The sequence below is a fragment of the Bos indicus x Bos taurus genome, chromosome 19 (assembly GCF_003369695.1).
Source record: "Bos indicus x Bos taurus breed Angus x Brahman F1 hybrid chromosome 19, Bos_hybrid_MaternalHap_v2.0, whole genome shotgun sequence".
NCBI lineage: Eukaryota > Metazoa > Chordata > Mammalia > Artiodactyla > Bovidae > Bos > Bos indicus x Bos taurus.
The window spans coordinates 56,963,666-57,066,507 of NC_040094.1; the positions used below are offsets into that span (position 1 = coordinate 56,963,666).

The 102,842-nt window shown below is 56.0% G+C and overlaps 5 protein-coding genes across 10 annotated transcripts; 1 reads left to right on the top strand and 4 right to left on the bottom strand.

The window, feature by feature from the left end:
* Window positions 1-7,836: 7,836 nt before the first annotated feature.
* On the bottom strand, window positions 7,837-41,732 carry SAP30BP (SAP30 binding protein). 2 transcript variants are annotated; one of them, XM_027518713.1, is made up of 11 exons: window positions 41,570-41,731; window positions 40,248-40,357; window positions 37,886-37,933; window positions 20,703-20,745; window positions 15,716-15,804; window positions 13,443-13,534; window positions 12,595-12,655; window positions 11,877-11,928; window positions 10,851-10,909; window positions 9,634-9,718; window positions 7,837-9,421 (listed from the first exon to the last, which is right to left on the bottom strand). In XM_027518713.1, the coding sequence occupies exons 1-11, from the start codon at window positions 41,673-41,675 to the stop codon at window positions 9,240-9,242; spliced, it is 927 nt and encodes a 308-aa protein (XP_027374514.1). In that variant the 5' UTR covers window positions 41,676-41,731; the 3' UTR covers window positions 7,837-9,239. The 2 variants fall into 2 exon arrangements, with proteins under 2 accessions (XP_027374514.1, XP_027374515.1); XM_027518714.1 differs by lacking the exon at window positions 37,886-37,933 and having other exon boundaries at window positions 41,570-41,732.
* A 109-nt stretch (window positions 41,733-41,841) lies between these two features.
* On the top strand, window positions 41,842-71,773 carry RECQL5 (RecQ like helicase 5). 3 transcript variants are annotated; one of them, XM_027518710.1, is made up of 20 exons: window positions 41,844-42,025; window positions 42,547-42,684; window positions 43,678-43,799; window positions 44,788-45,306; window positions 46,098-46,200; window positions 46,896-47,007; window positions 48,156-48,318; window positions 49,930-50,009; window positions 67,288-67,506; window positions 67,745-67,844; window positions 67,976-68,012; window positions 68,134-68,192; window positions 68,279-68,352; window positions 68,869-68,962; window positions 69,196-69,330; window positions 69,579-70,117; window positions 70,261-70,351; window positions 70,546-70,764; window positions 70,944-71,013; window positions 71,103-71,773. In XM_027518710.1, the coding sequence occupies exons 2-20, from the start codon at window positions 42,558-42,560 to the stop codon at window positions 71,201-71,203; spliced, it is 2,964 nt and encodes a 987-aa protein (XP_027374511.1). In that variant the 5' UTR covers window positions 41,844-42,025; window positions 42,547-42,557; the 3' UTR covers window positions 71,204-71,773. The 3 variants fall into 3 exon arrangements, with proteins under 3 accessions (XP_027374513.1, XP_027374511.1, XP_027374512.1); XM_027518711.1 differs by lacking the exons at window positions 70,261-70,351; window positions 70,944-71,013; window positions 71,103-71,773 and having other exon boundaries at window positions 70,546-70,691; XM_027518712.1 differs by lacking the exons at window positions 67,288-67,506; window positions 67,745-67,844; window positions 67,976-68,012; ... (7 more) ...; window positions 70,944-71,013; window positions 71,103-71,773 and adding an exon at window positions 56,545-58,293 and having other exon boundaries at window positions 41,842-42,025.
* On the bottom strand, window positions 51,613-55,093 carry SMIM6 (small integral membrane protein 6). The gene is made up of 4 exons (XM_027518716.1): window positions 53,764-55,093; window positions 53,610-53,685; window positions 53,346-53,373; window positions 51,613-52,651 (listed from the first exon to the last, which is right to left on the bottom strand). The coding sequence occupies exons 1-4, from the start codon at window positions 53,816-53,818 to the stop codon at window positions 52,466-52,468; spliced, it is 345 nt and encodes a 114-aa protein (XP_027374517.1). The 5' UTR covers window positions 53,819-55,093; the 3' UTR covers window positions 51,613-52,465.
* On the bottom strand, window positions 58,395-65,999 carry SMIM5 (small integral membrane protein 5). Of its 3 annotated transcripts, XM_027518718.1 has the most exons (4): window positions 64,928-65,998; window positions 61,872-62,001; window positions 59,454-59,613; window positions 58,395-59,010 (listed from the first exon to the last, which is right to left on the bottom strand). In XM_027518718.1, exons 3-4 carry the CDS (start codon window positions 59,578-59,580, stop codon window positions 58,901-58,903), a joined length of 237 nt encoding a protein of 78 aa, XP_027374519.1. In that variant the 5' UTR covers window positions 59,581-59,613; window positions 61,872-62,001; window positions 64,928-65,998; the 3' UTR covers window positions 58,395-58,900. The 3 variants fall into 3 exon arrangements, with proteins under 3 accessions (XP_027374519.1, XP_027374520.1, XP_027374518.1); XM_027518719.1 differs by lacking the exon at window positions 61,872-62,001 and having other exon boundaries at window positions 59,454-59,608; window positions 64,928-65,999; XM_027518717.1 differs by lacking the exon at window positions 61,872-62,001 and having other exon boundaries at window positions 64,928-65,916.
* A 14-nt stretch (window positions 71,774-71,787) lies between the features above and the next one.
* MYO15B (myosin XVB) lies at window positions 71,788-101,948 on the bottom strand. Its single transcript, XM_027519362.1, has 62 exons — window positions 99,584-101,948; window positions 99,138-99,201; window positions 98,862-98,971; window positions 98,648-98,722; window positions 98,252-98,345; window positions 97,896-97,999; window positions 97,686-97,749; window positions 97,126-97,287; window positions 96,109-96,222; window positions 95,939-95,997; window positions 95,731-95,863; window positions 94,627-94,722; window positions 94,249-94,380; window positions 93,175-93,300; window positions 91,978-92,055; window positions 91,655-91,773; window positions 91,522-91,567; window positions 91,246-91,370; window positions 90,708-90,825; window positions 90,310-90,473; window positions 87,565-87,658; window positions 86,877-86,933; window positions 86,509-86,566; window positions 86,177-86,307; window positions 85,094-85,189; window positions 84,756-84,991; window positions 84,492-84,670; window positions 84,191-84,263; window positions 83,556-83,717; window positions 83,181-83,281; window positions 83,008-83,084; window positions 82,804-82,888; window positions 82,517-82,606; window positions 82,245-82,348; window positions 81,889-82,146; window positions 81,577-81,658; window positions 80,770-81,211; window positions 80,563-80,653; window positions 80,233-80,449; window positions 79,670-79,782; window positions 79,402-79,461; window positions 78,581-78,656; window positions 78,327-78,445; window positions 78,075-78,193; window positions 77,849-77,990; window positions 77,532-77,643; window positions 77,267-77,424; window positions 76,705-76,850; window positions 76,472-76,532; window positions 76,303-76,375; window positions 75,847-75,923; window positions 74,582-74,658; window positions 74,366-74,481; window positions 74,179-74,273; window positions 73,999-74,076; window positions 73,783-73,879; window positions 73,505-73,650; window positions 73,248-73,363; window positions 72,846-72,991; window positions 72,600-72,733; window positions 72,375-72,515; window positions 71,788-72,207 (listed from the first exon to the last, which is right to left on the bottom strand). Exons 1-62 carry the CDS (start codon window positions 101,614-101,616, stop codon window positions 72,148-72,150), a joined length of 9,111 nt encoding a protein of 3,036 aa, XP_027375163.1. The 5' UTR covers window positions 101,617-101,948; the 3' UTR covers window positions 71,788-72,147.
* Window positions 101,949-102,842: the final 894 nt, after the last annotated feature.

Consider the following 102,842-nt stretch of genomic DNA (forward strand, 5'->3'; position numbering starts at 1 on the left):
CAGGGAGCAGCTGCCGGCACCATCCATCAGGGGTGTACCCCACAGAGGGGGCTGCTGATGCGCCCTCCGAGAGAAGGAGAGCCCGGCCCAGAGGCAGTAATACCACAGACCCCACTGAGCCCAGCAACCCCTTCCTCTCCTCATTCCAGACCCCTTTAAAAATGACTAATGGAGCGCTTCCCTGGTGCCTCAGTGGGAAAGAATCTGCCTGCCAATTTAGGAGACACGGGTTCCATCCCTGGTCCTGGAAGATCCCACATGCTGCAGAACAGCGAAGCCGGTGCACTGCAACCGATTGAGCCTGCGCTCTAGAGCCCAGGAGCCGCAACCACTGATGCCTGCGCACCCTAGAATCCATGGTCCGCAGCAGAGGCCTCTGAAATGAGAAGCCCTCACACCGCAGCTAGAGAGTAGTCCCCACTCGCAGCATCTAGAGAAAAGCTCGCACAACGAAAACTTAGCACGGCCAAAAATAAATAAAATCATATATATAAAAAATGACTAGGGGGACTTCCCTGGTGATCCAGTGGTTAAGATGCAAGGGTCCAGTGCTTCAGATGCAAGGGGCGCAGGTTCGATCTCTGGTTGGGAAACTAAGATCCTACATGCTGTGCATCACAATCCAAAAAAAAAAAAAGACTAGGAGAGCGGGAGTTTGGCAGCAGTTGAGAGGTGAGATGTGCACCCTGAGAGGCCCTCAGAAGACAACTCATGAGGTCCCTCGGGTTTCTTCAAGTCTGGAATTTCATTACCCGGAACCTGAGTATAGACCTGGGTTGGGGGATGGTCCATGAATCATCTGAGATCACGTGTGAAACTCAAGGTGTATCTGACATGGGAATGTGGGTTTGCCAGGAAAAGGATCCTTTGATTACACTGAATTCCCAAATAGGTACTGGTCCCCAAAGGGTTAAGGAGCTTTGTACTACATATTACTTCTATATAAAAAAAAATAATAAGACAAAACCCCCTATTGTCTGATTCTGCAGCCTTAGGGCCAGAGTGAGTCTGGTATGTAGTGGGGTTTCCTTCTGCAGACTTTGCCAAAGAGCTGAGGTCCCTGAAACAGAGGTCCAGGAACCTCAGATGGCAGCTCCCACCTACCCACGCTCATTCCACAGCCTCAGGGAGGCCACACTTGCTCCCTCATTAGTTCAATCATTTATTCATTGACAAGCATTTAACGGGCTCTTAAGCCAGGTGCCTGGGATCGCAGAGGAATGAGCCACACCACCTGCTTGCTTCATGGAGCTCACAGTTTAAACCATGGGCATCCGAGGTGGGCGGCGTATTCTCCAGGGATGCACCTACTTTTTGCTTGACCGTGTACATCAGTTACGGTACCCGTTTCTATAAAGAAACAACTTAAATGATAAATGGACAGTGGATGTGTGACCAGAACAGTTTGGTGACCCTTCTAGAGACCTTGTATTAACCCCCACCACAGTTGACTGTTTAATCTTTCTTACCCTTAAAACAGTCTCTCCTCTCTCACCCCCAAACATTGACTTAAAAAAAATCATTTTATTTATAGATTTTTGGCTCTGCTGGGTGCTTGCTGGTGTTCGGGCTTTTCTCTCGCTGCAGGGAGCAGGGGTTACTCTCTCGTGGTCGTGCAACTGTTTCCCATCGTGGTGGTTTCTCTTGCGGAGGGTGAGCGGGCTTAGGTAGTCATGGTTCCCCGGCTCTAGAGCACAGACTCAGCAGTTGTGGCAAACGGGCTTAGTTGCTCCTTGGCACATGGGATCTTCCTGGACCAGGGATCACACCTGTCCTCTGCATTGGCAGGTGGATTCTTAACCACTGAGCCACCAGGGAAGCCCTCCACTATTTTTTGCTTGACGATGTATGTCACTTACTGGACGAGTGGTACCCATTTCTATAAAGAGCTTAAATGATAAATGGACAGTGACTGTGTGACCGGAACAGTTTGGTGACCCGTCTAGAGACCTTATCTGGATTTGTCTGGTTACTTCCTCATGGTGTTATTTGACTTGATTTTTATCCTCCTGTAAACTGGAAGTTATGTCTAAAAGCCTGATTAGATTTACAGTTTCTCGTCAAGGATGGTCTTAGGAGATGCTGTGTTTTATCGGATGGCACAGGATGTTAGCTGCCTCACCATCTCTCTTAATTGTAAAAATGCATTTTCACTTTATGATTAAGAAGTAATTAAGAGGGGGTGATGGCGTTTTGTCATCCTGCCCTTTTCCCAACAAACTTTCACTAAACAGTTCTAGCATCCATTGTTGATCCTTGCTTGAATCAATTATTCTTTGGGGGTTGAAGAGTAGACTTTCTGTTTCTATATTTAATAAAAGATATTCTTCAAATTAAAAAAAAAGGTTTCCTTCACCAACTGGGAATGAATTGTACACCTCCAAAATACAGGGTAAAATCTTTTCTTTTTGAGTTATAGAACTTTAAACAATTACTATTACATTACAAAACAACCCCAAAGATTTTTTTAAGTTGTAGTAAAAACATAAAAATTACATCATAATCAGTTATTTATTTAGGCTGTACTTCGTGGCTTGAAGAATCTTAGTTCTCTAACCAGGGATTGAACCCAGGCCAGGGCAGCGAAAGCACCAGACCACTGGACTGCCAGGGAATTCCCTTAACCAGTTTAAACGTATAGATCAACAGTGTTAACTATGTACATGTTGCTGGGAAACAGATTCCCAGAACTTTTTCATCTTGCAAACTGAAACTCTATACCCATTAAATGGCTCCTCACTCCCCCAACCCTCGGTTAACTATCATTCTATTTTCTGAATCAGTGATTTTGACCACTCTCAGTTCAGTTCATTTCAATCGCTCAGTTGTGTCTGACTCTTTGCGACCCCATGGACTATACAGCACTCCAGGCTTCCATGTCCATCACCAACTCCTGGAGTTTGCTCAAACTCATGTCCATTGCGCCAGTGATGCCCTCCAACCATCTCATCCTCTGTCATCCCCTTCTCCTCCTGTCTTCAATCTTTCCCAGCATCAGGGTCTTTTCCAGTGAGTCAGTTCTTTCAGGTGGCGAAAGTATTGGAGTTTCAGCTTCAGCATCAGTCCTGCCAATGAATATTCAGGACTGATTTCCTTTAGGATGGACTGGTTGGATCTCCTTGCAGTCTAAGGGACTACTTCTACTCTAGTGCCTCACCTGATTGGAATCACACAATCTGTCTTTCTGTGTTTGGCTTATTTCACTTAGTATAAAGCCCACAAGCTTCCTCTCTGTTGTAGCATGTGTCGGGGTTTTCTTCCCTTAAGGCTGAATAATATTTCATTGTATGTATAGACCACATTGTTTTTATCCATTCATCTGTCAATGGACATTGGGTAGCTTCCGCCTCTTCAGTTCAGTTCAGTTCAGTCGCTCAGTCCTGTCCGACTCTTTGCGACCCCATGAATCGCAGCACGCCAGGCCTCCCTGTCCATCACCAACTCCTGGAGTTCACTCAGACTCATGTCCATCGAGTCGGTGATGCCATCCAGCCATCTCATCCTCTATCGTCCCCTTCTCCTCCTGCCCCCAATCCCTCCCAGCATCAGAGTCTTTTCCAATGAGTCCACTCTTCACATGAGGTGGCCAAAGTACTGGAGTTTCAGCTTTAGCATCATTCCTTCCAAAGAAATCCCAGGGCTGATTGTAAATTAAGCTGCTATGAACACGGGTGTGCAGTCATTATCTTCCAGACCCTGCTTTCAGTTTTATTGGATATAAACCCAGAAGTGATGGACCGCATGGTAGTAGTTCTATTTTAAATTTTAGAGGCCCACCATACTGTTTTCCATAGCAATTGCATCATTTTATAATCCCATCAGCAGTGCACAAAGGTTAATTCTTTTAATTCTAACTTTCAGAGTAAAGAGTTGATATATTCAACTTGAATGGTGGCAAATACATTTTTTCTGTTTTTTCAAATCAAATACCATGCACGAATGGATTTTCACTTACCAGTAGTTTACACTGGTGATGTTCTGATATAATAAGCAAGATATGTTTGGTTTTTGTCTATGGTTCTTGGAAAAGCTCTGGAGCAATATAAGTGAAAGTAGAGTCTTTGTTATTCATAAGAAGCCCCTTTCAATAACAACAGAGTTTATGTTAATGAGGTGACTTTTGGAAAGCCACTAAGGTTGGGGGCACTGGTTGCCAGGGGAACCAACCACGTGTTGGAACTTTCAGCCTCAATACTCCCCCACCCTCACCCCAACCCCCAACCTCCGGAGAAGGGGGACGGGTTAGAGATTGACTTCCTTCTCCAAAACAATGTCCAATGATTTAATGAAGCATGTAATGAAGTGTGTGCGTGCTCAGGTGTCCAGTCATGTCCGATTCTTCGCTACCCCATGGACTGTAACCTGCCAGGCTCCTCTGTCCATGAAATTCTCCAGGCAAGAATATTGGAGTGGGTTGCCATTTCTTTCTCCAATGCATGAAAGTGAAAAGTGAAAGTGAAGCCGCTCAGTCGTGTCTGACTCCTAGCAATCCCGTGGATTGCAGCCTACCAGGCTCCTCCATCCATGGGATCTTCCCGGCAAGAGTACTGTGGGAACCCCCAATGTACAGCCAGTCAGTTGGAAGTCGAGGAGGCCAGGACTTACAATTTGCTTCTGGGTAGGAGACAGTCTTATGGGATGGAGCCCCTTTCACCTCTGGGGTTGGTGCTGACTCTGGGCAGTTGGCATTAGAAGTGTTTGGTTGTGAAAAGCCCGCGCACTTGGTGTGAGAGCTTAGCAGTGTACAGTCAGCAAGGGAGTTTTTCCTTTTTCACAATAATTGGTCAGCGGGAGGTCTTTTCAAACGAGTTCCTCTGACCTTTGAAACCCTCCTTGCAGTCCTCCCTGCTTTCTGGGACACACTGGTGGAGTTCCACTTAGATTTCTGGATTAGCCCTTTCTCTGCGAGCAGCCCTGGTTCCTTTTTGGGAGGGAAGGGTAAGATTCGGATGCTACATGTGCCCCTTGCTACACGGGGCCAGCCATTGCTTCTGGGTCCTTCCGAAGGACATAGCTGATTTGAATCATGAGCTCATATTGATATTTCCAATTCAAATTTAAAATGAGTTTTCTTTGTCTCTTTCCTCTCTATACTTTAGGTTTTGTATTTCCTCCCTGTCTTACACAAAAGCATATTCCCTGCACTGTTCAGCACCTTGCCCTTCATTTCTCCTGAGGACCATTCCAAATCTGGTCACAGCTACCTTTCTTACTCTTTATGTTCAAAGGACCTTGACTTTTTTTTTAATTATAAAGATTTTATATTTTTGGTCACAAGGCCTGTGGGATCTTACTTCCCTGACCAAGGATCGAATCTGCGCCCCCTGCAGTGGAAGTGTGGAAATCTTAACACTGGACCACCAGGGAAGTCCCTGGAGATTTTCAACATGCATAAAGGCGTTCCTTCACATTAGGGAGAACACCCACACCCTTTCTCTGCAGGTGTGTATCTCTGCCTTGCTCCTGCCTTAAATAAACAAACTGTTTCTCTGTATGCACCTCCCACACCCTGATTTAAAAAAAAAGAACAACAAAAAAACCCCTCATGCATAAAATTAGAGAATACAGGGACTTCCCTGGAAGCCTGATCCAGTGGTTAAGACTCAGTGCTCCCAAGGCAGGGGCCATGGGTTTAACCCTCACCTATCTGGGAACTAAGATCCTGCATGCTGCATGGTGTGGCCAAAAAACGCCCCCTCCATCCCTCGCATCACCTGGGCTCTTATCTCATGCCCGGCACTTGGGACAGTGCTGTTGGGCTGTGTGGACAGATGCTGCAAGGCAGTAGTGTTATCTGAGATGCAAGAAAGAGTAGGGAGCACCGAGAAAAGAGCAACTAACGTCCGGGGGAAATCAGGAAAGGATTAAGACAATCTGACCTGCGTGAGAAACGCTGGACTGGAAGAAGCGTTTGATTGCCGGGAGAAATATCAATAACCTCAGATATGCAGATGACACCACCCTTATGGCAGAAAGTGAAGAGGAACTAAAAAGCCTCTTGATGAAAGTGAAAGTGGAGAGTGAAAAAGTTAGCTTAAAGCTCAACATTCAGAAAACGAAGATCATGGCATCCGGTCCCATCACTTCATGGGAAATAGATGGGGAAACAGTGGAAACAGTGTCAGACTTTATTTTTCTGGGCTCCAAAATCACTGCAGATGGTGATTGCAGCCATGAAATTAAAAGACGCTTACTCCTTGGAAGGAAGGTTATGACCAACCTAGATAGCATAGCCAAAAGCAGAGACATTACTTTATCAACAAAGGTTCGTCTAGTCAAGGCTATGGTTTTTCCTGTGGTCACGTATGGATGTGAGAGTTGGACTGTGAAGAAGGCTGAGCGCCGAAGAATTGATGCTTTTGAACTGTGGTGTTGGAGAAGACTCTTGAGAGTCCCTTGGGCTGCAAGGAGATCCAACCAGTCCATTCTGAAGGAGATCAGCCCTGGGATTTCTTTGGAAGGAATGATGCTAAAGCTGAAACTCCAGTACTTTGGCCACCTCATGTGAAGAGTTGACTCATTGGAAAAGACTCTGATGCTGGGAGGGATTGGGGGCAGGAGGAGAAGGGGACGACAGAGGATGAGATGGCTGGATGGCATCACTGACTCGATGGACGTGAGTCTGGGTGAACTCCAGGAGTTGGTGATGGACAGGGAGGCCTGGGGTGCTGCGATTCATGGGGTCGCAAAGAGTCGGACAGGACTGAGCAACTGAACTGAACTGACCTGCAATTAAGAAAATCTTCCAAGTGTCGGTGCTGAGGTTGGGAGTGAGAAAGTTGGGAGGAGCCAAGCATGGGGGTGTGGGGGGTGAGGAGAAGGAGGGGAAAGGCTGGAGGGGTGATGAGAATGCTGGTGGCCTTGCCTGCCTGGCTGAAGTGGGTTCTCCTGTGGTCAGTGGGAGACTGTGACTAGGTAAGAGCTGGGGGGCAGGAAGATGCTGGCCAGACTGGAGCTTGGATGGAAGAGTTCGAGTCAGCAGATGAGGCGAGAGCAACTGGGGGCCGGGGCAGCAGTGACAATGATGGGGAGGGGTTCCTGAAGTGACCCACAGGGTGCGGGGAGAGCATGGGGGTCCAGGGTGCAGTGGCGAGCCCAGGGTAATCCTGATGTCATCACCCAAGATGGGGACCTTGGGGAGAGGGTGGGGCTGTGTGGGTGGGCGGGAGTAGAGTTCAGCTTGGACAGGCTGTGAGCAAGGACAGGGCACTCTGGGACACCCAGCCTTCAGAGAAGGCCGAGAACCTGCCCCTGTGGCTCAGTGGGACTACGGTGGGCAGGCACTAGACCCGATTCACAGGAGAGTTAACCGAAATTCAGCAGGACTAAAGACCTTCACCCACTCACCAGGCTAGTAAGTGGAACAGCTCTAACTCCGGGCTGTCCAACTCCCAGACTTCTCTCCCCAGGGCCCTTGTGACTGGGGCCCCGAGGGGGAATAGCCATTACTGATCAGATGGCTCGGTGGCACGTCTGGGAGGGCCTGGAGGACAGTCGAAGGCCATGATCCAGGCTGATTTTATCATCTCTAGAGGGTGCTTCCCTCCTTGGTCTAAAACAAGCAGGAGCTGGACTGACCAACAACAAGCCTGGATAGAGTACTCTATAAACGTATCCCTGGTGGCTCAGTGGTAAGTTAGCCACTAGTGCCTGATAATGCAGGAGACACAAGTTCAATCCCTGGGTTGCGAAGATCCCCTGGAGAACACAATGGCAACCCACTCCAGTATTCTTGTCTGAGAAACCCCATGGACAGAGGGGCCTGGTGGGCTACAGTCTGTGGGGTTGCAGAGTCAGACATGACTGAGCAACAACAGCGATGCATAAATCATCTCGTAGGTTCCTCACAACCAGCTCAAAAAGCTTTATTACCATGATTTGACAGAGAAGACTTACAGAGCAAAAGGCCTGAGACACACATGACTCAAACACAATTTGTTTTAACCTGGGCTCCAGAGCAGAGGTGCTGACTCCGAGGTCCCAGCTGCCGCCACATGAGCTCCCTGGGGCCCTGGCGGAGGCTGCAGGCGGGAAGCCCTCTCTCTATGTCTGAGGGCTGCGAAGTTCCTCAAAGGACAGGGAGACATGCCCTCTTCTGCAGCTGGGGATGTGTTTGTGGGGAGGGGGCAGGGGTGGCTCCATCTCTACTCTGGGGGCCGCAGGGCTGGGTCGTCACACTCCCCCAGTCATGCACCAGCATCCGGTGCCTCCTGGGGACCACTTTTCTGAACCCCTGCCCACTCTGGGGAAGCAGGTCAGCTCTTCACAGCCTCGCTTCCTTCTCTGACGCTCGGCCCTTCCGCTGGTGGGGAGAGAGCTGCCTGAGAGCAGGAAAAGCACTCTTTCCCTCCAGACCCGGGACTCCAGGCCTGGCAGCTGCTGGGAAATCTGTTCTGGCCCCAGAGGAGCCCAGCGGCCACTGGCGCTGCCCGAGGGCTGCTGTGGGGCAGAGATAACAGGCACAGGAAGGGTGGGGTGGCAGATCCTCCCAGGAGCTGGACTTAACGTAAACAATGAATGGCTGCCCAGCCAGGCCAGGAGGTGACTCATCTCCCCACTGCAACCTGCCCCCTCCCTGCGAGGGTCAGGGGTCAGCTCCCGCCCTTCTGGTGACTGGTGAGACTTCAAAGGCCAGGGTGTGTCCAAGAGGTGGTTGGAGGAGGGCTCAATTGCGCCCAGGGGAGGACAGGCTGGGCTCCTGACAGCTGGTGGGGTTCAGAGCTCCAGGACCAGGGCAGCGGGAGCCCAGGCCTTCCCCCCTCTACCCCTGCCTGCCTGTGCCAAGAGACTTTCACTGGGAATGACCGAGGTGACTTCTCGGGCCACCCCCTCTGAGCCGGCTGCAGGCTGCGGTCACCCCACTGTCAACCCCGAGGTGAGGATCCAACCGAGAAGACGAGAGGACACTTGAGTTTTCACATTTGCCTGAAAACAGACTGTGAAGAGACCAGGGCATCCAAGATGCTGAGACGTGAGGACGCGGCACTTTTAATCGGGTGCAGACCCCGTGGCGGGGATGCCGTCCAGAGCCCCGCTCCTCTGCAGCCCCGTCTCTTCCAGGCCAAATGCCACCCGGAGTTCCTCGCAGGGAGGAGGGAGAGGAACGGGTCCCAGTCCTGAAATGTACAATGTGGAACCTCCCAGAGGCCGCGGTCTCGTCAGGTCCCAGAGTGGCTCCTCCCCTCCATTGAGGGGAGACTGTCCGAGCCACCCTAAGCCGGTCCCTGGGGTCCCTTGCGTCACTGCTTGGCCTTCTTCACGATGGTGCCCACGGCAGAGATAACGGTGGTCTTGGAGCCGCTGGCGCTGGTGGTCACGGTGACAACAGCTGGCAGGGTGGCCGTGGTGGTGAGGATGGTGGGCTGGGCTATGGTCGTCACCGGGATGGCTGAGTCCCACTTGCTCTTTCTCTTCTGGGCATCTGGGGACGAGGCCAGAGAGAAGTCAGGGCCCACCCAGGCCAGTGGTCTGAGACCAGGGAGCACAAACGGCAGGGACAGCCCCAGGAAGCCGAGGGCAGCCGGGGAGCCGGGACCCACCCCAGGCCCAGAGCGCCACCACCCTGCTCCCGCAGATAAGGCGGGAAGGCCCTGGCTGCGTCTGCGGGGGAGGCGGGGAGCGGAGCCGCTGTACCTGCGACGGCTGTGCTGGCCGTGGTGGTGGTGGTGGCCGTGGCGTTGGTCGTGGTGCCCTTCTTGGTGCCCGTCACAAACTCAATCTGGGGGTGAGAGGGACGATCGTTAGTCAGGACCTGCGCACAGTGCGCATCCACATCTTTTTGCCAGCTGTCTGCTCCTGGGGCACAGGAGGCAATTTGGCACTGCACGAGGGAAGCGCTGAGAACCAGCTGTGACTGTCCAGCAGGGGAAGCGTTGGAGAGGCGCCTGGAGAGGACGGTTAATCCTCGGAAGAGAGCTTCCCGCAGACACCGGGCCCCTCCCGCCATGGCCATCTCTGCGCTGCTGGGGCACCCCTGCCCGCCCAGGCCCCGCCCTCACACCTCGGGGGAGGCGGTGCCCATGCGCACAGGGGAAGGACAGCTCCGGCCCCCAGGTGCTGCAGACACGTCCCTGCAACAAGCCTGGGGTTTGGAAAGGGGGAAGGAGAGAGAGTTGGCAAATTCAATCAAGGGTTAAGAATGAGGACCCCTGATCGCCCCAGCACCAGCTCCCAGAGAGATCAACCCTGTGGCCCCAGGGAGGGGGGCAGGGGACACACGTCCTGGAGGCCACATGTGCTGCGGGAGGAGGACCAGGCTAAACCACAGGTGGAAGGGCGGGCGTCCTGCGGCTGTGTTCTCTCTCTGAGACTCCGGTCAGAAAGGGCACAGCCCAGAGGACTTGGTCTCACGGCCAAGTTTCGGTCCCCTGAAGGACCGAGACCAGAGGCAAGCAGCACGCTCAGGGTCCTGACGTGAGGGGTCACCTGGCCACGGGAGGCACACGGAAGCACTCAGGCGGGCTGCAGAGGCCATGCTGGAAGCCAAGAACGGCACAGACCAGAGCGCCCTGGGAAGGATGTACTTCCTCCGTTTAGGCTGAGGAGACTGCCGATGGGCCCAAAGGGAGAAAGCCCCCAGGGCTCGGCAGCTATAAGGGTGTGTGTCGGGGGAGGGGACATAATGCAGCCAACATTAAGTCCCGAGAAACCAAGTGGAAGCAGCCTGGGAAGCGTCTTCAAGCTGAGTCATGGAGGCTTAAAATCCAGCACATCTAAGGCTGCTCACAGTGTCGCCGGGTGATGAACCAGCGGTGGGGGGTGGGGGTAAGGGAAGCCCCCTGGCTCAGCCTGCAGGACCCATTCGCCTCAGACAGCTGCCCCCTTCATCAGGACGTCCACCCATCACTTACTTTGGTTCGCTCCTTTTTGGCCTTTTCCAACTTGTCCATTTCAATCTTCTGGGCTTTGGCTATGAAGACAGGACAGGTAGTCACAGAGCAGCGGATTAAACAAGAAGGTAATTCGGGCCAAAGCAGCCCAGACAGCTGCCTGCCGCTCTCCCGGGGCTCCTGCTTGCAGCATCGCTTTGTGATGGGCAGTCACGAGCCAGCCCTCAGCCAGCACGAAGCTGGGCCTCACAGTCCAAAGGCCCCGATGCTGGGGCTGCGCACCGTCTGGAGGGGTGAGCTGCTCCTGGGCTCCAGCCACGGGGGAATGCTGGCCTAGGGTAACCACCTCCTCAGCAACCGGGATCTTAGATTTGCACTGTTTCTTTTCTGGCCTGGCTGCACAGCACGTGGGATCTTAGTACCTTGACCAGGGAATCAAACTTGAGCCCCCTAGAGTGGAGGTGTGGAGTCTTAAGCACTTGACCACCAGAGAAGTCTCTGGATTTTTAGATAAAACACTAGCACTAAATTCAAATTAAAGCAAGACAGAACTTACAGGGGCCAACACCACACACCACGGGCCAGATCTGGTGGTCCACAGGCCGCTGCTTTGGGACCTGGCACCCGAGGGAGTGGGCCCCTTGAAACTCCTCCCAGTTCTCCCAGCCGGGCCCCTGCACAGAGCTGCACTTCCGCCGGCCCCCTGCCTGGGACCTGCCCACACCTGCTGGGCCAGCCTCTGTGCACCTTCAGACCTTGTTCGGACAGTGTCCTGCACAAGGCTGCCCACCCTCCCCTGGCCCCTGGTTAGGTGGCCCAGCCTGCATCTTCATCACTCCACTCGTTATTGCTGGAATCACTCCTTTGATCCTGTCTTCTTCGCTGTGTTGTAAGCTTCTTAAGTCAGGGATGGGGGTCTGGATGGTTCAAGGCTGCACAGTCAGCTCCTCAGACATGGCCGAACACGGAGAAGACCCTGAAACCTGTGTTGCCTAATGACTGGAGGGACAGATGGATGGGTGAGCAGGCAGATGAACGGCTACCCACCTAATGCCTCATAGTAGGAGTCTTCAGACCAGCCGTGGGGGTCAAACATATCCTGAAAAAGAAAAGTTCAAAGTTGCTGCTGCTGCTGCTAACTCGCTTGTCGTGTCCAACTGTGCGACCCCAGAGACAGCAGCCCACCAGGCTCCCCCGTCCCTGGGATTCTCCAGGCAAGAACACTGGAGTGGGTTGCCATTTCCTCCTCCAATGCATGAAAGTGAAAAGTGAAAGTGAAGTCGCTCAGTCGTGTCCGACTCCTAGTGACCCCATGGACTGCAACCCACCAGGCTCCTCCGTCCATGGGATTTTCCAGGCAAGAGTACCGGAGTGGGGTGCCATTGCCTTCTCCGTCAAAGTTGCAGAAAGGGCCAATAAATGGAAATGACTCAGAAACCACATGCTTCTCCCCAAGTCTTTCCATGGATCTTCCTGGCCTGGAGTCTCTGGCCTTCAAGGGCAGGGAGGCTCAGATGCTATCCCGTCTCCAGCCAACCCTCCTTAGGAAAGTGAGGGCAGAAAAGCACTGTGGACGGCTGATCTACGCGGCACGGCGAGTCCAACCAGCAGAGGCCCCGGGTTCAAACAAGGGAGAGGGGGACAGCTCTCCTCTGCTGGCAGCGTGCCACACGGACCTTTCAGTGGCTCCAGGTTGAAGCCAGTGGAGAGGGCGCAGGGCCCTGGGTCCCCTCCCTCACCCGCCACCTCTGCAGGTGGCACATACCTTTGGATAGTTGGTGCCGAGTTCGTCAATCGCACAGAACTGGATGAGCTTCTCATAGATGCTGAAAAAAGAAGACCACAGGGTGCTGAGCGGGCCTGAGCCCGAGGCCCTGCGTAGCACCGGATTCCAGGAGGTCAGAGCCATTTAGCACTTGCGTGCAGACCAAGTCTTTAGCCCAGTTGAACTATTCTAAACAAGTTTCCAAACAGGAGGGCAAATGTCCACTGACGTGACATTAAAAGTCACTTCTGGCCTTCCAACCTTCCACAGAGAGGGACTGGGGCCAGTGGCCAGAGCGAGTATGGTGTCAAGATGAGGTTTCAACTGGACATCAGACCTTCAGCCTGTGGGGCTGGGTTGGGGCCTCCCCATTTAGGCCCACAGGGGCAAGGGCAGCTCTCGCCAATCGGCACACGAGGCTCTTTCCTGGGTGTGTCACTTGCTTGAACACTGGACAGAGTGAGACCGAGACACAGGTCTGTTTGTCAAACCTGCATACAGAGTCAACAACTTTCTAGAGGTAGGAGGACCTGGGGTGACCATCTAGACAATCCCCTCCTCGCACAGCTGAGGACACTAAGGCCTCAGATCACGCACTCCAGGAGGAGGGAATGAGAGCCCAGGCAGAACCACCAGCCCACGTCTCGCAGCTTCCCCTCCGCACCTGCTGCCTGGCTCTTCAACGGCAGACGAAGCCTCAGCGAGGTTAACGCAGTCCGGGTGACAGTCCCTTTGGGCTCAGCTGGGATCTGAGCAGGGCCTCTCCCTGCACCTCTCTGGGGGCATTCCTGTCCCCAGTCCAACATCACCCCTCCCACCGTCCCCCTGCTGGCTCACAGAAAACTCACCTGGGATTCCGAAATTCCTTCTTCCTCTGGATAATGTAGTTCATGTCCATCCCCTCCTTTATCTTCCGCTCATACAGCTTCTGGATCTTGTCCTACAGAAGGGGGACAAAAAGACGATGGTGACGGAACCCCTCACGATCCCAGCCTGTGGTCATGTGCTGTGGACACGAGGACCTGGGGGAGCCACGTGAAGCCCTGCTCCGGCCAGACGGTCTTCCTCCACCCAGTGCAGACGAGACAGACAGAGACCAGTCTGCTTTCGCTGTGCTTTCTCCTGATCCCCTCTGGGTGGTCAGCAGCGGGAGGAATAAGAAGCTGGAGCTAGAGAAGCCATGGAGAAGACAGTGAACAAACCCCACTTGGGGATCAGCTACTGAATCATCTGAAGAGGAGCTTCAAGAGTTAGTGTTGACAGGTGGGGGCTGAATGCTGGATTTTAATTTTAACATGGGGTTAAGACCCAGCAGGAGACCTGGGAAGGCAGGAGAGGTGTCACAAGCCTCCCCAGTGTCCTCTGAGGGGAGGCTCACAGCTGGCCAGTCCTTTTCACTTTACCAAGAGGCACTGCTGGGGGTCAAGAGCCAGTTTCTCATCCAGTCTCCCCTCAAGCTCTGTTCTCTGGCTCAATGGGAAACCAGAGAACCACCTGGCAGGGTCCAGGCCAGTGTCACAGGTGTCCTGAGGCCCACAGAGACGATGCCAGCAACAGATGGCGTCAGGGCTGCCCGGGGAGTTGAAGAGGCCCCAGGAACCCAAGCCTCAGGGCCGGGCCACCTCGGAGGAGGAGCAGGCTTACCCAGCGAGGCTGGCGCTGGCCCAGGGCAGGGTCTCTTGGCAGCCTCCCCAACTAGTGGCAGCTAAACACAGACTGTCCAGGAAGAAACCACTTGGGGTGCTCTTCACCTGCAAGAGGAGGTGGGCGGGGGGGCAGGGCCTGAGCGAGGTCCTCTGGAACGTCAGGAAAGGAGACCCACTCCTGTCAGGAGTCAAGACTGCCCAGGGGAAGCACTGAGCTGGAGACAGAGGTCTGTAACATGTTTGCCAGGCAGAGAGAAGCCGAGCGCATGCCTCTGTGTCCTCGCTCTGCAGGTGATGGAGGCAGGCCTTCCCGGAAGGCTTGGCAGGTGGGGGCACTGCTGTATCTTACAGATGAGTTCTCTGTGTGCCCTCGGCCGTCAGGTGGGTTCTCCTATCTCAGGGGAACTAAAACCTTTGCTCAGTGTCATGGTTTCTGCCACTAGCAGGATCTAAAAAGGAGAGACATTTTGATATTCAAGGCTGGGGCTGGCTATCTCTGCCTGGTGACTGCTGGACTGTCCTTAGGCTGCGGCTTGTTGCCTGGAGCGTGAGTGGCACGGGGCCGGGGGTGGGGTGGTATGTGGTGGTGGTGGGGAGACGACTCAGCCAAGGGAAGGGGTTTCCAGGAAGAGAAGGGACTGTGTGCGGCAGCCCAGCCCCGCTCGGCACCCACCCAGGTCGCCGCATGCCCAGCCCCAGCCCCATCAGTCATCCGTCCGTCAGCGTGTGCGAGCGCTAGCGGCGTAGCCAGAGGCCCCGCTCGGGGGCAGCCGTGGGTGTCTGCCCTACTGTCACAAGGTCCCCTTCAAAGGGGAACACGCAGAGGGACAAGGAGAAACCGCCACTGAGGCTGACAGGGAAGAGTAAGGCCAGCTGTTCCCTGAGGGCCTGCTCCCGAGGTGAGCGCACTCCACACTCCATCTCCGCAAGTCAGGGATCATCAGACAGGAAGCCAGTGAACCGCCATTTCAGGAAAAAGAGGACTGAAGCGCATGCATTTACACGCGTGTGCATTTGCGGAGAAGGCAATGGCAACCCACTCCAGTGTTCTTGCCTGGAGAATCCCAGGGACGGTGGAGCCTGATGGGCTGCTGTCTATGGGGTCACACAGAGTCTGACACGACTGAAGCGACTTAGCAGCAGCATTTGCATTCCTACTTGTTTCTTGAACATTCTGATGACCCCTCAGGTTCTTAGCCAAGTTCCTTCGGAGACATTCCCTGGGCTCAAGGGTGCCCAGAACAGGCATGTTGTTTGCTCTGCTGGCAGTGTCCCGGGGCAGGCGGGGGCCCAGCTGAGGCTGCAGAGGCAGCCGGGGGTAGGGCGCCGGCTCCTGGGAGCGGCCTAAGTGAGGTCACCAGGACTGCAGGCTCCTTCCCACTTGGGCTGTTTCTTTTCCAGAAGCCGCTTAAAGTCAGACCCAGCCAGACACCCGCCCAGTCTGCACGGGCCTCAGCAGCTGAGCGTGCACGTACCTGTAAGTGGTTTGAGCACCGGCCAGGGGGCTCTGGAGGGATCTTGATCTCATCAGGTGACATGTTCCGGACTCTTTCAGAAAAGGAGGCTGCAGAGAGAACAGAGGAGTTCTGTGGGTGCGCGGGAGGGTCAGGGTGGGGGCCTGACATGGACAATAAAAAACCCTTCAAGACAAGAAAGGTACATAAAGTGTTTTCAAGGAGGGATCACACACTACAAAATGGTAAAACAGGGCATGCAGAGTGGCTCTCTGAGGGTGCATCTGAGTTGAACTTAAATGACCTGAAGGAGCCAGTAGGTGCAGTGGGGAAAGAAGTTCAGGCAGAGGGCGCGAGCGGCCATATCACAGCCAGGCCCAGAGGAAGGACTGTGTCCTGGGGTGCTGGTGACTGTGGTGCTGGGAGGTGGGAGGGGCAGACCCACGACCCGCAGCCATCTGCCCCTTTCTCTGGTGTAAATTCTCCCGTCATGGCCAATCAATTTCAAGCTACCAATGTGAAGTCGTGAGCTCAGGGCTGGGAAGACATGCGCACAAGGCTCTGCCTCCCACGGGCTCTGCCCCTGAAACACCCTCCCAGGATCCTGGGGACTCAGAGCTGCTTGGTGCTGTCCTTCCGTCTCAGGCTCTGCTACCCAGGGTCCACCAGAAGCTCAGGGTTCCCTGGGCTTCGGGACTCAGCATTCAAAACTGCTTTGTACATAAATGACATCTATTCAATACAAAACGACCTGCTGGTTATTAGCTTCGGGTCCTTCAGCAGTAAATCAATCAACCCTCACTCGGTCCACTTCATTCCTGGGAACAACAGGCCTGATTCTGAAGTGAAGACCCACAGCTCCCAAGGGACAATTCCCTTGGCGATGTGCCCTGCCCACCCGTTTCTCTCTCCCTTCATTCCCCTCCCTGCTGCCTCCAGCCACCCTGGCAACTGCAGAGTCGTGCTCTGGATCACCCAGACAATGTGCTGCTTGTTGTAAGATTCTGTCTGTGCTTTTCAAGGCATTCGCTCAAGAAAAGGACTATGCAATGAGCAAACAGCAGGCGGAGCAGGGTGGGGCAGGATGAAGGCAAAGAATGGACAACCCAGCACCACTAACACCCAGCAAGTACCCACTGGGCACCGACATGTGCCAGCCCTGGCGTGACTCTCTCAGCCCCTAAATGGCCGCCTAGACTACCAGTGGACGGCCGGGTAAGCCTTTCCCTTCTCTCCTGGGGCTGGATTAATATTTTCTTAGCAGATAAGGTGCTTTGATTTCTGCTTTGAGCTTCACTTCTCAGCTGCTGCCAAACGAGCCTGCACACACTGAGGCTGGAGCTCGAGCCCAGGGACCATCTCCCAGCAAGGCTACACGTGCCGATTCTCACTGTCGGAGGAGCCTCCCTGGATGTGCCCCAGAGCAGGGTGTCGGCGTGTCATCCTGCTGTGGACCGAGACACCAGTGCGGTCTGGGAGCACGCTCCACCATGGGGCCGTGTGCTTCTCTTTGCTCAGCCCCTTCCGTCTCCTGCCTCCTGAAGCAAGGGTGACACCCTGGTCTCATCCCAACTTCCTCCTTCCTCCCAGCCCTGGGAGAGGCAGGCGTTCTAAGCTGGAGGCTCAAGCAGGCTGCAGAGGCTAGCTGAGAGTGGGACTGCCTGGGCTGTGCTGGCTCTCGCGTTTCATAAGCATCAGCACCAAAAGCCAGGAAGGCCAGGGCAGGCTCTGGGTGCACAGCAGGGGGAGACGGCTCCCCTGGGTGGGGAGAGTGTGTGTGCACGTGACAGAGAGACAAAGAGCGCCCTTTGGCATTTGCCAGGAAAGCCTTTTGGAAAAACAGGGCGTGCCGCTGTTGCCATTAGCAACCCACCCACCCAAGCGGACAGAGTGACAGGGAGGGGAGAGTCCTCCCAAGCTCGTGGGCTGGGACTGGGCTGGGAACAGAGAGTTCCTCTCTGGAACAATGGCGAATGAAGGCACACATTCAGAAAACGCGGTACAAGTTTCTCTTGCAGATTTCAGGAGCAATCTTCCTGCAACTCTGTCCTTCCTAAGTCTCAGAATGCATCTGAAGCAGAAGACATCAGACCCACACATAGGGCTGCTGGAGCCGCCACAGCTGCCTCAAATCAACCTCCCTGGAAACACACCGAGACGTGTGTCCAGGCCCTCGGGGGCAGCCCAGGTCTGTGGCTGCTCTGGGTCTGCTGGGGTGTTCTGGGCGGGCACTGTACTCAGGCTCTGAGAAGCCTGCCGTCAGCGTGATTCACCCTGGGTGCACGCCCACCTCACAAAGCAGCACAGGTATCCACAGCTGCCAGGCATGGATCTGCACAGGCGTGGCTCGTCAGCGGGGCGTGTGTAACGGCGGGAGTCAAGGCACGCCTGGTGGGTGCTGTGGGGCTGGAAGCAGGAGGCAGCGGAGTGTCTCTGCCTCACCAGAGACACAGAGAACTCAAGTGGATGACCGCCCCAGGGCCACTGCTCCAGGACCGCCCACGGGGCACCTGGAGGGGAGGACTGGGTGTCCACTCACCTGTCAAGCAGCTACAGCGCTGGGGAGCCCTTAGCCAGCTTCTCTGCTCCGCTTTGCTCCACTAAACCTGGGCCTGTCTACACAAGTGAAAACGCTGTCCACACCAGCGGAGCAACCTGAGTCCTCCATCCAGAGGCAAGGACGGAAGGCACTGGGCCCAGGCAAAAGGGGGACACCCAGGGCGCCATGAGCGGAAGCCACTCTGCAAGTCATCCACCCCCTCCTCAGTGAGAAATGGGAACAGGAATCCAAACTAGGAGGCTTCAAGTTTCACCCATGTTTTCTATGGGAGAATGGATTCAAGAAACTGTGATGTAACCCCACAATGAAATAATATTACCAATCAAAAAAAAAAAAAAAACTATGGATATGCTCAAAAACATGGAAGGGTCTCAAGAACATTATGGGAAATGAATAAGCCAGACAAAACAAACAAACAAGGAGTCCATCTGTATTAATGGTTCTTGGGCAGGGGCAATTTTGCCTCCAAGTTGACATGTGGCAATGTCCAGAATCATTTTTCGGAGAAGGCAATGGCACCCCACTCCAGTACTCTTGCCTGGAAAATCCCATGGATGGAGGAGCCTGGTGGGCTGCAGTCCATGGGGTCGCTAAGAGTCGGGCACGACTGAGTGACTTCACTTTCACTTTTCACTTTCATGCATTGGAGAAGGAAATGGCAACCCACTCCAGTGTTCTTGCCTGGAGAATCCCAGGGACGGGGGAGCCTGGTGGGCTGCCGTCTGTGGGGTCACACAGAGTCGGACACGACTGAAGCGACTTAGCAGCAGCAGTGTCATTTTTCGTTGTTGTATCTGGCAGGGAGTGGAGACTGCTATTGGCCTCTGGTGGTGGGCAGAGACCAAGGATGCTGCTAAAACACTGTACGACGCACAGGCCAGGCCGCCACAGCAAAGAATTACCCAGCCGAAGATGTATGAGAAACTCTAAAGAGACAAAACTATAGTGAAGAAAAGAGATCACTGCCTGCCTGAGGCCAGCGGAGGAAACGTGTGCAAGGGGATGGCACGGGGAACACTCTACAGTCACAGAGACATCTTCGTCAGGACTGTGGCGGGGGTTCCACTCTATGTAAGCTGCCCCTCACAAAGCTGCTTTCAAACGGTGACAAGGAGAGGCAAAGTCAAAGCTGTTTATCGACGAGTTTAGGGCCGAGGTGGCTGAAGCCCACACACATTCCTGCCAAGCGAGCGCCGCTAGTAGGAGCCGAGAGCGCTGCCTGGCTGCGTTCCTGGGGGCGGCTCCGCCCCCACTCCGTCCTGCCGTGACAGCGAGGCTGAGGCTTCAGTCCAGGGCTGGCCCGTGGACCGCCTGCTCGGGGAAGGCCACGGGTTTCCCAGGGGGCTTGCTCTGCTCCCTCTGCCTGTGAAGCCAACTGCACTGCCTCTATGGCACCATTTTCCCAAGATCAGGCTCTTTGGTTTTAGGAAAATTTGGGTTTTTTTTTAATAGGAAAGACTCATACCCCATTCATCAGAAAACCCGGGGCTGAAGGGCAGAATCCCGCTGAGCATCTGGGCTTCTCCATGTGGTCAAGGTCCTACCCAGTCTTTCCCTCAGGAGACAAACGTAACGAATGATGCTTAGGTCTTTCAGTCACGATAACCAGGATGGGTCCCCACCTGCCATTCCTGGTGAAGGCATCCTGTCCAGAAAAAGGACAGGTTGGAGGGGCTGCTGGATACAACATTTCCAGCCTGGGGCTCACCCGGGCAGGGCGAGTGAGCCGCAAAGGCGCCATCTGGGCGAGGGGAGCAGGAACCCCGCTTTGTGAGGATTGAGTGGGCGGGAAGAGACGGGCAGTCTCGCCACGGAGGGGGAGGGCCAACCCCCGACAACGTGAGGCTGGGCCAGGCCTCGGGGGAGCCCTGACAAAGTCCATGGCAGAAATGAAAGGAGTCGAGAGACCTCCTGAAAGGCTGAAGAGGCTGGGCTAACACGGGGCTGGGATGACACGCGGGCCGCATTCCAGAACCGTAACCGCCCTGGCCAGTTACACAAAGGGCCCCAGGCTCCAGGGCTGGGAGGCATGCTCCCTCCCGGGGACAGAGCAGCATGCCAGCAGAGGCCACATGTTTGCGCCCTGAGCCCGTGAATATGCCAGTGGAGAGGCTCGGGGGGTCCAAGGCCGGAGGCCAGGCGCAGAGCACAAGGAGAACAAGCTCCCAGCTGGAGGGGCCCGAGTCCCTCTTGACGACACTGGCAACTGACCAAAGCTCCCTGAAACGCACCATAAATACGGTTTTCAAAGAATTGTTCTCTGGGTGTCTCACGCAGACATCTTAGGAAATGCCAAAGGCCCTGAGAGTCAGAGTCCAGAGACAGGCTCGCAGCTGAGCTGCTGCCTAGGTGGAAGCAGAGAGAAACCACCTGCGTGGCTGGAAGCCAGCTGGCTCTGGGTGAGGCTCAGAGACCTGTCCCTGGCACCTTCCACCCCAGGGTACTCACCAACTAATTCCTGGGGATCTCGTTTTTCTACTTCCGGGTTATCCTGCAAGGAAAAAGGAAAACACAAGGAGTAAGTGTGCGGCTCCCGACCCAGAGTCACTCTCCTTACTGACACCACTCAGGATTTTTTAGGAAGGAGAAAAGGTAGAAGCATTGCAAGGAACTTAGAGAGCGAGCTGACACTTTGGGGTTCCTGAGACCCCTGAACCTCCGAATATCCCTTCTTCCTTCATCAGAGCAGCCGGGATGCTCCAGCCACCTGCTTCAGTGTCTCCTCCATGGCCTCCAGCAGTGACAGCACCCCCAATGCCAAGGAGAGCAACCAGCAGCCAGCCAGCCATCACCTGCAAACCTGGACCCTGCCCACGGCTCCCCCGGGCCTGGCCAGCCGCCCCAGCACACAGCACCCCGCCTGGTGCCCAGGAAACAAGAGGTGGCTAGAGAATCTCAAGACCAAAACGCAAAAGGCTATCTCCTCCCAAGAGATTTTTCTCACTTTCAGCTTCAGCAAAAAAGGGAGGCCTTATCACAAGGGGGCAGTTCATGGAACTGGGGGCAGGCAGGCAGCAGACCATCAGGGAGTCACACACCGCCCTCAGGACAGCCCAGCGCAAGGCGGCCTGGCTCCGTCTCCTAGCTCACCTGCTGGTTTTCTTCACACTAGCTCGGTCTCTCCAAAGAAAGCTCTCTCTGATCCTTTATGCGAGCCCCTGCCCCCAGAACCCACTACCACGCCGTGTCCTCTGTTCTGGAGGTATACAGAGCCCTAGGGGCAAAGGTTTCTCATCAGACCACTCCGGATCTCACTGCTCAGGTAAAGGCTTCCCTGCTGATGCAGTCGTTCCAATGCAGGGCGCACAGGTTCAATCCCTGGTTGGGGAACTAAGAGCCCCATGTGCCACGTGTTGTAGTGAAGAAAATCCAGTTCTGGCCACGGTCACATGGCTAGGCACCTACTTTCCTTGCTTCTGCTGCCCCAAACGCATAATGTTTGTTTTACGTTTTACAAACGTAAAAACATAGCTGTTCTCCCCATTTCTGGAGAAACCGAGTCCCTCAACACAGGTCGGGGTCTCAGGTGTCATGACGTGGTAATGATCACAGTGGCAGAAGCTGTGCTCACGAGGCTGGATCTTGTGTCCCCTCCCTTTGATCAGTGAGGGAGGAGATAAGACAGTAACAATCGTGGACCCGACGGGCACGTGGAGGCGGCTGGGCAGCGCTGTGTATCCCACTCATACGATGCGACTTGACACCAAGGTGACGTCTCAGAAGGCAGGCACAGGGAGGCCACCAACCCCCCACCCCCCAGGCTCTAAGACCAGAACAGCAGTTCTTAACCCCCTTCTCCAAAAAGTCCCTAGGATAGGCCAAAACTCCCTCATTCTTTGGAACACTGCAGCTATTCATTCGACCTGGACGGGCATAACGTCCAGGCCAGGCTGCTTAGCAACCACTGCCCCCAGTCACCCGCCCCCTGCCAATCAGGTGGGCAAAAAGCAGAGGCACCCCCAGAGGGCTGCCGAGCCAAATTCAGGTTGGTCATCAATCAGCCCCTCCACAGACAGCGGGTCTCGGCGGGCCCCACAACGATCCCTTTGTAGCTGTGACTCTGGGGGAACCCATGCTGAAGTGTGTGGCACGCTGGGCTATAAAGGTCCTAATTCTCCCTCCAGGGGACAGCTGTCCTGGTGCTCACTGTGGGAAAACATCACTTGGCCACATCCTACCTCCCCTCTGGGGCCACCTGGCTGGTCCCACAAGCCTGATGCACTAACTCTTCAAAGGCCTCCTAGGGCTCTTTCCCAAAGCGCTGCCCTGGGCCCTTTGGAGGCCAAAATGCAGAGCAGCAAGGAAGGAGGCAAGCCAGCCACGTGGGAATTCTGCTGTCTGCTCCGGGGGCACAGGAAGTTAGTCACCAAACAAGTGAGGAGTCTCTTCAAAGGAGAAAGGACCTGTTCACACCACAAGCTCCTCGTGAGATTAAAAGGGGTGAGGCTCCTGGGCCTGCCTTTGTGCGGTGATGGGAGGTGGAGCGGGTGGGCAGAGACGGAGATTCCTGCGTTTCACAAGGGCCTGGGCTGGCTTATCTGAGCTTTATTTAGTCACATCTTGGGGATGTGGGGCAAAATCACAGAGAGGAAGTCTTTTTTCTACTATCTTCAGGTTTTCCTTTTTTGACCTGGCTCCTCATTTTCCCCCAGATTTATCTTTCTATACATGCTCCCTTCCCCAAATTAACCTGGTAGTTGGTTTCAATATGACAACTAGTCTCTGCTTTTCTACTCTCACGGCGTGCACCTCAAGTCCCATGAAACTGTGGCCTTTTATTTAATTCCAAACCAGCACCCCCCAGAAAGAAGTTCTGCACCCTCGCCCCTTCCCAGCTGGAATCCAGCTCCACATTATCTGCAAGCGCAGGGACCCAACCGCAAGCAAAGATTCTCCTGCCTTGAGACAACCCTAAAAGCCAAACACCTAACTGAGCCTCCGCAGGCTGGGAGCCACAGACTACGGCGAGGCTTTGGAGTCTGTGCTTGTTCAGATCCCCCACTTGCGTCACAGGCGCCTGTGTGATTCCTAAGGCCCCGGAGAATCCAACAATGGGACTCTGTGCCTCCTGGTGGCCACACCTTGTTACGCTTCAGCAGGGAATTCCTCTGCCCTCTGACGTGGACAAGTGGGCTGTGGGTCTGCTGAGCTCCTGGGCATGTGGCCTGGTACCAAGGTGCCCCTGAAGAAAGCTGACGACCCAAGTGCTTCCAGATCCGAAAGGAGCCTGAACCCCCGCTGCCCCAACCTGAGCCTGAAAAGGGCTGGACTACACCCCACAAGGACCTGGAGCCACGGCAACATATGTTCTTGGAATGGAGTTGGCTGCAGGACATTAAGGGATGCTGAAGAAAGTCCAGCAAGGAAGGAGAGTCAGGGTGTCCGGTGAGACCACTGAGGACAGGCGTCAAATACCCCAGAGACGCTTTTTAGAACCACTTATGCTCAACAGTCCATCGAGGCAACTTTCATCCAATGAAGCTGCTCTGAGGGCGAGGACGGGGCTCCGCATTAAACACAAAGACCCATGGGACAGTCACGCCTCAGATACCAGGAACTCAGCGCAAAAACGAACAAAATGCCCAGGATAGTTATCTTGGAAGCCAGCCATGGTGTTAGAAAAAACAACTGATGAAGTATTTAACAGGGCTATCTCCTTCGGAGACTGAAGGAAGGTTCACGTGTTAAACTGCCAGCAGTTCAAGAAACCGGTTTGACAAAACTTGCTAGAGAGAGACTCGGTATATCCTTAAAGAGGCAGGAGGGGAGGAGAGGACAAGAGCAAAAAGTAACAAAAACCCACTGTTCCTTTCCTTCCCCCACAGCAGGGTTTCAGAAGGCTCACAGGAAGCCTGCCTTGACTTGTCGAATCCACCCTCCCTGGCCTCCAGGTGGATATTCCGTTGGCCACAGAAATGAACTCAGCCTAGAGATCCAGTTATCAGACAGATGACTGTCTGCATCAGCCGGGAGGCATGAGTCCAGGTCTCCTGGACGTGACAGCACACGCCCCCTCAGACACCCCGGCGGGCGCTTTTCACCCAGTTCCTCAGGAAGGTGGAGACAGGGTGTCCTGCCTGGGACCGCGTCGCACATAGCAGTTCCTGGGGGAAAGACCAGGCAAACCTGGTTTCTGCCCTCCAGTTCAAGTCCTGTTAAGACACAGGAAAAACAAAGCAAAACAAAATCCGTATCATCCCACGAAGCCAAGTGAGAAAGGAGGAAGGAGAACCCTGACGCCTCTTCTTCAGACCGTCTGCACCCCCTATTCTCCCAGGGCTTAAGTCCCTCTGACCAGGGTGTGAGGCGGCTGCCGTGGGCTGGGGCCGTCCCTGGAGGGCTGTGATCTGAACCTAACAATTTTGGTTTTGCAGTTAATCGTGTCTGAGACTTGGAAGAATCTAACAGCCCTGTGACAGGGGCCGCATTTTTAGGAATTACAGAATCTGAGATGTGGTTTCCTCTGCAGAGAATATAAAACTCCAGCCACCAGCAAAACCGTGACCAGAGCAGAGGAAGGAAGTGAAAACAACATGGCTCCATGACGCGGGACATGCGGCCACGTGAGCTGGAGGGTTTACTCAGCAGAGGAGCCACAGCTCCTGGTGGCGAGGATGGAGGTTTACAGCCAACACTTCATCAACCCTTCCGAGAGCCAGCCCCACAAAGTGCACTTGAAGCTCTGGGGTCCAACCTGAGACAAGGCAAGTTGGCAGCTGGATTCCACCACATCTAAACTCTGCCTTTTCTCCCCACGTTCAGGAGCACTAGGCACAGAGAAAACCCTCTGAGCAGAGGGCAAAGGACAGCCGCGCCCCGCTCCAGGGGAAAGAATGTTCCAGACTAGGTTTTCTGGCCGATGATGAAACGCTGCATCTTAAAAGTAGGGGGCAGCTGGGGAGGCAGATCAGAGAAACAAAGCCTCCCAAATCTTCTGTCCTCTCAGACCTGGGGCTCCCGAGCAGTTACAAAGCCCTGGTGACATTGCACTCCATGAGCAGAGATCCCACTCAAAAAGAACCCTCACTGTGGCCTGAGGCCCCAGGCATGCTCTGCTGGCCATGTCGGCCTCCTCCCCTGCACCAGGGAAGGAAGCAGGCCTCCACCCCACCCCCACCTGGCCAACGAGAGGACACCTGCCCTGTTCTGTGCTCTGTCTTATATACCATTGTGTTCCCAGCACCTGCAACAGTCGGTGCCCGGCCCACAACAGGTGCTCAAACACTGATCTCACACACACCCACCCTCCCCTCCTCCACACACACACACACACACAACTCCCTCCTCCACACACACACACACACACACACACACACCCTCCCCTCCTCCACAAACACACACACAAACTCCCTCCCCTCCTCCACACACACACACACCCTCCCCTCCTCCACACACACACACACACACCCTCCCCTCCTCCACACACACACACACACCCTCCCCTCCTCCACACACACACACACACACCCACACCCTCCCCTCCTCCACACACACACACACCCCCCCACACCCTCCCCTCCTCCACACACACACACACACCCTCCCCTCCTCCACACACACACACACCCACCCTCCCCTCCTCCACACACACACACACACACACCCTCCCCTCCTCCACACACACACACACACCCTCCCCTCCTCCACACACACACACACCCTCCCCTCCTCCACACACACACACACACACACACACACACACACCCTCCCCTCCTCCACACACATACACCCCCGCCCCTCCTCCCCGCCACCACCCACGCCTAAGCAGCCAGTGGTCAGTTTTTCTTCAGTCTAGTTTAGGGTTTCAAAGCAAACATCACCTGCAATGCTGAACCCCCAGACTCCAAACCTGTTAAAGTCCACAGGTAGTTTCAATGTGTGCACTCAACAGAAAGCAAGGCAGTGGAGGAGCTACAGGAGCAGAATTGCAATAAAGGTTGATACGGGGTAGGCAGGAAGGTGTGTGTGTGGCGGGGGCGCGCACCAATACTGAATTTAAAACACCTTAAGTCTACCTTGTTGCTTCTGATTTGAATACACAAAAAAAGAATTATTGTAAAGTTAATTCATTTATTTATTCCACAAATAACTTATCAAGCATTTATTACGTACCAGGCAATGGGCCAAACACTGGGCACGTGATCCAAACAAAACTCAGTCTTGGGGAATAACGTTAGGTATCATGCTAAGCACTTCAGTGAAAGATCTCATTTAGTTCTCATGACAGCCTTGTGAACTTGTGGGCAGACAATCCTGCTGTTTCAAGAGCCAAGGAAGCCCCGAGAAGGCCCCTGAAGGCTTCAAGCTGACGGACAAACGAGGTTTTCTGTGACACGTGAGTCACTTCAGGATGCCCAGAAAGCAGCCATTCCAAATGGCTCCAAGCTCCAAAATAAAATCATTGTGGTCTGACAGACAGTGTTGGGGGCATGGACTGAGAGGCAGGAACCGCAAGACTCAGCAGCAGTCACTGAACCCAGTGCTGCGTGGGGGCCGCCTGGCAGGGGTTGCTTTACCTACACACCCAGGAGAGCCCAAGAGAAAGCCCATCACCAGCACATTTCCTTCAGTTGTATCCTGATGGTCAGGATTGGGCCACTGCCATGGCAGGCTGCCTGCCCGTGGATGGAAACACTCAACTTATCAGAAAAATGGGCGGAAGCTGGTGGGGCCGTTTCGGATTCAATGGACTTGCCTTCACTCCCAGCTCACTGCTGGGAAGGCTCAGCTCCACAAAGAGAGGTTTCTACAGGAAAGGGTTAAACAGGCGTCTGCCAAGACAAACTAAGCCAGCTTCAGGGCTGGCCTTGGAGATGGAAGCAAAGGCAGGGAGGGGAGAAGAATAGTCTCTCTGAAATCCTGGCTTCAGTAATGCCCCCATGGCTCCGCATGGCGCTAAGGCTCTGTCACGTGGAACCACCCAGACTCCATGTGAAGGCAAGCTCTGGCTGGAGCCACCTCCCAAGGGGAGACTATGCTGACTATTTCAAACGTAACCACAGATCTGATTCAAGACACTTGAAGATGCAGAGGGGGGCTTCTTTACCACTGAACCACCTGGGAAACCCAATGTTAATACAAATGAGTAAAATCCTGTCAAACCCAGGAATCCTACAGTAGCATCTCAAGGGACATGGACTGAAGCAAGGAACAGAGGTGGGAAGTGCCGGATCCCTAAAGACAGGCAGCTTCCCTTCTACAACATAAATTTCAAAAAGCTACGTCCTCACTGGGGAAGGAGGCACCCAGCCACACCTTGGTTAGAAATCCGTGGCATGTGGCCCCGAAGGGAAGGAAGTCTGCTGGGGCCTGCGTGGCTGGCGGGCGGGTGGGCCGGGCATGCAGCGGCTCCTACTTGGATGCAGAACCGCGCAGGGGCAGGGTGGGGCTCCTGGGAGTCTCCGCTTCAGCTGAGCGGGGCAAGTGCAGTCAAGAAGGCCCTGCTGGCAGCGGTGGGACTGCCAGGATAGGGAGTGAGAGGGACAGTAATGGTCCTTCTTCCCTTTGCAGGAGATCACAACTCCCAGCAACCGCGTTTCTCCCAGCGGTGTTTCGGCTACACATGTGGCCAAGCTGCCTTCCGAAGGCGGTGAGACAAAGGACCTACCTTGAGTTTTTTTCAATCTGGACAAGAGAGCTATTTGCACAGCCTGCCCTGCCTCTGTCCCTCTGCCTGCTGCTCAGATCATCACCCAGATGGACTTGCAGACCCTAGCCTGGGGTGGGTGGGTTCTCCCTGGTGTGTGAATTCTGTCACTTACTCTGTGAAGACCACCTCCGCCTTGTTCAAGAGCAGTCCAAAAGAAGGCCAAACGGCCACTCACTGTGGTGAGAGCAAGGCAATGCTGGTGGTAAATAGGCCTGGGTATTTTCAACAGTTCAAAGGCCAAATACAACAGCCAGAAGACAAGACCAGATGGCTCACAAGCCGGGAATGGTCAAGGGCCATTTCCTTCTCTGCGCTTAGGTGAGTCACACTGTCTTGTTTTTTTCTAATCAGTACTTAAAAGGATCATGGATCTGGAAGGCAGAACACGGGGGCAGGCAGGAAGTGAAAACCAAGATGGAGGGACCGAGCACACACCCTGCTCCTCACACCCTAGACAGAAGGCACCAAACGCTAACACACGTCCGTCAAGTCTCGTAACAGCCCCGTAAGGCAGACTATCCTCTCCACTGCAGAGGAGCAAACCGACGCAAAATACAATGAAGCAGTTTCTTGCCCGTAAATGTCTACGTCGGAATTCAAACTCCAGCCCGACTGCAAAGCCTAGAAATACCATTTCCCAACTTCCTGCCTCCTCCCTTGAGACTAGGAGGCTGTGAATGGCCACAATTTCTATGAAACCCTTGGTTCAACCACTGGAAAAAGTGGAAGTGTTAGTTGTTCAGTTATGTCCAACTATTTGTGACCCCATGAACTAGAGACAGCCAGGCTGCTCTGTCCATGGGATTCTCCAGGCAAGAATACTGGAGTGGGTAGCCATTCCCTTCTCCAGGGGATCTTCCTGACCCAGGGGTCGAACTTGGGTCTCCTCCTGGATTGCAGGCAAGATTCTTTACTATCTGAGCCACCCAACATTAAAGGGCCAGGAGGTGAAATTCCTCTCCAGGAATGACTCCAGAGCAGGTCACAGGCAGACAGGTGTTACACCCTCCACTTAAGGAGAAGACGGCCAGATCTATTATCTTTTAACTATAATGATCAGGGGAAACAGCTCAAGAATTCATGGTGTCCCAGTGAGTAATGTCTGAGTTTCCATGAACGGAAGGGCAGGTCCTGAAGACCTAATCACCCACACACTGGGCGCTGCCGCCCCATCCTCAGCCTGGAGATCTCCTGGGGCTTACAGAAGGAATACCAGATCCTGAAGCCTACTGAGCCCGCCTCCCTTACTGGGTGAACAATCCCGCAGACTTCCAATGAGAACTTACATTTTAAAGAATGAATTATTTCTTGTGACTTGTGTGAAGAGCATGGCACATTTCCTGTCCATCAGGGCCTCTCACTGAAAAGAAATTGCCTATACAACACTTTAGTCAACAACTACAAAAATACTTTCATATCTTGCTATTCTGATGTGCCATTTCTGGATTTTATCTTAGCTGAATATATGAGAAGGACTAAGGGAATTGGTGTGAAAAAATGTTTTGCTACTGACTGGCATTACTACTAGAACAAAAGTTGGTGAATCTCAACCTCTTCATCATTCTCCATTTGTTGAAGGTATTTAGAAAATTATAAAAACAATCTTTCCTAAAGTAGTTTTATTGAGATACAAAACCCACCTGTAATTCTCAAGTGTAATTTTTCATTTATGTCATGCTATTATATAATTATGTTTCCCAGGTGGCTCAGAGGTAAAAAATCCACCTGCCAGTGCAGAAGACGCAGGTTCGATCCCTGGGTTGGGAACATTTCCTGGAGAAGGAAATGGCAACCCACTCCAGTATTCTTGCCTGAGAAATCCCATGGACAGAGGAGCCTGATGGACTACAGTCCATGGGGTCGCAAGAGTCAGACTAAAACAACATTATAGAATTACCCAGACTACTGGAACACTGAAGATGTTTATAATACAAATGAGAACAAAACTGGATACAAAATAGTTAACCCTGTTACACTGCTGCGGCAAAGTCGCTTCAGTCGTGTCCAACTCTGTGCAACCCCATAGACAGCAGCCCACCAGGCTCCCCTGTCCCTGGGATTCTCCAGGCAAGAATACTGGAGTGGGTTGCTATTTCCTTCTCCAATGCGTTAAAGTGAAAAGTGAAAGTGAAGTCACCAGTCGTGTCCGACTCTTAGCGACCCCATGGACTGCAGCCTACCAGGCTCCTCCGTCCATGGGATTTTCCAGGCAAGAGTACTGGATAGAAGAATAAAAACGGCTACACTGTCAGGATCGTGATATTAGGTGATTTTTTCCTTTCATTAAATATTCAATCTTGCTATTATGATAGTCTGACAACAAAATATGCACAAAAACAAAACCCTGATAAGATAACCACCAGAAAAAGTGCCATATGACCCTTTCCATGTCAAAGACCTCTAAGAGGTCCACATTTAAACTCTAACAAGATAACCTTTGCTCTCCCATCCTGAAAAAGAATTCTCAGTACAACAATCCCCAAGGGTGGATTCCCCAGAAGCTCACCAAGCAAAGGCACACAATGGCCCATCTCCGCTGGCTGCAAAAGGCCTCTGGTTCCTCTGCCACCCCCACAACCTGTCTCTGGAGTATCCTTCAGGATGACTAGAACCCTATGCTGCTTGTTCATGAAAAGTCTGGCATCTCCCTTTCTGATTCCAGAGCCCTGGAGGTACAGCCAACAGACCCAAAGCCCAGGGAGGAAAGCATTTTGCTCTGCACGGATCCTGCGGAAGCTGGCGCCTCTTTCCGTGCGTGGTCACTAAGAGAATGCTGGCAGGCTCCTGAAGTTCTTCCTAGAATGGTGTCAACAAACTCCTGGGAAACGAGCTCTGTGGGCTGCTTTCGGCCTCCAGACCTTTGATTCTGACATTTTCAAAGATCATTAATAATGCTGGGCTGGGGAGAAGCGGCTGGAGAGGACAGGAAGAGTGTGAGTTACTGAGTCAGTTCTGCCCTAGGCAAATCCTTCATCTCAATTCCAGGTCAATTAGTAACACTTGGAGACCAGGACGCTGGTCCTTCTTGAGGGAGTTCAGGTGTGTGCGTGCGGCCACTGAAGGCAGAAGCCCACTCAGCCCACTGAGCCAGGCCTCCACCAAGCCCCAGTGCTCTGAAACTCTATGAGTACCCACCAACGCAGCGGTGCCACACTGCCAAACTGTCCATCAAGGCACCCTAGGAAGCGGCCGTGAAATTTACAAATTTCAAGGCAAACAGAAATTTCTCAACATCTTGTCTGATACCACACTAATTTATGGGTTGTTTTTCCAATGTGACTACACTAAATTGTGGGGCTTTCCAGGTGGCTCCGTGGTAAAGAACCTGACTGCCAGTGCAGGAGACGCAGGTTCAATCTCTGGGTTGGGAAGATTTCCTGGAGACAGAAACAGCAACCCACTCCAGTATCCTTGCCTGGGAAATCCCATGGACAGAGGAGCCTGGAGGTCTACAGTCACGAGTTAGCAGCCGAACAGAAACACACTAAATCATGAGGACGCTGATGCTGATTGTTTGGAGAACATACTTACTGAACAGAACTGTTAGGTTATTTCTTTTGGCCTAGGAGTTCTGTGAAAAATTCCTGTGACACCAAGGATGCTGTGAACTGAGAAACTATAGTAACTTCTGACCTCCAGGATGGGGATGCGGAATCAGACTGCCAAGCATTGCTTAAAACTCCATCTTAGGCTGAGAAAGAACACATCCCTACACATTCTCCTCTATCGCTGCCACCACCGCCTGGTATCACAGCCCTGACTTCAGACGTGCCCCAAGTGGTTGAAGTTTGCCTGTTGGCCCACAACTGGACGGAAGCCACGCCAGCACTCAACCCAGGTCTTCCGACTCCAAACCCACCAGACTGGCTCTGGGTTGTGAATTCCTCATTTTTGCACTACTTTTGGGGTTTGAAGGATTATTGTAATGCTTTTTCTGAACTGGGGTTGTTCACGCCTTTTAAAAAATGCTGGAACAATTTTTTCCCCCACCCAATGTCACCTTCTTGACCCAGAAACACTATTTTGTTTTGACAGATGTTTGCTCCTTGGGCTTGGAGGATTCCTTCCCCGGGTCAAAGCCTGGACCAGCGCGCCTTGCCCCGCAATGGGAGGCTGGGCCTCCCAGTGAGTTGCCCACAGGCTGCTCCAGCTCACCTGTGCCAGCTCATCAGTGCCCGTGTTTTGTTTGCAGAGGAAGAGTGTGTGTGTCAGGGACAGTGGGTTGAGTGGAAATACCTTTATCTACAGGAACAGTGGGAGTGGGGAAAAAAGATAAACAAGGGGAAAAGTTCCAGGGCAACCGAGGTAAAACAAGGACAAAGGAGGGTGGCGAAAGGGAAGCTCGTGGGCCAAGGGCAAACAGATGGAGGAAGCACTTGAGCTTTAGGGGCCCATCCCTGCGGTGAGGAGCCGGACAGAGGGCTGCCCCGCCCGGTCTGCCTCTGTCCAGGACAGCAGCGCCACCTTCTGTTCAGTAACTGGAACACCTGAGTCTGGCTGCTTGTTGAGGCGAGGTGAGAACAAGACCTGATGGATGGAACAGAAGTGCCCGGCATCCTATTCCTGCGGGACACTCTGCCACCTCCTCTAAGCCCCTCTTCTCTGGTTTAGGGCCAACCCCAGGGCCCAATCCCTGCCACCCTGGGCTGATGGATCAGGAACACAGGCTTCCTATGTGGGGGGGAGTAGGGGGGTGGGGGCAGTGGGGCCTGGAGTTCTCATTTCTTCCTCAAACTCCCAAATATGGGACTCTGCACTCATAGGTCAGGGAAGGCAATGGCACCCCACTCCAGTACTCTTGCCTGGAAAATCCCATGAACGGAGGAGCCTGGTGGGCTGCAGTCCATGGGGTTGCTAAGAGTCGGACACGACTTCACTTTCACTTTTCACTTTCATGCATTGGAGAAGGAAATGGCAACCCACTCCAGTGTTCTTGCCTAGAGAATCCCAGGGACGGGGGAGCCTGGTGGGCTGCTGTCTATGGGGTTGCACAGAGTTGGACACGACTGAAGCGACTTAGCAGCAGCAGTACTCATAGGTAACCCCAAACATCAGCGGGATAAAAATGAGGGCCGTTTCCAGTCTCTGTATTCTACTTTTGTACTCCCCAAAATTAACAGATAATAAAGTTGGAAAATACACAACTTTGCTTATCCACAATGCCAAGTCCTTTCCAAAGAAGCACCTTGGGGGTTTACTCCAACTCCAACCCTCATATTTCTCTTAGAACATTGGTTCTAAAAGACTAGCGGTTTCATAAAAGGCCCAGAAACAGACTTCACTACCTCCTGAAGCAGCTTGACCCACTTTTGGCCTGAGAAGACGGGCAGTTCTTTGTTCAGTTCAGTCGCTCAGTCGTGTCTGACTCTTTGCGACTCCATGGACTGCAGCATGCCAGGCCTCCTTGTTCATCTCCAACTCCAGGAGTTTACTCAAATTCATGTCCACTGAGTCAGTGATGCCATCCAACCATCTCATCCTCTGTCGTCCCCCTCTCCTCCGGCCTTCAATCTTTCCCAGCATCATGGTCTTCAAATGAGTGAGTTCTTCACATCAGCTTCAGCATCAGTCCTTCCAATGAATATTCAGGACTGATTACCTTTAGGATGAAGTGGTTGGATCTCCCTGCAGTCCAAGGAACTCTCAAGAGTCTTCTCTGACACCACAGTTCAAAAACATCAATTCTTCAGTGCTCAGCTTTCTTTATGGTCCAACTCTCACATCCACACATGACTACTGAAAAAACCATAGCTTTGACTAGATGAACCTTTGTCGACAAAGTAATGTCTCTGCTTTTTAATATGCTGTCTAGGTTGGTCATGACTTTTCTTCCAAGGAGCAAGTGTCTTTTAATTTCATGGCTGCAGTCACCATCTGCAGTGATTCTGGAGCCCCGAAAAATAAAGTCTGTCACTGTTTCCCCATCTATTTGCCATGAAGTAATGGGCCAGATGCCATGATCTTAGTTTTCTGAATGCTCAGTTTTAAGCCAACTTTTTCACTCTCCTCTTTCATCAAGAGGCTCTTTAGTTCTTGGCTTTCTGCCATAAGGGTGGAGTCATCTGCATATCTGAGATTATTGATATTTCTCCCGGCAATCTTAAATCCAGCTTGTGCTTTATTCAGTACAGCATTTCTCATGATGTACTCTGCATATAAGTTAAATAAGCAAGGTGACAATATACAGCCTTGACGTACTCCTTTCCCAATTTGGAACCAGTCTGCTGTTTCATGTCCAGTTTTAACTGTTGCTTCCTGACCTGCATACAGATTTCTCAAAAGGCAGGTCAGGTGGTCTGGTATTCCCATCTCTTTCAGAATTTTCCACAGTTTATTGTGATCCACACAGTCAAAGGCTTTGGCACAGTCAATAAAGCAGATGTTTTTCTAGAACTCTTGCTTTTTCGATGATCCAGCAGATGTTGGCAATTTGATCTCTGTTCCTCTGCCTTTTCTAAATCCAGCTTGAATACTTGGACGTTCACGGTTCACGTATTGCTGAAGCCTGGCTTGGAGAATTTTGATCATTACTTTACTAACGTGTGAGATGAGTGCAATTGTGCAGTAGTTTGAGCATCCTTTGGCACTGCCTTTCTTTGGGATTGGAATGAAAACTGACCTTTTCCAGTCCTGTGGCCACTGCTGAGTTTTCCAAATTTGCTGGCATATTGAGTGTAGCACTTTCACAGCATCATCTTTTAGGATCTGAAATAGCCCACCTGGAATTCTATCACCTCCACTAGCTTTGTTCGCCGTGATGCTTCCTAAGGCCCACTTGACTTCATTATGTGAAGGCAAACATCTTCCCTGCAGCTCTCTGCATTCCTTGAGTTCCACATGGGGCTGCCACCTCCCTGCCCTCAAACAGACAGAACTTCCAGCGATGCCCTGGTCTTTCCTCTCCCAGCTCCTTAACTTTCTCCACTTGACGTCATTTTAAGTCCCCTCACCTCTGCTCTCCTCAGAGCACACTCCAGTTTAAAATGCGGCTTCCAAAATCCCAAAACAAGCCCAGTGACACGTGTGGCCGGCCTGGGAAGCGAGCCAAGGGGGCGCTGGTCGTCACAACTAACGACTGAAAGCTAAGTGTCTGTTACATTTCGTTAATCCTCATGAAACAGACGAGGCAGATTTGATGATGCAGGTTTATCATCCTTGGGATGCTCTGCTGCCCTCAACATGGCTCAAGACCCCCATGAGGCTAGCAGCCAATGGACATGCAGAGGGCAATGAAAGCAGCTATCAGTTAACTAACATTACCCACCCAAGATTTTTGGTTTTGAAAAACAGTGGTTCTCAAAGTTGATCTGTGGACCCCTGGGGGTCTACAGGGTCAAAACTCCTTTGTATAATACTGAGTGAGATATATATTTGCCCTTTTCACTGTTACAGGACTTCCCTGGTGGCTCAGATGGTAAAGTGTCTGCCTACAATGCAGGAGACCCGGGTTCAATCCCTGGGTCAGGAAGATCTCCTGGAGAAGGAAATGGCAACCCACTCCAGTATTCTTGCCTGGAAAATCCCTTGGATGGAGGCGCCTGGTAGGCTACAGTCCATGGGGTCACAAAGAGTCTGACATGACTGAGCAACTTCACTTTCACTATTACATTTACAGAAGTAACAATGTAACTCGTTGGCCCTTTAGAATAAACTGAAGCGGCACAGATTTAGCAGTAGTTAAATCTCAGTTTAAAAAAAAAAAGTCAATTTCACTTAGGAACATCCCTGGTGAAGCATTAAAAATGATTAACCTTGATCTTTGACTTGTCTGAGTTCTTTTTTTTTTTTTTAACATTTTGTGTGACTGGGTTACAAGCTGAACAAGCTGCTTTCTTCATGGAGCATCATTTTTGCTTGAAAAAGTAACTGACAAACTAGTTATTCAGACTTACGAAGTTGGCAGGCATTTTCTTAAAGACTAAATCTGTCACTCATGGTTATTTACTGGCGATAAGATTCAAATTCTCTAGCAAAGACGAGAATCTGAGAAAATACCTACTTCCCACTGTGAGCACGACCGCTTTCTGATATTTATTGATTCGTCTGATGAGATCAGTAATGTTGTTAACAAATAAGCATTTTTTTTGGACACCGTAGAACAAAATGTGTCAACACTTAGGGGGCCCACATAATGCAGTGAGCCGACACCGTCCAAATCACCAGTGTCTGATGATGTGATACCAAGTAGGAGAAAAAGAGGCATTGACAGTGGGAGAGACCCAAGGATTTTAACGAAGCGGAGAACGAACAGTTCATTGATAAGGATTCACATTCCGGTCGCAACCAACCTTTAGGAAGCTACCGTCTGCTGCGTTTTGATGACGCGTCAGAGGACACCCACAAGGACTTGTAGGGCTACCAGAATACTCTTTTCCAATGACCTGCCTGTCGCAAGCCAGAGTTTCCTCAAATTCTTCAACCAAAACACCATAATGCAACAGACCGAACACAGGAGCAGCTATAAGAACCTATTAATAGCTGTCTATTCAACTAGACATTAGACATTAAGGAGACTTGTAAAATAATACCATGTTTTGTTCTTTTTTTTGGTGATAATTTCTCATAAAAATGTTATTTATGTTAGTATGTAATAGGTATGTTATTTTAAAATTAAAAAAATATATTTAAAACCTCAAAAGATAAAACCGAAATGAACAGAAGTTCTTTGGGATTCTTGCTTTTGACTGTGTAAAGAAACCAAATTGGGGGGTGGGTGGGAGGTTCAAGAGGGAGGGGATATATGTATACTTATAGCTGATTCACAATGTTGTACCGCATAAAGTAACACAACACTGTAAAACAATTATTCTCCAATTAAAAAAAAACTTTTGAAAAGTGCTATAATTAAAAGCAGATCTTAAAAAGCCAACGTAGGGAGGAGGGCCATCTAGTGGAAAAGAGAGTTAGGACATCAACTCATTTGCTAACAAAATAAATGACATCTGCGGTGACACATCCTAAGACTAGAAACATCACACACTTAAGGCAGAAATATGCAAAAGTAACAGTTTGAAAAGCAAAAGCACTGTTAAATATTGACCGAAATAAAACTTAAATGTGACAGAAAAGTTCCAGAAGAGGGAGGGGTGGGGGGTTGGAGGTGGAGACTGAGACCTGGACGACAGTGTGACGCCAGCTTAGGCAGAGGAGGGAGCTGGGGCAGGACGAAGGGCAGGGAACACGCAGAACTCATGCTGGGGACCGCTTCTAGTCCTTGGCGATGCCAGAGGACTCCGTCTTTCTGCCCCACCCCCGGGGCCTCTGCTGGCCACTGGGGACCAGAGGACGTCTGAGCTGGTGGAGCTCAGTCTGGTTCCGATGCTCACCCTCCACGAGAACTGCGTTGGGTCACCCTGAAGGCTGGGTTTTGTGTTGATTTCCAAGGGCTCCCTAACATGGGGGATGGGGGTGGGCTGTGTGTATGTGTCTTAACCTTTATCACAATGGGGTCGAAGATGTGTGAATTACTCCTAGCTGCTACTGGGATGAAAAATAAGAAATGACCATGCTGTCTCAAAACAAACCATTCTGTATGGTTTACTGGAGAGTGGGAGGGCACTAGCTTGGAGAAACAAGGCTTCGGCTCAACATCCCCAGTAGCTGGAGGAGGTCTCATTCTGTCTGGCCCTCTATGGCCCTTCTTCATGTCTGGACAACTGAAGAGAACCCACAGTGCACGAGGCAGCCCTTGTGGTTTCCTGATTCTAAAAACATTCCTACACCCAACCCACCTGCAGGGGCACAAAGCCCACCTGGATTTAGAGAACAGGTAGGGGGCTGCAAATTAAGCTGCCTCAAGACAGTCCAGGGTGGTCTCCAGTTCTCTTAAAGCTGGGTTGATCCCCACGCCACCCACCCCCAAATTACACTGGTTACACGTATGTTAGTGGGACAGATCTGGAACCAGACATATGAACTGAGCCGTGACGTCAAAAGTGCCTTGTTCATATCCAGCCACCCCACCACAGCCAACACCAAATACCTTTGGGTCATCAGCCTCAGGTTTTTCAGTCTCTGAATCGTCATCTTCCTACAAGACAAAGAATTTAGAGGATTAAGCTTAAAGGAGCGGGCCAGGTTCTCACATGCACAACTAGGGTACGGAGCAAACGTGCCCAGCCTGGCGCGTCCCACCAAGAATCCCTCCCCCACCACATGACCCAGGCTCCAGAGAAAGAGGAGGGGAAAAAGAGATGTTCTGGGTAGGAAAAACAGAACATCAGCCGCTCAAAGTCCTTACTCCAGCAGGGCCATGGTCTATATCAATGAAAATGCCTGAGATTAAAGACTACACACACAAAAACGGAGAAAGGTTGCAATATACTTGAGAAAAGAAGATCAGGCCCCACAGGATAAAGCAGGCATGGAGTTGCCAATGAAATACACATGATTTCATAGTACAGAAATCTTTTTTCCCTTCTTTGCCTTTCATGTACACAAAGACATCAGACTTCGAGCTCCCGTGACAGCATTCACCTCCCTGAGTGCCATGACCCTTCACCCCAATGCTATACCCGAGCACGTCAACCCAGCAACATCTGCACAACAGCATGAACAGTAGGAAGGCAGGTATAAAATGACCAGGGCAAGTGATCTGGGAAAGGCAGGACTGTCCTGGGACCCAGCTGAGGGGACCCCGCTCCATACAGGCTTTTGGAGAACTAACCCATTCTAGGCAGCCTTGTTCCTTATCCAAATGGCCTGCCTGACACGGAGCATCATGTGGGCATGACATTTTCCAATGCGTGCCCCAGCCTCACACAAGCTAGTCCACCATTTCACTGAAACCCAATGAAGTTCAAAGATCAGCTACCCTGTCAGGCAGCTGTCTCCTGTGTTCTGTTCCACCATGAGTACACCCCAATGCACAGGAGCTGTAATTTCACATCCAATGGAAAGTTTCATTTGAAACTGCTGTTTTCAATCACTCTAAATGCCCCCCTCCCCATATGAAAGAGCACACAAGATGTGAATATAACCACCACCCGAGAGACTTCAACTAGCCTGATGGTTTTGAGACTGAATTGTTCTGCAAGGTGTCAAGAGAGCCACAGCTTTTAAATACAATCTGCTGCGAATGAAACCCATCAGGCTAAACAATCAGAGATGTAGCTCAGCTAGATATAGTCACATTTTAGAATGTCTATGTTGGGACTGGATTCGAGGATTTTACCAAAATGTGAAATAAAGCTTAAATATGGTGAAAATTCTATGCAAAGTAAATGCAGAACATCTCAAAAACACACATCATGCAAATTTGCTGAAGGAAATAGTTACTGGATGTTAAGCCAGTATGTGCTCACTTAAGAACAGTCAGGAAAATGAAACAACTTACAAAGCTTTTCTAAACAATTTTAGTCAATTCTGAATTATTAGCAATAATGGGGGAGGGGATACCTCAAGGGATAAAAATATCTTCCAAAAGAACAGATATACAAAACGCATTTTTGTTTAATTTGTAAAGCATTTTAACTCTAACGTTTATGTAGCAATGCATAACATTTTCAAACAAATAATACAGAACATTCAGTTCAGTCGCTCAGTCATGTCCGGCTCTTTGTGACCCCATGGACAGCAGATGCCAGGCTTCCCTGTCCATCACCAATTTATTAGATGTTTTAATTAAAGCTGTTGCTAACCAACCAGATTTTATATTGAGATACAAGTTTGTATGTCTGTGTTAAGCACCAGTCTGAATCCTTGTTTTTCTCTAGACTTAAGTTCTCCAAACTTTTAAATTTTAGGTGACAGTGTATCTAAAGTCTTTCTGGTTAAATTAAGATGCAAGTTCTCTTTTCTTTGCTAGTCAGCACATACTAAACTTTAAGCAAGATTTGATGATCAAGAACACTCTGATAAAAAGTGCCAAGTAGAACATCAAGAAAGGATTTAATAAATACCGAATCACAAATAACGGTACTTCCCAGTCTTTTTAATAAACTGAAAGATCTGAATGAGCCCCAACCAAGATTACAAATAATACAGAATTGACTGCAGATATAAACGATACATCAGTTGGGATGAATGCACTGTTTCAAATGGAATAAATTATCTAAACAGGGAAAACCAACATAAAACACCTATTGATATCTGGGGTAAACAAAACTGTCCACTACTGTTGCCCCCAAGTTTCAATACAAAGGTTAATACAAAATGGTTCAGGTGAAAAAATTAGATTTTCAAAGAGAACTACAGATATCCAATCCAATTTTCTCAACTGATACTAAACACACCAAAAAAAGGGGGGGAGGGGGAAATGGAACACTGTTGGTACAGGTCAGAAAGTTTCTGACAAACGAAATGATGCTTTGAGCAGCTGTGGATTTGGGAATAGATTTACCTACCGAAGGTTTGCTGTTCTCATCCTCCTCCTCTTCATAACCATCTTCATCACCCGCAAGGCGAGAAAAGTCATCATCTCCATAGGCTTTGGATACCAATCCGCCTTTCTCGTCTTAAACAGAAGAGAAAAATAAGATGAATTGGGAAAAGAATGGAGAAAAACATTTGAGTAATCTGAGTAGCCAGGACTATCTCTTAAGAGACAAGGAAAACCTAAATCTCATGTAAGTGACCACTGGCCCAGATTCTGTTTTGGGGAAGACTACAAAATTTAGTGTATGAATTCATTAAAAGAACAGGAAAGAAAGCCAAGTAATATTAAATTTCATTTTTAATGCTTCCAATCCACCTATGCCAACTGAAGCATACTTTTCTCTGAACCGTTATATCGCGTTGTTTAAGCCCCTCTTTTGATCTGCCTATGTCTACTTTGTATAATAGGCACCAATGAACTAGTCTTCCCATACAAGACAAGGACTCTGTCATCATCATTTTTGTGAGTCCTCCCCTAGGAACTGGACCTTAAAACACGGGTGCCTTGAGAGGTTCCCAATCATATCTACTTGAGAAACAAAATCTTTTTCTATGTTTAAAACAAAAACAACAATCCCCCCCCACCCCCTCCACCCCCGCCAAACAATGCAAATTACTGGGAAACCAGCAGAGAACTTCCAGACAGGCCAAGACCACTTGCACTGAGAAGCTAACAGTCCAAGCCCCTCCATCACTTCCCGATGAGGAAACAAAGGCTCAAATATGTTGGGTAACTTGCTGCCTCTCTTCACTCCCATATAAATCTGTTCCCACTTCTTACTACTGTTATTCTCAACGTGAGTACGGTAACAAAACACTGATGGGCTTTAAACAACTCACAAACTAACGGAATCGCCAAGAAGCCTTGGAAGGATCACAAATGCTCAGGTCCTTCCCCAGATCTACTGAATTAAGACTCTCTCGCGGTGGAGACCGGAGGTACAAAGCTCCAGGATATGTCTAGGGCATATTATTAATTAAAAGGTTCGCTCTTCCCCACAAACAAGCCCGGAGAAAACAGGTAGTGGTTCAGTAGCCTTGGATCCTCTCTCCCCTTTGTCCATCCTTCTGCCCAGCACGGAGACTTTCAGTAAATTACGGAAGGATAATCCAATCAACGGAAGGAGACGGTCCATTCGTGCTACAGAGCATACAACGCTCGGTCTAGCCCAGGACCCTGAGTGCCCTTTAGGGCTCTGGGGCCCGATACTTGGGACCATCTCTTTCCCTCCCGCCGGCTAGTGGAGCAGTAACCTGATTCTCCCTTTCCACTTCCCTTCTCGGGCCTCACCAGCCGCGCTGCCTGCCGTTTCAACTCCAGCCTCTCCATCAGACTCGGCCTCTGAATCTTCATCGTAAACTGCCAGAGACGACAGAACATTCTTCTTCCCCGCCATCTTATTTCCACAGCCCCGGCGTGGCTCACTTCTATGACTCCGAAGAGCCGACTTCCGCGCAGAAAGGCGACTTCTTCCGGATCCCAGGAGACCCCGCGCCCCTTCCAGACCGAGAACCAATCAAAACGGCTCTTTCAGCGCTTGGCTCCGCCCCTCATGCCAACGCTTGCAGAACGTCATCACTGCGCGACGGACACAAGCTTCTGTGGGATTTACCTGACACTGCTTTTCCAGCAGTTTGGTTTTTCAGTTACCTGAGGCGTATGGGGGTCTTCGAGTAGTTCCCGAGCCAGCAGGCATCAGCGGCCCGACAAGAGCCCTTCGCTTCTCGGAGCCCACGGCCGGCTCTGATATCTTGGGGTTAAGAGAGGGAGGCTTTGGCTGGGGAAGGGAGAAAAGAGCGGATCTGGGGCTGAGTAGAGGAAAAGGGGAGGGCTGTCCTCCGGGGGGTGGGGGAGAGGGTGGTGGGAAGAAGGGGTCAGGTCAGGTCCCGGGGGAAGAATGGTTGTCAGTGGCAGTGCTTATGGAGAAGAGGGTGGATCTTAGGGAAAAAAATTTCATCTTCTCCAAACTGTTCCTAAGACATTTATGTTTCTTCTCGTGATCTGATTTCTAGCTCTGCGCTGTACCGTGGCCTGGAATAGTTCGAAGATTTTATTTTCACTGAGCATAAAAATAGAGATGTTAATTACTCAAGAATGTATTGCTCCAGGCTCTTCACCTGGATCTATATTACTTGAAAATTGTGCATTGTTTGAGTATAATAAAGCAAATTTATACTCATAGAGAAAAGTAAGCAGTCTTTTAAAAGCAGAACAGAGGTTTCTAGTTGCAACCAATGATCATCACCTTTGCCTTAACCTTTGGCCACTGTTGGTAAAGATGAGTACCCACCCTTCCTCTCCTTTTGACCCTGAGCGTCGAGTCCGGAGCACGTTGAAAAAGGTCTTTGGGTTTGACTCTTTTAAGACGCCTTTGCAGGAGAAGGCGATCATGGCTGTAGTGAAAGGTAACATTGCCAAACTATCTGTGTTTACATTTGTGCTGCTGCAGAGCACTTTCCTTTTTTAAAAAAAAATATTTATTTTTATTTATTTGGCTGCATAGAGTCTTAGTTGTGGCACATGGGAACCAGTTCCCTGACCAGGGATCGAACCCAGCCCCCCTGTATCGGGAGCACAGACTCTTAGCCACTGGACCACCAGGGAATTCCCTGCAGAGCACTTTCCTTCTGACCCTTCCTACCTCCCCACCCTTGGGTATATTTGGTTTTGGAGATATAGACATGTCACCCTAAACTTACAGTTTTATCGGCAGAACCACCCAACTGTTCTGATTCTGACAATTCACAGTCAGGGCTAAGGTTGTCTTTGAAAACACTATACATTTCCATTCTCTTTTGTTTGGTGTAGACAGCAGTGTGTGTGTGTGGGGGGGGGTGTGGTTGGCAGGAATAGTCTTAAGGCAGTCATCTTCCAGGTAATTTCTTTGCTGAAGATAGAGTGGCTTGGGTCCCAAGTAGGGAAGGAGTAATAACATTATAAACCGGAGCTGTGTTGACAGACGGAGGTTGTCAAGAGGGGAGCAGGAATGTAATGTCAGTGACACGGTAATATTTATAAACAAAATCCCTCTAAGTGATGTTGTATCCGTGTCTACGCAGAGAAGCTCATCCATCCAGAAGAATTCCGCTTTCGTTGAATCCTCATTCAGCTCTGCCTGATTCGGTTCAGCCATCCATGTCCCAGCAGACTCTGACTCCTTACCCGTGTAGTAGTTACCACTTCTGGAAATGATTGGCTTGCATTGCTGAATCTCCCTGGATCGCTCCCCTTTTCCTAGAAAGGATGGGAAGGGAATTGCAATTATATTGAGACCCTTCCATGTGCCAGACACTCTGCTAGAGGTTTTTCTTACATTATCCTTTAATTATCAGCAGCCTGGATGAGGGGAATATACAAAAGGCAGGAGCACTGAGATGTTGCCCCCTTGTCTTTTGCAGGTGATAAGGATGTCTTTGTGTGCATGCCCACTGGGGCAGGAAAGTCCCTCTGCTATCAGCTCCCTGCTCTGTTGGCTAAAGGCATCACCATCGTGGTCTCTCCTCTCATTGCTTTGATTCAGGTGAGGCTCAGGGGAATGAAGATGGCAGCCCAGAAAGTTTAGGGGACTTTTTTTTTTTTAGTAGCTAGAAGTTTTACTTCTTTTGCTGGTCTCTTGCTTTTCTTTGATTTGTCTTTGTCCCTCTGTATTGGGTTTCTGAATTGCCTAAATGTGGGGCTCTCCACTAGTGCATATCACTCTGGTGGGTAATGATTGAGTCCTCTCTGTTTTGATGGCCTGAGGTTCTTACCTTCCTTTGTAACTTTTTTTCTGGAGGAACATGGAACTGTATGTGTATGTACACATACATTCTCATATGTATACACGTGCACTGTTGATGTTCTAGAAGGTGCAGATGGGTAGAGCGGTAAATTGATATGGGGGAAGCCCTGGTATGTTCTGCGTGCTTCTGGTGGGCACACAGCTGTGAGACAGAAAAACAGATGAGAAACTTGCTGGGATGTTGTTAACTGTACTTCTGGCTATATTTAAAGCCTGCAGCTGGGCTGGTAGAATCAGAAATGAGGAAGTGTGGCTGTGTGGGTAAGAGCCATCCCCCATGAAGAAAAGGAGAAAGAGAGCAGGCAAGGCAGAGAACAACAGTGACCATGCTTCGTGAGTGTGCCCTAGTCTCAGGCTTTGTACTAAGTGCCTTCAGGGTGTTAACTTGCCTCTGAGGCATAAAAGTTCATTTAATCCTTGCAACAATCCTATTAGGTAGTTTTACTCTTTTTTTAGTAAAGAGAAAGAAAATGAGTTAGTTGAAAGTTCAAGGACCAGCTGAAGAGCATGTGGTAATTGAGCTGGGATTAAAGCCATGTCTGTCTAGCTCCACACTTCCAGGACTTCCTCTTCTGTACCTCTTTTATGCAAAGAGAAGACACGTTGGAGGGTGGGAGGAGGACAATTTATGCCTGTGAACTACCCTCAGGGAGTCGCTGCGACATTTACCTCTGAGTCCTGAGGGCCACTTACTGTCTGTCTGGGCTTCTCCCTCTTGTGCCTTCAGGACCAGGTGGACCACTTGCTGGCTCTGAAGGTCCGAGTGAGTTCCCTGAACTCAAAGCTGTCAGTGCAGGAGAGGAAGGAGCTGCTCTCCGACCTGGAGCAGGAAAAGCCCCAGACCAAGCTTCTGTACATCACGCCGGAGATGGCAGCCTCCACCTCCTTCCAGCCCACCCTGAACTCCCTGGTGTCCCGCCACCTGCTCTCCTACCTGGTGGTGGATGAAGCTCACTGTGTTTCCCAGTGGGGGCATGACTTCCGCCCTGACTACTTGCGTTTGGGAGCCCTGCGCTCCCGCCTGGCAGACGCCCCGTGTGTGGCTCTGACCGCCACGGCTACCCCGCAGGTCCGAGAGGACGTGTTTGCTGCCCTGCACCTGAAGCAGCCAGTTGCTACCTTCAAGACTCCCTGCTTCCGGGCCAACCTCTTCTATGACGTGCAATTCAAGGAACTGCTTCCTGATCCTTATGGGAATCTGAGGGACTTCTGCCTTAAGGCTCTTGGACAGAAGGCTGATAAAGGGGTGAGGGCACCGAAGTCAGGGGTTGAAGGGCCAGTGGGGTGCTAGCCACAGCATAGAGATAGATTCTCGTTTCTAAAAACTTTGGTTTTTTCCAGCTTTCTTAGCCAGGACTAGCTGTAGCTTCTCTTTTTGAGGGGCTGCACTGTGTGGCAGAGAAGGCGATGGCAGCCCACTCCAGTACTCTTGCCTGGAAAATCCCATGGACGGAGGAGCCTGGTAGGCTGCAGTCCATGGGGTCGCGAAGAGTCAGACATGACGGAGCGACTTCACTTTCACGCATTGGAGAAGGAAATGGCAACCCACTCCAGTGTTCTTGCCTGGAGAATCCCAGGGATGGGGGAGCCTGGTGGACTGCCGTCTATGGGGTCGCCCAGAGTCGGACATGACTGAAGCAACTTAGCAGCAGCAGCACTGTATGGCATGTAGGATCTTAGTTCCCTGAGTAGGGCGTGAACCTGTGCTCCTTACGGTGGAAGCCCCAGCTGTAGCTTCTTAAAACTCGCACACAAGCGTTTTGGTTTCCTGGCATTGTTTCACCTACTGGGGTTCCTGGACTCCTCCTCCTTTACAGACCTATCCAGGGCTTGAGGGGAGGAGGCAGAAAGGTTGGAAAGGTTGAGTTCTGAGCCAGTGTGGTCCCGCCTTGTTAGAAAGTGGCAGGGCTGTGCTAGGTGGTCTGCCTCAGAGGAGACTGTGAGGCTGAAAGAGCCACTTTTGAAGCGGCCACAGCATGATGGGCTGAGTGTTTTGTTTTCCCAATGCTTGTTTTCTCCCTGTGTCTCCAAATTCAGTTGTCCGGCTGTGGCATCATCTACTGCAGAACCAGAGAGGCCTGTGAACAGCTGGCCACAGAGCTCAGTTACAGGGGTGTGAACGCCAAGGCGTACCACGCAGGTAAGGGGCGCCTGGGCTCCGTGGCTCTCCTCACTCGGAGAAGCCTTTTGGCCAGTCTCTTATTCCTTAAGAATCCTGGCTGATCAGATGGTCCATCATCTAGTTCCAGATACCCAGGCAGAGCTAAAATGATTCACTTAAATCCACAAAAAGGTGCCTAGACATGAATGAGATGTAAAAGGACCTCCTGAATTCTTGTCGTCACCCTGTGCCCACCCAGCAGCAGGTGATGAGTTTTTTTAGTCCAGGAATTGGTGTTGTGGCAAGAGCACAGGTTCTGGAGGCCAATGAAGACATGGGTGTTTGGGGGTTGCTTTTTGTAATATTCATTTGGCTGCACTGGGGGTTAGCCGTGGCACTTCCTTGTGGCATGCGAACTCTTAGTTGTGGCATGGGGGATCTAGTTCCTGACCAGGATCAAACTCAGGCCCCCTGCATTGGAAGCACGGAATCTTCCCTGCACCACCAGGGAAATCCCTGGACTTGGGTTTGAATCCTGGCTCTCACATTTATGAGAGAACCTTTGCCACGCACAGGCCAGGGTCTTTATGTTGACTGGCTCAGGCTCGGTGGCTTAAGTGCCTGACCCAAGGTCATACACCTGGTGGGTGATGGATTCACAGTGTGTGTGCCGGTAGGCCCCAGGGGAAACCCACGAGAGATGTGAGTTCCCTTCCTCACCTTCTCTGTTCTAGGGCTGAAGGCTCCTGAAAGAACACTGGTGCAGAACGAGTGGATGGAGGAGAAGGTCCCTGTAATTGTGGCGACCATTAGTTTTGGAATGGGAGTGGACAAAGCCAATGTCAGGTGAGTTCTGGTTCTTGTCTGACTCCACCATTCGGGCCCTGGCTCAGGGTGGGGCGGGCCACCTGGTGCTCTGCCTGGAGGACCAGGACTGTGTGTCCTTCTAGGGTCGGGGGCCGGGGGGAGGGAGCGGGGAATGGAGGCCCCAGGACAGCGTCCCAAGTCCGTAGTCCAGACGCTGACAGTCCTTGTGTGGTCTGCCCCCTGGTGGCAGAGAAGCACAGCCCACCCTCAGGCTCACCCTTTAACACAGCCCTACTCACTCTCATCTTAGCAACTGGAGCTTGTGAGAGAGTGGAAGGAAGTATCTTAAAACCACTCCCTGTGGGAAGGCAAAGGCAAAGATCCTGTTACTGTCGCCCCTTCTTGCTGCTTACTGGACAGTCCAGCAGAGATGGGTGCGTCCCAGCCTCCTAGCCCCACACTGGCCACTGTAGGGGTGTCTTTTACCTCCAGCCACTCTTGACCTTCTGGAGATATTTTGGGCTACAGCCCCAAGTCCTTTGCTCGGATTAATACCAACAGTAATGCCTTGTGTGACTTACAGAGCACTTTTGCACGTTTGGTCTCATTAAGCCTCACAGTGACCCTGCCTTGATCAGCGTAGGAATTAGACCATGAACTGCACTTGAGAGAACGTGGACTTTGGAATCAGGGCTTGAACCTTGGGTCAGCTGTGTCTTGTTAGGGGCCAGCTTTGGAATCAGACACCCCTAGACGCAAATCCTAGCTCTACCATCTCCTAGTATGAATTTACTTTTCTGAATCCCAAGTTTATTGCCTATAAAATGAGGCCAGCTCACATGGTGATGACTGTAATGATTAAACAAGACAAACATGTACACTGGCTCATAGTAGGTATTTAGTAAATGTTATCTTTTTTGCTCTTCAAAGATGTTGTAGAGGACTTATCCAGCTCGTAAGTGTCCTGATCTTATTTAAGTCTGCCACTTTTCCTATGGACTGCTCCATGGCAGGGAGGCCTGCTGGCGGGCTGCAGGTGTCCTAGCCTTGTTACCCTGGGGTCCCGTCTCTCCCTGCCAGCCTCCCCGCTCCTGGTACCTGTGAAGGGCCCTGCTCAGCCATCCCAGAGTCTCTCCTCCCCTCAGCCTTCCCCCCACATCTCATGCTGGTTGTCCCCTGGATCCTAGGTTTGTTGCCCACTGGAATATTGCCAAGTCTATGGCTGGGTACTACCAGGAGTCTGGCCGGGCGGGCAGAGATGGAAAGCCTTCCTGGTGCCGCCTCTACTACTCCAGGAGCGACCGTGACCAAGTCAGCTTCCTGATCAGGAAGGAAGTTGCAAAACTCCAGGTGAGTCCTGGACAGTAGGAGCCCTTCCTGTCCGAACCCACCGCTCCACCATTTCACACAGCATATTTCTGAACCCAGATGGAGCTTCTGTAATCTGGAGGGGTGCTCCTGAGGCTCGAAAGTACAAGGGGGCGCATGGGGTGTTGTTGGTAGATAGCTTGTAACAAGGTTAGACTTTTTTCTTTATACTTAGTGTATCTTCGTACAGTCTGTTGTGTGCATGTTATTTTCTGTAGTCAGGATCAAGCCTGCCTTGGTGGTCTACTGGTTAGGACTTGGTGCTTTCACTGCTGTGGCCCCAGGTTCAATCCCTGCTCAAGGAACTAAGATCCCAAAAACTGTGTGGCCCAAAGCAAAAGGATTAAGGTTAGTCCTGTGTGTCACCTGGGGCTGGAGATCCAGTGAAGATACTTCTGTAATGTAAAGTAAAAATCCACAAAGCTATCTTTTCAAAAAACCAAATATTTGGATACATAAATAATCTTAAGTTTCTATAAATCCTAAACCTATGGAAAAATTCTGTGTGGTGAAGATACCATCAAGAGAGGCAATAGATAAATAATAGACCTGGAAAAATATTTAACGTAAAAGGTAAACCAGAGGTTAAAGTGGGCAATAAATAGAGAGCTTTCCCAACTGACAAGAAAAAATAAAGGATACGAAACAAAAATTCCCAGAAAAACTCATCAAATGATATATCCAAAGATGTTCAAATCTGGTCGTAGTCAAGGAAGTAAAAATTAAATAAAATCTGACACACGTGGAAAAGAGCTCAAACCCTGTTGCTAGTGGGCACGTGTAGGAAGGAGTGTCTACACTTTGCCAGGAGAAAAATGCAGTGTTACAGTCTTTTGAGGAGGGAAGCAATCTAGCAATATCTATTTAAATTTTAAAATACAGGTAGGGAATTCCCTGATGGTCCGATGGTTAAGATTTTGGTCCAGTGGTTACGACTCTGTGCTTCCACTGCAAGGGGTGAGGTTTGATCCTTTGTCTAGGAATTAAGATCACACATGCCAAAAAAAGATAAAGAGTGTATATACATACATACATGCTGCTGCTACTGCGAAGTCGCTTCAGTCGTGTCCGACTCGGTGCGACCCCATAGACGGCAGCCCACCAGGCTCTCCCATCCCTGGGATTCTCCAGGCAAGAACACTGGAGTGGGTTGCCATTTCCTTCTCCAATGCATGAAAGTGAGAAGTGAAAGTGAAGTCGCTTAGTCGTGTCCGACTCTTAGTGACCCCATGGACTGCAGCCTACCAGGCTCCTCCATCCATGGGATTTTCCAGGCAAGAGTACTGGAGTGGGGTGCCATTGTCTTCTCCGTAGGTATATGTAGGTACACTTTAAGCTAGGTAGCCTATTTCTGGAACTGAGTCACCTGAAATTGCTTTAAAAAAGTGACCTGGGACCTGACTAGAGCTGGTACTTTGGGGAATTTCTATTTTCCAAAAGCTGCTCAGGTGATGCATGGTCAGGTGTGGAGGAGGCTGTTTCATGAATGTCTTAATTAGTGTCCTTTGCTGTTTTTCTGTCTCATCATTTGTTGGGCTATGTGGTCGTCCAACTATGTAAGACTTTTGCTGAATAGTTGTTTCTTGTCTCCAGGAAAAGAGAGGGAACAAAGCATCTGATAAAGCTGCAGTCTTGGCCTTTGATGCCCTGGTGGCCTTCTGCGAAGAGTCAGGGTGAGTGACGTATCTCGTGTGTGGAGCCAAGTGTTGAGACCTTTCCCTCCCCCGTCACCATGCGTTAACCAGCTCATGCAGGGCAGCTCCTGGGCCAGCAAGGGACCCCTGCCTGCTGAGGGCCATCGTGTGGGATGTTTCCTGTCAGGGAGCATAGAAGGTGGTACTCCTCGGAAGGAGTTTCTGAGGCCCTGCACTTTTCCATGTAGGGCCTCAGAAACTCTGGCCCTGTGAGGATTCATTGTGGATTTTGGGTGGTCACCCACCCATCCCACTCTACCCACTTCTGGAGTGGCTGGCCCCGTGAATGACTCAGTTCCAAGAGATGTGACCAGTTCTGCACCACTGGCGTTGTGGTTGTCACATGCCACGGAGCTGGACCACTGGCTTCACTTGTAGGGTAGTCAGTCTCTTCCCAGACCCAAACAGAAACATGTGGCTCAGCTTATCTCTTAGGGGGGGGGCGGTATTGTGCTTGGAGAGATATCATATTTCTAACGTAACAGCAGCCTGCCCACTTTGGAAACCACGTATCTGTTTGATCCGCATCTGCTGCTGGAGGGGGCTATGAAAGAGCCTGATAGCTGCTCAGGGTGGGCGCCGCGCACGAGCAGCTGTGGGCACACTGTGTGAGGGACGTCTGGGAGCATTCGAGACAGGCTGGGAGCCCTGGCATTTGTATAGCGCTTGGCTCAAGAAAGGTCTTTGATTCCTCTGCTCTCATTGGTTAGATCTCATTGGACAACCTGTAAGATAGATGCAGAACTTATGGCTTCAGACATCGAGTGGACCAGAGAGGTCATGGTCATGAAGCTCACAGTAGGACAGATGATAATCCCCATCTCCCGATTGTCAGGGACGTGCACGTTTTCATACACACACGCCACCTTGGTTTTTGCCGGACTAGATTCGGGAAGCACGGAGCTGATTAAGTGCATGGTACTCGTGTCCAGCAGAGGTTTGAGGGTTTCCTCTGGAGACCAGAGAGGCTCTTACTTGGGCTGTATGTTTTGACTCTCACCCCCTCCTCTTCACTGATGAGTTGGTAGCCCCTGGGTTGAAGCTGTTCCCTTCTCCAAGCGGCCATCTCTCATTTGGCCTCGCGAGACCATGCCCAGCAGAGGTGGTCAGGACCCTTGCCCACAGCCCCTGTGACCAGAGCCCTTTGTAGGCACTCATACTATGAACTGCTAAATTAGGCCTCCTTTGGCTTCTTGAGTGAAGCGCTTGTCCTGAAAGGGCTCTGTGTCCTTGCTGGGTATCAGAGTCCCCTGTTCTGGAAAGCGCCCTGGCTGGGTTCTTGTTGGGGATGAGTCTGAGTCTCTGTAAGGCTGTCCGGAGGCTTAGCTCTGCCACCTCTAGGCTGCAGCAGCTCACCACACAAGAGGCCAGGTCCTCCCAGGGGCCTCTGCCTTCTATTTCAGCCCAGGGAGCTGGGGCCTCTTAATGTGTCAGGGGCCGAGCACTGGGGGGCCTCCTGTTGCCCTGTAAGCCACCTTATCTCTTCTGTCTCTCTTGTTGCATGTGAGGATGTCTGATGCCAGGACTTCCAGGCCCTGGGATGGAGTCAGCATGGCTGGTGTGGCTAGATTTGAAATTGCTCTTTGAATGAAAGAATGTTTCTTTATTGAACAGATGGTACATAGCACAAAGGCAAAGCCCCTTCTCCACCAGACATTTGCCCCTTTTCTAAGAATAGCCTGGTTTGAGGTTGACACCGAAGCAGCTGTTTGCGAAGGGAGGGCACCTGGCAGCAAGGGACAGGCCAGCATGGTGGCGTCAGCAGAGGCGGGGACATGTCTACAAAGGCTGCATTGTAGGGTCGGGGTGCATGGGGGCTGGGGGGCTCTGTAAGGGATACCTGGGCATCTCTGGGACCAGAGAAAAGACATGCAGGTCATATGAAGGCCAGTGTGGGGCATCCAGCCGGCTTCCTCTCTTCTCGGTGTGTAGCTGCTTTCTCTGAGCGTGACCATGAAATGCATTTGATTACTGATGACATGGCCAAATTTACCTTTGAGTGTAAAAAGGAATAGTAATTAGGTTGAAAGTACCTCTGGCCCAGAGGCCTCTCCACCCTGAGATAGGAAGAACTGCTTTGGTTTAGGCCTAGGTTGTACTGGGCTGTGTCGTCTCCCAAGGTCTCCAGGCTCAGAGAGCCGACGGTTCAGGCATCCCTCTGTGTATCCGTTCCTTTGCTCATTTCTTTATTCATTCATTTGTTCCATCAGCAAACACTGACTGGTACTGACTCTGGGCAAGGCACACCGGAAAAGGGGTACAATGGGGAACAGAAAGAGACCCAGTCCCTGCTTTTTGGTACTTGAACCAGTGGGGAAGACAGGCATTTATCAGATAATCATATGAAAAATGTTTAATTCCAGACTGTTAAAGAGCTTTGAAGAAAGAGTCCATAGTGTTTTGAGAATGGCCCCCTTGCCCGGCAGAAAGTCAGGTCACGACTCTTCCTTCTGGTTGGTCGTTTTGTTCATGGGGAGGAAACCGAAGATAATAGCAAACAAGACGAGAGACAGGACCGTGGTGAAGAACAGGACGATCACGGCCAGGCCCCCCTGGTCCCAGGGATTCTCCCAGAACTCCACCTTCCAGGAGTATTTCGATAGCATTCTGTCCATTTGAACCTGGAAAGGCGGGGACAGAGGCCCTGAATGCCGGGGCTTCTCCACAGCCCTCCCCATGTGCTACTGCCTACTCCCCTAACTCCATCCTCTGGTGCCATCTCAGAACAGCAGCAATCTCTGCAGTTAGTGGGCACTGAAGGGACACTGGGTCTTGGGGCTCGGTGCCTCCAGGAGGCAACGGATGGGCTTTCCTCCTCCGCAAAAGTGAAAGCAGGGCCTGGCATCAAGGGCAGGGGTGGGGGTGGTCCAGTGCGCTCTGCCTTCCCCAGGCCTCTCCTAAACAGCCCTGCTGTGATCAGGGACTTTCTCTCCCATCCCTGAGGCCTGCTCAGCCAGAACCTGCAAAGCACTGCTGTAGGGGCTTCCCTGGTGGCCCAGTGGTTAAGACTCTAATCCTAACCCCAGTGCAGGGGGCACAGGTTTGATCCCTGCACGCCACGTGACACGGCCAAAAAATAAGTGACAAGCACTGATGTAGACCCTTCCCAGTTTTTCTGCCTCAGTTGCGAACATCTGGGGAGCATTTTAAGAGGTCCTCACTGGAGCCAAGGAGTGGACGGACTCAAGCTGGGAGCTCAGCCGGCTTCCTTAGAGGCAGGACCAACTAATCATCTTGAAACACAGCTGAGACGGGCAGGCTGCGAGCCAGTAGCCAATTGAAGGGAGTAAAGGCGGAGAAGGAAGGCGCCATTACCCGGGTCTGCTGCTCTCGGTCTTGTGTCCTAAGAGAGGGTGGATCAGGGGAATCCTCCAGAGCCACGCTTTGCAGGGACCGAGCTGAAGACACTGCCAGGAGACCAGAGCTCTGCCCCGACTCAGAGAAGCAACTTTTGGGAGGAAAAGGGGTCGCCCTGATGGCTGGCCCTGACCAGACCTGCCTGCTGTCACCAGAGCAGACAAAGGTGGCCTAGGGCCTGTTGCCGAGCAACCACATTCCCTTTCAGCCTTTCACACTTACCCCCTCTGCTGTGTTCTGCCCTCTTGCGATGCTGTTTTGGAGGGCTGCTCAGGGCGTGTGGGCTGAAGTGTCCTGGCTGAGACAAATCAGAATTGGAGTCGGTGGGAAGAGAATGGCTCCAGGGCCCTTGCTCCAGGCCACCTGTCCCCCTCACCTGTGTCCACTGAAAGGACCTGCTCAGGAGGCCCCAGGGCTGGGGCGCCACCCATGGCTGTTTGCTGTCCATGGCACCGGGTAGATGATTAACCACAGCTCCCGCTGGCACCTCCTGGAACCAGCATGGGGGTGTTTATCACCAGCGAGGCCCCGGCTTCCTGCGGAGGCCTGACTTCTCCCTTGGTATCTCTGTCGCTCAGGCCTGCCTCAACTGTTTCTTGTGGGTTCCCACCCCTGGTGTGATGGAGCAGCCGGGAAGCAGGAGTGGGGCCTGTGCCCTGGTGCGTGGAACCTGGTGGCCGCCATCCCTCCTTAAAAGACAGGAGTCGAGTGTCCACGGTGGGCAGGAACTGCGCTGGCACCTTGTGTCCAGTTGTGAGCAGGAGAGGCGGGCTCTGCCCTCCTGGGGGTTCCATTCTGGGGCCTGTTAGAGGCATGTGGCAGCATTTCTGAAGGCCTGTTCCCAGGCCCCTCCTCTGGGTGTGTTAGAACCCTGTGCTTGGTAAAGCTCGCCAGGTGATTCTCACGTGCAGCCGGGGATGGAAGAGGTGGTGGGTGGGTTCTGTGAAGTCCTTCTTACCTCTCCTGGCCTCACTGACCCCGGCTCACCTGCTGCCTCGCATTTTCTTCCGTAAAACACACTGACTAATGCCCTTGGCCTGCCGGGGTCTACGCACACCCTCGGGCTTCCGCTCCATCAGCTTAGTTGGATGCTTATCAAGAGTCAGCTATTTGTTCCCCAACCTGTTTTGTGGCAGCTGTAGTTGTTATTATAATTACATAATTGCACTTAACATTACATGAAAACGAAGCAGTGGTGATAGCCGAAACCCCAGTTTTACAACCGGGGAACAGGCACGGAGCGGTTAAGTAGCTTACCCAAGGTCACACAGCTAAGAAGTTACTGCTCTGAGGTTTGGACCCAGCTGTTCCACTCAGCTGCACAATCTGAGCTCTGAAGTGCTTTGTCGGACCTCAGAACAAGCAGAGAGGGAAAGTATTTCTTTCTGTAAATACTACTTGACCACTTCAGAATCATTCAGATGGCATTTCTGTCAAAAATAGATGTGGACAAGACAGCTGTAAACAGTTCCTAAAAATGCAGAAGGATTTCACAATCAGGTTTCTTTGCAGATGCCTTTTTTTTAGAAAGCTGACTTCTATTTTTTTAATTTAAAACAATATTTATTTATTAGACCACGTCGGGTCTCAGTTGAGTCACGCGGGGTCTTTCACTGCAGTGCACGGACGCTTTAGTTGTGGTGCGCAGGCTCAGGAGTTGTGGCACGTGGGCGGAGTTGCTCCGAGGCAATGTGGGGTCTTAGTTCCCTGACCAGGGATCGACCCTGAGTCCCCAGCATTGCAGGGTGGATTCTTAACCACTGGACCACCATGGAAGTCCCCTTATTCTGCCTCAAAGAAAGAAAATTTAGCAGATAGACAAGTCAGGAAACCTGATCAGCAAACCCACACTCAGAGAAAAGATGTGTGTGTCTGTGTTTCCATCTCATGAGGAGTGTAGAGTATGTATGTCTCATGTACGCAAACATTGCTTTAATTGACTTTTTCTATTAATTGCTGGCCCAGGTCAGAAAATTCTTCTGAAATGATCGCCAGGAAGGGAGTGATATGATGGGAAGAGGTAGAGAATGCTGTTGGTGCCCTTGGCATGGCCTGGGGCCCAGGGGACTCCCCTAGGAGGAGCAATGATTAAGTTGAGATGTGAAGATGATGGAAGAGTGAGAATTAGGGGACAGCAGCCAGCTGCTTCCCGAGGAGAGTGAAGAAACATTTTCTAAGTACAGAATTATTTTGTTTTCAGTAATTTTTTAAATAATCATTTTGTTGTTGTTTGTACCGCGTGGCTTGCAGAATCTCAGGAACCTAACCCAGGGGATTAATCAGAAACTGGATCTGGACCATGGCAGCGAAAGTCCAGAATCCTAACCACTAGGGCACCAGGGAACTCCTTGTCCTCTGTGTTTTAGGCTGTGGAATTTGTTGTTACCCACAAGCAAATATCTTGTCCTGAAGGTTGGTTACTTGTAGATTGCTTTCAAACATTAATGTTCGGGAAAACAGATTTCAGAGCAAACAGTTTTATGTGGCCTCTGCTAATGAGATTCTTGCACCGGCGGCTTGACTGTAGTTTCTGAGATGTGATGTCTGGACAGTAAAGTGTGCAGATCCGAAGCGTAGAGTGAAAAACCCTTGTGAGGCACCGAGACCACAATCGTGGGCACTGTTGGAGCAGAGGCCATAAGCAGGGGTTGTGGCATGAAGAGGTGTGGAGACCAGCACCGAGACTGGCGGGGACACTGCGGCAGTGACTGCAGGTAGATGCGGCTGGCGGCCTGGTCCAGGGTGGCACGGCAGTGGGAGCGGAGAGGTCTGGTCGCCAGCCTCAGCCGGGTGTTCTCTGGGCTTGGACGGCCTGACGGCGCCTCTCCCATGGCCCCCACCTACTTTGCTGCACCTCCTTGTATAGTCCCTCCTACACTGGGAGGGTGGTTGCTGTCTCCTCTCCATGCCTGTCTTCCCCAGAGGGCCGATCAGAGTGTGTCAGGCTGCTGTTGTGCACAAGGAGGTCTGGTTGGTTGAGCCGCAGGGGCTTGGAGCCTGCTTGGGACCTGACGAGACAGCTGCGGGGGAGCCACTGGTGGCGGGGCTGTGCTCCTGGAAGCCCCTGAGGGTGGGGACAGCATCTTATTTGGAGTCGGCATTAGGTACTTCCTGGCCTGGAGGAGGAAAACACGAGTGAACTTCTGTCCGCTTGCAGGTGCCCAGGGCTGCCCGTGGTCCCCACTTCTTGGCAGCTGCACCCAGGAGCCTGAATCTTAGAAAAGAGGTTCAGTGTCAGTTACCCTGATGAAGGATGTTCTCGGTGCTGATGAGCCTGCTGAAGGAAGATCACACGAGGCTGAGGTTGCTGTGTCTTCTGAACTGAAGGCTTCCTGGGGAGCCTGCAGCCACGGGTGCTAGGCCCAGAAAAGGCGGGGCTCCACATGTTCCCGCCTTCCCTGTGTTCTTCTGGGAGGGAACCCAGACGGGCCCCACCCCAGCTCCTAACTCCTAGGCCACACCCGCTCACAGGGAAGGGTGTAGGGTGGGGCTCTTTGGGGCCTGAGATTGTTAGGTGGTGGGTGATGCAGCCTTATCAGCACTGCAGCTGGAGGCCTGGGTGTGGTGAGCCAGACAGGCGGGTCCTGCCACTGTTCAGCTGGTCCGGTTTAGGCAAGGTACCTACTTCCTCACCTTTGAAAAGGGGATCGTAATGGTCCCTTTGGCATGAGGTTGTTGTGACGATTAAATGGATTAATCTGTGTCAAAAGGCTTCAGACATGCCTGCGGGGGGGATGAGCCCTTGGTGCATTTTAGCTACCTCTGTGCTCACCGTTATTGTCATTATTATTATCGCTATTTTTCTGAACCCCATTCTTTCGTGATGGTGGTAGAAGGGTACAGTGTACAGACAGATTCTTGCATTTCTTTTGTTTTCTGTGGAAGCATTTCCTCTCTGGGTCTTCCACCCAAACCAAACCGTTAGACAAGTCCCTGGACACCAGGGAGGGAAACCAACCAGGGAGAGGGCTTCTCCTGCCGGCCTGCCAGCTGGAGATGGTGGAGTGGCGGGGGCTGGCATCCCCCTCTCCTCGCTGTTTCCCGAGTGGCTGGGGCTCTGCCTCCAGGCAACCAGGACAGGCTGCACAGGCCGAGACGATGGAGGTGTGTAAAGAACGCGGGGCTCTTTATGGCTCTGATGGACCGGTGTTGGGGGAGGGTGGCAGGTGCCGTGAGAGCCTCTGCCTCCCCTGCGCTCATTCCTGGGTTTGTAGTTCTACCTGGAAAGTTCTGTGGAGAGAAAGTAAACTGCAGGGCAGGAGGTGGGCAGTGTTGTTGTCAGCAGGAGCAGTCCTTAAAACGGGTCCACGTTGCTCTGGCTCGGCCCCCGGATAGAGGGGCAAATAAGGATGCTTCGTAGCGGTGGAGCTCTTAGGATATGCCCAGTGCTGGGCCAGGTCATCGTGCCAAGGCCGTCTTGGTTTATCCTCACAGGCTTACCCCAGGAGGAGGGTACCAGGATTGTCCCCATTTCACAGGGGAAGGAAACATGGCTTTGGAAGGTCAAGTCGCTAACATCTATTCATGTAGCTGGTCGGGGGTGGGGGGTGGTGGCGAAGATTTGAACCCAGACCGTCTGGCCCGTTGGGGAAAGGATGTTGCGGTCGGGAGGCAGGTTATGGATGACAGTAGGGACCTCACCTCTCTTATTCTGGAAGTTTAGGGGGACCTGCTAGGATAGGGCGTGCTGCCTACAGTTAATGGCCATGGTGACCGTGGCGTGGCATTCTTGAGCCCGGCACCTGCCTGGGGCAGATACAGCCTCCATCGCGGCCGACCAGGCATCTGGGAGGCAGCGCTCGGCAGGAGGGGCCCTGCAGCCTCCCCTGGTTCCGGAGTCTTGCCACCTTCCCCCCATGTGGCATTTTTGCCTGCGTGTTTCTCCAGCTTCCATGGGCACAGGGAGAGCAGAGGCTGCAAGGAGAAGTCACTGGCCACACCCCCAGGATCCTGGCACGCCGACCTCCCGATGCACAGGGCCCAGCCCAGGGAATAGGGCACCACAGAAACACATAACCAGAAAGCCTTTACTGGAAAGAAGCAGGCAAACACTGGAAAGAAGCAGGCAAACCCTGGAATAGAACACTGACATGTTCCCCACTCTGGGGGGTGCTTGGGACCCAGTAGCTCCTGCACAGAGCCCCTCAAATTGGCCTGCTCCTCTCTGGCGTGGGACCTCCGAGGGCCAGCTCCCCGCAGATGCAGGGTATTCTCCAAGTACGGGGACTACGCTCTGTGCTTTGTTAAAAAGTGCAGGTCGGCAAAGAATCCCTGATGGTTTTCTGTCTTCGAAACCATCGATCCCTCCTGGGCGCCCTGCAGGTGAGAGTTCTGTGGCCGAAACAGCCCGTTTCCTTGCTGAGGCTCCAGGTCTCAGTGTCCGGGTCCCTGGGCCCGGCCAGGGCTGAGCCGTGGGTCTTTGTCTTGAGGGGCGAGGGCTGCGGGGCGAGGCTGACACCTGGGACGTGGCGTCGGCGGTCTCCTCTCCAGCTTCTCGGCCAACTCCCTGGCCCTCAGGGTGGGGTCATGGGTCCCACCTGGGTCCTCCTGCCTCTCCGTCGGGGCCAGCAGTACTGACAGCAGCAGAAGCCGCAGGCAATCAGTAGCAGCAGCACTACGGTGGCTGGAGGGGATGAGGAGACAGCAGAGAGCCCGGGAAACTCAGACGGGGGGGAGAAAGCACGCCCACCTCGCTTCTGAAGAAGCCCCCTTGGGGGCCTGGAGGACCTTCCCTAGAGGTCTGCTTACTGGTCAGAAACACCGAGAATCTGGGGAGAGGAGTGACTGTCCCCACACCGGCCCCCAGGGCTTTGGCTCCCTTCATCCCTGGGTTGAGGTCCAGGGAGCACCCCTGGGCCCTGGTTTTCAGCACACCCCATCCCCAGGGGCAGCATGTCGGAGAATAGGGGGAGATCCCCTGCCCCCCACCCCCGACCCTCTGGAGACATCTGCTGCTCCTCCTCTATCTGGGGAACCACCCAGCCCTCCGACTGGCACCATAGTTTCCTCTCCCAGACGCGAGGAAGAGCCCTGGGTGCTGAGGAGACTTTGGGAGCCCCGGCTTACCTGTAAAAACCACCAGGACTGAGAAGGCCAGGATCTCCACAGGCTCAGCCTGTGGCAGTCTCTGCAGCTTGAGCAGCAGCCTGTCCCCAATGGAGTGTATCTCCTGCATGAGCTTGCTGGCTGCCATGCTGCGCCGGGTTCCTGCTGGGCGCCTCCTGGGCTGCAGAGCAGAGAGAGGGCCTGGCGTCCCTGCGGAGCTGGCTCCGGAGAGTCCGCCCTCTCACCTGCCCTGGCCCGCAGAACGAGTTTGTCAGGCCTCACCCATCAGAGTCCGGCGGCTCACCAGAGAGGAAGCGAGCCGTGGGGCCCCTCGCTCAGCGCTGGCCCTCACCCCGCCTCACTGGCACTGCCCCGGCCAGGGACACGGGGGACCCTGAGGCCCCGCTGCAGGGCTGCCGGGCACAGCCAGCCCCGGGAGGGCTCTGCCAGCGGCCAGGGTCAGCCATGCTTGCTGGCCGTGAAGGTGACTGCCCTGTTCCGCTCCTTTGTTTTGAGACACAACTCCTAGGTGTTGTCAGGGTGTCTGGTATGGAAACAGCTCCCTGGTTGGTTTCCCGGTGGGGACACGGGGCTCTGGGATCCCAGCCTGGCACCCTTACTTTTGGTCACTTTTGGGGACAGAGGGTCCGCTTCTCCTGGGAGCAGGCTGATGGGGGCTGCTGGCCAGGGTCGGCCAGAGGTGAGAGCTGACTGGGGGGGCGGTCTGAGGCCCCCTGGGGTCCCCACCCCTCTCATCAGCCCCATTTCTTTCCTCATTCGGTGTCTTCCTGTGAGAAGGTGGGGTGACACCGTACTCCTCCAGTTTTCCCCAAGGAGTCTTCTCTCAGGATGGGACCAGGCGTCCCAGGGAGGGTGTAAGCGCCCTGCTCTTGCTGGCTGGGACCTGCCCTTCTGGCTCGCAAGAGGATCCCCTTCCCCCAACACCCCCTCCCCCCGAGTGGCCGGTCAGCCTCCAAGCCCCATGACCCAGGGCTTCCTCCAGCCCATCCTGCCTGAGGGGCCAAAGGTGAAGGCCCAGGCCAAGTCAGTGAGTCAGAGCACATTATGCCCCAGACTTTCTTCCCCTGGTGCCTCATAGGTGGGCACGAGGGAGCCAGCACCTCTTGAGAGAGGGCTCAGAGACAGCCTGGGCCAACCCAGCCTCAACCTGTTCACCGAGGCGGGGCTGCCAGCAGCCCGGGGCCTGCGCCAGGCCTTAAGCTCTTGTTGCCACCGCTCCGTCCCTGATCTCTGCCTGGCAGGTTCGCCCGGTGTGGGCTGCGGTCACCCCTGGCCCTGCCACCGCAGCGTAGCGTCCTTAGAGCCGCCTGGAAGGTCATCTGCCGGGCCCTCTGCGCCGCCCTTGGCTCCCTGCCCTCTCTGGCACATGGCCTTTGCTCAAGGAGGGGAGTCCCCCTCCTGCCCAGCCCTTCCTTCTTGGGCAGCTCTGGTCGTTAGAGGATGGGACCTCCTGGTGGCCTCATAAGCCCCACCTGTGGTCACTTAGGCCACTTCTGCCCCCCATCCACTTCGTGGTCCTTTGGGGCCTGGACGGTGGCTGGCACAGGTATCTCCTCCACAGGGTTCCTGCTCCCATCTGGCCAGCCGGCCCCGTAGCACAGCATTTGAATCATTCTGGGTTTGATGCTGCCAGCCTCCTCCCTGCTTTTGTGACTTGGAGTCAGTTTGTCTCTCTGGGTCTGTTCCTCCCCTCATTTTACATGGAGACGGGGTGCCCGCCTTGAGGCTGTCAGGAGGGAGGGTTGAGCCCAGCGCCGGGCTCCGGGAGTGCCCGGGGCACGTGGTTCTGCTCTGGGCAGGGAGAGGCCGGACGGCCTCTGGGGCAGTCACGGCCCCCTCGCCGCGCACGCCACCAGTGGCCTTCTTCCAGCACCTTTGGGGAGTGTCATTTGTGTCCTTCATGCCAGGATGTCTGTGGTGTGTGAGGGGAAGGAAGGTGGTGGGCGGCCGGCTGGAGGCAGGGAGCTGTGTTGTAAGTGATGATGGGGGTGGCAGGCAGGTGGAGATGGCTCCGTGGAGGACTGGATGGTTTTCTGTCAGAGAGCGAAGCTCCTGGAGTCAGAGCCCCCCAGCTTCTCCCACGCCCCAGCCCAGGGTCCGCATCTTTCTACAGAGGAGATCAGGAGCCCAGTCTTCCAATGTCCTAGGAGGCATAGGATTCTAGAATGCTATGCGTCATCCCCTTCTGCCTCCTTTCTTTTGTACTTGGGGACCCTGAGACCAGAGAGAGGAAGGGACCTCTCCACGGTCACACTGTGCCTCCCTAGGCGCCTGTTCTGGGAAGCCTGCTCTTTGCAGACAAGATCAGGAGCCGCGCACCGAGGGCCTGGCCCGTGTGACAGGCTCAGCACAGGACTGGGGCTGCGGAGACCAGTCCCACCCACACGTGGGAATCTGGAGCACAGCGTCTTCACTCACCGGGCCACGCCTGCCCTTTGAGAACCTCCTGTGACTTGTCACCAAAGGGCAGATCTCACGAGTCTTTCTGTGTCAAGTTCACAAGGACCCCTTTCCTCAGGTCACGCCGGGCAGACCACCTCCCGCTGACCTGGGGGGCAGGCATGCACAGGAGTGTTGTCCCGGGACCCTGGCTCCTGGGCGTCCCACTCCCCGGGTTTCCTGGAGGATGGGAGCCTGCCTGCCTGGCCTGTCCCAGTGGGCTGACCGGAGCCCTTAGGGAGCATGCACCAGGCTCCAGAGCTGGGCTGCTCTCGCCTCCCTTCTTTAGCTGCACTTGGCCTGGCTTTCTCAGCTGATTGGCCCAGGGCCTGCGTTGCCTAATGGAGCCATCAGAGACACTCCTTCAGAGAGGAAGCAGGGAGCGCGAGCTGGCAGGGGGCTTTTCCACTTGTGCCCCCATGCCTAAAGGCTCAGGAGGGATTGCAGAGGGGGTGGGTCCGCTTCTGAGCGAGAGGTTGCTTGGAGACCCTGGTCAGTTGGGGTGTGGAGGGGGTGTAGGTGTGATCCCCAAAGCAGGGAGGAGGAAGGTGGAGTGGAGGCTGAACTGTGCAGGAAAGGTGGGGCCTGTTGGCCCTCCAGGGCTTAGGAAGTCAGAAAGCTGCAGACTCATGCCCGGGGGGCCCAGGCCCCCCTCTGGGAAGAGCGTCCGTCCACGCCCGCTGCAGGCCACAGGCTCTCACAGCCGGGGCCTGTGGGGACCGGAATCTGCCAGCTGTGCCTGGGTCGGCCCCGGCTGTGCCTGTGGGGTCCCGTCTGCACCGGGGACAAGAGTGGATCTGCCCCGAAGACCAAAGCCCCCTTTGCTCTCCAGTTGCTATTTCATCCTTTCCAGCTTGGCCTTGAGTGAAAGGAGCCTTAGTGGGGCCCGTGGGGGAGTTGGAGGGGCCTTGTACTCCTAGAGGGTGGGGGCACATTCCAGCAGGTCCCGGGCGGGCTTCCCAGCACGCTATTTAAAGCAAGGCCAAGGGTGCCTGACGCCGGGTGCCCGATATAACCAGCCGTCGTCAGGTGACCGTGTGGCCATGGCCCAGCCGTCGCTCAGCAGGGAGCCCTCAGCGTTCCCAGCTGTGGCCACAGGAGAGGGGGCCCTCCCAGGAGCGCTGCCTCTTGTCCCCTTAACCTTCCTCCCAGGTTTGGAGGGAGATGGTCAGGGAAGCCCTGTGGGCCTATCTATATGTTTTGCTAGTCTTCCTAGCTGAGGTCCGCCACACTCCTTCCCAGACTGTACTTCCTGCCTGTGAACCAGGGAAGCTAGAGTATCTCCCAGCCCCATGCCCGGTAGCACCTCGGTTAGGAGCAGCCAGAACAAGTGGTGGCTTTCCCTGGCTCTCGGCCCGCATGGCCCCTCATGGCCCTGCCCCAGCCAAAGGGGCAGCCTGCAGAGCGGGGAGATGAGCCAGGCTGAGGGAAGGCTGGCAGAGCTGGAGGGACTAGGACATGTGCCTTTGGGTGGCATCCCCTGGCACAGAGGGCCTTGCGACTGAGCAGGCAGGCATCCTGCAGGCCAGACAACTGCCACCTGGTACTGAAGCGGCCCTGTTTCCTTCTTGCCAAACTGACGCTCCAAGTCCAGGCACAGCTGCCTGGGGAGAACCCAGCCTGCGGGTGTTTGGTGACTGATATGGGCGTGTTGGTGCCTCAAGGGTCCAAGGGCTTCTTGCCCTGCCTTGTTATTTTATCAAAGTGGGTTTCATCCACCCTTACTTGTTGGAGAAACAACCAGAATGAGGCATAATTAAAGGCCGTGGGTGTCTTAGCAGATTCCCGAGGCCTAACGAGCGAGACAGAGATGCCCACTGTGCGCTGCGCTTCTGGCCTTAGCCCCACCTTGCGGTGGAAGGGAGACACTTGCGCCCTAGGCAGCCCGGGGTCTCCAGCCGCATAGCTCTGCTTGCTGCTGCTGACTCTTCCTGCAGGCCCAGGAGCTGGGCATCACCCTTGTGTCCCTGCTCAGGGACTTGTGTTTGGGGGGCTCCATCCACTTGTGTCCTTTGCGTCTAGGGACTCTAATCCCTGCCTGCCTGCCTGGGCCGTCTTGCAGTGGCTCACCGCTGTGTCCCTCCCTTGCTCGGGGTCTGTTCCCTCTCTCTGTCATCACTGCCCGTCGCTGCAGGGCTTTTAAGCCTCCCCAGCCCGCAGCCCAGGCCCGTTCCTACAGCCTCAGCGGAGCCAGGAACACACAGGCTGGTCTTTGGTTCCCACTTTAACCTGGGTGGTTGTTTCCAAGTAGATGTGGACTTGTTTGCCTTGGGGAGACATCTGGGGGGTGGGGGTGGCTGGGGAGGGAGCCTTTAATGCTGCTTGTGTGAGGACAGGGAGGCTGGAGCAGTGTGTGGGGGGTCCGCACTGTGGGCCCAGCAATGGGGCGGGGCAGTCCCCCCCAGCTTCACTTCCACCCCACCCTGGGGTTAGGGCCCTCAAGTGCTGGCCTGGTGCTCAGGGAGATTTGGGGGCTCCTGGAGATCTCAGTGGGCACCGGAAGGAGGACCTGGGCCTAGCCCCCCACCCCGAGTCAAGAACACCAAGCGTCCCCCAATAAGAGGTGGGAGCTGCTGCTCTCGTTCAGGATATCCACATCCTGGGTGGTTTGAACTGGCTGGGCCTCCTCAACTGGGAGAAAGCAGGTACTTGATCCTGGGGGAAAAGGGAGGCTCAGTGGGCAGGCGACTGCTCCCTCCCCGGCCAGGCCAGCCAAATCCCTCATTTAAGCCCCCTGAATAGAAAGAGCTTAAACTAACTTCTGTCGAATAAGCAGGCTCCCCAGGCCTCTCTGCCTGCTCAGCAAACAGAGGAAACCACCCTGTGCCAAGGGCTGTAGCCTCAGGCCAGGGCCCATGCTGGGTCCCAGCGGGAGAGGGGAGAGCCCGGGCTCGAAGGGGCCCTGTCCGGAGACTGTGCCCAAGTGTGTCCCTCAAAAACCTCTTCTCCGTGTTCGTGGTGGATCCACCCTCGAGGCAGGGGACCCTGGTGGCGCCCTTCCCTCCCTCCCCCCTCCTCTGTGACCGGCCACTCACCTGCGAGTCAGGTGCGGCGGGGGGCGGCCGCAGGTGCAGGGCAGCCCAGGGGCCTCGAGTTTCTCCTCCCTGCCTCCCCCGGCCAGCCGGGCTCACACCTCTTCCTTCCTTTGCGGACGTGTCTTTCCTGACCTGCGGCTGCGCCCCGAGTGCCTCTGCTCAGCGCAGCGGAGCTCCTGGCTGTTGACAGCCAGCTGCTGTCTCGGCTTTTTTGTTGTTGGTCGTCCTGGAGATTCAAGTGTCACATTACTTGGGGCGGCCGCTCAAGTGGGGAGCCAGTGCCCCCGCTGTGCCCAGAGGGAATCCCTGCCGGGAGGGCGTCCTGCAGGCTTCCTGTGCCTGCTCCCTGCCCCGAGGTCTGCACGGCCCTCCTGTTCCTCCTCCTCTTCCTCTCCTCCCTCCTGGCGGGTGTGGGCTGGGCCTGGGCTGCGAGCTGATGAAAGAGGAGGGCGACTCGCACGTTCCCTGGCAAGGATGACCTCTGGGAGGCTCCACCTGAGCGGAGAAGTCGGGCGGGAGGGGGGCTTGCAGCTCTCCAACCCTTGGCACCCCGCGGCCCCCTTGGGGGGGACCCATGTCCTTCAGCCCCCACTCTGTCCTTCAGGCGACTCCCCAGCAGGGCCCCCTCTTCTCTTCTCCTGGGAAAGAAAGCCGGGGAGATGCCAGACCACCCAGGCTGTTAGCCCTCTGGGGCGGCATCTCAGGGAAGGACTCGGGAGTCCCGAGTGACCGGGGAGTAGTCCAGGCTTAACCCGTCCCTCGGGAGGTGGCCCCGGAGGAGAGAGGACACTGCTGCTCTTTTCTCGACAGTGTCTGCTGGGGCTGTCTCCACACTCCTGGCCCGGCCGGCAGGGACGGGCTCCAGAGCAGCCCAGCGGCCAGCGGGGCTGTTTGACATTTGGCTGGTCGTGCCACCCCAGCAGACCAGGCGGTACCCGGAGCAGGACAGGGGCCGACCCCAGCCCGCATCTGCGAGCTGTCAATGGAACCCTTTGAGTGTGAGCACAAAACGCCAGTGAGTCAGGGCTTGGGGGAGGGCGCGGGGAAGGAAGCCAGGCTTGTGGCCACACCACTTGGATGCCAGAGCGTCCCAGAGGCGGGACAGGCTGCCACTGTGCGGTGGCACGGACTTGGGACTTGGGCGGCGGGGTGAGCAGCGTGGGTTTGGGCGCGGCAGGAATGGCGCCCTCTGGTGGCTGCGCAGCCAGCCCACCTTTCCTCTGGGCCGTGTTCTCTGAGCTGGCCCGGGGTCTCCGCTCCTCAGCCTGTTCCTTGCAGCCCCAAGCAGTGCTTGTGTTTAAGTCGTGTCCCAGCTAGAGCAGTGGTGTCTGCTCTTCTTGTCTTTGGGACGTGGTACCTGGATGGCCTTGCCTCTGCTCTGGCCTCCCCAGAGGCTTCGCCCACCCTGTGCCGCATGCCTGCTGCAGGGACCACTGTTTGTAATGGCCCGGATGGAGCTGTGCCCTCCACCCACACCCCCGGTCTCTACATCTGCCCCAGTGATCCATTGGGCCCCCACAGGAGAGACTGCTGGAGGCTGGCACCCCAAGGGGGCTATGGTGGGTCAGGGCAGAGGAAGATGTGATGAGGAAGACCACGGGAAGGCTGTGCTCACCAGTGCCCGGCATGGGGTGCCAATCCAGAGCTGCCTGGTTCCTGCTCTCAAGCAGTCTCCCGGTTCCGGGCCGTGTACACTGGGTCAGGCAGAGGCTTGTTAGGGACAACAGGGAGGAGTCGCCAGGAGACAGAAGCAGAGCTGAGCGCTGAGGTGGGGTAGGGCCACTTCCTGCTGTTCACTCTCCCCAGCCCCACTCAGAAGAAGAGAGTAAGGAGCGGTAATAAGAGCCCTAAGTGCTAAGTGCTGTTACGCACTTCCGAGCGCTGTCTCGGCTCTTACGCTGCCCGAGGGGCCAGGGCTCTCCTTGTACCATGTTGTAGGTGTGTTGTGCTCGAGGTGCCTAAGCTTCATTTCAGGAGGTCAGGCGCTTTCCCCAAGGACACAGCCTCAGCTACAGAGTCAGCGTCTGCACCCAGAGGCGATGCTTCTCCCAGGGTGCCCCTCTACCGGAGGATGGAGAGGGGGCTGGGGCCTGGAGCCCTGAGGAGTGCCCCATGGAGAAGCAGAGCGGGTTTGTGCCCTGGCTCCCCTGGCACGTGTGTTACATGACTTTGAGGACTCTCCTTCAGCTCGTCGTCCTCATCTATAAAATGGGCACCCCCCCCTGCCCCCCGCCCAGTGATGCCTCGTGAAGCTCGCGTGAGATGCTAGCCACAGTGCCAGACAGCCATGCTCAGGCAGAGTTTGGGGACTGAGTAAACGAACGCTGGCCCGAGCGGGCCCCTCACCACCCCTGCTCCAGGTGCCGCCATGCTGCCATTGCCAAGTACTTCGGGGACTCGCCCCCTGCCTGCACCAAAGGCTGTGACTGCTGCCAGAACCCCACGGGTGTGCGGAAGCAGCTGGACGCTTTGGAGCAGAGAAGCAGCTGGAACAAGACCTGCATTGGCCCCTCCCAGGGGAATGGCTATGACCCTGAGCTGTACGAGGGAGGCCGCAGGGGTTATGGGGGCTTTAGCAGGTAAGGGGCTATGAGGCCAGGGCCCCCCAACCCACTGGAAAGAGTCTGGCATTCTCTCCCTGGGGCCAAGGCCAGATCAGAAGTGACACATGTCCCCGCCCCAAGGGCCACACTGGGGCCAGGACATCAGCGTTGCCCCCAAGTGTCCAGGGCATCAGAGACATCACTGCCCTACCAGACACGTGATGGGAGGGCAAAGCCCAGACCCAGGACGGCTCACGCCCAGCCTGTCGCCTAGGTATGACGAAGGGTCTGGAGGCAGCGGGGACGAGGGCAGAGATGAGGCCCAGAAGCGGGAATGGAATCTCTTCTACCAGAAGCAGATGCGCCTGCGCAAGGTGAAGGGAGTGGGGTTCAGGGGGCTCTGGGTGGCCCCTGTTCACACCCTCTCAGCCCCTCTCTTATGCTAGACTGGGAGCTGTGTTGCTATGGGACAGGATGGCTCACAGGACTTCATGTCATCTTCCAGGGCAAAGACCCCAAGACAGAAGAATTCGTACCCCCAGGTCAGTACAGAAACGTCCCCTGGGGTGGTCCCAGGGTGTGGGGGGAGGATGCCTCGTTGGAGGGTCAGGGACACCAGAGAGCAGGAAGTAGGGTGGAAGGACTTGCCTCTCCCCCCCGCAGATGAGGACTGTCCCCTGAGAGAGGCTGCCAGTAGGAAGATCCCCAGGCTCACTGTGAAGGTAAGAGGTGGGCAGCTCCTCACACCTGCCCCCAGGCTCCTCCCCCAACCTGGGACCTGTGTGACCACCTTCCTGCCCCGATGCAGGCCCGTGAGCACTGCCTGGGGCTCCTGGAGGAGGCGCTGAGCAGTAACCGCCAGGCCGCAGGTTCCACTGACGGGTGAGCGTCGTCAGCCCCCTGGCTTGTTTGGGCGTGCGTGCTCTGTCCCTAGTAGTGTCCGACTCTCTGCGGCCCCATGGACTGCAGCCCACCGGGCTCCTCTGTCCATGGGATTCTCCAGGCAAGAATACTGGAGTGGGGTGCCATTTCCTCCTCCAGGGGATCTTCCCGACCCAGGGATCGAACCCTGTGTCTCCTGCATTGGCAGGCGGGTTCTTTACCACTGAGCCACCTAGGAAGCCCGGTTTATTTGAGCACCTCTTCCCAAATTGTGACTCATCTTCTTCCCAAGGGGGTGTGGGTCTTCACACAGCCCCACCGGGGGCAGACTTGGCCGTGACAGGGTGCCAGGAACTGCCGAAGGACAGTAAGCCACAGGGGCCCAGACAGTCCAGGCTGGAATCCCTGTGCCCAAGGCCATTCCCACCAGGCCCTGAAGCCATCTCCAGGGTCCCCTGGGGGAATCTCACAGGGCTGACCTCAGGCCTGACACCTTAATCTCATTGCTGCCCTCAGACTTGACCTCCAGGCCAAGGCAGTGGAGCTGGAACACGAGACATTCCGAAATGCCAAGGTGGCCAACCTGTACAAGGCCAGCGTGCTGAAGAAGGTAGGCGCCGGGCAGGGGTGGGCGGGGCAGCTCCCCATCCAGGGGGCCACTTAGGTGGAGAGAAGCCCGACTTCCCTCCTTCCCTGGCTGCAAGGATTTCTAGCCAGCCCTGTGGGGACTAGAACTTGTTCAGTGTCCAGTTGCCTGCAAGCGTGAGCCACAGAAGCCACTCATGGAAAGCCTGGAGCTAGCGGGTGCCAGCCAGGGCGTTCCCCCCTCCCTCCCCGCCCCAGGTGGCTGAGATCCACAGAGCCTCGAAGGATGGGCAGCTGTACCGTGTGGGCGGCGGCGCCAGCAGCTGCAGCGCCCAGGCCGAGCCCCCGGAGCCCACCGAGCATGACATCCTGCCCGCCTCCCAGGTGTACTCGGTGCGTCCACCAAGCCACCGGCGCCCCGGCCCCTCGCCCTTCGTGTCGGCACAGTCCTTGCTCCTCCTGGCATCACAGCCCTGACCCTCGCTCTCCCCTGCCCTGGAGCCCCCTCAGCACCTCTCACCAGCCTGACCCCCAAGCCTCCGCCCGCCCAGCCTTGCCTTCCCCGGCCCCCGCGGCCACACCCGGACCCGCCAGCGAGTGCTGAAGGGGCCTGTGGTCAGCAGCCTCTTTCCTCCTCGCAGCTCAAGCCCAAGCGGGTGGGAGCTGGTTTCCCCAAAGGCTCCTGCCTGTTCCAGACGGCCACAGAGCTGATGGAGAAGACGTGGGTCCCGGAGCAAGAGCCCCGGCCTAAGCAGGGCGGCGAGCGGGGGGCCCCTAGCCAGCCCTGTGACTGCCAGGGTGCGGAGCGCGCCAAGTCCCTCCCTGGGCCCCAAGGAGAGGCCCCCAGGAGCGGTGCTGTTTGTCGGGGTCCCTCCCCTGAGGAGGAGAGAGGCCCTGCCCGGGGCAGCCCCACCGCCAAGGCCCGGGTCAATAAGAAGCAGCAGCTCCTGGCCGCCGCGGCACTCAAGGACTCTCAGAACATCGCCCGCTTCTTCTGCCGAAGGACCAAGAGCCCGCCCCCACTCACTGCAGCCCCGGGGGCAGATGGTACCAGCCCCTCCCGTGATGGGGCGCGGGGACCCTTGACGTTCCTGGAGAAGGGCTCAGGGCAGGAGGATGGAGCCGTGGGGCATTTGGCTGCCCGCCCTGAGACCAAAGAGTGCGCTGAGGAGGGGCCGAGGTGAGTGCGTGGGCAGTCCTGGCATCCCTTTGGCTCCCTGGGCCTCTGCAGTGGGGCTGGTTCCTGCCACGGGCTTTGCGGGGCTGCCCGGGCTGAGGGGGAGGAGGCGACTGGACCCTGACGCCTGCTCCCCCTCTGGCCAGTGCCTGCCCGCTCAGAGATCAGAGGCCCCCCGAAGGCCAGCCCAGCCCCACAGAGGAGGCACAGAGAGGCAAGCGGCCCAGACCCCAGCAGGTACCGAGAGGCACGAGGCTGCCATGCTGGAGCCTGCTTGGGGGGTTTCCGAGACAGTCTCCACTGTCCACACCCCAGGGCAGATGGGCCGGGCCAGAGGGAGCCAGCGGGCTTGGAGGCCCCATCTTCCAGAAGGAAGGGAGGGGCCCAGAACAGGGGACCCCAGAGTGACCCTCTGCTGTGGCCCTGCCCAGGAGAGCCCAGGGAGCCAGGCTCAGAAGAGGCCACGTCCCTCAGCCAAGGCCTCCATCCTAGCTGAGGTGAAGGGCAGCGTCTCAGCCAGCGACCAGCGCCCCTCAATCCCCCAAGGCTCCTGCCAGCTCTTGGCACCCAGCATCTCTCTGAAGGAGGCTGCGAACGTGGTGGTCAAGTGTCTGACCCCCTTCTACAAGGAGGGCAAGTTTGCATCCAAGGTATGGTAGGTGGTTGGGCCCTGTTCTCCCCTGAGCCTGGGGCACTGGGGTGCAGACGGCGTGGGGGAAGCATGAGCCCAGGACAAGACAAGGCGGAAGCCCGCGGCCCCCTCCAGGGTCTGCCTTGCTCTGGGTCCTGGCGTGGGAGCTCCTGGCTCCTCCCTACACTCTCTCTCCAGGAACTGTTTAAAGCCTTCGCCCGTCACCTCTCACACTCACTGACCCAGAACCCCTGTCCGGGAAGAAGCGGTGAGTGTGAGTGGCACCAGCTGGGAGGGACTTGTGGGGGCTCCGCCGGGAGGGGACTGGCCCTCACGCCCCCTCCCCCCCGAATCTAGTGAAGGAAGAGGCGCAGGACGTCATCAAGCAGTTGTTCCACGGCCGAGCCCGGTGTGAGAGTGAAGCCGACTGGCACGGCCTGTGTGGCCCGCAGAGATGACCGATGGGGCCCACATTCCTGCCTGCCCCCCAGACTCCAGCATGGCCCGCCCGGCCTCGCTCAGGACCAGGGAGGGCGGGCGGCCTGCTCCTAGGCTCTCCCCGCCTCCAGCCCCACCTCACTTTGGAAATGGGCCTAGACGCCTCCCACAGTGAGGTCAGCCCACCTTACTTCTTGCTCGCAAAGCCTGAGGCCCTCTTTCTCCTCGCCTGCCTGCCTTCCTGGCCCTCGCGGTTGAGTTTTCTGGGCCAGATCCCCAGGTGAGAAAGGGGCATATGGTGTGGTGGCTGCCAGAGGAGCAGAAGAAAACGGTCCCTCCCCCTCTTAAAACACTTTAAACTCAGGGCGAGGCCCAGCAGGCCATGCCGTCAAGCTGACTCGAGGAGCTGCCCTTGGTCCACCCCCCCCGCCCTCTCCCCTCCAGATGCCGCCTGCAGCCCAGCCCAGGGGCAGAGCTCATGCCAAGAGGGGCAGCAGCCCGCCCTGCCCCAGCTCAGCTCCTGGTCGGGAAGGCTGGGCGGGACGTCAGCATTTCCAGGAGAATAAAGCGTCCGTTGGTTCTGACACGCACGCGCGCAGCCCTGTTCTCTTGGGGGTTTTATTTCTTCAGCAGCCGCTCCTCCCAGGTCTGGGCACGTGCTGATGTGGGGCCAGGCCCCAGGTGGGCATCTCCCCGAGGCTGGGTGACCCCCCGACACCCAAGCCGAGTTCCCGCCGTCCCCACTGCAGGCCCACCCCAGAATGAGGCTCGCAGCACTTCCCCAGTTGAAGTCCCTGTAGCAGCCCCACGGTGGGCCGTGCTACAGTGGATTCCAGGACAGCCAAGCACTGAAGTCCAAACCAGACTGGCCTGACGGCACCCAGAGGAGATTGTCGAGGTGAGACGTGGGCCGGGGAGGGGTCCTGTCTCCGTCTCTGCTCCCGCCTTGGGTGTAGCGCGGCCACTAACTGGAAGGAGGGTTGCCGTCCAGCAGGAAGGTGATGGTGTGCTTCAGCTCCTGGGCCTGTGCGGGCGTGGCACATGAAGGCAGGGCTCCCCCGCCAGCCCCCGCCTTTGTCCCCAGCTCTGCCATGCCAGAGCCCTGGGTAGCAGCCTGGGCCCAGGCAGCTGGGCACACCGGGCCTGGGTGAGGCACTCGCCACCTTCTGAAGGCGCGCAGAGTCCACCCACCTGCGGAAGCTCAAACCAGATGGTCTGGGGGTTGTCGGCTGAGCCGTAGTTGAGTTCCAGGCCAGGGGAGCCCTCTGCCTCCAGTGGGCTCAGCAGGTGGAGCCGCTGCAGGTCTCTCAGGGCGATGGAGCAGCACAGTTCCTGGGGGGTGGGGTCAGTGTCGGGGGTGGGAGTTCAGTGCCCCGAGGGTGCCCAGGCCAGCAGAGGGGCAGAAGCCCGGCCCACCTGGGAGCCGGGGTCCATGAGGACGAGGTGCTGGCGGTTCAGCCCCAGGAGGCCGGGGCTGGGCAGGGCCGGATTGCTCACTCGTAGCACCAGGTAAACCGTGTACCCGAAGAGGGGCAGCTCGCTCACAGCCTCTGCAGATGGAGAGCAGGGCTGGTGGAGAAGCTGCTTAGCTCCTCTACCCTCGGCCCTCCTTCCTGGGTGCCCCCGTCCCCCTCCCTGGCCGTCCCCCTGCCCCAGACCCACTGATGAAGCTGATCTGCGCTTCCTGGGGGCTGCATCCTTGTAGCTGCCTCAGTTCCCGGCCCATCAGGCTCTTCACAGTGGCCACATTCATCTGCCATTGCTGCTGCCACTGCTGCTGCCTTGGCACGTAAGCCAAGAGGTTTTGCCTAGGACACAGCCTGGTCAGGCGAGGCTGGGCAAACAGCTGGTGCTAAATCAATGAACTAGTGGCTCCCGTGGGTGAGACCAGGGATCCAGACACGTGGATGAGGTGTGGGCCCTGCCCTGGAGGAGTGTGGGGTAGGATGGGGGACAGGTGTACATAGCCCGCTGGGTTAGGGCCGTGAAGGGCACCAGTGGCCTCGACTTTGGAGGAGGGGGTAAGGGGGTGACAGGAGGCATGGTGGCTGCGTTCACACTCACTCTGAGGGGGGCTCCTCCATGCTCCTGCTGAGCTGCTGCAAGGCAGCCAATCTGGCAAGTCGGGCGTCTTCCTGGGGGCTGAGCCCCAGCTTTCCCTGAAGGTAGTCCCGCAGCACCTGAGCGGGGCGGGGGCAGCAAGGGGGTGGCTCCTGAGCCTCAAGCCCACTGCTGCCACCCTCCCTTCTCCTTTGAGGGCAGGGAGTCTTGGAGGGCCCCTGCCCAGGCAGCTGAGGCTGGCACTACCGTGCAAGGCTGACCTGGCCGTAGTGGGTGCTGATGTAGGTGGGATTGTCAAAGTGCAGCCGGGTCTCCCAGCCGAGCCGCCGGCTGTGCAGGCTCACATCCAGACCCCCCAGCACGCTGTTAAGGTACTCCTGGGGCCACAGGGGCCGCACCAGCTCACCTGCACCGGGAGTTCACAACCTGAACAGGCTTACCAGGGCCAGCCCCGCCCACGGCCCAGCCAGCCCCAAGCGTGGGAACTGCCTCCCTCAAGGCCACAGCAGGGGAATCCTCCCCAGGCCAGGTGGCTCACCGTCCCCTTTGATGAGGAAGAGGGCAAACTCCTGCACTTCCTGGGGGTCCGTAATGCCCATCTGCCTGCACAACTCCTCCAGCACCTCTGCTGCCACCTAGACATGTGGACAGAGATGGGGGTGCCAGGGAAGGAATGGGACTTCGGGGGTGGGGGGGTTCCCAGGCTTCCCGTGTCTCCCCTGCCCCCCGCCCCCGGCTGTGGCCCTGCACTCACCGTGAAAGTGCGGATATTGGTCTTGTAATCCACACCCCCAGGCAAGTGAATTAGGACCAGGTGGACTACCTGTCCTTTCTGCCAGGGCAAGCGCAGGGTCAGTCCACCCATGGAAAGAGGCCCCAGCTCCTGCCACCCACAGGGAGTCCTGGAACGCTGCCCAGCCCGCACCCCCAGTACCAGGAAGGCCTGCATCTCGCCTGGGGAGGGCAGCCGCCGGCGCCCCCCATACTTGACTGTGCGCTGCAGGTGCTCTTGGCTGCTCTGGGCCAGCTCTGCAGAGAGGAGCCAGGCCGGGCTGTGAGCGTCTCCCAGCCCCTCCCTGAGCAGCCAAGACCCCAGCCCGGAATCCCCTCCCTGCCGGCACCTTGGTGAGGACCCCAGTCCTGCAGAAACTTGGTCACGTAGGGCATCAGCGTGTTCGACGGGGGGACGCAGCCCGTGAGGAGGCTGAGGAAGCGCCAGCCTCTCGCGCAGAGTTTCCTGCAGGGCAGAGAGCCTGGGCTTCAGGCTGGCCAGGCCGCAGTGCTCTGCTTTTCCTGAGAGGCCCCCCCCTGCCCCCCCACCCCCGTCCCCCACTCACGGCCGGGGGTGTCCTGTGACCTGTTTGATGGCCTGGCAGTAAACCTCATCCCTGAGATCCTCCTTCTCCTGGCAGAGCTGTGGGGACAGGAGGGGCAGGGCGGTGGGGGTGGGATGGCGTGGAATCTGAGGTCAGAGAGATCCTACTAATGGCCACGGTAGGGGGGCAGGTCGGGGTGACAGCCATGGTCCTCTCTCGGGCTTGGTCTCACTCGACTCAACAGCATCTGCACCACTGGCCATTCACCAAGTCACCAACTTCACCCGCTTCCAGGCCGAGCTGGGTCCTGTCCTCTTTCTCTGGTCCCTCTGTCCCAGTCGTCTCAGCTGACTCCCCTCACCACCGGGACCTCTAGAGGCTGCAGTGCCCTTGAGCCTCTGCCTCCAGCCCAGACGTCTCCCCTGAAGCCCAGACCCTCCGCTTGAAGACTGGAACTTCAGACTTCAGCAGATTCCGCCACAGGCCAGCCCTGCTCCCTCACCAGGCATCGTAGTGGGAGACCAGCCAGTGCCCTGGCCAAAGCCTTGGTGTCATCCTTGGCCTCTCTCTCACACACCACGTGCATTTCATAGCAAACCCTTCCTGCTGCCTCTGGGCCTGAGCCAGCACCATGTCTAACCTAGGATCATGGCAGTAACCCTTCCCTTGCCCTTAAACTCCCAGAATCACAGACAATAGCCAGAGCAAACCCAAGAATTGTAAGCCACGTCAGTCTTTCAAATTCTCCAGTGCTTTCCCCAGTCTTGAAAACTCAGACCTCCTGACAAACGGCAAGGCCTCCGTGCCCTGGACCCACCGCCCTTCCCGGTCCTCACCCTCCACTCCCCCTCACTCGCTGGCGCCAGGCTCCTCCTCTCCCCTCCCTGCCCCCCACACGCGTTGCCCTGAGGCACGCAGGCCTCACCCCCTCACTCCTTCAGGCCTCTGCTCCAGGGTCACCTTGTCACCAAGTCTGCTGCACCACAGCAGCCCCGCCCCTGCTCGCTCTCTCCATGGGACTCTTGGCCCTAGGCGCGCGGCATCAGGGTTTACGACCATCTCTTTAGGTGGTAAGCTCTGTGGGGGCTTCACCAACTTGGCCCAGTTGTCCTGGGCCCAGCGTGTAACAGCTGCTCAATGAACATCACCGGATGATTTGAACACGTAAAGAGGATGATGATGAGCAAGGAGAGGGGATGCCCTGGAGCCCCAGCAGGAAGGTCGAGAGGGGCCCCCAGGGCTCACTGTCTCCTCTGCAGCTTCTGGCACATTCAGCCCATGCTCACCTTCAGCAGCCCATAGAGGAGATCCAGCTCATTCTTGCCCCGTGGCTTGGACTGGTCCCCCATAAACTGCATCAGAGCTGTGGGCAGAACAAGATGCATGGTGAGCTGGGACGGGGCCCTGGCCCTGGCCCTGCCTGGTGCCATCGCTACGCGGGGCCATCTCGTGCCTTGCTGTCAAGATGCATGGGAGCCAAGCGGAGTGGCAGTCCCAGCCTTACCAGTGAGACAGGGTTCAGAGATGCTGTGGGCCCCAGGGCTACACAGAGCGCATAGTGAGCTGGGCCCACCACTGCCTTCCCGCACAGACCCCGTACAAGCCACAACCCCTTGAGCATGAGAAGGGAGGGCCACGTGGCACAGGAGCCACCAGTGCGCCTCCCTGAGAAGGCAAACTCAAGAAGGCAACTGGACTCCTAGGTCGCAGGCACAGGGACCCAAGAGGCTGTGGCCACTCACCCTGGAAGCTCTCCACAGCTTGCCTGTTCGTGTCCTCATCACTGAAGCTGATGAGCGATTCCTGGATGGGAGCCTGCAGCCAAAGAGGCTGGGCTGTAGGTCTGGGGCTGGCGGGGCAGGGCCAGCGGGCAGGTCTGCGGGCCTGGCTTCCCCGCACTGTCCCCTTTACCTTGCTGTACTGCACCAGGCTGGCCGTGGCCTTCTCAGCATCTCCACCGGTCTGGGCCGGCCTGAGGGGGGACGGGGGAGGACATCTCTGCTTGCTCAGCCCTCCCCACCCCCCATCCCAGGCCGGGTCTAGAGGGTACAGATAACCCTGGCCCGGGGGCTTCAAGCAGGGAGGCCCACTTCAGGGGGACTGAGGATGGGCTGGCGCGGGATGGGGGCAGGAAGGGCACTCACAGGGTCTGGGGTTTCCGGAAGTAGCGCAGGGCAAACTCCTGCATGGTGTAGTCGGAGTCCGTGGGCAGGGCCACGTAGGCCACAGAGGGGGACAGGCTGGTGGCCGAGTTGTCACTGCGCGCCTGGCTCCAGGCGTGGGTGGGGAACTTGGAAACACAGGAGACTGGTGCCACCCGAGGGTCCACTGGCCTGTCCCGAGGCCCTGCCCCAGCCCCCAGCCCCCAGCCCCGCCCACCCCAAGAGGAGCAGGCAGAGCGGCTGCAGTGAGCACACCACCAGAAGCCAGGGAGATCAAGAGCCATTTATTGAGCATTTTTCAGGCGCCACCATACTAGGTACCACGAGGGCCACACGAGAGGCGGACAGCCTCACCCCTGCCCACGGGGAGCTCACAGTCTTGCTGGGGAGAGACAGGGCAAGAAACTGGGAGCAGGCGGAGGGGCAGCACCAGGCCAAGCGCTGCCCACCAGGCAAGCGGGTGGTCCTCGGCCGCCTGGGGGCCACGGAGCCCTTTCCTAGGCTCCTAGTGAGGCCTTGCCTCGGCTTCTCCCGTCTTCCTCACCTCCGATGCCCTATCCCACTCTCTGCGCTGCAGCTGACCCTTGTGCCCCTGGCTGCTCCTCTGCTCCGTTGAGAAGAATGAGTCTGGAGCAGCTGCCGGCTGCACGATGTCAGCAGGGAAGAGTCCGGAGCGGCCGCCCGTGGAGCCGAACTGCCAGCCTAGAGACGTCCAAGGACGGATCCTCACCCACGCACCGTCCCCCCCGCCCCGTGCCCACTGGAGGCGCCGCCTCATCTGCCCGCCACCCTGCTTGGTCCACAGATACCTGGCTCCAGGGTGGCCACCGGCAGCAGCTTGATGAGGTCCCCACGTTGGAAGCTGAGGAGGCTGTGGTCATCGGTGATGTAGCTTCGCAGGGCAATGACATAGCCAGAGTCCTGCAGGTGGGCAGGCAGGTGAGGGGCCAGCCTGCTTGTGACCCCTTCCTCCCTGTCCCCTCTGCTCCCCTGCTGGCCTCACTCTCCACCCAGCGTCCCCAACTCCAGGCAGCTCGAAGGAGCGTGGCTGACAGCCCCGAGACCAGCCAAGGTGGACTGGGCAGCAGGCAGCAGCGGTGGAGGCCCCCTGCCAGCCCACACTTGCCTTCTTGAGCTCGCTCAGGAAGAGCTCGACCATGGCCTTGATGGCTCCCGCCCGAGCCGTGTGCAGCACCAGCTGTTCACTCTTCAGCGACAGCTCCAGGGTGGAGCTGGCCGGGCACTCCACGCCCAGCACCTCAGCAAAGCTGCGCCCAGGGTGAGGGCATGAGCCGGGGGGCCGTCTCACCAGCCCATCCCCGCCCTCTGCCCCAGCCCTGGCCTCCGCTCACCTGTACGAGCAGAGAGTCTTCAGCTGGTCGGGGTGCAGGCTGGGGCCCTGGGTCATCTTGAGCAGTCTCAGCCCCCGGTGGGACACAGCCAGCAGCTGCACATCGCTGCCGCTCTCGCCCTGCTCGGAAGGCGGGTGGGTCACAGCCCGGCTCCCGGCTCCAGGCCACTGTCCACCCAGCCCGCCCCAGCTCTCATCCTGCTGCCGAGGGATCCAGCTGGCACCCAGCCGCTGCCAACCCAGCCTCACTGACCGAGACAGGGAAGATGCGGGAGAAGTAATTGGCCCAGTTGTTCCTGGCGGCCACCACGATGCGCTTCTTGACGCCGTCCTCAGCCGTATCCAGTGAGTCCAGGCCCACCTCCAGGTCTCCTGCGGGTGGGAAGAGCCCCAGCCTGTCCCCAGGCTCCTTCACAGCGGGGACCCCAGAGTTTACTGCCTCCCTCTGGACAGGCGCAACCCGCATCACTCCAGCTCCCTGAGCCTCCCGTGGTCCCTGGACCCTACCCAGCAGGTCTTTCATCTTGCGCCTCTCGTCCTGGGAGATGCGGATGCAGGACTCGGCAAAGGTGTCCCTCAGGATCTGGGGGCAAAGCCATGTAGTCACCACCCGGTCCCGAGGGCTCAGCGCGCCCCAGATGCAGCCACGCACAGAGGAAAAGCTGCAGGGCCCCATGGGCACGACACTGAGGGACGCAGGGGCTTCCAAGCTCAGGGCTGCATCCACCCGGAGCTCCCACCTGCCCCCCCAGATGCCTGCACTAGTCGAGCTGCTGCTCCTCCTTCAGCTAAGCATCCCTGAAAGAACAGACCTGTGGGAGGAGGGGGTGCTGTAGAACTGGGGGGAGCAAACATGAGCCTCTGGGAGCGTCCACGGGCGGCAGGCAGGCGCCGGTGAGCACCTGCTGTGTGCCTGGCCTGTGTTGGGTGCTGCATGCTCTTCGTTTTTGAACCCTCGTTATGAGTCAAAAAAGGGCTTCCCTGGTGGCTCAGACAGTAAAGAATCTGCCTGCAGTGCAGGAGACCTGGGTTCGATTTCTGGGTCAGGAAGATGCCCCGGAGGAGGGCATGGCAACCCACTCCAGTGTCCTTGCCTTGGAGAATCCCATGGACAGTGGAGCCTGGCGGGCCATGGAGTTGCAAAGAATTGGACAGGACTAAGAGACTAACACACAGAAGTCAAAAACGGTCCTCATTCTGAAGGATGTTGTGAGGAATAAATAAAGGCAGGCAGGGCTTGAAACACGCCAGTGCCCCACGGTGGTAGCCTGGCCAGGGGTGGGGAGCGTGGTCTGTCTGCACATACCCCGGTGGGGCCGGGTGCTCACCTGCTCACAGAGGAGCCTGAGGCAGTAGGGGTGGCTGAAGCTCTCCCGGGGGTAGAACACCTGGATGGGGGCACGGGAGACCGAGAGTGGGCGGGTGGTCCCCCCGCCAGCCCGGCTCCCGCCCCACCTCGCCTCCTGGGCTCAGATGAAACCAGGCAAGGAGGTGGGCAGTGGGGAGCCGACGCCGGGGTCCCAGGCTGGCTCCTCCACAGCCTGTGCCCCGCCCCCCACCCAGAGCAGCTGGGGTGAAGCCCACCCTGGTGCCCACCTCCTTGCGCAGGAACAGCCTCCAGGGGGCGCTGGCATAGGAGAAGCACACGCTGCCTGAGGGCACGAGCAGCTGGGTGGAGACCCCCTGGTCCCCCATGGGCTCCACCAAGCCTGGTAGATGGAGGGGCCGAAGAGCATCGGGTGTGGACCTGCCTGGGGGCACGGGGTGATGGGGGCACAGGCAGAGAAGACCCTCCTCCCCAGAGCCCCGCACGCCCGGCCAGCTTCATCTCTGCCGCTCCCTCCCACCTGCTGTCCCAACTCCCGCCTCCAGCTGTCCCAGACGTGCGTGGGCCCTCCCTGACCACGTCAGCAGGGCCACTAAATTCTTGCCGGGGCCAACGCCCTATGTGTGACAGTCCGTCTGTGCCAGACAGGCCCCGGGGGTGCCCTGGCCCTGCCCCCAACGGGAACGCGGAAGCTGGGGCTCCTCGCCTACGGCTCCAAAGTCCAGAAGCCCGAGCCGCTGACCTTGGCATTGTGAGCTTGGATAGGTCCTTGGGAATCCCCCCTACCGTGCCCCCTCCAAAGCCCACCTAGCAGGAATGTGGGGTTCCTTACTGCGGGGCTCAGCTGGAGGGCTCGCTGGCTCCCAGGGCGGAGGCAGTGGAGGTGCGGGTGGAGGGGGTGGTTTCTGGGCAGTGGGTGGGTTCTGGCCAAACAGCTCTTGAAGGGGCCCCTGCTTCTCCTTGATGGAGCTGGACGGCATCAGCCGTGGTCGGGCCCTGGGTCGAGGGGCCACGGCCGGTGGGGGGGCCTTCCCTGGGCTGGGGAGCGTCTGGGAACACAGGGAACACACAGAGGCTGTGACCCAGGGCCAAGTTCACCCCAGGGAGCCTCAGGAGGATTCCAGAGCTGAGCGGCTATGCTCTGGACCAGAGGGCACCTCACCTGAGGGGGCGAGGAGGCACCACTGATCCCCAGCTTAGCCAGAGCCTCATCCTTAGGGTTGTTTTTCTTTAGGAAACTTTGGGGGGGCTTCCTGAAAGAAGGAAGAGGTCACAAGTTCACAGGGTGACTCTCTGGGGAGCGGTTAGCCCCCCCTCCCCTCCCCCCTTTCCTCTCCCCTTCCCCTCCCCTCCCCCCTTCCCCTGGCACCTCGCCGGCTGCACGGGCACAGGCACAGGGCCAGGGCGGCTCTGGTACATGCGGATGATGTTGCGGATCTCCCTGCTGGGCTCTGCCCGCCAGGGCTCAGGGTCCGAGCTACGCACCACGGCTTTGCCCCCGGCCGGCCTGTGCCCCCCGCCAGGCCCCACCTCCGTGGCTGGCTCAGCCTCGGCCTCCTGTGCAGCTCTGGCTGCACCTTGCGACAGTGGCGGCTTCTTCACCACCTGGGGAGGCGGAGCTGAGGGCCCTGCCCATGAAGAGAGGAAAGACGTGAGACCCTGTGCAGAACCCCGAAGGCCCAGCCTGCCCCCCGCCTCCTCACCACCTGCTCTCTGTTCCTCCTCTTCTGGCTCCTCGTCCTGCACCTCTGCCTGGGGGATCTTAACCTTGGCTGGAGGCTTCATGGTCTTCACCTTGCTCGGCTGCTGCCCTGTAAATGCCCCCCAGATGGTCCTGTCTATTACCTTCCACTTGGCCCGCCCCTCTGAGCTTCCCTGGTGGCTCAGATGGTAGAGAATCCTGCCTGCAATGCAGGAGACCTGGGTTCGATCTCTGGGTTGGGAAGATCCCCTGGAAGAGGGCATGGCAACCCACTCCAGTATCCTTGCCTGGAGAATCCCCATGGACAGAGAAGCCGGGCAGGCTACAGTCCGTGGGGTCACAAAGAGTTGCACACGACTGAGTGACATTGGGCTCCTGGATGGGCCACCCTGACTAGAGGGCAACCTCCCATCCCCTGGCCAGGCTGGGGCGGTGTCTGAGTCTGTGTCTGATTGCCTCCCCAGGGATGCTCACCCAACTTCTGGAAATAGTCTCGCTTCTGTTGGAAGCTCCTGGGCCGTGGGTGCCTGTCTTCAGCCTCCTGCGGGGCCTCCTGCTGGCAGGAAGGGGAACAGAAGGAGCAGCCTTGCCGGCCAAGTTGCCACTCGCACAGTGCACCCACTCGGACCCGAAGGGCCGAGGCCGGGCAGCATCTTTTCTGCATCGCCCTGTGGCCCCATCCCCAACCCCCCACGTCTCCCACATCTGCAGCCCTGAAACCAGCTGCCCATCCCAGGCCCTGCCATCTCCCCAGCCTTGGCTCCTCACCCTCAGGCGGGCACCTACCAACTCCAGGCCACTCTCTGGCTCCTTCTGGGGGGTGGGTGTCTTGGGCTCGTGGGTGATGGCTGGAGGAGGTGAGGTCAGGGAAGCTGCTGTAGGGGCTGGGCCCGGGGCCGTGGCTGGGGCTGGAGCTGTGGCTGGAGCTGGAGCTGCAGCTGGGGCTGGGGCTGGGGCCAGGGCCAGGGCCTGACTCTGCTTCTGGAGTTGCTTTGCCTGCTGCTCCAGGGACAAGGTCATGGCCTGGGTGGTCATCTGCTGGGCCTGATGGACGGGGCGTGATGCGCCAGATGAGAGCCAGCCTCGCCTCTCCCTGCAGGCTGGTACCCACAAGGCGATCCGTGGGCCCCACCATTCCTCACCAGGATCCGTGCTTGCTGGTTGATGAAGTCCTGCTGCTGGGCCGCCAGCTGCCTCACGTCCAAACTGGGAAGCACGGGCTGTGGCTGTGGTGGTACCACCATGGCTGGGGGCATGGTGGGCAGGCAGGCAGTCAGGGCAGATTAGCGCCATGGCCGAGCTCCCAGCCCCCTGCCCACTGTGCCCTCCAGGCGGGACCTTCCCTCCTCTAGTCCCGGTCCGCCACACCCCCACCCCCCGAAGAAGGGACCGGGCGGCCACAGTCCAGTCTTACCTGGGACCGGCCCCATGGCTGGCATCATGGGCATGGGTGCTGGCATCATGGCTGGCTGGTAGCTGGGCATCTGCACCATCCCTGGGTACACTGCAGGGACAGGGTCCTCCCACATCAGTGCCCACCCAGGCCCTCAGACAGCCTCCCTCCAGCCCCAGGCAAGGAGATGAGCATGGGCCACCGGGGTGCAGGCTGGAGCTCTGACGCCAGCCGCGTGGGAAGCCTGGCCCACACCTCCCCCCGTCCGTGGGCAGGGAGACCCCGGATGGGCTCAGCCCTGCACTCACCCATGGGGTAGCTGCCTTGCTGCATGGGCCCCATGGCACCCCCTCCCTTCATGCGGCCACTCAGAGCCCTGCCTTGCTCCAGATCCTGTGAAGGCAAAAGTCACAGGTCAAAAGGTCAGAGCTAGAGTCCTAGGAGGGCTGGGAGAGGCAGCAAAGGCCCCAGAACAGGAGGGACCGGGCTGGGCTGGGGTGCAGGACACTCACGCTGAGGCCAGGGGAGAGGACTGGCTTGAAGAGGTGGTCCAGGAAGCCATCCAGACTCCCTGAGGTCCGGGACTCACCTACGGAGAACTGGTGTCACCTGCTGGGGGCAGGGGCTTCCTGCAAACCCATTCTCATCGCCCTGCCCACCCGAGTGTGCCCACTCCCCGCCTTACCTGTGAGCCCCCTGCTGGGCAATGTTGGGGCTGGACCCGGAGGTGGGCCTGGGGGCAGTGAGGGGGCCTGGATGCTGGGGGCCAGGGGGATATTCTCGGCTCTGCAGGAGACAGTGGGCCCAGCTAAGGGGTTGGTGGGGCCACCTCCAGCCATGGAGGCCCAGCTAAGGAGGTGGGGTGCCCAGGCTGAGGCAGGGTGTAGAAGCTGCCATGGAGAGGGCGGGGGGTGGTCGGGGTCATCCCCACGGGATGGGAGGAGGCTTGGGGGCTGGACCTGTGGCAGCACCAGGGAACCCCAGGGTATGACAGGGTGGCGGTGGGGTCGCCTACAACAGGATAGGGACAGGAGCCAGAGGTGCTGGGGGTGGCACCTACAGGCCACGGGGGGCGATGGGGTAGCTGTGATGCCAGGCTGGGTCCCCCAGGTCCTCGGTCTGGCCAATCAAGTCCAGCACAAAGTCACAGCCGGCCAAGTCTCTCCAGGAGTCCCTGCAGTGCAGTGACACAGACCAGCCACGCGGGGGCGGGTCCAGGCCTCTGGGTGAGACAGGGGCAGGGAGGAGAGGGTGGTCAGCCAGGCAGGTGACCATCCGGAAGCGGCAAGGACCTGGGGGTGCAGCGGGGGGAGGCGCTTGCAGAGGGGGGCGAGAGGACCCGGTTTCCGTTCTTTTTCTGCAAAAAAAGGCCCTCTACCTCTGCGTTAGCTCTGATGTATTTGTTTTTGTTTTTATGTATTTTTCTGCTGTATTTATTTTACCAATTTGATCAGAATCTGGGCCAAATCTAGCAGGAATACTCCCTACTCGTTCTCCATCTGGAATCTGCTGTCTGGACCCTGCCCGATGACTCCCACACCTCGCCCCCACCCCTTGGGCAGCAGGCCTTGGCCTGCAGGAGCAGCCGCAGAAGGTACTTGGTGGGACAGCAGGCTGAGAGGGCGAGAAGGACTCAGGAGGTGGACGGGACAACGGTCAATGTCAGCCAGACTCCCCCATCCCCAGCCCCCAGACCTGCTCTGTAGAATCCACCCGGCGAACTGCTCCCCTGTGGTCCAGGACTCCACCTCGGCCGAGTAGCACTCCTCTGCAAGGACGAGGGGCAGGGGTGAGAGAGAGGGACAGCAGGGTCCTCCCTGACGGGGAAAGGGGTGCTGTCCCGTGGGGGTCCCACCAGCAGGACGGCAGGGAGGTCAAGGTCACATCGGGAGGTCAGGATCACATTGGGAGGGCTGCGGTGGGAAGGGGGTCTGGGGAGGGTGAGGGTGCCGGGCAGACTCTGCCGTGGGAGCCCTGAGCAGGACGCGCGCCTCACCATTGAAGGTGGACACGTCCAGCGCCATGCGGCCCCGCCTCCATCCGGCCGTCCACTCGAGCTGGGTGGGTGGGTGGGCCCGGGCAGACCCAGGGGCCAGCTGCATCTGCTCCAGGGCCCCCAGCAGCTTGTGTTGGCACAGCGCTGCCATGCCCCTGGGGGCCTGGTCGGAGACAAACCTGCGGGCGCAGCACAGGGCCGCTGTGAGCCTGGGGTGGCCTGCTGACCCTGTCCGCGGGGCCCCCCACCCACGGAGCCCCCTACTTGAGCAGTGGCTTCTGCAGGGTGTGCATCGGCGGGAAGGCACTGAGCAGGATGGCCATGAGGGCCCAGCCGCGCTGGCTCTGCTGCTCGTCGGGGTTGCGCCAGAGCTGGGCCACCAGCTGGCTGAAGAGCTCATCTCGCAGCCCCGGCTGGCGCTGCCCCTGCCGCACCAGGTACTGGCCCATGGTCTGCTCCTGCCAGGGCGCCAGCGACCCGTCCCCCAGCAGCCGCAGCATCTGCGGACACCAAGCCAGGGGAGGCAGGTCACGCAGGGCTCCCTGTGCCCACCAGCACCCCCGCATGGGCCCACCCTGTCCCCTCCCCGCTGGGTCACTCACCACCTTGTTGATATCCAGGGCATGCTGAGGGTTCTCACCGTCCAGCCGGGTCAGGGGCTTGGTCAGCAGCTGTCCAGGGTGGGGCAAGGAGAGCTCCTGCAAGGAAGGCGGGTGCCACGTGCCTGAGCAGGGGCTGATCCGTGCTGACCTGCCAGACACAGGCCCGGGGGAGCCCCGAAGGAGCATACAAGAGGAAGACGGGCTGGAGAGGAAAATCGCCTTAAAAATACACCTTGATTGGGCTTCCCTGGTGATCCAGTGGTTAAGAAGCCACCTGCCAATGTAGGGGGCACTGGTTTGTTCCCTGCTCCAGGAAGATCCCACATGCCACGGGGCCACTAACCCCGTGCGTCACAACTCCTGAGCCCGCGCACCGCAACTGCTTAAGCCTGCACCCTAGAGCCTCTGCTTCGTAACGAGAAAAGCCACCGCGATGAGAAGCCTGCTCGCCGCAACCAGGGAAAGCTCTCTCAGCACCAAAGACGCAGCACAGCCAAAACATAAAAATCAATATTAAAAAACATACACCTCAATTACTCTTTCTGATTAGAAAACTAGAGCCCGTGCATATGGAAAACTCAGAAAACAGGGAAAAGGATGAAGAATAAAAACCACCATCAATTTGCCACTGTGAGGTATAACCAGAGTTAACATTTTCACCTCTTTCTTCCTAGTCTTACTTCCTGTGTGAAGGTACACACGTCATCTCCCCACCCGCCCGGCTGTTGCCGGGAACTTCGGGACTGTGCTCGGGCACTTTTGAATCTTGCTTTTGTTTCCAGCACTGTTGCCTGGACACTCTGCCTTGTCATTAAACACACTTTAACGGCATGACTTCAGCGTTCAATGGCAAGGCAATGCCACAGGTGTAACAAAGGTGTGGCATCGCTGATAAGTAACAATAGACTGAGATGTGGGTTCAACGGATTTTCCGAGCAACGCGGTTGCATCCACAATTCCCACAACAGGAGATGGAGGAGGGGGTTGGAGAAAGAAGGACAAACACAGCTTCTGCCTGTGTTTGGGGGCTCGTGTCTGGGGAAACATGGGCAGCAGCCAGCGAGCTGAGGCCTGGGAGCCCACCTGAAAGCCGATGGAGATGAAGCTGGAGAAGGGGAACTGGTTGATGTCAGGCGGGAGGGTCAGGCTGGGCCGGGCGGGAACTTCCGGGGGCATGGCCTCGGTGATGCTCTGGACCCGGGCGTGCTGACGGCCTGGAATGACATGGGAGGCAGCCCAGAAACGCCCAGGTAAGGTGACTGGCTCTGGTGTCGCCTCCACCTCCCAGCATCAGCCCCTGGCTCCAGTGCAGAGGGAGCCAGGCAGTGAGCTGGGGGCACCCAGAGACAGCATCAGAGGGAGCGGCCACTGGGAGAGGAGGGGGTCGTGGAAGAACGAGGCCCATCACGACTCACCTTCCGCTGTCTTCAGCATGATAGAGAGCTCAGCTGGGATCTCCAAGCGCCCCAGCTCCTGGTGGAGAGGAGCAATTGACCAGAAACTCAGGGAGGGGGCACAGCGACCCAGGGGCCATCCTCACCCCCGGGGCTATAAGCTTCCCCTCCAGAGACCAAGGATTCTAGTCCTGGGCACTCCAATAAGGCCCCCGAACCCTCAGAGCGAAACCAAGGGCACCCAGGCCTCTTCTTGGGGGGCACAATGGATGAGCCCGAGGACAGGACCCATCTCGGCACCCTTGGGATCCCCACGCTCCCCCTCAAGCCAGGCCAGGTTCAGCAGGCTCATGACCCAGCAGACACTCTCCAGCTTCCAGACCACCTACCATGCTTGGCACCGTCTCGAAGGCCCTGACGCTGTGCCAGATGTGCCGACGCCCAAGCTGTTGGAGGAGATGAGGGAGGAGGTGGTGTCCCCGTGAAGTGTCACCCCGAGCTCCCTCGAGGTTCCTCGCCGACTGGGCAGTTCAGCTGACCCCTCCTCCTCCTAGGAGGCCTGGGCACCAGCGGAACAGGTGTGGATGGACCCCAGGGGGCTGGCGTCTGCCCCCTGCCCTCCAGAGCCCTCACCAGCCGAAGTGCTGTGGGTGTCACTGCCTGTCTGCCAGGACTGGGAAGAGGGCAGGAGGAAGGGAAGAAATGGTCCTTGGGGAACAAAGTCCAGGCAGGGAGGGGCAGGAGAGGGAGCTGGCGTGTAGGCATTGACCTTCGAGCTGCTTTATGGCCCTCACATCGGAGTCATCGGGCAAGACAGGGAGCAGCCCAAGGGGCCCGGAGGGGATGGAGGCACCCCAGCCGGCAGAGAGAGTCAGGCCCTGGCATGAAGGAAGGTGATGAGCTCCCAGAGGCCCTAGGCTGCTCTGGCCAGGCAGCGGTGGTCCCCGAGGCCCCGCCCCTCGTGTGGCTGGGCGTGGAAGGTAGTCACTGTCGTCATTCGGCCAGCTGGACGGGCAAAGGCTGGCTTGGCTTCTCCCCTGAGCACACCCCAGGCAGCACCCCACCCGTGGGCTTCACCTGTGGTCTCCGCCGTCTCCAGAGCAGGGGCCGGGCCGCCAGCACGATGGTGTTCAGCTGCCCCAGAGCTGCCCGCCGCCGGAGGTACCGCTTCCTGGAGGCCGGGAAGGGGGCTGGTGAGGAGTCCACGCTCACACCCAATACCCGGATCCTCCGAGTCAAGACATGAGTGTAAAACCAGAGCCCAATGAAGCGCCCGGCTGCCTAACAAGCAACGGGGAAAGGACAGGACAGAAGAGCAAGTGAACCCAGAGGCTGCTGTACACACAGGGCTGAGGCCTGAGGCTCTGGAGCCAGCCACCCAGGCGCCTTCCTCTACTGTTTCGTCACAGCAGTCTTGGATAAGGTCTTTATCTCTCTGGGTTTTTGGGGGTTTTTTTGGACATGCTCGTGGCTTGTAGGATCTTAGGTCCCCAACCAGGGATTGAACCCACACCCTTGACAGTGAAGTGCTGAGTCCTAACCACTGGACCGCCAGAGAATTCCCTACTTCACCTCTTCGTGTTTTATTTTCATCACCTCTAAAAGGAGAATTAGTGGACTGTCTGCTCCACAAGAAGATGAAATGAATTAAGAGGTGTGTTTGGAATAGAGTCTGGCACATTACTATTTAAGAAACAGAACTTTTTTTTCCCCTCCCCCCAAGAAGAACTCCTAAAAATGAAAAAAATTACATCTCTGGAAGTCTAGTAGATCCCTGAAGAGACAATATCTTTGAGAATTTTCCAGATATAAGAAAGACCAGACTCCTCAAGGAAGCAGCCCTGAGCATGATGAATATTTAAAAATTAATCTATACACACTACTATATATGAAATAGATAAACAACAAGGATCTTATTTTTTATTGAAATATATTGGTTTACAATATTGCTGGTATATAGCAAAGTAATTCAGTTACACATGTATACATACATATATATCTATATCTATATAGAATATAGAATAGAATAATACTCGCTATCTTATAATTACCTATAGCGGAAAAGAATCTGAAGAAGAATATATAGAGAGATATACAGGCATGTACATATTTGTAACTGAATTACTTTGCTATATACCTGCAACATTGTAAACCAATATACTTCAATAAAAAATAAGTCTACAGCTTTTTTTTATATCAAAGTACACTATGAAGAGAGGAGACTAAAAAATAAATAAGAGAGAGGAGACTGCTTGTAAATCAAATATTTGATAAGAGTTTAGTATCCATAGTATATAAAGAATGCCTACAACTCAATAAGAAACAAACCACCCAATTAAAAATCAAGCAGAGGACTTGAATAGTTGTTTCTCCAAAGAGACATACAGATGGCCAAGGAGAACATGAAGAGATGCTCAGCATACTAGTCGTTAGAGAAATGCAAATCAAAACCACAATGAAATGCCACTTCACATCCACTAGATTGGCAATAATTTAAACAGCAGAAAATAACAAGTCTCGGCGAGGATGTGGTGAAACTGGAAGCTGCACACACTGCTGGTCGGAGGCTAAAACGGTGCGGCCACTATGGAGAACAATCTGGCGATTCCTCAAAAAGGTAAAGACAGAATTACCAGGTAACTTGGAATTCCGCTCCAAAGTAAAGACCCCAAAGAACTGAAAGCAGAGATTTGAACTGTGCCTTGCATGCTCATGTTTATAGCAGCCTTATTTGCAATAAACCCAAAGGCAGAGACAACCCACACGCACATTCAACAGACACATGGATAAACGGCTGTGGTCCACTTACACAACGGAACAATTTCCAGGTGTAAAAAAATATACAGTGTTCTGACACATGTTACAAAAGGGACAAACCCTGAAAATATGTTTAGTGCAATAACCCAGATGTAAAGGGAAATATTGTATGAGTCAACTTAGATGACATATCTAGAATAGGCAAATTCACAGAAGCAGAAATTATCCTGGAAGCTACCAGGGGCTGGAGGGAAGGAGGAGTGGGGTATGATTGTTGAACGGGTACAGAGTTCCTGCTGGTGATGAAAGGATTTGGAGGGACTTCCCTGGTGGCTCAGACAGTAAAGAATCTGCCTGCGTGCAATGCAGGAGACCTGGGTGTGATCCCTGGTCAGGGAGCTATTAATAGATTCCACACGCCACAACCAGCGATCCTGCATGCTTCAATTAAGACCCACTGCAGCCAAAAAAGAGAGAGAGAGTATTCTTGCTGCAGAGTGCAGAATGGACTAGAAAAAAGGACAGTTGGACTTTCCTGGTGGTCCAGTGGTTAAGAATCTGCCTGCCAATGTGAGAGATATGGGATCCAGGAAGATCCCAAGATCCAGGGATCTCCCTGGTCCAGGAAGATCCCACATACCATTGAGCAACTGAGCCTGTGAGCCACAACTGCCGAAGCCTGCGTTTGTACTCTAGAGCTCGCGCTCTGCAACAAGAGAAGCCACGGCCACGAGAAGTGTTGCAGCACAACGAAGAGTAGCCCCTGCTTATTGCAACTAAAGAAAACCCACATGCAGCAATGAAGACCCAATGCAGCAAAAAAAAAAAACAAAAAACACCAGTCAAGGAGTCAAGACAGCAGGTTTGAGTGCCCTCAGCAGGTAATGAGCTCCTCGTGGCTGGGGGCATTCAAGAAGAGACAGCAGAGGTATGGGCAGGGGTGTCGGCAAGAAGAGTCCAGTGCCTTTGGGATGCAGGCAGACAGACTTGCCTCGAGGCCCTATGTCTCCCAGAGCCTGCCCCGCCACGTTGAGGAGGCCTACAGTCTCAGCGCCCCCCACACACCTGGTCTGGAGCCCACGCACACGAGCCTGCATCCGCAGCAGGAGGCGGAGGCGCTGGTGGGAGATGCAGACGCGGAGGCCTCGGTGCAGGGTCAGCAGGGCCTGGGTGTGCTGCTGGGCCCGGCACTGCTCCAGCTGCTGCCAGCCCGGCTCCCGCAGCAGTACCTGGGGGCAGAGGTGTGGGCTGGAGGCAGGCCAGGTGTGCAGGCAGGGACCACCCTGCCCTTCTCCTGAGGCCTCAGCCTCCTTCCAGGCAACCCGTTCTCCTGGGGTGTCAGGGACGCCCAGCCCACTCTGTCTCCCCGCCACCTGGAAGGACCCCCAGATTCTGAGAGGATCCCAGAATGCTCCTCCCACTTGCCAGCCCTCCCTGCCTCTCTGCACACACACACCACCCACCTGGGTGGCTCCCAGGTGACAGAGGGGTGACTCAGCCGCCAGCACCTGGTTCAGGATGATGCCACACCTTTCCCGGTCAGAGAGCTCGCCCTGCTCCTCTGTCCCCAGGGCCCGGAACCTGCCCAGGGATGGATAACTCAAGTCAGAACAAGCACATGAGCACCTCTCCCCACACTCATTTGATCCTCGAGCCCCTTGGGTCCATTCAGTCTGTAAGTCATTCAACAATGATTATGGAAAGCACCTACTAAGTGCCAGACACCCAGGAGAGTTTTGCTAAGAGGAGGAGAGGTGCATGAATGCACAGAGGCATGAAGAGGCGTGGGGGTGACGAATAGTGGAAGGAGACACAGATGGAGGGAGAGAAGGAGAGAGACAGAGAGTGGAAGAAGGGAGGACTGGACAGCCGGCCCAGGGTCCCTGGGAAAGTGGGTCCGTCTTCCCCAGAAGGAGCCCCAGGTCCTCCAGCCACTCCAGGTGGGCCTGCCTAGTGAGTCCTGGCCCTGAGGTGCCTGCTTCCCCCCATCCCGGGCCCTACCTGTCCAGGAAGGCCTGGAAGGGCAGGCGAATGGGGAAGTTGGCGCTGCGGGTACACACTGCCTCCAGGATGCCCGCCTGGCGCAGTTGTTCTGCCACATGATCCACGTCGAAGAGGCCTGGAAGCTGTGGCCAGGCAGTGCAGCAGAGCCAAAGACATGGAGTCGAGGGGCTCACAGCCATGGGGAGCACGGGGCAGGGGACGGGAGTGGCGGGGGTGCTGAGAGGGCAGGGCAGGGACGGGAGGGCTCTGCGGCCAGGTTCTGGGAGGGCTCACCTTTCCTGGATTGGGGTTGAGGCACTGGATGAAGCAGACATGGCTCCTCGTGGGTGGAAAGGGGAGTCACGTGAGCACAGACTGGCCCCCTATTCAAACTCCCGGGGGTCAGGTGTGGGGGCACTATTCTCACCTGCCCAGCTGGGCTAGGAGGTCCCCCAGGGACTTCTGGAAGCGAGCGGCCAGCGTGGGTTTGCCCCGTCCTCCCCCAAACTCATCAGGCTCTGCTTCCTGGAACAGGCAGCTCACCAGCTACGGGGGGAGACAGGGACTGCAGTGGCTCGCCAGGCCTGTCCATAGCCCAGCCTGCTCCCCGTCCCCACTCCCTGGGGCGCTGGGGTGGGTCGGCCAAAGGCTCAAGGTGCCAGGATCTTGAAGGCCAGCCCCTTGGGCAAGACTGTCTGGGCGAGGAGGACAGAACAGGGTCGGGGGGTACAGGACGGCCAGCAGGGGCACCTGCAGCTGGCTCTGGGCAAGCATCTCCACCACTGCAGGGTCAAGACGATCCCGGTTTCTGTTTAGAAACTTGTGAACCTGCGAGAGACAATGTGAGGCGGGGAGGGGACGTCAAGGAGAGAAGGCGGGTGTGGAAGCCAGTCCCTTCGGCAAGTGACCCAGCCTCTTTCCTCTGTTAACAGTCCAACTTCAAAGGTGGCCTTTCATCTCACACCATGTACCAAAATCAACTCAAAATAGAAGGATCAAAGACCTAAATGTAAGACGTGAAACCATAAGACTCTTAGAAGAAAACAAAGGGAGAAAGCTTCATGACACTGGATTTGGCAAGGATTTCCTGAATAGACACGAAAAGCACAGGCAACAAAGGAAAAATAGCTGGGTTTCATTAAAATGAAAACCTCTTGTGCATCAGAATATAGTGTTGAGAGTGAAAAGACAGCCCACAAAATGGAAGGAACGATCACATATCAGATAAGGGATTAATATCCAGATTAATATGCAGAACTCCTACAGTTCAGTTAAAAAAAAACAACACAATTCAAAAATGGACAAAGGACTTGAATAGATATTTATCTAAGAAAAATACACAGATGACCAAGGAGCACATGAAGAGATGCTCAACATCATTAATCACTAGAGAAATGCAAATCAAAACCACAATGAGATACCACTTCCCACCCACAAGGATGACTTGTTCCACCCCAAACCAGTCACCCAAATATGCCATTTATACCACGCCCCCACCCCCTGAAACTCTCCTCCTGGGTAGGTGTGCAGTCATCATGAAACTCAGAAGGGGGAGAGGAGGTCTCTTTACTGAGTACCTTGGACGTGCCAGGCACCTGTCTCACCACTTCCATGTAATTACATCAATCCTCAGGACAATACTATAGGACAGGTTCCCCTTCCCATTTTACAGATGAGGACAATGGAGGCGCAGAAGGAGAAGCAGACTCCCTGAGGTCATCAGAGCCAGGTCCCATGCATACGCTCTGCCCCTCTGGGTCTGGAGGGTCCCAAGACCTTGACTCTCCCATCCCACAATGCTTGCCCAGAGCTCAGTGATCATGCCCTAGGTGAGGCAGAGGGGCCCAGGCAGAGAGAGATGGTTAAAGCCTTGGAAGATGCCTCCCCACACTTACCCCGCTCACCCGTCAGGTGACTCCCCAGGGTCACTCTGCCCTCACCCGATACCTGGTAGGTGACAGGCCCGGCATAATGTCGCACGGTGAAGATGGGAAGGGGCAGCTGGGGCTTGGTGTAGCGCGGGTGGTCGCCATGGTGATAATGGCACTTCTGCAGGAAGGTGTGGTCCGTGGCCTGATGAAAGGAAGAGATGCTCAGGCCTCTGCAGGTGTGGCTCCCCTGGCGGGGCTGTGCCTCTCTCCCCTGCCCCACAAAACCACAGCACTGAACACACAGTGAGCTTCAGTTTGGTCTCCGAGCTTTTTTAGGAGGTCGCTCCATATCTGAGTCTTTATAAAGGGCACAACCTCTTTCCCAGGGACTATTTTGAACGATCAAGAAAAAACACGGAAGACTTGCACACCTCAGTCAATAAGATTTGGCAGCTTAGAGACGTTTGATAAAATTATTTAAAACAAACGGGTCTGGGGGATTTGAAGGCAGTTTTGGCAATGACTCCTGGGAGTCTGGTCTCACAGTTACAGGTGTTTCTGAGCAAGTTTTTCAAAGATACTTTTAAGAACCCATCCAGGGACTTCCCTGGCAGGCCAGTGGTTAAGAGCCTGTGCTTCCAATGCCAGGAGTGTGGGTTTGATCCCTGGTCAGAGAAGTAGGATCCCACATGCCGTGTAATGTGGCCAAGAAAATAAAAAAGGGGGAAGGATACAGTACATTTAAATGAAACATTAAATAGATGGGATGTGTTTTTTTTTTAAAGATTCACATATAAAAAAGTCATCCAGTAAGAGGCTATTTTTATGGAGTTTAAGAACTTATAACAAAGACTCCTGATGAACCCCCAAGCCTCTCGCGCAGCCTGCAGAGTCTGCACCACCTGGCCCCTCAGGCACGATGGTCCCCCTCCTGCAGCGAGGACTCTCAGAGAGGTCAGCATTTCACTCAGGGTTATCCAGAGACTAGAGATATGAACCCAGTGTGGCCACTGCCTTCCCAAGCTGTGCTGAGGGCCTGCGGGCAAGGTCCCAGGACCTCAGACTTCATTTCTCCCCTGAGAGGCACTGCTGGCTCTGGCTTGGTCACCAGGCACCCCCCACTCCTTGTCCCCCAACATGAAGGGCTCACCTGGGACAGCCATGTCTGGGCATCCAGGATACTCAGGAGGCTGTGTGGCTGGTCTACCAGGAAGTCCAGGCAGGACTCCTGTGGAGCCTGCGGGATGGGCACCCAGGGTAGCAACTCCCTCCGACACTCCTCCTGGGAACAGCCAGCACTTGGTTTGTGGAGATCACCCGTGTCCATGGGGGGCCTCATCTGAGCCAGAGTAGGGCTGACCCTCCCATTATACAGATGAGTAAACTGAGGCTCGGAAGACTGAGACGGCCTACAGCAAGGGGGCTCTGGGGCAGGGCTCTCAGTGCAGTGCTCTCTCTCCCCCAGGAATGGCCTCTGTTCTAGGAAACAGCTGGGCATCCCCGGCCTCCTCCAAGCCCAGTCCCATACCTCCTCCTGGGCCAGCAGCAGTCGATTGCACCACAGCTGCAGGCGCTCGCTGCCCAGGTTGTTGTACAGCTGCTCCAGACCGTTGACCCGCAGGGCCTGGGGGCACGTGAGCAGTGAGGTGGGCACCCACATGAGGTGGGGGGGCCAGGGCAGCTAGGGGGGCCAGCACACAGGCCTGGTGCCCTTCTCCCCACTCCCACCGCTGCCCACATTCTCCCAGCACCAGGCAGGATGCTGCCCCAGGGCTGATGCTGCCACCTCCAGGGTCAAGTCCAAAGACCCTGGCCCAGTGCGCGGCCGCCTCAGTGCTGCCCCAGCCCCAGTTGGGCCTCCCCTCCAGCAAGCTGTCCCCCTGCCTTCTGCCTCAGCACTGCTGTGAGCCTTCGGGCCTCTGATCACAGCCATCCTGTGGTCTGGAAGGCACCTTTTCCTACAGCCTAGCTCAGGGACCATCCGAATGCCACATTCTCATAAGCAGAGTTCCAGGCTGCTGCTCCCAAGAAGCCTTCCAGGAGTCCTCCTGTTAGAATTCCAGGCTCCTTCCTCTGTGCCCCCAACACTTGACCAGCAAGCCTAGCAGAGCCCCTGCTTCATGCAGCTTTGTACAGAGTTTTGTACATGCTCTAAAATACACACAAATGTGCATATGAATATACATAAACACATACAGGTGCTGTGGAGAGGAGGCAAGAGCAGAGGACAGTGACCGGTGCCCATCTCATCCCTCCTCCCTGGCCTGAGGGGGCCGGATATTCTGGGAAGGGGTGACGAGCTTATGGAAACTCAGGGTGATTTGTGGGAGTCCCCTTCTCCCCCCGCCTGTTGGACACAGGAAGTGAGGCTGACCAATCCTGGGGTCTTTCACCACCTCAAGGCTCCATGAGACTCTGCAACAAGGCCAAGCAGCTAGGACTCTCCAGAGGTGATATCATGACTGGACGGGGCAGACGGCTGCACCTACGGAGCCTGCAGTGTTTCATGGACCATCTTACGGTCAGAGAGGCAAGCAGTGCATGAGTGTGCCCCACAGAAGAGCTGCTGGAGTCCCCAGGAATATCCAGGATGAGGTGGACACCCCTTTCTGGGCCCCACCCTCAGGGTGACCTCAAAGCCGTAGACATCGATGACAGTGATGGTAACCGTGCTGCCTGCCTCCACAGGGGATGCCAGCCGCGCGTTGGCCATCCTCAGAAGCCAGGTGAAGAGCCGTGCATACAGGGCCTTGGCCAGGGTGTCCCTGGGGGCACGGTGAGTGAGCCCCGTGCAGCAGGGGCCAGGCCCACTCCCAGCTCTCTCATGTCCCCAGGGCTACCTGGCATCGATGGCGCTTTCCACGGGCAGGGATCTCGAGACCTGGCCATAGGGCGTCTCCTGAGGGCAGAGAATGTGCAGCTGGTGTGCCAGGCCCAAGGCCCACCCCAGGGCTCCCCAAGCCTTTGGGTGGTCTGCTCAGGCCCCCTTGCTCAGGACCCCCAAGCTCACCGTGACCCTCCGGGTGACTGCTCCCTCCAGGCGCTCGGGCGGCACCTGCAGCAGCCGGGCTGCAGCATGGATCTCGGCCCAGCTGGACACGGCGGCCACCTCCTGGAACTCCCTCTGGACGGAGGCGGGAGGGAGGAAGGAGCACTCTGCTTGTGGACTGGCTGCTTCCCATGGACGGGGGCAGCGCCACGCTCAGACCGGAAAGGTGCCCGTGACCCAGAGGTAGACCTGGGTGGGCGGGGGGTGGCTAGCTCTGGACTCTGAGAGCCTGAGTGTGAATCCGACTTTACCTCTGTGCTAGCTGGTGGCCCCGACCAGTCTCTTCCTCTCTCTGAGCCTCCACTGTCTTGTCGTTAGAGGGGAAATAATAAGCTTTATATGACGGTGTTCTCAGGAGCACTAAATGGACTTCCCTGGTGGTCCAGTGGCTTAGACTCCATGCTCCCAACGCAAGGGGCCTAGGTTTGATCCCTGGTCAGGGAACTAGATCCCTCATGCCATAACTAAAAGCTGGTGCAACCAAATAAATATTAAAAAAAAAGAAACTCTATGTAGGGAATTCCCTGATGGTCCAGTGGTGAGGACTCTGCTCTGTCACTGCTGAGGGTATAAGTTTGATCCCTGGTTGGGGAACTAAGATCATGCAAAGTGCTCAGTGTAGACCCCCCACCCAAATACACACACACACACACGTGAAGTCCCAGGTACATCATAGCCGCTCAGTTAACACCAAGCGCCCGTCTTAGGGTGGGGCCTTAGTGGGATGGGATTAGTATAGAGGCAGAAGACCCTAGTCTCAGTTTTCTTGTTTATAAGATGGAAATCCAAAACCACTACAATACTGTAAAGTAATTAGCCTCCAATTAAAATGAATAAATTTATTAAAAAAAAAGATGGAAATCCATCCACTTTCCGAGACAGCAGTGAGGCCCTGCGGGTGGCCTCCTGCACTCTGAGGTTACCACCGGTGATGCAGATGAGCCAAACCACCAAACCAGCACCTCCACGGAAGCTCACCTCTGACGAGGAGAAGCAGATGTTGCCCAGCTGCAGGACGGAGGCCAGCACAGCCCAGACGGCGGTCAGCTCCTCGGTGTACAAGCCCAGCGCCTGCAGGGCCCTCACCAGTCCTGTGAAGTCCTGGGCATCGTCCTTGTCCTGGAGCCTGCAGGCGCGGCCCTGCCAAGCACAGCAGAGCTCGGGGTGAGGGGCCTGCTGAGCCTCCCTCAGCCTCCCTCGCCTAGACCCTGAGTGGGGACCCCTCCCTGGGCAGGCCCTGTCGCCCGGCACTGGGGAGCGCCTCCCCTCACCTGGTTGAGGTAGTAGTAGGTCTCTGGCCCCTGCAGGGAGAGCTGCTCTCGTTCCACGGGGTCCAGCCCCGCCAGCAGCTCATAAAAAACATGGAAGCTCCGCTCAGCCTGGGCCTCGGGGGAGAAGGACTGGCTTAGGGGGAGCGGCAGCCGGGTCTTGTGCCCCGGGGAGCAAGGACAAGCCCCCGGGGGAAGGCAGGCCAGGGGAACGAGGGGTCACAGCGCCTCCCTCTCCCCTGCGCTGGGAGCAGCGGGCCGGGGTCGTACCTGAAACACCACCCTCGAGGTCTCGAGCAGGTGATGTGACACAGAAGCACCTACGACGACCCCACTGTGGGCACAGGACACGGTGAGGGTGCCCAGGGTACACGCGGCCCAGGGCCCACCGAGGGCTGGACCCAAGGGTGGCAGTCTCGGGTTCCCAATCTGGGGAACTGGCCGTGGGTGCCCCTGCCCACCTGGACCCCCGTCACTCACTGCTGCAGGCAGAGGCCCAGGACCTGGCCGAAGCGGCTGGCATTGGCGTTGAGGACTGTCTTGGCATGGCCAAAACTGCTGAGCAGGGGCAGCACGGTGTCCAGCTGGGTGGGTGGGGGGGACATTCAAGTATCTCTGGGCGCAGCAGCCCCGAATGAGGCATCCCAGACGAGGACAGTACGTGGGGGCTCTGTCGGCCCACAGAGGGGTCGGTCTCCCCAGCCCACCCTGCCCCGCAGTAGGCCATGCCTGGGGCTGCCTCCGAGGAGAAGCCAGAGGCCTGAAGACCACTCTCCTGGCCCAGAGGAGTGGGAAGGTCCCTCTTGGACCCCTGGGCATGGCGAGCTGCCCCTCACCCGACACCCTCTCTCCCTTTGCTCCCACTCCAGGCTGTGTAGGAACTGCACCATCTTTTTGGCTGCCTCTGTCTTCCCAGAGCCGCTGTGCCCACTGCAGGAGAGAAGGGCTGGCAGGGCCTCCAGGAAGGGGCACATAGGGTGACCCCTAAATGAGCCCCAAAGCAGGGATGTGCCCACCTGGAAGTGATTCCCACCCTAAGGGAGGCTCCCAGAAATACAGAAACATAGATCCAGGGCAAGGAGGCCAAACAGAAAAAAAGTCCCCAAGGGCACTGTCTTAGCTAGGCCAGAGCTGCTGCCCAGCAGTGGACCAGACAGGCAATTTCAAATACGGACCTCACATCGCCCTCCTCCCAGCCCTCAGCGTGGCCTGAGGGCTCAGCCACTACTCACCCCAGAAGGATGCAGGTGGCCTGCCCAGTGCTTTCAGACAGGCTATACGCCGATGCCACAACGGCAAAGATGTGTCTGGGGGAGGAGAGTGGAAGCAGATGAGAGAGAAGGTTACCAGCGACGCCAGGTCCTGCTCACAGTTCCCTTGACCTCAGTCAGTGTGACATGCTGAGGTAGCCACCCGGTGGGTGCTTAGTGGGGCAAGTTCACATACGGGGTGGTGTTGGGGGTCTTCCCAGGGTGGTAGCTGGCCAGGACCTCAGGTGCATAGAGAGGCAGGGCCCGGCGGGGGTTCAGAGCGAGCAGGAGGGGCCCCCCGAAGGTCTAGGAAGACAGTGAAAGCTCTCATCAGAATGTGGAGGGAGCAGGGTTCAGCACCCAGCCTAGGGAGGATGGAGGGGGACACTCTGGGGTGTGTGTGCCCAGAGGGCCCTCTGACCCCAGGGGAAAAGGAATTCCAGACCACCACCCCCTCCTGGGTCCCCCTTACGTAGATTCGGCCCAGGTGAAACCTCTTCTTCAGACACAGCAGCACGGAGCTGTCGCACACTGGCCTGCAGGGCCGTGGGGTGGAGGAGAGGGGAGTTGGGAGCAGAAAGAGGTCCTGGGTTAGCTGGCTGCAGAGACACCTCCACCAAGTCCCGCAGCCTCTCCAAGCCTGTCCATAACACAGCCCTCCCCCGACTCGCCCCTCCTGAACAAGAGATCCTACCGTGGGGGCTACAGGCAGGACTAGGCTGCTGAGCCAGAAGGAAGCTTTGTGCCAATTAGAGAAAAAAGGGCATCTGAATTCTCACCCCTCTCCTGCCCCTTCCAGCCTGACGACCCTGTATGACAAAACCCCTTCGAAGGAGACCCTCCATAAAAATCGGAGGTAGGGTGGAACAGGAGAAGGTGTGACCCAGGCAGGGCAGGTTTGGGGCCGCGCCCACTCACCGCAGCCGGGCCAGGTCCTCGGTGTCTTCCAGGCCTTCCCCCACGGTCCAGCCGTCGGCGCCGCTGGGAAAAGGAGGCTCCTCCGGGCCGGGCACGAGACTCAGCTCCAGGTCCCTCTCCAGCGCCTCCTCCACCTCGTCCTCTGGCTCCCACCGATCCCTCAAGGACCCGCGGGGGCCGGGGCTTCCCTCCGGCAGCCGGCGGGTCTCCAAGGTGAGTCGGGGCAGCAGTGCTTCGGTGCCAAGCCTGGGGTCCTTGTGAGGGTCCGAGCCCTCTGCCCAATGCACCGGAGCCGCGGCTCCCAAGGTCTCGGGCTCCGCTTCGCTGCTGGAGCCGCTCTCGTCGACTGGGGGCTCTTCGTGGGGATTCGGGCCGAGAGAGCCGCGGGGGGACTCCGCCACCCCTTCTACACTGGCCCTGCGCCCTGCACTGTCCGCAGACGCCCCAGCACAGGACCAATCGCGCCCCTCCCCGGCGGGGGCGTCCGCGGACCCTTCCTCTGAGCTCCTGGGGAACACAACGGCGAACTTGGGATCTGGAGTCGGGTCCTCGTCCTCCGATGGGTCGTGAGCTGGGCTTTCTGCAACCTGCGGGGAACTCGGGCCGCCGCCAGGGGGAGGCCTTGGTCGCCCCCACAGCCCCGCGACGCCCGCCAGGCTCAGCGCTAGACGGCGGCGGCGCGGCCCCTGCCCGCGGCTCGTCCCCTCGCTGGTCCCGGGGCCCCGCGCGCCGCCCGCGCGCCGCTGGAGCCGCAGCCGCAGCCACCGCAGGAGCCCCAGGGCCCGCGCTACGCGCACGAGCCGGTCCTTGAGGCTGCCGCGGCGGGGCCCGGCGGCCTGGGGAGCGGGGTCCGGCGGGGGCCTCGCGCGGAGCCTGCGGAGCGCCACTAGGGCGGCCAGCGGCGCTGGGGCCCGCGGCCCGTCTCCCCCAGACCCCTCGTTGCTCACGCCCACCGCCTCGTGCGCCTTCCCTATCACCTTTCCAATCTGGCGGCGCTGACCCCGAGCGGTCGAGACCTCGGCTCTTTCGGGCGGGGCGCCCCTCGGCTCAGCTTCGGGCTGCACCCCATCGTCTCTTGCATCCCCGCCCTGCCTGGGGTCCTGAGAACCCCACGAGCTCCGGGAGATGCAGGCGGGGCTGCCCTCGAGGGGGCTGGAAGCTGCGGCTTTTCTGTTCGGGTCAGCCTCGCTGGCCTCAGGGGCCCCGCGGGTCGTTCCTGGGGCTGCTCCTGGGCTCCGGCACGGCCCGGCCCCCTCCTGACTCGAGTCTGGGTCTGTCCCGGAATCCTCGGTCTCTCCCTGGGGCCTCGCCCCCGACGATCCTTCTGGGCTCTGGGGCTGCGAGGGGGGCTTGTCACTGCCTCTGCCGTCGCTGCTGCTTGGGCTGTCGCTGTTCTGGGGAGCTCCTGGCGCCTCCAGCGCTGACTCTGCGCTGGTTTGAGTGCCCCCCGAGCCCATGTCCGTTTGCTCCAAGTTGGGCCTCCGCTCTGGGGTCCCACCACCTTGGCTGTGGCTCTCCTGGGCCTCGTGGGCTTCGCTGTCCAGGCAGGAGCTGGCCCTGTCTCCCCCCGATGTGTCCCCGTCGAGGCTCTGTGTCTCTTGGCGGCCCCGCTGAGCCGAGCGTCCCCGTTGTTTTCCTCTCCTTCTGCCGCGGTCGTGCTCGCGTGTCCTTCCTCCTCCTTGGAGACCCTTCTCCTCCAGGTGCCCCCCGTGGCCGTCCCCCCGCTTGCCCCTCTCCTTAGCCCGGCATCCCCCACGGGCATGCCCGCTGCCTCCTCTCCCCTTGGCGTCTGGCGGCGGCCCTGCCTCTGCTTGTCTGTAGTCCCTGTTCTTCCCTACAGTGGGCTTCCTGTGGGCACCGGGGGGCTCCTGGCCTCGCCTGGCGCTGGGCTCCCTGTGGGCCTTATGGTGGCCCTTTCGGTGTTCCCGGCTGGGCACGCTGTCTGTGCTGGCAGACCCAGATTCCTGCTCCCCCGAGGGGGGCCTCCCGGGTCCCTCCGGGCGCTGGGGCGCTTTGCCCTCGCTCCTGCCCATGGCTTCCTGGTGTCTGTCTCCTCTTCTCGCCTCAGGAGCCGGCTGCCCGCAGACGTGCCCTCAGCAGCACACCACACGGGCTCTGCGCTAATGGGGGCTACAGGCTCCATCTACCCGCCCCCCACATCTCCCGCCTTACCAGAGGGCATCAATAATGCAGGTGGCTGCCGGTCCTGACCTCCTCCGCCAACAATAGAGAGGAGGCCAATCAGGAAAGAAGAGCTGCAGGTGCGGACAAAGGCCGTGGACAGGGCAACCCTGCTGCCCTGAGTTGCTGCCAGCCTGGCCAGCCTGGCACTGGGCCAGATCGAGGGGGCCTGCCCTCTGCTCTTGCCTCACTACTTTGGCATCAGGGGGTGGGGGCGGGTGCCAAAAGAACCTGTTTGGGTCATCCTCCTCGTCCTGGGGGGCTCTAGGGGACCCACCCTCCTCCCTTAGCCCCTTGGAGGCTGGAACCAGGCTGACCTTGGTGCACGGCCAGAACCCAGTGAGGGTTGTTAGTTTTGTTGTTGTTCTAGATTGTGAAATATGATTTAAAGAAAACTGCATAAAACATAAATGTACACCTTGGACTGGTGTGAAGTAAGTAAATGTTTCTTAGTCATGGAACATAACCAGACCCCACTAAATTCCTGAGCACCCAGATGTGTGTGTTGCTCTAATATTTAATTTTTTTGAACAGGTAGTCCGGAAGATGAAAGTTTCCCATTCCTGACCCACAGCTATTCATTGTCCCCTGAGGTTACCCATTTCTTGTACTTCCTTCCAGAGCTATCCAGGCAGAGAAAAGCAAGTATTATTTTTCCCTTTGAGAACAGGTGGAAGCTTTTCTAGCTCATGGTGCTTCATTCTAACAGATTAACTTGGAGATTTCATAATAGTAAAAATCTTTTTTTTTACAACTTCGTAATATTCCAGCAAATGAATGTGCCAGAGTTCAACCAATTCTTTATTGATAGTGTGAAAATTAATAAAGGAAACACTCACTAAATGGAGGCCAGCGGCCAGAAGGGGGAGTCCTTATACACTTAACCAGTTCACCTCGGTATAGATCCCAAGAGAAAAATGTACTTTGGACCTCAGGCAGGAAGCGACAGAACTTTACTGCTGCCAGCTGGAGGAAGAAAGTTTTTCCCCTTGCCTGGCAATAGCGCAGCCAATGAGAAACTGTCAAACTAAGCCAATGAAAAGCTGCTATACTTCAAACTCCCAATTTCCTCCTATGG

Excerpts from the sequence above, each read along its gene's own strand:
- SAP30BP (XM_027518713.1), bottom strand. The coding sequence starts at position 41,675 with ATGGCGGGGAAGAAGAATGTTCTGTCGTCTCTGGCAGTTTACGATGAA. Across the intron at positions 11,929-12,594 it reads TCGGCACCAACTATCCAAAG|GATATGTTTGACCCCCACGG; the intron begins GTATGTGCCACC and ends TTTCTTTTTCAG. Across the intron at positions 9,719-10,850 it reads CCAAAAAGGAGCGAACCAAA|ATTGAGTTTGTGACGGGCAC; the intron begins GTAAGTGATGGG and ends TCTCACCCCCAG.
- SMIM5 (XM_027518719.1), bottom strand. The coding sequence starts at position 59,580 with ATGGCAGCCAGCAAGCTCATGCAGGAGATACACTCCATTGGGGACAGG. Across the intron at positions 59,011-59,453 it reads AGTCCTGGTGGTTTTTACAG|CCACCGTAGTGCTGCTGCTA; the intron begins GTAAGCCGGGGC and ends CATCCCCTCCAG.
- MYO15B (XM_027519362.1), bottom strand. The coding sequence starts at position 101,616 with ATGGGCAGGAGCGAGGGCAAAGCGCCCCAGCGCCCGGAGGGACCCGGG. Across the intron at positions 77,425-77,531 it reads GGTGGCCACCCTGGAGCCAG|GCTGGCAGTTCGGCTCCACG; the intron begins GTATCTGTGGAC and ends GGACGTCTCTAG. Across the intron at positions 72,516-72,599 it reads TCATGGACCCCGGCTCCCAG|GAACTGTGCTGCTCCATCGC; the intron begins GTGGGCCGGGCT and ends CCCACCCCCCAG.
- SMIM6 (XM_027518716.1), bottom strand. The coding sequence starts at position 53,818 with ATGGGTGGCGCCCCAGCCCTGGGGCCTCCTGAGCAGGTCCTTTCAGTG. Across the intron at positions 53,686-53,763 it reads GGTCCTTTCAGTGGACACAG|CCAGGACACTTCAGCCCACA; the intron begins GTGAGGGGGACA and ends GATTTGTCTCAG. Across the intron at positions 53,374-53,609 it reads GGCAGAACACAGCAGAGGGG|GACACAAGACCGAGAGCAGC; the intron begins GTAAGTGTGAAA and ends ACCCTCTCTTAG.
- RECQL5 (XM_027518710.1), top strand. The coding sequence starts at position 42,558 with ATGAGTACCCACCCTTCCTCTCCTTTTGACCCTGAGCGTCGAGTCCGG. Across the intron at positions 43,800-44,787 it reads CTCTCATTGCTTTGATTCAG|GACCAGGTGGACCACTTGCT; the intron begins GTGAGGCTCAGG and ends TTGTGCCTTCAG. Across the intron at positions 67,507-67,744 it reads GGTTATGGGGGCTTTAGCAG|GTATGACGAAGGGTCTGGAG; the intron begins GTAAGGGGCTAT and ends CCTGTCGCCTAG.